At 41.6% G+C, this 117,086-nt stretch overlaps 12 protein-coding genes across 17 annotated transcripts; 3 read left to right on the top strand and 9 right to left on the bottom strand.

The window, feature by feature from the left end:
• The first annotated feature begins 672 nt into the window (after window positions 1-672).
• LOC101476549 (transmembrane protein 150A) lies at window positions 673-12,587 on the top strand. 2 transcript variants are annotated; one of them, XM_004558540.4, is made up of 8 exons: window positions 673-751; window positions 2,578-2,848; window positions 3,009-3,056; window positions 3,186-3,272; window positions 4,060-4,127; window positions 5,584-5,711; window positions 6,623-6,800; window positions 9,873-12,587. In XM_004558540.4, exons 2-8 carry the CDS (start codon window positions 2,784-2,786, stop codon window positions 10,169-10,171), a joined length of 873 nt encoding a protein of 290 aa, XP_004558597.1. In that variant the 5' UTR covers window positions 673-751; window positions 2,578-2,783; the 3' UTR covers window positions 10,172-12,587. The 2 variants fall into 2 exon arrangements, with proteins under 2 accessions (XP_004558597.1, XP_004558598.1); XM_004558541.4 differs by lacking the exon at window positions 673-751 and adding an exon at window positions 926-1,023.
• A 1,885-nt stretch (window positions 12,588-14,472) lies between these two features.
• On the bottom strand, window positions 14,473-16,797 carry rnf181 (ring finger protein 181). The gene is made up of 6 exons (XM_004558539.4): window positions 16,672-16,797; window positions 15,876-15,977; window positions 15,656-15,792; window positions 15,409-15,524; window positions 15,236-15,310; window positions 14,473-15,139 (listed from the first exon to the last, which is right to left on the bottom strand). Exons 1-6 carry the CDS (start codon window positions 16,698-16,700, stop codon window positions 15,080-15,082), a joined length of 519 nt encoding a protein of 172 aa, XP_004558596.1. The 5' UTR covers window positions 16,701-16,797; the 3' UTR covers window positions 14,473-15,079.
• Window positions 16,798-17,659: 862 nt separating this feature from the next.
• pxnb (paxillin b) lies at window positions 17,660-39,154 on the bottom strand. 3 transcript variants are annotated; one of them, XM_004558538.4, is made up of 14 exons: window positions 38,982-39,154; window positions 25,474-25,682; window positions 25,262-25,347; window positions 25,017-25,156; window positions 24,761-24,941; window positions 23,793-23,907; window positions 22,399-23,670; window positions 21,348-21,614; window positions 20,821-21,228; window positions 20,532-20,693; window positions 20,261-20,434; window positions 20,103-20,184; window positions 19,859-20,007; window positions 17,660-19,759 (listed from the first exon to the last, which is right to left on the bottom strand). In XM_004558538.4, exons 1-14 carry the CDS (start codon window positions 38,992-38,994, stop codon window positions 19,493-19,495), a joined length of 3,525 nt encoding a protein of 1,174 aa, XP_004558595.3. In that variant the 5' UTR covers window positions 38,995-39,154; the 3' UTR covers window positions 17,660-19,492. The 3 variants fall into 3 exon arrangements, with proteins under 3 accessions (XP_004558595.3, XP_004558594.3, XP_012776602.1); XM_004558537.3 differs by lacking the exon at window positions 38,982-39,154 and having other exon boundaries at window positions 25,474-25,719; XM_012921148.3 differs by lacking the exons at window positions 20,821-21,228; window positions 21,348-21,614; window positions 22,399-23,670; window positions 38,982-39,154 and having other exon boundaries at window positions 25,474-25,719.
• A 259-nt stretch (window positions 39,155-39,413) lies between these two features.
• On the bottom strand, window positions 39,414-41,703 carry ctu1 (cytosolic thiouridylase subunit 1 homolog (S. pombe)). Its single transcript, XM_004558536.3, has 3 exons — window positions 41,444-41,703; window positions 40,413-40,913; window positions 39,414-40,310 (listed from the first exon to the last, which is right to left on the bottom strand). Exons 2-3 carry the CDS (start codon window positions 40,906-40,908, stop codon window positions 39,775-39,777), a joined length of 1,032 nt encoding a protein of 343 aa, XP_004558593.1. The 5' UTR covers window positions 40,909-40,913; window positions 41,444-41,703; the 3' UTR covers window positions 39,414-39,774.
• An 85-nt stretch (window positions 41,704-41,788) lies between these two features.
• Window positions 41,789-43,464, bottom strand: crybb2 (crystallin, beta B2). The gene is made up of 6 exons (XM_004558535.2): window positions 43,395-43,464; window positions 43,072-43,155; window positions 42,800-42,918; window positions 42,477-42,609; window positions 42,240-42,382; window positions 41,789-42,127 (listed from the first exon to the last, which is right to left on the bottom strand). Exons 2-6 carry the CDS (start codon window positions 43,132-43,134, stop codon window positions 41,959-41,961), a joined length of 627 nt encoding a protein of 208 aa, XP_004558592.1. The 5' UTR covers window positions 43,135-43,155; window positions 43,395-43,464; the 3' UTR covers window positions 41,789-41,958.
• A 3,293-nt stretch (window positions 43,465-46,757) lies between these two features.
• On the bottom strand, window positions 46,758-49,085 carry LOC101474875 (beta-crystallin B3). The gene is made up of 6 exons (XM_004558534.5): window positions 48,979-49,085; window positions 48,542-48,639; window positions 48,170-48,288; window positions 47,931-48,063; window positions 47,578-47,720; window positions 46,758-47,477 (listed from the first exon to the last, which is right to left on the bottom strand). Exons 2-6 carry the CDS (start codon window positions 48,614-48,616, stop codon window positions 47,240-47,242), a joined length of 708 nt encoding a protein of 235 aa, XP_004558591.1. The 5' UTR covers window positions 48,617-48,639; window positions 48,979-49,085; the 3' UTR covers window positions 46,758-47,239.
• Window positions 49,086-49,404: 319 nt separating this feature from the next.
• Window positions 49,405-78,891, bottom strand: si:ch73-138n13.1 (uncharacterized). Of its 2 annotated transcripts, XM_004558533.5 has the most exons (13): window positions 78,650-78,891; window positions 76,758-76,851; window positions 73,468-74,802; window positions 73,289-73,373; window positions 69,180-72,380; window positions 67,805-67,930; window positions 57,188-57,303; window positions 54,486-54,651; window positions 54,163-54,325; window positions 51,535-51,668; window positions 51,257-51,399; window positions 51,088-51,175; window positions 49,405-50,993 (listed from the first exon to the last, which is right to left on the bottom strand). In XM_004558533.5, the coding sequence occupies exons 3-12, from the start codon at window positions 74,799-74,801 to the stop codon at window positions 51,100-51,102; spliced, it is 5,544 nt and encodes a 1,847-aa protein (XP_004558590.2). In that variant the 5' UTR covers window position 74,802; window positions 76,758-76,851; window positions 78,650-78,891; the 3' UTR covers window positions 49,405-50,993; window positions 51,088-51,099. The 2 variants fall into 2 exon arrangements, with proteins under 2 accessions (XP_004558590.2, XP_076746693.1); XM_076890578.1 differs by lacking the exon at window positions 76,758-76,851.
• Window positions 78,892-79,494: 603 nt separating this feature from the next.
• Window positions 79,495-86,353, bottom strand: rnf10 (ring finger protein 10). The gene is made up of 17 exons (XM_004558531.5): window positions 85,792-86,353; window positions 84,965-85,149; window positions 84,646-84,851; window positions 84,473-84,563; window positions 84,184-84,368; window positions 83,794-83,930; window positions 83,529-83,683; window positions 83,171-83,296; window positions 82,807-83,047; window positions 82,565-82,698; window positions 82,346-82,463; window positions 82,163-82,264; window positions 81,942-82,079; window positions 81,719-81,804; window positions 81,579-81,636; window positions 80,851-81,015; window positions 79,495-80,732 (listed from the first exon to the last, which is right to left on the bottom strand). Exons 1-17 carry the CDS (start codon window positions 85,952-85,954, stop codon window positions 80,659-80,661), a joined length of 2,364 nt encoding a protein of 787 aa, XP_004558588.1. The 5' UTR covers window positions 85,955-86,353; the 3' UTR covers window positions 79,495-80,658.
• Window positions 86,354-89,409: 3,056 nt separating this feature from the next.
• Window positions 89,410-93,354, bottom strand: pop5 (POP5 homolog, ribonuclease P/MRP subunit). Of its 2 annotated transcripts, none has more exons than XM_076890580.1 (6): window positions 93,223-93,354; window positions 92,721-92,809; window positions 92,502-92,644; window positions 92,078-92,227; window positions 90,226-90,309; window positions 89,410-89,968 (listed from the first exon to the last, which is right to left on the bottom strand). In XM_076890580.1, exons 2-6 carry the CDS (start codon window positions 92,738-92,740, stop codon window positions 89,859-89,861), a joined length of 507 nt encoding a protein of 168 aa, XP_076746695.1. In that variant the 5' UTR covers window positions 92,741-92,809; window positions 93,223-93,354; the 3' UTR covers window positions 89,410-89,858. The 2 variants fall into 2 exon arrangements, with proteins under 2 accessions (XP_076746695.1, XP_004558586.1); XM_004558529.4 differs by having other exon boundaries at window positions 93,129-93,253.
• unc119b (unc-119 lipid binding chaperone B) lies at window positions 93,201-99,025 on the top strand. Its single transcript, XM_004558530.5, has 5 exons — window positions 93,201-93,435; window positions 95,862-95,975; window positions 96,469-96,577; window positions 96,671-96,843; window positions 96,928-99,025. Exons 1-5 carry the CDS (start codon window positions 93,201-93,203, stop codon window positions 97,038-97,040), a joined length of 744 nt encoding a protein of 247 aa, XP_004558587.1. The 3' UTR covers window positions 97,041-99,025.
• A 1,173-nt stretch (window positions 99,026-100,198) lies between these two features.
• Window positions 100,199-103,400, top strand: lg12h12orf43 (linkage group 12 C12orf43 homolog). The gene is made up of 6 exons (XM_004558527.5): window positions 100,199-100,359; window positions 100,663-100,693; window positions 102,251-102,349; window positions 102,449-102,531; window positions 102,617-102,704; window positions 102,796-103,400. Exons 1-6 carry the CDS (start codon window positions 100,230-100,232, stop codon window positions 103,139-103,141), a joined length of 777 nt encoding a protein of 258 aa, XP_004558584.2. The 5' UTR covers window positions 100,199-100,229; the 3' UTR covers window positions 103,142-103,400.
• hnf1a (HNF1 homeobox a) lies at window positions 103,181-109,576 on the bottom strand. The gene is made up of 10 exons (XM_004558528.5): window positions 108,912-109,576; window positions 107,686-107,885; window positions 107,401-107,581; window positions 107,038-107,240; window positions 106,689-106,831; window positions 106,466-106,607; window positions 106,200-106,388; window positions 106,013-106,119; window positions 105,849-105,933; window positions 103,181-103,976 (listed from the first exon to the last, which is right to left on the bottom strand). Exons 1-10 carry the CDS (start codon window positions 109,208-109,210, stop codon window positions 103,846-103,848), a joined length of 1,680 nt encoding a protein of 559 aa, XP_004558585.3. The 5' UTR covers window positions 109,211-109,576; the 3' UTR covers window positions 103,181-103,845.
• Window positions 109,577-117,086: the final 7,510 nt, after the last annotated feature.

Consider the following 117,086-nt stretch of genomic DNA (forward strand, 5'->3'; position numbering starts at 1 on the left):
ACTCATCATTTATGGTATTCCCTTTTCCCCTATGGCCAAATCCATCACTTGTTAGAGATGAGTTCTTGTGGTAGAAACTTTGAAAAAGAGAAGAAGAAGAAACTACAATGAGTCAATATTATTTTAGAAACAAAGCACACATAAATTTTGATCAGCTTACGTTTCTGAACACATTCAAATCACGTTTGTTACTTAACCACCTCACCAAAAACTACAGCGGGGTCGCACAGTGGGGCCTGACAGCACTGTGAGCTCTGTCAAGTTAGTTACACTAGAATAAAAGATTATATGATTGTAAGAAAATAAAAGTGTTTTATTTCCAATATGCAGACAAAAAAAATGAAGACTGAAGGTCTAATTAATATTTTTATGCAAAATCGGCTTACATGTAAAAAGGTTTCTGTCGGCTGGCCCCAAAGGTGTGACTTCCGGGCTTGATTGGCAAACTGAGGAGATGTGCATTAAACGGAGGTGGTGATTTATATATATATATTTTTTTTATTTTCTTAGCGGTGCAGAGCATCTTCTGTATTTTATTACCAATGAAATAGTTATTGTTATAAAGATAAACTAAATTATTTGATAATTTATTTATTCTTAAGGAAACTCTAACAGCAACGGCCACTATATATTATTTTGAAACGCCCAACCGGAACTTATTTAAGCAATTACCTCGTTTGCTAAGAAAACGCTGTTTTTTTAAAGGGAAACCAAGGTTGTTGAGGTCTGTGGTGGGCATAGCAGGTGGAAGGTAGGTGTAAACTAATTTTTGCACTATAGCTGTCCAGTTACCACAGATGTTCTCAGTCTTTAATTTTTTCTTGTTTCGGAGCTTATCGCTGGGGTTAGCGGAAACCGAGATGCGTGCAGGTGTCAAGTCAAACGAACTGGTAAAGTGCGAGCTAACTAGCTAGCTAGGCTGAAGCTAGCGAGGCTAACGGTTGGATTTCCGCGGTTCGCAAAGAAGGCTGCCGTGCTCCGGGATCTTACTGCCTTTGGTTGGCCGGAGTAGACAGTGGAAAAGTTAGTGTTGTTGGCTGTTCGCAAAAAACATACTGTCACGGTTGTATTTTGCCTTTTATAAGTACAGTGGCGAATATTTGCTGTGAGTGGCTGCGGGCGGTAAGGGGGGCATTTCCTTTACATAGACGGTTCTGTTCAGTATGCTAAAGTCCTTCTCCGTAGAGGCGAGGTAAGAATAATAAAAGGCCAGTCATCCTCTTCATTACAGCATATTTTACGATGTTACATTTATAAATGCTAACTTTTAGTAGTTTTTCATAATTAAAATTACTTGTATGAGTAAGTATGTATGTTGTGAAGCCAATTGGTCTCGTCAAACAGGCAAGTTGTGTTTGGCAAATGCTAAAAGATAGGAAACCTAAATGAGTGATTTGGGATTTTTTTTAATTTATTTTTTTAAGTTGTAGAGTTTTGTAATTGCAAATGGTAGGGTGTAGTCACTGTGGGAAGTTTTATTATTATTGTTGTTGTTGTTACATTACATAGTAGAAAAAGAACAATTTTAACACTGCTTCATTTGTGGGTTCAACCCTTCTTTGGGTACAAGAGCTTCTACTCCATCTAATGCCACTGTATAGTCCCTCTGAGCTAAGGGCACACTTGTAACTGTACCCTGTGTAAAGTGATACACATCTGTGTTGGGGCATGCTTTCCTCCACCACACAGCTGACCTTGACCAAGTCTACATTCTCAAAAGAAGAAGAAGAAGAAAGAAGAAGAAAGTGTGTACATTATTGAGCCCCGTGGGGAAATTGCTCTCTGCATTTAACCCATTCACTCAGTGAAGCAGTGGGCAGCCATTGGGCGCCCGGGGAGCAGTGTGTAGGGACGGTACCTTGCTCAGGGGTACCTCAGGGTAGCTGTTAAGGGGAATCGAACCCCCGACCTTCCGATCATGGGGCAACCACTCTACCTACTGAGCTATCCCTGGGTACACCTTTCCCAGACAGTTTAACAGCTTCATGTTGCTGCTCATTTCTTTTCTAGAGGTGCAGTCAGTTTTTGCGTCATGTGGGGAACAGATGCCGTTACAAATGGACATTGGTAATGGTGACATAGGGCAGTCTTACGGAAGATATTTAGTGAATGCAGTGAGGTTTTATTGCTGAATGTGTGTTTTGTTTACTGTAAATGGAACAGTCTTGCATGTAAACTTTATTTTGCGCTGAGGTTCATCAAGAATCTAAGAGTCCCTAAAAGAGTTTGATAGGCTGGCCATCCTCCTTTGTTTTGTCTTTTTTTTTTTCTTTCTTATCAGCATGCTGGGGACCTTCAAGTTACTATAAGAGTACGCACAGTCACTGCTTATTTTGTCCCTCGTGCCACACAAGCACAGTGTGTATGTGCTTAACAGTTGGCCGCTTGCATTTATGTCTTAAAATGCAACCATTAACAGAGCATGTGAGGGAACTGAGCTTTTTTTTTTTTCTGTGATATGCATGCCAAGGCAAGATTTTTCCAGATGATATAACACTGAAGATGTGTCTGTAAAAAATCTATCTGAATGCTTCATCTGTTTAATAAAATTGTCCTTCTACTCCTCACCTTCTTTAGGGTTGCTGCTGTTTGCAGGAACGTGTGGAGCAGAAGAGCTGTGCCATTCCCCCTTTTGCCCTCTCATGCCCCCCTTTCCCCCGTGTGTCTCCCTGTGTGTTAGTGCCCCCACACCCCACCCACCCCCAACCTGATCCGTTGCCGCTCCAGCCCAAAGTCGCCCTCTCACCCCATGCTTGGGACAAAGGTTGCTCACTGCCAGCCCAATGACTGCCTGGATTGTACTACCTGTCAGCTTGTCTGCCTTCTCCATCACAGGAATATGGATAGTGTGAGTCACAGTGCCTGGGTCTTGTATGCTGTCACATTTAAATGTGTTACATGATGGGTCGATTAATTGAAGGGTTTGTGGGAAAGGACGGAGCAAATGGGCTTTTGTCATTGGGGATTTGTTTCTTTCTTTAAATTATGGTGGGTTTTTTACTCTACAGGTATGCCATGGCTGTGATGAATCACCATGTGTGTCCTGTGGAGAACTGGTATGTGATTTTTCTTCTATGAAGGTGATGAAATGGGCTAAAATATCTAATGGGTTACAAAAATAAACCAGAGCTAACTCCATAGCTATGAGCAGGGAATAAACAGAGCTTTTTGTGTCACTCCTACAGGTCTTACAATGTAACATGCATAGAAGAGCTGCCCCGGCCAGGCTTCCCGAAGTCATGCTGCACCATCCAGGACATCCCCCTCATCAGGTCCCTTTGCTACACTTAATGTCTTTGTTTCAGAGTACAAAAGCTATTTTGTGTTAGCAAAGGCCTCGAAGCATGAATTATCATCTTGTTATGTCATCGTTTTGCATAAATTGCATTTGTTTAATTTGCAAATACGCCACTTACCACAGGCGAGTACAATAGCGCTCTTGTAAAAACTAATCACTCCAAACAAGTTTTTGCAGTCCGTACGTTTAGATGATTTCTCATCTAAGTTTCAGGCCGTGTAAGCCGACATTTGGTGTCATACTTGAATTTATTAGAGAAGCTTCCCTTGGCAGAAGCATACTGTTAAACAGTGTCAGGTAAAATACATGCGTAGTCCTTTTAAAGTAAGTCTCACTATTCAGCAGCCATCTTGTCATCACCTCAGGGAAGTTATTTGGGCATTTATCTTAAAGATCCTATCTAAATGAATGGGGAAGGGGCCATGGCTAGTCTTATAAATAACTGCTTAAGACAGTGTTTCCTCCTTCTCACACCAGATCATTGAACAAATGGATGCAGTTAACAAAAAACAATAAGTACACTTTTCCATGTTTTTAGTATATCGAGTGGTTTGAGAACGGTTTAGTTTTGAATCTCAGTATGTGACACTGCAACAACATGATTAACTCATGTTTTTCAGTTCATTACATTGTTGATTTGCTCTTTAAGGGTAGAGGCAGGACAGCTGCCATCTTTGGCGTTTCAGAAATTAGAATAATTTATGTAATTTTTGTTGTGTGTGTGTGTCTTTGTAAATACTGTCTATATCTTGTCTTCACAGTAAATGTGGCTCCTACCCTCCTGAAAGCTGTCTGTTCAGCCTGATAGGCAATGTTGGAGCCTTCATGGGTAAGCCTAACTAAACGCAGTATGCATGCATATCTTTACAGTGTGTATAGATGTCGATGTAGCTTGCAGTGAGTTGGCTGAGTGTGACATGTAGTCTGTAAACAATGGGGAAAATCTGTTCCTCATTATGTTTTATGTTCTATTGTTATGTTAAGTTTTAGCAACACCCAACGACAGGGTTTTAGTGTTTATGTACTAGTGTTAGCCAATGTATCACCAATTGAAGACACCAGGAAGCGACTGTACCCAAGTTTTACTTCCTGTAAAACTACCAGTTGACATTTTAACACTTCCTTTTTTTGTTGTTGTAATGATTACATAATCATTTTAAGCTACTTTCTGTTTCAAGTCTTAATGTTAAACTGAGATAATCATCTGTAAGAACATCAAACTTATTCGACTAGCAAGAATGATACCCTCTGTAATTGATTACCAAAGTATGACTTGGTGTATTTTTTTTATTTTATTTTTTTAGTCTTTAGTGTCTTAAAACATTTAAGAGCATCTTAAATGACACACAGAAGAAAGGTGTGGGGTCATTTCATAAGGAATAAAAGGTGGACTGGTTAAATCTCTAATCTGTCTTTATATTCATTACCAACACTTGAGTGAAAAGCCTGTTGGCTTCTGTTTGTTAAACAAAATTAGGCAGTAGACACCTTTCATCTCAACACTGTCTCCACAGTCCACTCTGTATATTTTATTAATTCTCCACAGTTTCCCACAGGCACAGACGTTAGCCACAAGAGTTATGCAGGGGCTGGAAATAGCCTGTGCTCTCTAATCAATAATGAATACAGCTTTCCTTCCCCCTCTGTCCCTTCCCCTTCATTCACCTTCTGTGGCTTTCCTCCATTCCTTCTCCTCCCCCTCTCTCGTTTTATCACCACTCACTTCTGTCCCAGTTTTCCCACAGCTGCTTGATTGCTTCTCTCCTGCAGCTCTACTTCATTATTCACGTCACCTTTACTTCTCATATGTCTTTCCTTTATATTCCAGCTGTCATGGTTTTATTTTGTTTCCTTGCATTTTTAGTAAATAATGCATTTCTGCAATTCCTCAGTAGACCAGAAGCCGTTTTAGACCCTCCAATTCCTTCCTGTTGGTAGCTTGTGATGTTGGGCTCTGTTTTACTGACTTGCAACCTGGGTTTTTAAGCCTGCTGAGAAAATTGACCCTTATGCAAGCAGAGATGTCAGTATTTGAAAGCCAGCATCCTGTCTAGGGCAGCAGTTACATGAATCACATAGTCTAACCTTTGGAAGAATGCGTGAAGCTACTTCCCAGCTGCCTTTCTCATGATGCAGAACAGCGAGTGTCCAAATCTCAGGCGTTCAAGTTTATTCTAAAAAATTAGGAAAACAAAAGCATACTTTTCATACTAAGACCGCTTCGTTCCAATTTCAAATCAAAAAGATTATAGATTATTAATACTTGTTAAATTTGTTTCTAACAGTTGTGATGGTGTGCTTTTTGCGCTACGCCCAAGTGATCGAACACAGCCACAGATGCTGGGTCAACACCAGCGCTCTGGTGTCTGGCTGCACCAATGCCATTGGTCTTGTCATGGTGGGCAACTTTCAGGTAAGTAAAGAAAGGAATATAATGATTGGCAGATATCATAAACCTGTTTTTATTCACAATAGAAACCCATCTAATGTTTAAAATGAGAAAATGTACCACTTTTAAGAAAAAACCCCATATTTGCTCATTTGAATGTGGCGCACAAAAGCGCCCTCGTGTTTTTCCACGATAGTCTGTAAATATCTGAGAACCGAGGAGAGCAGCTGCTGAACTTGAACAGCAGTATTCTCTCATTCTTGTCTGAAATAGATTTTTCTTCTGTTTCATGATCCGTCGGATGTTTTTTAGTTGAAGGGTCTGGACTGCAAGCAGGCCAGTTCAGCACCTACATTCTTCTGTTCTCATGTAAAAATGGCTGCAGTCGGTGGTTTAACAGTCTCTGCTCAAATTTGCATGGCCTTCTCTTTTAAAATAAACAAAACAAAAGCCATCGCCTGAATGGGAGGATAAGTTTCTCTAAAACCAGTGTACATATCATTCAGTATTGATGGGATCTTTCTGTTTGTACAAGCTGTTTATTTCACAGGCACTGATGTGCCTCAATACAATCTAGATGCAGACTTTTGAACTGAGTGCTGCTGATAAGCTGGATTGTCGTCAGTTTGTCTGACCACAGAGCATTTTTGTTACCAGGGTCAATTTTATATCATCTTTAGCCAGAGAAGACGGCTATGTGTTTACTCACATGTTGCTGCCATCAAATTTAAAATGACCTTAATTTCTAAAATGATACATTTTCTCAGTTTAAACATTTGATGTTTCAGTGTTGTGAATAAAATGAGCTTATGAGACTTGCAAATCATTGCATTCTATTTTTATTTTCATTTTATAGTGATGCTGATCACAATAAGTGAAGACCTCGTGGATGTCACAGTTCAAACGGCTCTTCTGACATTGTTTCCATCTGACAGGTTGATCATGCCAAATCTCTTCACTATGTGGGAGCGGGTGTGGCCTTTCCAGCAGGGCTGCTGTTTGTGTGCCTGCAGTGTGTGTTGACCTACCGTCTGGCTGTCACGGCCCTCGACTACTGGATGGCTCATTTCCGAGTGGCTCTGGCACTGGGAGCCATGATCTCCCTCGTCTTCAGTATCCTTTCCTTACTGGAGTGAGATCCTTGTTATTATGCAGATAAACGTATGAATGTGGTTTCAGCTCTTATAAGCTTTTTTTCAGTTCCTTTAAAGCCACACTGATGATTTTGTCATTTAAAGGCATGGTGGCTCTGTGCCTTACAGTAAGACCGTCCTGGGTTCAAACTTAGACGAGGCCTTTGTGTGCTCCATGGATGCTCTTGCTCCAGTTGGACCTCGTGGTGACCTGAGCAGGGTGTAACCTGCTTTTCTCGCCACCTCACCTGGGACAGGAACAATCTATGAACTAAATAAGAAAAATAGCCTTTGATGTCAAACTGCCTACCTGCCTACTCATTGGCTGATTGGCAACAGAAATTAGAACCGTTCAGCTCCGTCCTCATCAATCCTCTAAGCTGCACGTGTGCGCACTGCTGGCACGGTCTCTGCGCACAGAAAAAAAAAATCTAACCTGAATTAAAATTAAAACTTTGACACTGCAAAACAGAATTGTTTAGTCAGTAAGTGACCGGCTGCTCCCGTATGGGATTAGAACAGACCTTCCCAAAGTATGGGGGCGCAGAGCCATTGCAGGGGGGGCGCGGTATGAAAAGGAAAAAACAAAACAAAAAAAACCCGCTTGGACACTGCTAGCATAATGGACAGGTTTTTGACGGGGCGCCCACACAAATGCAAATCAGGAGATGAAGCATCGCTGAATATGTTTCCAAACCAACTTCATTCAAAGCCAAAGACTAGAAAATATGGTGAAGCAAATCTGCCCTTTGGCTTCACCTGCACAAGTGCCGCGGTAGGTTTTCCCTTCATTGAGAGCAGCGCTGGGCTCTCCAAATCACGGACAAACAGTATCCCACAGTTGTTTATGTTTTTAAACCCATTTTGCACAGAGAGGCATTTTTTTGAAAAATGTATTGATAGCAATGTTGAACATTATTACACAGGAAAAAAACAACTACACGAAAAATAATTACACCGTGACGCCTCTGCCTTTGTAAACAGAGGGACATTAACTGCATGTGTGTATGTAAGCGTGTAAACCTGCAGATAGAGACAAAATACTGTTAATCTGACTATCTGCCATTCTGCAATTCATCTCATGTAAACAATAACATGGCGCACAGCGCAACGTGAAAAAGGCTCATACCTTTGACGTTGCCTGACCAACTCTGTATTCCTCGTCCACACTAAACGCAAAAAATTAGTTTAAAAAAAAAAATCTGTTTTCGGTGATTCGAAACGCCGTTTACATGTGGACGAAAGGTCCAAACACATAGAAACAGCTGCGTTTGCAAAATACCCGTGTAGGTGCGGACGTAGCGTGAAAGAGTTTATTTTCTTACTACCTGTAATTTATTGCAGATTACTTGTATTTAGTTAATTGTTTACTAAATGTTTGAGATGTGAAATAAACTGCAATGGAGCAAAATATGGGTGTGTGGTTAAAGGATGTGTTTGCACGTGCATGTGCGCGCGCCGGGAGGGGGGGGCGAATATTTTTCTTGTAAAACAAAGGGGGGGCCTGGCAAAAAAAAAAAAATGGGAACGACTGGATTAGAAGATGCCACCTTATCCCATAGTCCAGCCAATAATGTGATTCACATTCGTATACACGCAGCTAATCAACGTGGCTGACAGGCTATGACAGCGTCCTTATGTGCCGACACCGGTGTTTTAGCTAGCAAAGCGGCGTGGCTGATGTGGAGTGAAGCCACGTTAATGACAACGTGCACAACCATTGGAGCAGGACAGACGGAACAATTCACGGAAAAAGTGTGGACTTTATAACAGTTTTTAACTCTGTGTAAAACCAGAGTTATGATAAAAATATCTGCAATGTTTGTTTTTCTTCCTGAATACTGTCGTTGTTTATATTTACTGTGGGAAGAAACGGTAAAAACTGCGTTTTATAAGGAAAACGCTCAAAAGCCTGTGAGCAAAAACACCAAAAAAACCCACCCTTTCCTATTGGTGGAAAAATGTACCGTGTCGACCAATCAAAAAACGATATAGCAACATAGCATTTAGTTGTTTAGGAAGGGGGGGGAAGTTTTAGGAGTGACGGCGTGTTTTGAGATGTGAGAGATTTGCGAAGTTTAGGTGTAGTTAGTGTGTAGTTAGTGTGTAGTTAGTGTGTAGTTAGTGTGTAGTTAGTGTGAGTGTAGTCAATAGTTTTGTTGTGTGTCAGAACAATGAGGCGACTGCTGAATGTTACAGGTGTTACAGCAGTGATACATCTCCTGTTGTCAGGCCTGCAGGTATCAGGCTGTTGTTCTCCTTCATCTCATAGTGGACAGAAATTATTTTTTGCAGCGGCACAAATATTGTGTGGCATCAGATTTGATGCAGAACAGCTGATTGTTCTGTAAATAGTTTGAAATGTTTAATTAAAAAACGCCTTGGCTACATTTTTAGGTAAAAGCTGCAAAAAACTTTGTTTGCATAACTCAGTTACTTTTTTGAAGAAGTAACTATATAATTAATTGCCCAACATTGGTCTTTATATGCTGTATTTTGCAGACAGAGTTACAGGACTCTCTCCCAGACCACAGACTCATACTCATAATACAAGTCAAGAGTTTTATTTAAAAAAAATTTTGTTGTTTTCAAAATTGGAGTTCAAGTTATTTTTACTTCAATAGTGTTAACATCCTACACAGGTCATGAACAAGATTTTTTTTTTTTTTTTAATTTCATTGTAAGTGGGCTAAAGCAGTTAAATAAAGTTGTCTAACATAAGTGTAAATGCTGTAATTTGATTATTTTAATAAACCATGTAACTTTGATTCGATGCTGGCGTGACCACAGTGCACACGTGTGCTATTGCTCACAGTGGTCCAAGGGACGCTCAGGGAGTTTGTGTGTTCGCTCAGACACGTGAAACATTAGAGGGAACATTGGTCATTATAAGTAAGCCTACTGTGGGTGAAGAAAAAATGAAGACACCAATCATTTAATACTTTAAGTCCATCTGTTTGGTAGAGATTTGAATGTTCTGTCTGCTTCAGTGAGGATAAATGCTCTGTTCTCTCTACAAGAGCCGTTTGTCATCCTTAACTTGTCCTCCAAGGCGGCATCTTCTTCATTCACGAGAGCTTTACCCTGCAGCACGCCGCAGCCATCTGCGAGTGGGTCTTCACGGTGGACATCCTGGTTTTCTACGGGACCTTCACCTATGAGTTTGGCACAGTCACCAGTGAGACCATGATGGCAGGCTTGCAGCAGAGCCACCACGGCTCAGGGGTGATCATGGGTTCCAGGGGCCAGGGCTCAACATTAGGAGGGGCAACCAAAGGCCTCAAGTCCCCTGGGGGAAGCAGCACATCGACACATCTCAACTGTACCCCAGAGAGCACAGCCATGTTGTAGCTGTGCAGCCCAGCCGAAAGGTCTGAAACATCACCGCAGAGGTGCTTCACGGGCTCCCACAGGAAGCCAAGCTGACAGAGGCAGCACGTGGAGGAAGAGGAGGCGTTTGGATATCCTCAACCTGTTTTTGTTTTTAAATCTCCACTGTTGGCGTGACCTGCTGCAGTTGTTTCCTGTAGTGTTGTTGAAAGTTTGGAGCCATGAATGTTCCTCGGAGGCTGTTGATCTGGGCACTTCTGCATTAGGTAGGGTGTTGCCTGACTGGGAGAGAAGTTTTTATTTTTTATTTTACTTTCTCCAAAAGTTGATTCTGTTCATCTGGCCGTAGCAAAGTCCAGATGAACAGAATCAACTTTTGGAGATTTACTTTCCTGGATGATTGAGGATCAAGACGTTTATTTTATTTTATTTTTTACTCTGCATAGCTGATCTCTTGATGGTTTTCTCCTTCTCCCCAGACTCCTACACAAAACCTTGCGTGGCCGACCTGCTTCGGCTTTTTGCTTCTCTGCATGGCACGCTTTTCTTTCTTTCTGTCTTTTTCTTTTAACAGAAGAGCATTTCATGTTTGATTTCTGAGTTTGTGTAGTAGGTAGGAACCACTGAATGTCTGAGAAATGAATAGTTATGTTTTACAGTTTGAGAGCGCACAAGCTTTTTTTAATCAATCAGGCATAAATTAATTATCGCACCTGCCTTTGGTTTGGTTGCACAGATAATTTGAATGCAGATGGTGAAGGTAGTTTTTAAATAATTAAAAAAAAACAAAAACGTGTAAATGTGTATGTTGGGCCTGCGTCCCTCGTGTGACAGCAGCATGGAAATGAATCAATCACCCTTAGCTGATAATCGTCATCTCCTGTATGTTGTTCCATAAATGTGTTGACAGTTTCTTTGAAATGCTAACATTTCATGTCACCCTTTATTTCACCGATGTCCACGCAATAACTGCCATCAGTCATGTGATAATGAGTTTAACGCAAATCCTCTCTTTGCTTCTGACAGATATTTAAAGCCCATTTTATGATAAAACAAGAATCGACTTTGGCGTTTGAGGGTTCTTGTTCGCACATTGATTCCAAGCTGGACCCTTGGAAGCCTTATTTGAGTTCATAGACCAGCGTTTTGTTTCAGTAAGAAGTGATGTGAAGCCCGAGGTAGTGTGATTTATTCACAGGAGAGGTACATATGATACAGGCTGTAGACTGGTGTCAAAGTGCTTTATGTGATGCGTTTTTGTTTTAAATTGTGTTGCCAATTTCTCTTAAGTTGTTATCTTTGTAGTAGCTCAACACCAGACTGCCACACATCACCACTGGTCAAACTGCAGCTGGCTAATGCCGCCTGTTTAGGTTACATTTCTTTATGTTGGAGTGAGTGAGGTGTGTTTCACAGATGCACAGTATTCTGCCCTCTGCATAGTGTTGAGTCATTTTAAACTGTCTGAAACACTGGATGCCAGCAATATATTTTTTTTTTTTTTTTTTTTTTTTTTTTTTAAAAAGGTCACCTACCTCTCTTATTTTTTATTTTATTTTTCATTTTATTTTTTTGTCAGTTGGATGTTACTAGAAGGTGAAAGCTTCTGGTACAGAATACAGTTGTGAAACATTTTCCATCTGGCAGCGTTTGAGGTATTTAATGTGATGGCGAGTGGGCAGTGTGCGACTCTGTCTGCAAGTGTCTGTCCTAAAAAGTGTCAGCATCCTGTGTAACGGCACAGTGGATGCAGTTACACAGGATGCACAATCATGTGTCTGTTTTGTCAATCCTGTTTGTCCTGCAAAACTTGCCAAAAAGACTAAAATCTACTCCAGGTTGAGTTAATTTTTTTTTGTCTTTTCCGTTTTAGCATTACATCTTGTACTTTTTTTTTTTTTTTTCTTTCTTCTCATGTGTTCACCTGTAACCTGTTTCGCCATACTGTTACTGAGTCATGCAGTTTGACTCCCAATGGCAGCTTGTTTGAGTCCTCACATTGGGGTTGGGATTATTCTGTTACAGCATCTATACCATAATGCCATCTTCCACAGGCCAAATATTAAATTAGTGGATTTCATTAGTTTGTTTTTTGTTTTGTTTTTTTTCTTTCTATCCAAATGTGCACTTCAATAAGCAGTCAGATCATTGGGTTGTTTGTGTAGGAACACTGTATTACAAAAAGCCGCCTGAACTGTACGTCTTGAACTTTAGCAACACAGAAAAACTTTACTGGTCCTGTTTTTCTTTTGAATTTGAAGAGTATGTAAATGAATGGTAATCACGGAGTCTGACAAATCCCTGAAATCAAGTCAACACAAATTGTTTGTTTTTTTTTATAAATTCTGTAAATATGTATGATTTTTGTCTATCATTTAGGTATTTTCATTTGACAGAGATTTATATTCAAATATGAAATAAAAATGATAAATTATTAGCACGTGGCTTTCATGGACTATTTTAAACGCACAGATTTCCCTTTGTTTCCTCAACGTTACTTTCAGCTGCTGTGTCTTTGATTTAGAAGATTATATTTCTTCTGTGTGGGATGGCCTTCCTGACACAACCCCGAAGGAATTCAGATCTCCTCCTGGGATCAGACCGGGGCTCTTGTTGGGTGAATGTGTAAACTACAACATTATATAAACGGCAAAATTAGTTCAACTCTACAAATCAGCTTCTATTTTCATTTCACTTTTGGTCTTGGGTGCGTCACACTGTGGAAAATGTCAGGTGGAATATTTTTAGGACTTGCCTGTTCTTTAATGCGGCCGTTCACACCAAATGCTGAATGAATTTGTGGCAGTTATTGCTTTTTTTTTTTTTTTTTTTTTTTTTTTTTTTTTTTTTGCATTTGGCAAAAGAGCTTGTAACCCAAATTGTGCACAGTTACTGAATATACAGACACTGTTCCTGGTCAGTTGACTCTCAAATCATTTCTCTCCCTTCTCATTTTTTACATTTTTTTTTTTTTCCCTAAGGATGAATTTTTCACAAAATGCATCGTGTTGTAACACATTTGGTGTGTAATGGCCTTTATAGAGTGGCTTTGCTTGATTTACAGCTCAAAGCCTTATATATCTCATAATGAGCTTTGATACAGCCAAGACTCATGAGATAATGACACGAGCTTTATTTACCATCTGAAACAAGCAGTTTTAGATTGCCTTTCATCAAGGCAACTGTCTTCTGATTGGCTGCCCCTCGCAAACAGATATTCAGACAGCAGGTGGGTGGGGCTTCTGTCTTCACATAGCTGTGATCGAGATGACTGTAATGAGATCTGTTCTCTTTGTCATACCGAGCCAAGAGTAAAACCAGAACGTCAGTGACGTAGTAGCTCAGCTGGCTCATGATCCATCATAATTCACAGGTTACTGTAATGTATAAAGTGCAGAAAGACAGTGAAGAGTTTTGTCATTGCTTGGATGCACAAACCAATGAAAAGTTAGAGAAGCTTTAAGTCCGTCATATCCACGACACATTCATCTCATGTCACTAAAGTCTGACCGCCAGTCTAAGACTCATTACGTCACTGTGTACTTGCTAATAGTGGAGGGACATATGGACAGCTGATGAACTTCTCAGCACTCCATGAGTTCACTGATCCTTTTGTCTGAGATGGTGTTTAGAGCAGTCTGAGCTTTTGGCTCACAGGAAATACTTGTACATACACCGACCTCACAATTTAAAACTTTAAAACAAAGACCAACATGGCTTCCTAATCATAGCACGCCGTACTTGTTAGATAATAACAGCATCACTCTAACTATGGTTAGTGTTCTATACGTTCTAACGTTTTTAAAAAAGGGCCAGCTACTTATTTGCAAGCATAAATAGAAACAACTTTGGACAGAGCAGCTGACACAAATAGCTTCATAATTGGTTAAAAAAGAAAAGAAAAAGCCTGTTTAAATGTTTCCCAGATTATCACTGTGACGTGGACGCAGTTTGAAGATTGTCATATGATTCAGGAGCATTAAAACCAATTCTGTGCAGATTGTGTTATTAATATTCGCTCCAGATAGGCTACAGGACAGCCAGTGTTTTTTCTAAAATCAAAACATCATGGGACCAGCTGAAGGGGAACTCCACAAATCTTCCCAATTACAGATCAAATTACTCAGCATGAGGAACAGACAGAAAAATCTGCTGAGACCGCAAATGTACAAAAAAGCCCGTTCTCTACTGCGAACATGGAGTTTGAAAGGTGCGGGCATTTATCAGTGAACAATGGGCAACCCAGAATTTGACGTCCGCTAAGCTTGTTGGCGATTCTTTTAAAATTAAGCTTTTGATTAAAAAAAACAAACAAAATAAAATCAATTTTTTCAATTTTTATTTTTATGAAGAAGTAAGAACAGCAGCAGACAGATCTTAAAATCATAAATTACAAATCATAACTTCATGGTCGTTGAACAAATACAGACGAACAGATTTTGTCCATTTATAGCCTACAAAGTTGTTTTTTTGTTTGTTTTTTTTAAAGGAAAGGAAAAAGCAGCTGCTGTGTCTGAGAGCGCTCTGCTGGCAACAGGATGTGGAAGTATAATGGTCCTAGCTAGTGAGAAAAAGAGCATTTTAAATGTTTAATGACCTTGTTGCTTCCACTGCATTCACACCACGTCAACAGAGTGGGGAGAACAGGAGCCTGTTTACATTAATCCTCGACAGTCATCCCGATTGCCCGACATTAAGTCATTCCAGATAACCCGATGTGTTTTTTTTACTGTGGTCCATTTTTTCATTATTACAATTTATGTAGGATTTGCTGATATTTTGCCAAATATTTCACACTGTTTCCCCATCCTTGAGCGTGAAACTACACTCTGTTTGAAATGGTGTGCGAATGCAGCTTTATGCACTTCTCAAGCTTTCATTAAACTAAAATGTCAACGTGCCACAACCTTGCCCAACAGCACTGCAGCGTCATGTGTACATGGCTCCATGCAGGCCCTCCAGCCGATGCTCGCTCTGTTTCCTTCTCTCCTGCAGATCAGAAAAATAAATTAAAAAACAACAATATAGAGCTAATGCCACGATAAATGTACGGTTAAACGTTAGGACACACTCAAACACACCCACCTTGTCTTTTTTAAACTGCTCGTAGTCTGCATTATCGGTGGGTAATTCAAGTCGGCAGAGCGGACAGGAGTTGGTCTAAAGTTTAAAGACGACAAAGAAGCAAAAAGGATTTGTAAGAGGTCACGCTCGTGTGTTTTCTATTTCAAAGAGAAGCACAAACACGGGAGCGTTACCTTGTCCAACCATGGCAGTATACATCCTGAGTGGAAAAGGTGTTTGCAAGGCATTTCTCGAGCCGTTTGCTGCTCCTCAAACTCCAGCAGACACACAGGACACTTGAGACCTCTGCCTGTGAGAACGAAAAACAAAAAGCCACATCAAAATCTCAGGTGATATGCACGCTTACGTAGATTTTACATAGATCATGGGCTGATCATCAACCTAAATGTCAGGGCAGTTAATTCTCATGGTTCTGTCTACCTGCTTGTTCAGCAGTTATAACGATCACAGTGAGGGTCTGAACGGCAGTTTTGGCAGCCGGAGGAGGAAGCCTCTGGTCCCAGCTTGACATGCCAGCATAGCGTGCATCAATCCAGTCCAAGCCCTGTATCAAATACCTGTAAACACCAACGCAGGCACCAACAGTCAGTCAGAGCACTGCACACATGAGAATAAAGCCTCTCTGTTTGCTAGCCCTCACCTGGCCATCTCAAGGAGAGCATTCTGGCGGTACTGCTCCTCGGGGTCGGTGGGCTCGCAGTTGTGTTCATCAAAGTAGGATGCCATTTCCGCCCAGTACGTCCTGTTCACAACAAAAGAAATCAGGCATGAATGAGACGTGCTGAACGAGAGCTTGGCTCTACAACAGACAGTGAAAGTGAAAAGCTGAGGAATGCGATTGGTGAGTGAGCACCGTGCAGGAAAGTACGAGAAACACAGCTATGCCAATCATACTGCAAAAGCAGATATATGTGCTGCCTTGATGGCAGGGACTGATGTTGTTTTGTAACAGTTTTGTTCTGGATAAACATTCAAAGAGAGTGTGATGGGGATCTGAAAGATAGTCCAGTCATGTTTTACAATACAGGCTTTTCTTGGGAACACAATAGAGGGGGAGGGGGGCAGATAACAACAACAACACGAGCCAGCGCAGATACCATCGACCTGCGCTACTTGCTTTATTTCGTGAAAACAAAAGAGAAAAGCGCTCAACTTTAGCAAATTCTGTTCACGTATTAAGGATATAAATAAAACTTCAAAATATAAAACTGAGACCATCGCAAAAAGCGTTTTCCAGCCGAACTGTGTAAACAGTGAGCCAGCCGCTTCGACGTTAACGACCAACAATGGCTCAAAGGCTCTTCCACATTACAAATAGCCTCCACACGGAACTACCGTAAACACCAACCCTTACACGAGCTTTGTACAATCATAAGATACAAAAAGAATTTGTTGTCTTAAAACTATTCTAAACCTGATAAATTTGGTCGACTCACCTGAAATCTTGCAAAGAAACATTTGTCATCTTTCCGGGTACGAAGATAGCCACGTGACTCCTCGTCCAATCACAGTCGAGGTTTGGTTTTCCTCGTCTTCTGTTTTGTTTGTCTACGTAAGCGTGCAAAATGTCTCACTAGCGCCCACAACCGGTGAAAGACGTTCCCAAACACTGAACTTTCAAAGGGTTTCTGTACGAAAACGAATCATTTATTCATCATTTTTCTTATCTGAAGGTTATGAATAATACGGGCCTTCTGCCTAGACTCTGTAGAATTTCTTAAATAAAAAGGGCTAACTTATCATAGTGAGTAGGGACAGCAGGGTGCTGTGAAGGTTGTGGGTTTGAATCCTCTGTTCCTGCGTGTCTTGATCCCCATTGGTGATTTTATATTTGCTGAAGGCGTAAACGTGAGCATGAATAATCTATGCATTAGCTCTGTGACCTCTCCAGGATGTACTCTGCCTATCACCCAGCTGTGACCCTGAAGTGGATAAGCAGAAGAAGAGGGCTCTTACCTCATCCTGAAAGAGGTGCTCTACAGCTGGACTAATGTCTGATTAAAGTGGACCTATGATGATTTTCCTTATTTTATATTATCCATGTAACTGTGATGAATTAAACTTTACATAATGAAGTCGTCGCGTGTACAAACAATCTCTGAGTGTTTTTGATGATTTTAGTGAGAGCAGGTATCCTTAGTAAAGCCACACTCATCTTCTCTTTAAACCTTTTGTCTGCACTATTCAGCCAATCAGAAGATGGCTAGCTTAAAGGGAAGGACTAGAAAGCTAAAACAGCTTGTGTAAGACAGTGGATGCTCTGAGGGACTGTACCAAGATAAATAAGGGTCATTTTTACCTGTGAATCATGCAAAGCTTCTCTAGAAGCTGAGAATAAAATTATAGCATTGGAAATTGCAAAGCTTAAGGGTAACAGCTGCACACAAAGTAAAAGCTTAGCATAAATTAGACCCTTGGATGACATTTTGATACCAAAACTGAATTTATTGGCATAATCAGGCTAGAACAGAGGAATCTCACTATTTGTATCTATTGACATTCAAAGTGAAAAGAAAAAACAAAGTGAACAGACAAGAAAAACTGAAAGAAGGTATGGCTTTGGTTAAATAACCTCTACGAAAGTCATTTTGAAAAGACGACTGTTACAGGATATCTTAAATACAGTGAGAAAAAAAAAAAAGAATTAAGGCTCTAGAATTCCCTGAACAAGACAAAAAGCCAAATCTGTCTGCTGTGTATGAATAACCATGTACAGAACCCCAACCTGGTGGTCATACAGTAGATGCTACTCAGACGCTGAGGGAGACAAGTCATCCTAGTCCTACCAGTTATTCTAGCAGACCACCAGGCTCTCATTTTTACAAACTCACAGACTAATAACATGAAAACAGAACAGCGGACTCTCGACCTGCTCTCAGTATTTTTTGCTGAATTTGCCAGTGTTATTAGACATGATACAATGGCACAGACAGCCTAAGAAATAGATGCTGATGCTGAAATACAAAGCTGTTAATCCACAGTTGCATAGTTATCGGAATATCACAGGCAAATTGTGTGTACGGTTTGCATTCTCTCAAAAACAAACATTCATCAGCTTCTCGATACAGTAATATCAGCAAAGACATCCAAATATCTCCGCTATGCCTTCCAAGCAGCCCTTTCCTTCTTTTAACGAGTGGTTATTAAACACATGTACATGCTTACAATGTAGCTGCATTGGACATGTACAAAAAACAACAACAAAAATTCTCAGGATGTACTCAGAAACAGTAAGGGTAGTGTAGCACAAAAACACTGTACACCCAATATCTCTGTGCAGCTTCACTTTACTGTACGAGGCAAATCCAACAAACTGCTTTTAGACTCGCTTTAATTCAGAGGAACCAAAAGGAATGATTTGGCAGCACATGTAATGAAGAGTGAACACCGCAGTGACTGCTGAGTCAAATATTAATCCATGCTCAGTTTGCCCTTGACTGCTTTGTAACACAGTATGCACCTTTAATTAAAATATGACATACTAGAAAGGGGTTTCTGGTCAAGGGACACTAAAGATGCATTTCACCATAAAACACAACTCTATCAGTTATATAAAGATGTGCCTTATCTGACTTTATACTAGGGAGGAGAGAACGTAAAAGGCCTTTTATCCTGATCATTTGTTAAAAAAAAGTTTATATTGTGTAAAAACAACAGGTCACCTGTTCCCTGCCATATGTTCATTGTTTTGATTTCTAAAATGACGCACTCAACCAGTGAGTAACTTTACCACACACCGAGCATTTCATAGATCAGAGTTTCAGTGTGCTTAGTAACAATTTATCACCTTCTAAAAAGATAAAAAATAAAACGATTTGAGGGTTACACACATACACATACATACACACTCAAAACAAACAAGACAGCTGCTTGTTTCAGCACATCTAAGTAGACTGGGAGAAAAGTTGCTGTCTTGGAGGGGGGGGAAAAAGATTTTCCTTTAAAGACCGAATATACCTTCATCCGATATAGTCACCCGCTCACAACACATAAAAAGCTTCACAAATAAACTGCTGTCAATCTAAAAATAATAATAATTCTGAATGACATGAAAAACATTTAGTCTGGCCGAAGCAGCACACCGCTTCAACCACATGCACATACTTAGCCCATACACACTTCCAACGCCATCATCCAGAGACGGCTTCCTGCGATACAAACTAAACCCGTTCTCACTCTCCCTGTGCTAGAAATGCTTCAGACTCTCATTTTAGCCCTGACCCAAGTGTGCCAGTGTTAAACGTTCCCCCTAACTCTCTAACTGAACAGCTTGATGAAGCAGCCGTGGCAGTAGGGTTTGTCGTTTTGCTCTTTAAAGGTGCCTTTGTTGAGCTGTTTCAGGCAGAAGGCACAGACAAAATGCTCCGGGTGAAACTTCTTGGACATGGCTGTGATGCAGCGCCCCGTGATGGGCTTCTGGCAGCCGGAGCAGAGGGAGCCGCGGCGCTCGTGGTAGTGCACTTCACAGTAGGGTTGGCCATCGTGCTCAAAAAAGCTTCCATTCACAAATGGGGTGAAGCACTCCTGCAGAAACACACACACACGTTATTATTTTAGTACTCTTTTTCTTACAAGGCATGCAAACTATTATAGAAAAGTTCCTGACTAAAGCATAACACTAACCCTGCAAACAAAACACTCGGGATGCCAAAGACAGTTCAGAGCTGAGATGTAATTTTCCAGAATGGCTCTGGCACAGCCGCCGCATTTCGGTGCAAACATGTCAAAGTAATCTTTCCTGCAGTATGCCTTTCCATCCTTTTCATGAAAACCTGAAAGTAGAACGAGACAAGAGATTATATCCACTCTAAAGTAGAGAGAAACTGCTAAGCAGTATGATTCAAAACATATACTTGTATCACTTTACCCTCAGGGCCAAAGAAAGAGCCACACTGAGCGCAGAAGAAGTGTTCGGGATGCCATGTCCTATCCAGCGCCGTCACAACTTTCTGAATGAACATTGAAGACATTTATAGGCTGACACGTCTACAGCAGAGACCACATGTGTGGAGAGCAGTGACTCACATCCAGTATGGGCCCGTTGCAGTAGTAGCACCGCGGAGAGAACAGATTGTGGTAATCCTTCTCACAGTAGGGCTGTCCTTCACGTTCAAAAAAGTTCCTGGAGCCGATTTCCTCTTGACAGTGTGTGCACACAAAGTGTTCGGGGTGCCATGTGCGGCCCATGGCGGTCACCACCTAAAAAATAATTGACAAAAAACAGATAACCAAAGCATGATTAGAAAACATCTATTTATGTTACAGACAAAAGATTACCTTAACCGAACCATCTCACCTGTCCCACAATCGGCTTACAGCAGGCTCCGCAAACTCCTTTAGCGACTGTCTGCACGCCCAGTTTGTTGAGGTCAGACTGCAGGCTGCCAAGCATGTTGTCCAGCTTGTTGACCTGTGTCGGGGGTCCACCGGAGACACCACCCTTCCCTTGGGCCATAATCTGAAATGGTTCAGTATGAAAATAGTTATTTACTGTTGAAATGTAACAAAAATATTTAAGTTTAGGGTTACTTAACTTTAAAATAAGTGTGAAAAACAGAAGGAATAAAAGAGGGAGGGGTTCATGCCTGCATTGGAGGGAAGATGGGGTCATACTCAGTTTGGCAGCCTACAGAGACCAGGACTTTGGGTGCAACTGGGGGAACCGAGTCCACTGTTGGTGGCTGGGTTGGGGTTTTTAGGACAGGAGGAGGCGGCTCTGGTTTAGGCGTAGAAGGGTTCTGAACTGGAGCCGGTGGAGGTGAGGCTTTTATGAACTGCCGAGGTGGAGCAGGAACTGGTTCGTGAATGTGGTGGGTACGTTGTGGAGGTGGTGAAGGAGGTGGAGGAGGTGGGGGTGGTATTGGGACAGGGGGGTGCTGTACAGGGAGGGGTCGCTTAGGTTCTTCTATGACAGGGGGGCGACGAGGGGTAGGGGGAGAGGGAGGTGGCAGCACCTTCCTCACAGGGACAGGAGACTCGGGGGGAATTATGATCTGAAGAAAAGAGGAAAAACAGAAGGAAGGAGACAGGAAATGTGCAGAAGAGGGAAACAAAAAGTGAAATAATTGCGAAAGGAGAATTTGTGGAAACTGTCAAGCACACTGAAGCCAACCTTGTCGACCTCACTGCCCGCCCCATCGGGACGATATCGCTGAGGTTTGGACGTGACGATGACACCCTCCGTCAGCCAATCATCGGACTGTTTGCGCCTCCGTTCTGAGCGGCCGATCCCAAGCTTACCCTGAAGCTCTTCTATGAGACGGTCCTGGGAAGAGTTCTTGTTTACAATGATGGGTCCCATCTTCCTGCGCAGGTGAGCCTCTCGGTACATGGGGTGCACATTGGGAGTCTCCTTAGTGCGCCTAATAACTGATTTTATCTAAGAGCAGGGAGGGAGGGAGCGAACACCTTATCATATGTCCACTCCAATTTACAAGCTCAAGCACTTACAGCAGAGCACTGAGGCAGCAGGTCAGTCACACCAGCCGTTTTCAAGTCACTGACGTGCCGGCAAAGCAGTGGTCACGAGCTCGGAGTCCCATATTAGGAACTTCATGCATGCTTTCAGCAGAAGCCACTGCTATCGATGATCTAACTCTCATCCTTCAGTTTCTCAAGCAGCCACATAAACATCAGGTCTCAGTTTGGTCCTTCACACAAATGCAGTGGTGCCATGCAGAGTGGTGGTGCTGCCAAACAGCAGGTTAGTTGTAAGAGTAGTTTCCAAGCAAAATCTATTAATTAGCTTGCTTCAACTCCTTCAGCCTCTTCCTTACAAGGCATTTTCTTCTAAATAAATACATGTAGTTTCTACATATCGATCAAAGCTTAAAAATTTAGCGTTTTTCTGCCTGGTTTATTTGCCTGGCTAAAGTAACTGGGCGCGTCTCCTCCAAGGTCTGTTTACAGGGATGAAAAGAATCGAGCTCAAGCCAATCACAGCCCTGATGATACTGAAAGCTAACAAGTCAATCATAATCGTATCTGATGTAAGGATCATAGTAGTGGTCAAAATAGCAGATAAAATATTAGATGCCATGTTTTAGTTTTTCAAAAAACATGCAAGATAAACCCTTGCAGCAGAGGCTGGGATTTAAAGGCGCATCAGTCTCATTAGCTAGCAAAACAACATTTTAAAATCAGGCAGGGCCGGCGAAGCGTACATGTCCAGACGCTGAGACTCTGTCTATAGTGGGAGTCTGAAGCAGGGGCAGGTCCAGGGTGACGTCAGGGGTCCCGGGGCATGATGATGGGGTCATGGACTCATCCATCCAGCTGGCCTCTGTCAGTGGGGTCATGCTGCCATCTGTATAGAGCCTCTCAGTGTAAGGGGTCATGGTGCCATCCAGACCGTCATGTAAGGACATGGACAGCTCTTCGTCTGCCCAGTCCAGGTCTCCATTCCCATCTGTGCCTCCGTCCACTGAATCGTCTGTAAAAGTGTTGGTGAAAGTGTCTGGCTGGACGCTGCTTCTGTCCAAGGGTAGGATGAGCTCCTCGTGCACCTCCTGCATTCCTCTGCCAAGACACTCTGCATCATTCTTCAGCTGAGGTCCATCCACATTCGCCATTGTGTGATTTTGTGAAAAACTCATTGCTAGAAGCTTGTCTAGTGCCTCATCCAGGGATGGCTCTACCACAGGGGGTTGCTGTACAGTGAAGTTGGTGGTTGTATGGGTTGCAGGTGGTGTCTCCAGCAACTGTCTGTTGTGGTTATTAAAGGCCATTGGAGAAGAGACTATTAGTGGCGAGACTGGAGATGGTGAGGATGTTTTTGAAGGTGAAGACAGAGAGACAAAAACGGGGAGGGGTGAGGGGGCTGAGACCTGAGGGGTGAAGTTTTGGGTTGTAGGTAAAGACGAAGAGGAGAAACTGACATCGAGATCATAAAAACAAGGAGAACCCTTGCTTACACTCTCAGGAGCACAGGAGGATTTACCTCCAGAAGCTGAGGGTGAGACCCGTTCTACAGATGGACTTGGGGACTTGGAGGACTTGTGATCCAGGACAGTGATAACTGAGGTAAGTGAAGGGGTAGTGGTATTGGAAGGACTTGGGCTACTTCTTAGCAGGTTGGAGTTCGAGGAAGCAGACTGAGAGAGGACTAGCAGAGACTTGGTTTGAGATGATAGCATGATGGCAGAGACATCTATGACAGAGTCCAGGTCTAGCTCACTGGTTGCAGAATATGAGGATGTAGGACTGTGTGGAGAGAGATGGCTAGGGTGGGGTCTCAACATGCCACCATCTCCTCCATCCTCATCTATATGTAGCTCTAGCCCAGCAGGTAAAGAGAAGAGAGGAGAGGCACAGGCAGACGGATGAGACAGACTCAAGGAAGGAGAAGCCATGGGGGAAATGGAAGAGGACATTGGAGTGTGGCAAGAGCTGGAAGATGCTCCTGCTGGTTCAAGCAGAGAGCCTAAAGAGCTAGGCTAGAGGAACAGAGAAGCACAAGTGAGAGAAGAAGAAGAAGAAGAAGGCAATCATGAAGAACATGACAGGAGAAGCTTGGGATTTGTTGTTTAAATAAAGCCTTTCCAATGCTCCCTCATACCTTGAAGTCAGACAAAGAGGCCATCAACTCATCGAGCTCTCTGGTGGCACAGGAAGCTGAAATTCTGGCCTGCTGTTGAGAGGATGTGTCCAAGTCACTGTGACGAGTGGGGGGGCTGGAAAACACAAGTCATTGTGATTATTAAATCCATGCAAACACTGACTTTTGTTTTTAATAGTGAAGCTCAAAATTGTGTAAGTTGATGATTTCTAATTATCAAAGCAAAACAGGTGCTGTGTTGCTCCACAATGTCTCAGTCTCCCCACGGCAGCTGTCACACACAAAGCAATACAGCTACCATTTAATGCTGCTGTAAACTTACTTAATCTTTTACTGCGCATGGAAAATGCATGTATTTGTTAAGAAGCTGTAAATGCTAATACACATTCAGAAACCTCAGATGTTTCCATTTGCTCATACCAGACCCAATATCAACACTCTCACATACATTTTAAGTATATATACCTCCCTGTGTGGAACTTTTCTGGAATCCTTTTCAATAAGGTCGCATGAGGGGAGAAATTGCACACAAAAAAAGAGCCCAACATCTGCAAATATTTTTTCTACTCTTAAGTCCTACACAATGACAAAATGACATTTTGTCATTGTGTAGGACATTTTAGTTTAGCGCATTTTAGTTCTCTCCCTCAAATATCTTGAGACAGTGGATGAACTGAAGGGGCTACACAAAGACTCTGTATCAGATATATTAGGATTAATTTAATCTGCAAATCATGCAAAGCTATTCTAGTAGAGTCTAGGGATAAAAATACAGAACTGCAAATGAACACACAGGTCTACTCTGCCAGGTCTCAGAAACTTTCTGCTGAAGAATATAAAGACCGTTTTTAGTGTCCAACTCTGAACTAGTATAGTGAATCAAACACAAAACAAAAAGGAACAAAGTCTGCAACACTGATTAGAGGGGACTTTAATGCCAAGTTAGACCCCAGCTGTAGTGGAGATACCTGGGTGAAGGCACCGAGCCTTCCAGCTCATCCAGCAGACTTTCCACAGTAGGTCGGGCGTCCTCCATCCTCCCATTCCTCTTTGGTTTCTCCTGAGGTGGTGGGCTTACCAAGATGTCAGGTGTGCCGCCGTTCTCGTAGTGAGTGATGCTGCAGGATGGCAAGGGAGGAGCTGCCTCCTCTGTGGACACATAACATTGAAACTAATGATGCTCAATCCCATTAGAACCGATAAATCTGAAGCCTTTGTCTCTACCTGTAGTGGGAAATGAAGGGGAGCTCTGTTGCACAGCATTAAGTTCCAGCAGAAGCCTGTCAAGCTCTGACAGATTACTGCCCAACGCAGAAGTCATGGCTGTTGTAGAGGAATCTGATGTCTTCTGTTTGTTTGGGAAACTAAAGAGACAGAGATAACTTACCGAAAGAAACTAAAAGTTAAAGAAAATGCCAGATGACGCAATCAGGTTTATATACACAACATCCTGAGTGTGTGGAAGTTACCTGTAAACGTGGTCCTCTTCAATGTGAGATAATGGAGAACTGCTACTGTCCCTTGACCATGAGCTCTTCTGTGCCGAACCCAGTGACTGCAGAGAATACACCAACCAGTAACTGCTGAGGTTTTTTTTTAATTAATGTAACATTTACTGTTTCTCATTTGAAGAGTCTGATATACTAAGTGAGATCAGATCACAAACATTGCAGAGATCTACCTGCTGAGAGGAGTGGTGGGAATCAGGCTGATCTCTCAGGGACCCGTTCAGAGCTTCAGCTGAAGGTGGAGGAGGGACCGGAGGTGGAAGTGTAACATCTTGGTAGGGCTGTCCTCCTGTAGGGATGGAGTAGGGCGTCTCGTCGGGCAAGAATACAGGTCGCTTTGAGATGTGGGATGTAGTAGATTCCAGGTCTGCCAGCAACGCGTCTGAAAGATGCAATTCATTCATGTTTCAAGGCACAGTGAGAACATAAAAAATGATCTGTCCAACCAAAACAACAATCAGAATAGATCTATTTGTCTAAGGTAAACAAATTCTAAAGGTCTTTTTCCAAGACGTTTTAGCCTGCAAACATAAAAACCAATCACACCTTCAGTGGGATCTCCCTTCTGTGTGAAGAGCAAACATAATCTCCCAGTGTCTGTGTAGGTTTCCTCCCACAGCTCAGAGAATATCAGAGTAACCGGTGATTTTATACTGGCCTTAGCTGTGGATGATATAGTGTGTTATCCTTGTAAGCCCTTGCAGCTCTTGCTGAATAACTGGTTAACAAAATGGGTGGACAGACGGATGGATGGGCGCTCTGAGGTCACTACTGATGTTGGCGTCAGGCTGTAACAGACAATGCCAGCGAGTCTGAGCCCTTCATTCCAGCCTGTTAACAAAACTGGTTTCTCCTCACAGGTCATCCATGCTGTGGTGGGTACATGGCCAAATGTGACCACCACAGCATGGCACACTACAACACCTACACCCAATTTCTAAATCATAAAACATCCCCCAGAAACTGGCAATGTGTTTTTCCCACAGTCCACATTAAGATACAAACTTGAAGTCAATGAGAGCAACCATGCATTTGATCTGTCAGCTCCGTGTGCCATGCATCCAGTTCATGTCTATGATTAGTCTTAGTTTCAAGAGCCTGAGTGTGAACTTCATGAGACAGACTGATAAAACAAAGAAGCAGAGAGACAGAAAATGTTTCTGAATCCGGTCCAGGGTTGAGGGGGTACAGTGTTACCCTGGCGAGTGTTTGGTGGAACGCAGGAACAAAATAGACTCTTACATCACACAATCCATCCATCTGCAGCATGTCTAGAATAGACCGCAATCCCTGGCTGCATAGTGTTACACTACAGAGGCTTGGCCCTGTTACAAAGAATAATATCTTTGAAAGGCAGGATGGAAAACTGTCCAAATATCCAAGAAACAGGGAGCTCTTACCACCTGTCTGTCTAGCACAGACTGGCTCTCTAGATTTGGATTTGTTAAGTTTTATTTCCTGCCTCTTCTGAGTTTATATTTTAATCTCTTAACATCAAACCAAGTCACTGGTGAGATAGGATTAAAACTTGCGCCTGTTTAGAGCAACCAAAGGGAAAATATCTAACTCTAAAGTATTTGAGAGCTGACAAGTTAAAAAAAAAATGTTAAAGAAGTTAAGAAACAAGATTCATCTGATTACATATCATTCTGGAAAACTTCCTAAAAGTTTATATTTTACAAAATAATTCAAATTCTCAAAATATTCCACCACTAAATCCCAACTTCATCCCGAATGAAGTCAATGGAGAAACCTCCAGCATAAAATACACAAACACAGAGAGAAACGCATACATGCAACACAACCATATAGTTTTGAAATCCTGACAAAGTTCAGTATCTGTACTTACATTCTTTCCACCTGTATCTGTAATATCCTTCATGAAGGACTGTGACTGTGTGGGTGCCAATGTGTGAGTGTGAGCAGCGTGAAGCGATAACAGGCTGCCAGTCTAATGGGGGAGTGGTTTAAGGGCCAAACAGTATCCTCTCAGTGCCCTCTTATCTCAACACAAACGCTGAAATGAACTTTGAGAGAGAGAATGCATTAACAAAATATGACCAACAGATCTGAGCTTCACAGGTGTTTGGTCAAGAGCAAGAATAATGTGTGACAAAAGTTTAAATCTTGTACATCTTCTAGCAACAGAGCGGTCTATATCGCAAAAAGAAAACTCACACCTGTCTCCATCTTTCAAATTTCATATATACTCTCTCTCAACCCTTCATCACAGCCCTCAATCCACAGACACTGCCACAAGCCCTGAAAAGTTTGACATAAACCACATGGGAGCTCTAATCTATTTAAAGCGGGAAGCTCTGTGAGTAGCCCATGTCTGTGCAAATGTGCTGAAATATCATGACCAGCCCAAAATAATCTGCACCTGGTGCTGACATGCTGAGCAAGGTCTCACTGAAGTTGACTTTGTCACTCATGAAACAAAGCCGCTAGATTAAAAAAAGAATACCACAACTGTGTTTTGGGACAAAGGTGAGTCATGTGAAATATAGCGCATTTAGGTACTGATCTACATTTCTCATGAAGCAGCAGCTTAGAGCCTTTCAAATCAAAATAAATGAATAAATAAATGCCTTAGGTTACTAATTATGGCCATGTATTCCTAGAAAGTTCTTCACAGCCTTGACAGAGAGGGCAGCCATGCTGCCTCAGGCCCTCTGAGCCAAGTTTATAAGACAACTCCTTTCACAGCAACTCTGCACTTATTATTCCTTTTCCCAGCTGGTGATACTACACATGTATGCCTGACACAGGACCATGATCTCCAGGATAAATATACACAGAGTATCCATAATAGGAAATACATTTTAGTACATTTTACTGTGATAAGCCAATATTGATACATCAGAGTTTGTTTTCTGAATGTGACACTAGTTCAATTATCAGTACAGTAGTATCTTTTCAGGAAACTACAGGGTATAACGATTCTCTAAAACCTGAGGCTGGTTAATACCTCTATTGCTCTTTACAAGGGAGCATTCATTTTTTTTAAAACCTATCGATTAGTCACAGACTGGATAACATATAAACTCCATTATTATGATGCATGGGCCTTAATGATACACAGTTCTCTTTCAACCCTCATTTGCTTTTCAAAGAACTGGGGTTATGCTAAATGTTTGCACCTGAGTAGCATGCTCCTCGTGTTGTCATTTTGGTCCCAGTTCCAAACTTGTTACACCCATAAAGGAAAAATAGGCACAGCAGCTCAGCTAGACTGCTCCTATCCATATATGCAACGTATCATAGCTACTCTAGATCTGATAAGTTTGTGTTTCTTTCATATGACAGAGTTCAGTGCATGTGTGTGGTTGCATGTAGGTCACAGGTTACTGTCAGAAAATATAGGTATAGCCATTGCCATAATGTAGACACTTTTTGGATAGTACAAGTCATGATGGCTATTTAAAAAAACAAAAACAAAAAAAAAACAAAAGAAGAAGAAGAAGAAGTTTTTTTTTTAACATTATGGATTAACGCTATAAGTGGGACACAGACTTCCTCTAACTACACAGACAGATGGTGTTACAGAACATGGGCAAACATATCGAATGTCTTTCATTATTTATAAAGCTGCTTTGATATCAGATTTATTATACACATCCTCAAGCAATCAGTCCCAATAAATCACATTTTTTCTTCTTTTTGGCCATGGACACAGACCAGTGTTTTCATATCACTTCTGTCTGATGTTTTCTCCATTGCATATGTGTTTGTGTGCATAGCCAGGGAAACAGTCCAGCAGATAGTCACTAGGGGAATGGAGTTCTGCAGGTAAGAACCTCCATGCAGCTGTACTTAAACATAAATGTACATTTTATTATACCGGTCAAATTTTCATAATATGTTATTCTGTGAAACCAGTATAGCCAGAAACCAGAGCAAAAACGATTGCCTAGTAAACTGACTGACAGAATGATTCTGTTTTAGATTCAAGTTAACAATTATTTATATTATAGAATAATCTCAACTATTTATCTTCTCTTTTAATCTGTTGTTTGGTTTGTAAATATTCTGATGCCTGTAATTTAAAACATTTACAAAAAACAGTTGACAGTTTATATAAACTGCTAGAGAAGAATTTTTGACACGAAACATTTATGTGCTTTAGGTTAAAAACTTGAATTTGTAAACAATAAGTAACAATAGATGTGAGATCATTCTAGGGAAGTAAACAATATTTCCATCTGACATGTTACAGAGTAGAAGTAGAAAGTATGTCTGAGGAAAAGAAAAGTACCTTAAATTTGCTCTGACAGTGAAAACAGGACATTAGGAAAGAAAATCCAAAATTTCCATCACACATCCTTTTGTGGCTTTTGACTAAGCAGCCTGTAATCCACACACATCATTCTCAGTGGGTGGCCTGTAAGCACATCTCTGATGTCTGTTACTGCAGCTCATAAAAGGAGAAAGAATGAAAATGGGAGTTAAACTTGCTTGCTGCTCCTCATTTCCCTGACGAGGGCAGCATTGACTGTCATGAGGACAGACAACAAGCCTTCGCCAGCCTCAGAAAACTTAAGTCCACAAAGAGTTAGAAACACCGAGAATCCAAACATGCACTGTAAGCCAAGCAACAGGCTAATCTTTTCCATTCCAGACAGGGGGTAGGAGCCACAATGGACAAAGTCCAATTCTGCTCTAACAGCATCCTGACTCAATGGTCCATTGTGCAAGATCTGGAGAATGAAGCTGTCATCTAAAAGGGTGTCTGCAAAAGTCGTGAGCTATGATTTAAACGCTGTGTTTCACAGTGAATACAGAAACAGGTTCGACATCCAACAGTTTAAAGATTAAACCATGTCATTACTCCTCTCTCACAAAGAAGATGGAGAAGAAAGAGGCTCAGGCAATTTATTATACAGCATATCGTGTTTTACCTGTTGCTCTGCAGGTATTAGGTTTGCCTGCTTCATGTCTCTGAATAGATGAGAATGATTAAAGCAGCGATACACCAGTGTGCAACCTGAAAAGAAAGCAGGACAGAGGTGTAACGTGCACCAACTGCTTCACTCGTACAATGTGCTGATTTAAACCAACAGCAGCGCTTTCAGGGGATTCAACTGCGGCCACACTGTGCCAACTAATCTTTATTATGTTCAACAAACAACTGAAGTCATGTGGACACTGTACACATTCTTGTGGCAGTGGGCGCATGTACAGTCTTGTCTGCACCCCTATCCACCCACCCAAAGCCATGCCATCGTCCTGCTGTGTTTATCAGATGGGAGTGAAGGTGCAGGGGGAATTCCACACATTCCTCTGTCCACTTGGCAAAAAGCAAGCAGATCAGGCAGGGACGCAGGCAGAGAAGGTGGCTCAGGAACAGGAGCATACAGTCACCCTAATCCAATGAAAACTCATTTTAAAAACCCAACCAGTCTCAACTGGAATCTAAATGACGCTTTGTGATCAAAGCTACTTAAGCAGGACATTCCTTCAATGCTGCGGGATCCTAGGTAGTGAGCCTGTGAAGAATGTGCTCCGATACAAAACACCATCTGTCAGTACAGAAAATGAAATAATGTGTTGACAATTACAGGATGGATTCCACTAACTGCAGCATGCCTTGAATTCCAGGATAAGGGAGATGTCAAAATTTCTACTGCCCATTGCCCACAGAGTACCGTGCAGGGTGGAAACCAAGGCTGCCTAATGGTTTTTATTAACATGTGGGCAATGGTGATGGGCCGCTGAGGTCTACAGCTCACCTGTTTATAGCCAGGGAGCAAAAGAGCAGAACTGGCCACAATCCCAGGGTGAAACCCTACCCCATCAGGCCAACCCAACATGATATTTATATCAAACAAGACAGGCAGGGGCCACGGAGAGGGGGTGGAGGGTTAGATGCCAGCGAGACAGACAAGGAAGGCTGTGTAGAAACCACAGAGCGGGAATGTGGGTGAGAATGAAAGAAAATGGACCAAAAGCAAACTTGATTAAATAGTGGACCAGGGGAAAAATAAAGGTCAAACCTTGCAGGGGCTCGCACCCTGTCTATACAGTACAACACACGATCCCAAACAGACAATGGATGAATGAATGGATCAGAATGACTAAAGCATTGTAGGGTGATTACTATCTAAAAATATCCTGCCAAGCAATCCCATATCCGAAAGATGACACTCCTCTTGGAGTGAACGCCAAACCAAAATAAAAGAACTTCCCCACAGACCAGTAAATCAGATGACATGGCACCATGTGGAGACTGATGTAACACCCCAGTCACTGAGGACACATTCATAGCCATGAATGTAGATAAATTGCATGTCAGTGAGCAGCCTTTTGTGCTATAAGAGTGTAATTGGGTAGGATGAGAAGAACGGTCAAAGAAAGACCGTCTTGTCCCTCTTAAACACCGACTGAAACCAGTCACCCAAGCTTCAAACTAACAGGGCTTAATGCTTTGAGTTAAACACTAAGAATGTACAGTTGGGACAAAAGAAAGTGTCATAATGTGAACAATTATTTAAATATGGAAAGTGTACCACCTGTTCCAACTGAATTTTTGTGAATAAGTAATTATTATATTACTTTAACCTCATATGTACACTTGGTGGTTTTCTCATCTTCCCATATAATCAAGTTGTAGTTGCAAGTCAGCTTTTGTGTATGAATATAATCCTACTACCGTTTCATTCACACTAGTTTTTTAATAACATTTATAACTAATAAAAAAAATTAAATTAAACTTAGCTGTAAAAGTAATAATTACAGCAGTAAAGTTACTCTAAATGTTATGATGTATTTCACTTTAAATGTCTACATGAGACAGAACTGTTGAGCTGAGCCTCATATCAGTTTTTTAAAATCACAAACACTAGTGAAACTCTGACACACTCTGGTTTAAGCTTCAGTAGGTGAAGCGTCTCCACATCACCTGATCTGGGACTATATTCCTAAAACTGTGCATATAGAGGTTCATGTTTTCAAACTGTACAATTGTGACGATTTTGCATGCAGGGAAAACCCTGATGACGATGAAACCATGAAACTCAGACACTCACTGGAGAAGTGGAGAAAAAAGGAAATGTGCAAAAAAAAAAAGAAAGAAAAAAGATCAAGTTTTAAAGAAAAACTACTGAATGGAGAAAAATAGCAGTTCAAAGAAAAGAGTCCCAGCAGAGATATAAAGAAAATTGACTACAATTTACTGATAATCTTATCAGTTCATACAAGAAAAGCTTGTATATAAATGACACAGCATTTATAGAACTCAAATTATCATCATCATCATCATTATTATTATGCTACACGTCGTCTTTTCCTTCTTTGCCAACACCTCTTCACTTCATCAGGTTTGAGCAGCTCTCAAACTCATGTGTCGACATTTGCTGAAGGCAGCATGTTTACTACAGACTGCAGCTCTTAGTTTGGAACCAAGAAAGCTGGAAATCATTTTGTCACCGTCAGAGTATCAGTGTTTGTTTCAGTCTTAGTAACAAAATATGGACTAAAACAAAACGTAATGACAGCATAATTACTCTTTAGAAAAGAAGTGAGATTCCCTGCTCCGCTTAAGGAAACACATTCCCCTCTCCAGAGACTTACTGACAGCTAACCCCTGAATAAGCAAGCTTATTCCCCCCAAAGGAATAACAACAGGACAGTAATATTTTTTTAGCTGGGATTTCATTTACTTAAGTAGAAAATACATTTTTGTTGATCACATAGGCAGGAATAACAGAAAAATGCACCCGCTTCCCTTACATAAGGCAGTAGAAGCTCTTTGCCTTTACTATAGACAGATCAATTATTCCTAGGTGCGCTGCCACCCCCAAAAGGCCCATTTTTTCCAAAGCCAGGAAACCCCCGATATGCCCCGGAGGTCCCCGGCTTCAGTAATGTTGGAAGAATACAGCAGAATCCCACTACATTACCCAGACCTGTTAGGAAAATAATCAGCATTATTCTCCGAGAGAAGTTACAAGAGTGGGGAACAGTGAAGGCATGGAAACAGTATGGCAGGGAGGGAAGAGGAAGGGACTGAAGGCTGCTGTGAGTGGAAAGAACAGTATCGTACAACAGCATTTAATAGTGGAAAGGCTGTTCGAGCAGCAGGATCACAGACTGAAGGCCCCCCAGCTGCCCCCAGTGCTGACTCTGCTCATTGTTTTTCTCCTCTGTTTCCTGAGGATGTGGGGCAGGCTCTGTTGCCCAAGCGATGAGGTCAGCCACGCAGCTCTTCCCCAGACCCAGAACAGGATGGGTGTGGAGCTCGGGAACAAGGCTGATTTACAGTCGGGAGCTTCTCTCTAGCCTAGCAGGCAAGCCCACTGGTTAGGGATGGTATGCACCAACCTTGCAGCTCTCAAGGGGTGATGATAGCTAGTCTGGTAACACTAACTCTGCTGTGGAATTACTAGGACACAGAAACCACTAAAGACCTAAGAGTTTTTGGTATGCTGCGTAAATGCTGTAAACATTTAAGACAGCTGCCTCACATCTCATCCTATGATTGTCTCAAGAATAAGACGTTCCTCTTCAAGGTGATCAACAGTTATTGTTACAGTAAATCTTACAGGACTACTGTGTGTTTACCAAAGGCATTCTTATAAGGTGTCGCTGTGTTTCATTCCACAGAGCAACCACATGGCCCTCATTATGTCTGCGAAACGAAGCCGAGTGGCTCCCACTTTTTTAAAGTCTGCCTTTAAGCAATAAAGAGCACCTCTCCTCTGCAGCTTCTTTGCAAAGATAGCCCATGTTTATCCTTCCTTTAAAGTGGCCATATAATGCTCTGAGGGCTTTCCCCTTTCATTTAAGTTTTCACATGGCTTTTCATGCATGTAGACGATCTTCAAAGTTACAAAACCCAAAGCTTTGGTTTCCTATAGAAAACCGCTGTCTCTCTGTGACTTATTCAATTCTATTTTTTTATACAGCACCAAATCACAACAACAGTAACCTCAAGTCACTTTACATTGGAAGGTTAAGGCCCTACAATAATATATAGAAAACCCCAACAATCTGACGACCCCCTATGAGCAAGCACTTGGCAACATTGGGAAAGAAGAAAAATCAAATTTGATTCTGGATTATACGGGGCACCAATGAAGACAAGTCAACAGTCACTTGATGTCAAGTCAAGTCCTGCTATGAAGCCTCTGAATGAGTGTTTTTGTCAGCTCCATCTTGTGTGTTTTGAAATAGGTTGTGATGAGTTGGATCTGACAGTGAAACCACATGCTCAGTGGGAACGGACATGTAACTCACACACTGAGCCAATAAGCATATCCTGCATAATTCTCCTTTCTTACTCTAATCATGAACACATTAGGCTTCTTTTTTTTATTCAACATGACTTGAAACTGGCAATTAGGCCACAAAGACATCAGGAAAGTGTTTACTGAGGTCACAGAGTAATTGAGAAAAATGTGAAGCAAGGACTAGATGTATGTTCCTGTATTTTCATGTCACCTTCAGTACTGTTGTGGTACCCTCACCGCAACTAGCTTTTTTTTAAGCATTACCTTAAGCTACATGGCTAAACTATAGACCGTGCATTTAAAAACAAAAAACAAAAGGAAAAATAAACCACACACAAAAACAAAGAAAACTGCTCCACCGCCACAGTAAGGTTAAAGAAGTTCAACTTGGTTCTCAAATTTGTGGAGGAATGAAGTAAGCAGTTTCAAAAATAGTAACATCGTTGCAAGAAAGTGTTGTGCACTGTGTAACAGAGAAACTTCTCTCATAAGTCTCTCTTTGGCTTGTTACAAACAGTGACTTTATTTTTGCAAGGTGCGGATTACGCAGGCATCCTTCAGGTGGATTTCAGAGAAATACCAGTAGAATCCCTGGTTTCTACAGCTGCCTACTTCAGTTGTCTATTATCAATCAGTCATTCAATCAATCACTTCAGAGGAATCCTTCACCTACTGACCAGTTGTGGACTGTGTGACTGGGGCCTTCGTCACATGGTCTTACATATGAAAAATGGTAGACAAGGTAACATCACACAGTTATTTGTCATGTCTACAAAACCTCAAGACCTATACATTATGTAACCAGTCTTGCAGTTTTTCCAAGGACTGAACTGATCAATCAGCACAAGCTGGGATTTCAGGATGCGATGCCTCAAGAAGTCCGTCTTTGGTCCCGTCTTCCTCCCGTCTCCACGAACGTGCTCGCAGCACATGGCTGCCCCTCCCAGAGCCTGGTCCTGCTGGATCGTCTCTCTGTCTCCCAGCGCTTGCTCATAGGGAGTCATTTGATATTTGGGGGTTTCTTTGTATCACCGTAGGTCTTTATCTTACAATATAAAGCTCCTTCAGGTGACTGCTGTTGTAACTTGCCGTTATGTAAATAAAGTAAAACTGAACTGAAAAGCTTTACACAGGGGATGAAGTGGTCTCTCGGAAATTTAAAAAAAAGTGTTGTTTTTTTAAAAGTTAAATATTATTAAGCTTTACTAGAAGGACCTGTAAATGAAAATTAGAATCATAAGAAACTGCGTCAATGTTTTACTTGGTCAGCCCTGGATTAAGAAAACAAGGTTTTATATGGGAGTGTACACATACTGACATTATCTGTGGACGAACAAACAAAAGGGCTCCTAGTGATCCTGGTTGCCAACATTAGTTTGGTTTCAATTTGAGTAAGTGGACATATATTCAAAAAAGCTATGATGAGTACTAACAGCTTTGGGGAGTGACCCTAGATTTTGCAAAACAAAGTCTAAAAATGAAGAAGCTGCCTTTAGGCCCTTGGAATTATAGTTTCTGTTGTACTTTAAAATAATATATTTAACAAGAATGCAGTATATAGGAGAAGTTCCCTTCTGTGTCCAGTCACTAATCTTTCAGTTTGATTCTCTAGTAATTAACAAAGAAACCATTCAATGGGAAACTGCAAGCAAAAAGTACATTCTGTTACTCAATATTATTCTCACTTTGTTTGTGACCATTGAGCATACTGCATGCGTGCGTATTAGGTCAGTATGCGCATTCTTAACATGCAGAGGTGGAACAGGGGGTTTTCAGCTCACTGAGTGAGGTCAGTGTGCCTGAATGTCACACAATCGTCAGGAATTCACAGAGAGCTGAATGTTAGCTGCACACACCCCACAAACATGAAATGCAGCACAACAGAGCCAACAGAGAGGACACTACGTCACATGTGGTTTAAGAGCCACATCTGCATGAGTCGCCGCCCCCTTGGCCACATCAGAAGTGAAGGCTAAGCCTGGCTGCCACCTGGTAACCAGCCACAACAGTATGACTGTGTTTGTCTGTTATCATGGCCAAACACGACCCCTGATTCACCTACTCCAGCAGTAATTACAACCGAGATGGCTATGAACACCCTGGCAGGTGTTTATGTGTGTTTACGCCCCCGTCACACAGCCTTTTGCATTGTTAATGTATTTGTAACTCCCCTTAAGGATCTACATCTGGTGTATAAACAACATTTTCCATTATGGGTGTAGTCCGGGAAATCTTTGGCCTCATGGTTGTTGTGATCCCATCTCTAGTTTGTGCTGTATGATCTGTGCTAACTCACAGATCAAGCAGGTCCTCTGGAAAAATCTGACTCAGAGGAACAAATGGGAAGAATGCTTACAATCTGTTGATGGAATTCTCTACCTCGAGCAGTGAGCAACACCAGATCACTATACACAAACATAGTATTCAAACAGTGACCCTGAATATCAGGACCTACAGGTGCAGGTAAATAGCAGTAGAGTAAACCTCAGTGATGTGATATTTAAAAATATTTACACTGACTTGTTTTTGTGTATTTAGGGAGGATGTGGGATGACTGCGATTGACCCCAAAGGTCAAATTTTTTAAACAGTGCCTGCAATTACTAGGGTACCCATATTCTAATGAGACACGTGTGAAACCAACATCCCTCTCTCAGATAGTAGCGACAGGAGGCGAGTCGTGACCCAGAGAGTTTTCGGCCTTGAACCGTGTCAGAAAGTGATGGTCGAAATTCCTCAGCAGCCTCGCCCCCTCCGTCAGCCCTTCAGCGAGCCTACAGGCTCCCTCTCAACCAACAATCAATCCTTTCAGCCTCATAAGGCAGCGAGAGTGTCTAATGGCTCCTTGAGGTATTCTCACAACAGACAAATGGGAAATGCGGCCCATCATCTCTCCACTTAAACAATTCGCAAATCCATTTCACTGCTGGTCTACTTTCAGAGATCAGAAGATTCCTACAGATATTTGACTGGTGAAACAAGTTTTTCACAAGTACTGAATTAGTAATGCAAATATAGAAACCTGCCAGCTGCTAAAAGTGTAACATAATTAGAAACTCAGACGTTGCGTGTCAAAGGTTAAAAGTGGGGCCAAAGTAGAACAAGAAAAAAAAAAAAGATGACGCTGGTAACGTCAGGAGAACTGGCGTTGATAAAAGGCAGATAAAACCTGTAGTACCGATGAAAGGATTCATAAAACTGATTAAATTATTAAAAGAAATAAAATTAACCAGTTAAAGTCATCCACAAGCTATCTGATGACATCACTGTTTTTTCATGACTTGTGATGATCAAATTAGTAATACAAGGGGATGCCACACCAGTCCAGAAATAACAGTTATATTAACAGACACTGAAAAAAGCCTCAGCTACAAGTTACAGTCTCTATTAAGAGACAGTGTCTCCCAACAAAAAACAAAAACAGAAAATGCACAAAGAGTCATGACAGACATGTGAAGCAGCTAAGAGAAAATGACATTCGGCCATTAACAAACATGTTGTATATTTTCCTGTGCAAAATTGTCAGGGATACATCAAGATATCGGCCTAATGGTAGAGGCCAGTTTGATCTGGTGTGTGACAAATGTTTAAAGACAGTTTAAAGTCTCCATCAGCACAGAGTTATTTCTTATGATGAAGGTTTGTTTGCTAGGTAAATAAACACATGTTTGAATATGAGCTCATTATCAGTATCAGCACAGAATTTCCCAATCAGGAGATCCCTAAAGATGTACTGATTGTCCAACTCTTACAGCATTTCTCAACTTGCACATGTCTAATCAAACAGTTTTCAGACCTGATCTTTCCGCTTCCTATACCTCAGTTTTTAGTTTTTGATATAAAACGATAAAGTGTACCAGTATACCAAGTAATTATACATCCCTGCAAGTTAAGTTTGTCACACTGGAGGATCACTAGAAGTCAGCCAGGCCAGGGCTGAGCACACATTGTACAGGGAGGCCTGTTGACTCTACCACTTCAAAGCTGGAATGAGTAGCCTTGGGGCAAAAGTTGAGAAGGTAATGTTGAGGCTTAATGTCAAAATGTCATTAAATAACTCCTCCCTCCGGCACACATACTGATAAAAAAGACCTTGATTTAGACGAGCAGGGCGGCGTGGTATTGCCAGAGACGTTCGCTTCACCTCGGAGAGGGAGAGTTAAAAAGTAGGTAGAGTTAAAGGCTAGCGATGTCCAGCTGCTAACCTACTAGGCTGCTTATTTTACAACAGTGTGAGGAGAAAGTCAAGTCGGTACAACATTCACTCTTTCGCTCGTCACTGTAACATTTCTGTCAGGTATTCGCAAGTTTCCCTGGATAAGAAAGCTACATTGGACAAACAGCCAGCATAAAATCTCTTCGTAACGTTGACTACCCCTCCACCCTGCTATCCGCTCCAAACTGGGGGCAGAAAACCCACATATGGGGAAAAAAAAAAACCTCATAACTTACCTAAATCGTCCATAGCTGCTGCCTAGTTGTGGACTGCGTCAGTTTTTTGTTTGGCGACCTTCCGGATGGTTTGTGAAATCTGACTTTTCCCCCTTCAAACTTCACCAGCACTGCTGCCCTGGAAGTTGGTCAGTCAGGATGTCTCTCGTGAACGCGCGGCAGTTTGTGTGTACCACTGTGTGTACTTTTCCAGGGCGCGCGCCGACTGAATGGCGGTGATGAGGGACATCTAGCGGCCAAACACCGGAATTACACGTTTAAAATAAATATCTCCAAATATCCAAATAATGTCATGGCTGTATAAGCAACCGTGATTTTTTTATAAACCTTCTAGATCATGTAGTGCATATCTGTTCACATAACCTCAGAGAAGAATAAACTTTATACCATTAGAATCATGAAAGGCACAACAAATCAGACTGCATACTCAAGTTTTTGGGACAAGTTTGAAGATAAAGATCAATGCATTTATTATAGATCATAAAATACTTTGAAGTATGACCATAACTGTTATCAGACCCTTCCCCAAAGGTTGGTACACTGGGACATACAAAAATAAAGTAAATGCACCTTCAAATGTCTTTTTTTAGATGGCAAATGACAACAAAAGCAGCTGGTCACACTCTTTTGTATAAAGTGTAAAAAGTCTATACAGCATTTCAAATTAAAATTCCATATAAACAGTCAATAAATACTTCAATGATATGAAATGGAAAGATAAGATTTGATCGCTCTCCTATAAAAGACAACAAATGTCATTTATTCTAAAGAAAAAAAAAACATTATTTATGATTCAAAAGTCTACTGCTTTCAGCTTTCTCTCCTCCTCCTCTGTAAGTGGCTGCTGGGAGAGGATTTTATCATGGAAGCGGTGATGTTTGCCTATTCCCAGCTTTGGCAGACCTCGGTTCAGCCCCTCCAACAGCACACATGCCTTACACAGTTTCTGACTGGAGATGTAGCCACACCGGCTGCAGGTTCCCTGGACAGGCATCTTTACCCCCTCGCGCACAGACAGGTTCTCACCGGAGTGAATAACGTCCATGATCGAACTGGGCCTCACACTCTCCAGATCCTTTAAATAGGTTCTTGCATAGCCACGGTAAGCATTAGGAGAGTAGATACACTCAGTAGAAAAGTAGTCTAATTTCTTGAAGTAAGCATACAGAACAATCTCTTTTTCATAAGCGTATTTAAGGGGCTTGCAGCGTGGCACGACCCCTTCGTTCTCGCTGTCCGTTGAGATGGTGGTGCAGCGGCGCAGCCGAGCTATGTCCCCTCGCAAGACGTTCATCAAAACAGTTTCTGCCACATCATCAGCATTGTGACCTGTGCAGAGGGGAAAAAAAGAAAACAAAACAGAGACATCTCGTTATTCAAAACAACACATTAAAGCTAACACTGCTCACATTTTCAGTCATTTGAATCTACCTGTACATATCTTGTCCACTTTAAGCATGATGGCTCCTCTGTCCAACGCCTGCCTCCTGAACACGCCACAGAAGGTGCAGTTATTTTTCAGCCCAACCTGCTTCACTATAGCATCCATTGTCCAGCCATACAGCTCCTCATAGGACACAATCTTCAGAGGCAGCTCATACTGTTGCTGGTTCCTCTTCACAGTCTCCAAGGAGTCATCTCGATAACCCGTGATTCCCTCATCCACCGAGAGAAGCATGAGCTCAAGGCCGTAGCTGTATCGCTCATTCAGGACCTTCATTACATGTGCAAGCACAGTGGAATCTTTTCCCCCGGAGGCAGCGATTCCCACAGACTCCCCGGTTTTGAACAGCTTTGCTGACACTATGGTCTGATGAATCTCCTCTTCAAAGGCCCAGAAGAAGCACTCCTTACACAGAGAGTGGCCGGTTTTTGGACGTTTAAGCACGGCACGCTTTTCAGAGCAGCTGCTACACTGGACAGGCATCTTGACTGTTGGAAAGGTGGTTTATTAAAAGAACAATAATGTCCAAAATTAATATAACAAATACTTTAAATATTTCATGTCAAAGCCATACAAATCTACAAAGCTCAACTTCTTCGTTGCTGATCTCCTTAAAGTGATCTTTATCATGTTCGTTTTGTAACCTGAAAATCCCAATTTAAAGTTTGGCTTTAGTCTAATGGTCTAGTAAGTGCTTTAAAAACACTTTTACAGCTCCTTACATAGCCAGGTAGGTGAGATGTCAGCCCTGAAGAATAAGAAACTTTACTTCATACGCTGGATTCTTACTACATTAGCTTCATTTTTATCGACATAAAAGTCGATAAAACACCCCGTTACTTCAATCAAAGAAATAAGCGGATAACTTAGTCACAACTTCAGTCATATTAGTGGATTATCAGGCTATATTTTCAAGACATGCCACATTTAAGAGTAGTACAACACATACAAAACCTAAACGTGGTCTAACATTAGCTAGCTAAGCTAAGCTAACTCGTGAGCTGTACCATTTTCTTACCAAAGTATCCGGGGAATGTGGGGATAATATATGCAGTTACTATAATAGCTTTTAAAAATTAAACCGTTAGCACGCTAAAGCAGGAGAATATTTTTCATCTTGTAATGTTGCCTCTTCTTTACTGGGACAACAGGAAGTGACGTCTCCAGTAAACACCCTACAGCGCAGCCTATTGGTCGGAGTGGGCCAGTGCACAAACCAACCCATGTAATGCCTTCACAATACCCATATATTCTCTGGTGGTTTAAGCACAGTTTAGATGCATTGGTGGTGTCTGTTTTTCAGGTGTTGCAGTCTGAAGGACTTGTGTGGAGGGGAAAAACAGAAGACAATCCCATGATTGAGTCAAATGTAAGCAATGAGGATTTATTAGTTTGCTTCAAAGATTGTTACTACTGCCTCAGCTGATATCAAAATGCTGCATGGTGGTGGTAAATGAAGGTCAAAGGGTTTGTTGCCAGAAAGGGAGCAGAGGATGCTGAGGTCAGGATTCCTGACAGGAGAGAGTCACAAGCTTAGTTGACGGGATGAAAGGCACCCCTCTGATGCCACTGCATGTCTCTGATGCGCCGGACTGATTGGATCTGAGGAATCTGGGCTCCGAAATCAGTGGTGTCCTTGTACTCCCCCTTCTCAAACAGGTACTGATAGCCTCTGTAGCCTGGATACTGGTAGCCCACCCAGCTGGTGCACCACAAGCAAAGAGAGGGGAAACAAATGTTAGCCAATTAGAGGTCAAAGGGCATGTGGCAGCTATTTCTATGATATACAGCACCTGCTGAAAGGATGGACTCACGTGCCACTCTGGACCCGAACAGAAGAGACCTTCTCCTGGTAGCCGTGTGCGTGAAAGCTGGGGACATCATCATCTATGATTTCTATCTTCTTCCCTGCAAAGCTGGGGTTTTCGTAAAGGACAATCTTGTGCTCCTGGCTGTCCTGATGAATCAGAAGAAAAAAAAAATCAAGCCAAGGGTGAGATGTGAAGCAGCTGATTATGGGATGGAGGTATAAATTTGTAAATCTCTCTTACCACTTTAATGGGGCGGAATGCAACAATGGTGTCACTACGCCTGCTGTTGGTCCAGGAATCCCAGCGAGGATACTCGCCCTTCTCAAACACATACTGCTCCCCCTTACAGTTGGCCTGCTCATATCCCACCCATCTGAGAAGACAGAAAACAACAACAACAACCACAACAACAAATGGGGCTGTGATTGATGCAGGGGCTCAGCTGGAAAGATGGTTGGTTGTCTGCTTATCACACATTAAATTTGATTGCTTTTCTCTATTCCATTCCCTCTTTTTTTTGGTCATTTGCTAGTTTTCTCTGTCTGTCTCTGACCCACACTCACGGTCCACACAGCACCAGTATGGAGCCCACTTTCTCCACGCCTGCTTCCTGAAGGTTGTTACAGGGACCAGTCAGCTCATGGCAGCGTCCCTGGAAGTTTTCCTGCTCATAGATAACCAGCTGGAAAAGAGGAAAAATTTCTTCTTCTTTTTTAGCTCTTGAAAGGAGTTGTGTTTTTTTGGAAGATAAACAATTGCAAATACGGAGTGCACAGATTTCATGTGAACTTATGTGAACTGGTCTCGCTGCCAGTGTGCGCCTGTCCTCCCTCACCTTAAACGCACTGGTGCCTGGCTGCTGCTGCTTGGATGCAGGACTCTGGTGGTCTGTGGCCATATTGAATGGATAAGGATGATGCTGAAAAGAAACAGGTAAAAGTATAATTCTGAATAATTTTGAGGTATTTCTGTAATTTTTTTTTTTTGGTAGCTTTTTCTAAAATCTGAGAAGCTGTTGATTGATTCTGTTTGCTGTTATTGTTCTAAGTTTCTAAGATTTAACCTAAATTACAGTGGCAAAAAGAAGACAAATACTGATAAATATATATATTAAAATTTTTTTTATAAAATACAGCGTGACGGACATGATCCCCTTACCAGTACCTGTCTGTGCCAGTGTGTTTGTGATGGCACAATGAGCTCAATATATACGGGACGCCCAGGGGTGGAAACTTTGCCAACAGCACCGAGAGTGTCCAAGCTGGCCGGCAGATCGGCCTGCCATAGGCCCAGCAGAATGAAATCAGGGGTCACTGTGCACCCCCACCCAACCCCACCCCACCCCACCCCAGAGTGTCACACTCCCACAAAGTTATTTCATTAGTTGTCAGTTTTGTCCAGCCAGTCATTGTTTGATGTCCTCATGATTCAGCACAAACAGTGCCAAGAGACCCACACCTACAATGAGCAGGGAGAGTGAGAGAGAGAAGGACGGTAAAAGATGGGTTTTACCGTGCTGGAGGGATGTGAATAACAGAAGAGATGCTGCTGAACATTTCCATATGTTTGAGTTGATTTTATTTTATTTTTTTACTGTATGGTGTTAAAAAATCAAATCAAATAAAGGCAGATGGTAATGCTGCTGGCTGCAAAGAAAGACAGCAGCTCTAAAGAATGGATTTATGACTTAAACCTGCTGACCATCTACTGGGAGCAATAAAACAGCTCCATAACAATCCATCTTTAACATTTTTATACTTTGGGACAAAGTTTTTAGACACTTCTATTTATACTCTATACTCGTATTTATTTATTTTTTTACATCTACTTTATATTGTTCACAGTGATTCAGATGAAACTAGAGTGATTTCCTACTAAAAATGTGCTCTTATTAGGTGTGTTTGTTATTATTATCATTAAGATCGGTACTTTCACCACAGTAGGATTTCAAATGGATGCTTGAAATGAAGCATCATGCTATCGAGGTGATCTTTTTATTGTTAGTGTTGCTAAAAGGAAACATTTTAATGAGATCATAATGTGCATGCATCACCACGGACAACAGATGAACTGGAGCTGAGATTTTTGGGTTTGAGGTTTTGTGGTGTTGCCTGATGGTCTGTTTCAGCGGTGGCCAAGAGCCTTTGCAGAATTACAATACCAAGCTGCAGCTTTTCAGGGACCTTAAAGGGACATATGAGGCTGAACCAAGACACGGTATATGATAAATAAGGATTATTTTGAACTGCGAATCATTCTAAGCAACTTTATTAGTGTCCAAGAATAAAGAAGAAGAAATTGAATTTGAATTGCTTATAATAAGTTCCCTACTGAGAGAGACCTCTGTTGTTGTGCGTGAAATCTGTTGAAGTCACTCTTTTAGTATTGTTGTTACAGCTCCCAATGCTCCTGTTACCAGGAACATTTTGGACCATTTTAGAATTTACCTTCCAATTCTGCTCCTGTTGCTCCCTCATGCTGCTTCTTCCTGATGTTCTTGTCTGCTGTGATTGCAACATCTATCACAACTGCAGTCTTCTGCTTTTTATTAACCACCACTGTGTCTGGTTGGTTGACCAGCAGCTGCTGGTCCCACAGGACTTTAGCCCTGTTGTTCTCAACCAGCTTTGATGGTGTCTCGAATTAGGACTTGGGAACTTTGACACTATATGTGGAGTTTTTCTTGGTCCATAACGTTGCAGTCCATTCCTGTGCAGGCTTCTAGTGATTGCCCTCTTTCAGAGTACAATTGCTGGTTTGGCTAAGTCATTCACTAGAGTCTTGGCAGTTGTTCTGGGGTTTTTAGGTACATCTTCGATAGTTTTCTTTCCAGAGTCTTTGAAATTGTTTGGTTCCTACTTCTGCCAGACTTTTTCTGTACTGTGTGGCAAATAATTCTGTCCTCATCTGTATGCAAATTGTCTTTGCCAACATAAAAAGGATTTATTTGACAGCACTCATTGGACTGACAATGCTCAGAACAATGGAAAAGTCCAAGGAGCTCAGTGAAGATCTAAGAAAGAAAGCTAGATTTACACAAGCTGGGAAGATCTCTTGGAGCTAACAGTTAATCAGGTGTGACACCACTTTGCCAAGGTCTGAAAGAACACCAAAACTGTCACCCTCAGATGAGAGGAAATTGTTCACAATGGCCTAGAACAATTCAGAAACCACAAAGGATCAAATCTGTCATGAACCGGAAACTGCTGAAACCCCAGCGTCACTGTCTACAGGAAGCCAGTTTTATCTCGCCATGGACTGAGTGGTAACCAACCAAAGAAGAAGGCCCTGCTCCAAAATCAACACCATCAAGCTCAACTGTAATTTGCAGCTGCCCAAATGTACAAACTAAATGCCTTCTGGAAGTTTTATGGTCAGTCAAGACAAAGACAGAGAGCTTTTCTGCCACAATAACAAAAGGTATGGTTATGGGAGCAAAAGTCAGTCTTTCAAATGCTCTACCCAAAGTCAAGCATGGTGATAGCATCATCCTGTGGTACAGCATGACTCTGCTGCCAGTGGTACTGGTACATTGCACAAAGTGGATGGAATATATTCAAAGTCAATAAAGATGTATGCTGTACAAACGTTCCACCCTTGAAAATATTGTATACGACTTGTATTTCCAAAACACAAACACGACTCTTTCAGGGAACACATTACACAGACAGATAATGTAACACAGTTACATCCAATCATTAGAACCGAAGGAGTCCTGCAATCAAATCCAGTGACTGGCTGCTTTTATGAGCCAGATGGTCCGTCTGAGAAACAGTCAACGACTTTGTCGATTAAAGACATGCTGACTGCGACTGTTTTGTTGGGATGTTATGTTCACTTGACTACACTTGATGTAGTCAAGTGTAGTCAAGTACACTCAGGAAATGATTGTATGACTAATCAATAGTTAATTTGTTTTTCATGCGATTATGGGCAGTAAATCTGGGCTCAATATCCGGTTGCACACTCACAGGATTGACAAATCCTTGAGTAAAATTGCTTGCTTTCTGACAACAGTGAGGTTGTTTGTGGCTCATTTCAGATGTGTTTTGTGTGTGTGTGTGTGCGTGCGTGTTTGAAAGCCTCATGTTTAAGTGAAAATTCTAGTCCAGGGAAACGATGCTGAGGCAGAAATTGCCAGAATCTTCTCATGATTCTGGCAATTTTGATTGAGTTATTGATGATCAGCTGCATGTTTTCTGCAAGTATTATGCATAAACTTCAGGTCTGTGTCTCTTATCTCTGCTCTCCCTCTTTTACATGATTAAAACTTTGCACTTTGTAGAAAAATAGAGAAAATGCTCCAGTCAGTGTTGTGAGGGAAAAGTGTGCTTTGTTTTAAAAACCGCATGCATGTGTGCTTTTACATTTGGACTGATTTTTTTTCTCTTATTATGCTAAACCTGAACTTAACACTAGTATAATAGTGTTAAATAGGTACACTGGAGTAACTGCATGCTCTCAGTGTTCACCTTGTGACCATTAACCACCAAATGCACAATGAAGACTAAGGGAAGGGAATGCAGCGCACTCTGTTTTAATAGCAAGCATACATACAGCATGACATCATTTCCATTTCTGTTAGGCAAACGCGTATCCACATATGCATTGAATAAGTCATGTGTTCCTAATGCTCGATGAGGTTTTCAGCTGTCTGACTAGAATAGGAAAACACATGCAATGAAAGCGGCACACATCTGCAGCTTATCTCGAGGAAAACTATCTGCCAGATGTAGGCTGCATTATCTCCACATAGATGTCAGTGTGACATCTCTGATAGTGTTTTTATTTTGTTTCCAAACCTTTAGTTAAAGCCATCTCCACCTTGACTTGAAGTACAACATCACCAATAAACTCCAGGTCAAACAACTTTTATTCGCCACTGATACATACATGGCACTCCTCACTGGGCACAAGCAGCGTTTGCCGTGGTTAGGTTAAGGCAGAGGGCAGGCACTGTCGGCAGCGTGGGGAAGGCTGTGGGAGGCAGGCGAGGGTCCTGCTCAGCTGGCTCCAGCTGTAGCAGGAGGGGCAGGAGGTGCTGGGGCAGGGTCGGGATCAGGAGCCGGAGCTGGATCGGGAACGATGAAACAGCCCCTCTTGTGCCACTGCATGTCTCGCACACGTCGGACAGACTGGATCTGGGGAGCGGGGGCCTCCCAGTCATTCCAATGCTTGAAATCTCCTCGCTCAAAGACAAACTGCCGACCCCTGTAGCCTGGGTACATGTAGCCAACCCATCTGGAGGAAGGAGAAACAGACAAAATGTGAGGTGTGTCGCAGAAAAACACCCAGAAGGCAGTGCGATGTGGTTTAGATAAGGGTGCGCTGAGGATCTTACGTTCCATTGAGAGCTTTGATGCTTGCTACACGGTCCTGAAAACCATGGCCCCACAAACTGGGCACATCATCGTCAACGATCTCCATCTTTCTGCCAGTAAAACTTGGATTCTCATACAGGTGCAGCTTGTGTTCAGCACCATCCTGAACACAAAAATTACACAAATGTCACCAGGGTGTAGTCTGAATGTGTGCGTGTGTTTGTAGACACTGATTCAGTAAAGCAATCATTTAAAATGTGTCAGGAGGTAAAAATACAACGGGCAAAGGTTACGTGTAAACAGCTCGTGTCAAATATTCTTCACATATCTGTGTGACTGCATCATGAGCTTTGTATGTAAACTAGTCACGCACCACTTTGAGTGGCCTTAGAGACAAGAGGGAGTAGCTGTTCTGACTGTTGGTCCAGGTGTCCCAGCGTGGATACTCTCCTTTCTCCAGAATAAACTGCTCCCCTGTGAACCCATGCCGATCATAACCCACCCAGCTGAGGGGAAAAGAGAAGATCCGAGTTTACCAGCATGACAAGCTTGCCTAACAAGTTATCTTCTACATTTTCTTATATGAATAATCTCACATGCGGCATTACTTACGGTCCTGACTCAACAATCACAGAGCTGACCTTCTGCAGTCCCTTCTCTGTCACATCTTTACACTCTGCAGAAAACTCTGCCTTGCAGCCCTGAAAATTTTCAAACTCAAACAGCACCACCTGGAAACACAGAAACAAAAGGCATTCCATAAACTAACACAGACTCCTTTCAGTTTCCCCTGGGAGCTTAAGATAACAGCCTCCATATAGAAAATAGACATGACATAGGCTGAGCTTAAAAATAACTCAAACTGTCAGGTTCAGCAGATGATGCAGGTACATCTGTGACCAATAGCTGGGCAGCGAAATACACCTGTATAAAGGTGAACCCTGGGAGCAGTTCTTCTATGAGCAAACCAAGTTGTTCCAGTACCTTGTATGTGGCTCCAGCTCCACCCTGGCTCTTCCCAGCAGCTAGCTGCTCCGGGGCACTTTGCTGCTCCGACATCCTCCTGATCCACTGCTCCTCCACTTTTTGGCAGCAGCACACACATAGAAAAAGCACCGTCCGTCACACATTCATACATGGACACACACACACACACACACGAGAGAAGCTTAATGTCTAAGCTACAATTGTAGAATACATCCTTGAGCAGGAGGACTTTTTTAAAGCCTCAGCAGTAATAATTTACCTGATAAGAGTTTGTTTTTCGAGTATGAACACACATTTTCTTCATCACGTGCAATACTTAATAACAAACTCCACCAAACCTGAGTCTTCCCTGGTGCAGCACCACTGAACTCCTTTGCAATGGCATTATTACACCATGGTGATTGATAAGTATGTGTCCAGTAGGAGGCTTTTACCTGGGTATGCCTGCTAGGAAGCTGTAGTGTCCCTCTTTTTTCGCTGCCACTTGGTGTTTGGTGGGGTTGAGCCATTAGACCGCAGGGATGGTGTGGGGGGGGTATTTATGGTTTATTTCTGGCCACAACAGCAGAAAAGGGGGAGCTGTTGATACAGCAAGTCTGTCGCTCACATTGTGTCCGTAACGCTGCCTCTCAATAGGCAGCTGTGTTGGCACACGCTGCCCTGCCTATCTGCCTGGCTGCCAGCAGGCGTTGTGTGTGGGCACACAGAGAGAGAGCCAAGAGGATTCAGCAAACGGCCCTACTCAGCATAAACACACACACACACACACACACTCATTCACCCAATCTCAACTACACAAGAGTTCCTCGTGCCTTTTTTGTGTACTAAAAATAAGTAACTTGATTCAAGAAATACCCAGAAGAATGCAGTTTTTCATGTTACATGAGGCTGTGACACAAGTCAAGTATATTTTATTAAGAATTTATTCACTTTAGGACACTGGCCAGTACAACACAGTGCAATATAGACCTTTCCTTTTGAATTTAAAAAAAAAAAAAAAAAAAAAGGGCATAAAAATTAACCCTTGAATTTTATGACAAAGTAAAACATCCATGTACATACACACCAGGGACAATCACTCTGAAGCCTCGATCAACACATTCACTTGCATTGCACGAGCAGGCCGACGATACAGAAGATGAGACCAGAGGGGAAGGGGTGGTGGTGGGTGGGTGTCTGTGCTGTAGTGCGTCAAGTGACAAAGTGCTTTACTGAAGCGTGGAGAAAGTAGGGAGATGGCAAATGTGGAGAGGAAGACGGAGATGAGGCGTAGCTGAAGTTCAAATGTTCACATTAGTTTGGTGCATTACAGGACTCGTTTACATTGTAGTGAATGAACCGTCCCCTTCCCTGGAGTAGTGTAAGTCAACATCTAGGTCCTCTGAACCAGTCAGCGAGAGCCAAGCCTGATGTGACAGCAAAGATTGTACATGCATGGATAATGAGTGACAAAAACGAAAGGGAAATTGCACATACTGGGAAATAAAAACAGTATTGTCAGGACATGATCGAGAAGTAGGTGAGTATGGCTTAAATTAGATGCTCGCAGCTACAATCTACTAAAGAAGGGGAAGATGGGCTGATTAGTGTTTTTATAAAAGACTGAGGAGTGTGTTTGTGCTGATTAGGAGTGTGCATGATTGACAGATACAAAGCTGCTTGTCCCATCCCTCTTACACATTGACAAAAAGATAAATCACAAAAAAATATATACACAGTATGCAGCAACTGCACCCCTGTTAGGTTGTGTAACTGTATCAAAGTGAACAGCTCTGCTGTAGTGATGCATCCTTTCCAAAACGAGTTCTCCACCTTTGTTAAATCAATGAGGATACAAATATAACATCTCCTGATTACAGATACTAACATGAGCAGCACCCCCGTGGACGATCAAGACCGTGGAGGTTTGTTCTCAATACGCAGAAATCATTAGTGTCTGAAATGTCATCCTATGGTAAAGTTTGTGTGACTCCAATCAGCAACCTCTGCAGATAACACATACATGGCTAGCCTGTACATTAGCTCAGTAAAGAGGAAACTGGATACAAAGGATTGGCTGGATTGTCCTCCAGCATGCGATGAAGCTCGTCCAGGAAAAGGAGGTGCTGTGTCTTCCCGACTCCTCCTGGTCCCTCTTTAAAGTGTTCGTGTGAAGTTCGTTTTGGAGCCCCTGTGTTCAAGCATGAAATGGAGTAAGCAGACCAGCCTGATGTTTTTCCTCCATGCTCGTTTTTCTTTTTCCATAGGACAGAGACTTCCCCCCCAAAAAGGCACCATGCACATTTACCGACCCAGATGAGAAGAGAGAGAGAGAGAGAAAAAAAAGTGGGGGGGTTTTAAAAAAAACAAAACAAAAAAAATCATCAGCAGCTGTAGATTCAACCTCCTCCTACTCTCTGGGTCAAACGTTAAGGCTTCTGTTTCACACAGATTCATCTGTTAAGGCAACCTTCAGGAGACAGACAGAGATAAGTATGAGAACCGCTGCTGTTTATTTGTTACAAAACAAGAAGACACACAGAAGAGCCAAAAACCTAGCTCACCTTATTATTTACTTAGCTCTCACTTTCATACTGACTCAGGCGTTTCTTGGATTTCAGCTCTTTCAACCACTGGGGTGAATCCTCCTGGCTACAAAGTAAGATAAACGATGAGTCGACAAATTCTCTCAAGTATAAAATAAACGTTTTGTGTTCAGCTGATGTTGCTTACCCATTTTCTTTCCCGCCAGAGGGGGGCAGCACACGCGCTGCCCTGGGGAGAAAAGGGGACTTGGGAGAGTGAGACAGCTGGGAGGGAGAGGGAGCAGGTCCATCAGTTTGATTGTCAGAGTCCCCCCTCTTCTTCAGCTGTGCCTGACAGAAAAAGCGATGCATTACAAAGAGTTTGCTAAAAAGTCAGTGCGAGTTTAAAATAAGAGAAGGCTCTGTGAAATAAAACTGCAACATGACAAACAATGCCAGGAGGTGAACGCACAGTTCCTGGCTCACCTTTAAAGCTGAAGGGTCCATGCCAGGGAACAGGGCGACCCTCTGTGGCTGTGACGCAACAGCCGGTGCAGCATCAGCTCCTCTGGGCTTCTCCTCAGAGTCTGAGTCATCGTCTTTACTCTCAGCCTTTGCCTCTGTCGAACGGTGAGCACATATTAACAGGTACTTTCCACCAAATGTCCTGTAATCTCCCCCTAGAGCTTATGTGCAGCAAGCGTAGAAGCTCCTCCAGGGATTTTTAAATTTGCATTTCCACAACAGGGCTTCAGCTTTGGGAGGTTTAAGCAAATTAATTAAAACAAACAAGTAAAGATCTCAAATTCCCTTGGTTATTGTTCGCAACAAAAATGAACCAACCCTGGTCGTCATGTTAATTTATTAGCCCGAGTATTTCCACCACAAAATACAAGGAAACCAACTTGCACCGAAATGCTGGTAGAAATATTAAATGGTTCCTGTTTCAAACTGAAACTTCCTGAAACTTCAACTACCCAGTGAGGACTTATGAATCAGATTCCTGGAATAAATGAAATTGATGTTCCTGGAACTGAATTCAGTCCACGGTCTATCGGGAAAAATTGCATTTAGGGGAACATCATAAGCCTTCTATTCCCTGGGAAAAGTTGTTGTGGTTGGAAAAGTTCTTTGTGTGATTTGGGAGCCAGTTAAGAGAGTGCAGGGAGGGAGTAGGGCTGCCACAAATTTTGATAGACGACTAGTCACCGATTATTTTTGCAATTAGTCGACTAATCAGATCATCATCCATTGGACGTAAAACGTACAGCTTATTGCACCAGCAGCATCTGCTCTTATATAACTATCATTAGCTTACAGCTTTAAGTGTTTAAGGTCTGTGCTAACTAAAAATAAAGACAAGATGATAGTTTATTAAATTTTAATGAAATTTGCAGATTGTTTCGGTGAAGTTTAATAAACTCCTTGCTATCTAAAATATAACAGGACACCGGAGTAAATTCTCCAGCATCTCACACTTCTGATAATCAGCTGTCTGCTTGACGTTTATTCAGCTGTGTAAAAACTATAACTTTAATCTCAGCCAAACCGATTTACTCAGGAACAAATAAAATACTAAAAAAAGCCAAACAATAACATTTTTAACTTATCTAAGTGACTTAGATATCATGTTTAACCTGAGTAGCGAAAGACGGCGGTGGGTTTGAAAACGATTTGCCAGGAGTCTGGTGTTCTCACGGCTCTAGTTAGCCTTGCCCCCGGCTAACTATCGAGCTAGTGGGTAACGGACGTCTCTGAAAATGTCGGGGCGCTTTTGAGAATATGTGGTGTCTTGATAAACTGAGCAGATATTTGAGGTTTACACAGCTACATTCTCGCCTGAAATATGTTAAACATTTATTTTGTGACCCAGAAAGAATAATAAGAGTAATATTAAAACTAACCAGCTGCCGCCATTGTTGGAAACTGAGCATGTCACTACCCGATCCGTACCGGAAACCCGATCGGTACCCCGTATGCGCGAAAGGTTTCTACTTCCGGTCGTAGCGTTTTACGATAGTTATGGGTCAGAGTATCTGTTAAGAATAACAAGTATATCCTAAAATGTTTGCAATAATGAAGCATTTCAGTACAATGTAGACAAAATCGAAAAATAAAAATAAAGTTACGGATCAGGACTCTCCGATCCTTACTGCGCATGTGCAGATGTTTTCTTCTTCTTCTTCTGTTCGTTTAATGGCAGTTTACTCCCCAGTGAACGAGGATACCGCCACCTGCTGACCGAGCGAATAAACCCTATTATAAACTGAATTAGCGTCATTACAAACATGTGTTAAATCTGATTTAGCGATAGTCGAGTGTGTTTATGCTTGTCTGTGAGGAGAGGATTGTTGGAATAGTGATGATGATGTGCGCTATCACTGTCAATTGTCAGTAAACACTTAATCTGGCTGATGAATCTACACGTGAGATATTACAAAGTCTGCATTATTAACTCTGTCATTAGGCGCCATTCTTCTTATTTTACGGCGCTGTTTCTCAATCGGGGGACGCTCTCTGTTGAGGAGAAAAGCATGAATTTCTTTGTATACGGATTATCCATTGTTTAAATGTCCCGGGCAGTCGAAAAGGAGGCAGAGCTGTTGAGAAATGCTAGGAGCTAACTGGCCGCTAACCGTATCATTCAAATATATTGAATGACGCAATGTTGGCAAAGAGAGGAAGTGACGTAAGATTTGCGCATCGGGGTACCGATCGGGTTTCCGGTACGGATCAGGTAGTGACAGAGCAGGGCTGCCCTATGAATTCTGGGACACAGCTTCTTCTTCGGGGTTTAACGGCAGCTGGCATCCTTGTACATGCAGTGCTGCCATCTTCTGTTTCAGTCCGTTATTACACTCTTAAATCCTACTACTTATTCCTGTGTCTTTTGGGATCTTACAAAGCTTCAAACGACGTGTCGACTATTAAATCAGTCGTCGACGATTTTGATAGTCGACGTAATCGTGACTAGTCGACTAATCGTGGCAGCCCTGGGAGGGAGGTGAACTTTTGAGAGACTCTAGATTAAAGGCATGTATGGACAACAGAACTGCACTTTGGAGTCTGCATATCTAGAACCTTATTCATTCATGAGCAGTAATGAGTAGTAACCTGTGGAGTCTCTGTAGAGCCAGTCCTCAGTGGTTCCTCCCTCACCCTCTGCTTGTGCAGCACTCTGACGTGTAGCCCTGGTGGGTCGTGTCCGCGGCGCTCGTTTCTTCCCCAGCTGGGCTCTAGAGCGGAGCACGCTGGTATCTAACAGGGTGGTCGGAGCCTGGATATCAAAACACAAAAAGAAAACACGAGACAAAATGTATAAACACAGCATAATAAAGAAGACGTGTGTCACCATAGTGAAGACAGAGCAGACTTTACTGACTTAAACCGGCTCATTTGGTAACGTTCAAAAGGATTGAGCTGTGTTTAGCACTTACGTCAGGGAAAGAGAGCGGCTGGCTCTCAGGTGGGGATGAGGGAGGGAGGCCATCCAGACTGCTGCTTTCAAATGGTGAAGCAACATCACCTGGTGTGTGTGCTGGAGTTGGCTTTTTCGGTGAAGGACTGAGATTACTTTCTGAGCTGGGAGTCGCAGGTGTCAGACTGTCGATGATTAGCATAAACAAGATCTTTGAAACGTCTGAAAACAGCTGCGTGGATTAAGTAACCACAGGATCTCATCATTTCATCAAAACCATGACAACAGTGAAAACAGTGAACCCTAGTAAAGTGAACTGTGTAGAGTGTGTGTTCAGACTTTTAAGAACTTACTCTCCTTTATTATTATCATCAGTGCTCAGTATTTTTGTGATGTTATGTTCTGACCACATGAGGTCAGTAATGGATCGCAAAGTAATGCAATGAAGCGAGAAGAACAATCTGTTGTTCCACCTGAAGTTATTTCAGCTCCGCTGTGGGTTTCTATTAAACCTTTACACACATTTCACTCCTGCATGCTGTTGCTACATAGGCAATATTTATTGGATTACATCATGTTTGGATTTCGTCTTTTTTAAGGTAAACGATCTTTTGTGTTGTTGAATGGGCCGCTGATTTTCTGGTCTTCTTCAAACATTATCACCATAGCATTTAATCATTTTGGATCAACTTGTTTGATTTTATTTAAGATCTTTAATAAACTTTTTATTGTGCTATTATGCTAACTAAAGTTCTTCTTTCATCAGGCTTTAATCATTTATAAACAAAAATGACACTGATTTGTCAGAGTCGAACATTTTATAGATTGTGACTTATTAAACATCTCAGCTCAGGCGGTGCAATGTCAGCAAACATATGAAGAGATTAATGCGTCAGGGTTTAAAAAAAAAATCACTCTGCCTTTCATTCTAATCCGCTGGTCTCGCAATGGCAGCCGTTTGTCTTTGGGTGGTGTGTGGCCTTCAGTCTCAAAAGGCCACGCCTTTTCAGGTGTGGATAAAGCTTGTGCCTGTGGAGACTTGACTGGTCATCACTCTATTGCTGCTTGAACTCTTGACTCCTGGTTTTAATGTAGGATTATTAATAATTAAAAATAAAACTCCCTTTTGTCTGATGCTGATCTTAAAGCACATGTCTGTTTATAAAAATCATCTTTCCCATTTCACTGCTTCCAAAGTGTTTTGAATTAACATTTTACAGTGCAGTCTCACACAGTCGTACAAGTATTGGCCATATCTTTGTTTGTTTGTTTTAAATCAGGGATGTCATGTACACATTTACTCCTTCTGATACCTTAATATGAGAAGGAGAAGAGCAATTTCAGCAGGACATCTCAGTATTTTGTACATGATAAAGTAATGCTGATGTAGGAAACAAAAGAAATTTATCTGAATGACTTCAATTGTAAGAAATACATGTTCTGGTAGCTGTAGCTCATCACAGAAAATGTCATTTCTAAAAAATGTGTGTATCCATTGTAACAACAGAACTTTCTGTAATAAAATAGTGATATAATAATGCAGTTAAAAGTTCAAAATGTATGTCTTCCTTCACATTTTCCAAAGCTGTGTAGTGAGGCAGGAGTAGGGATGGGTACCGGTGTCCGGTGTTCTGACATAAACGGTAGTAACCAGACCGAAAAGCAGCGCACATTTCGGTGCTTTATTTCGGTGCTTTTTTTTCCTGAGCTGTGATACACTTTAGATTCTAGCCAATCATTTTACGTTTCCGAGGATAGTAGGCGGGGCCAGGTACGTACGTTCTGTTAGAGCAGAGCTACAGATTAAAAATGTCCAAGGCGAAGCGGTCAAAAGTCTGGCTGTACTTCACAGCAAAATATGCAAACTCAGCAGCAACAAGTGCTTTAAGCTGATACTGTGATACTGTCAAAGGAGGTAACACCTCAAATCCGATGAAACACCTGGCGACGCATAGCGTTTTTTTTAAAAGCCCAGAAATGCGCCGTATTTGATAGCTTGCTGTGAGACCTCACACCGAGCACATCTACTGTGGGTGGGTTGCCTGTTATGCAACATCCTCCAAAAACACGAAGAGGAGAGTCCTGGCCCCTAGCCCTGCCAGTGTAGCAGAAATGATGACGGATGATGGTGGCAGCAGCCGTTCTTCTCTGCGTGAGTAGCTAATTTACGTTGAGTAGGCTAACCACGTTATTACATTAATGCATGTAAGGTGAACTAGCAAACATCATCATAGCTACATGCGGCTGTCCTCTTGTTTGATGGCAGATGCTCCCTTCACCCTGGCTAAAAAGGCTAAAATGACCAAAGAAAAAGTGGAAAACAGTTAAACATGAGAGGTTTTGGACAAAGTTTGTGTTTTTTCCATTGTTTAAGCACTGCTTCCAGCCAAGAGTGATACCATATATGCCCCATAGCTGCAGAAAAGGCTAACATTGTTATCTTTTTACAAAAAACAGCTGAACATGAGAGGTTTTTGGACCAGTTTGTGTTCTCCATTCTTTAAACACCGGTTTGAGCACCGTTTGAGCACCGGCACCGTTTCAAAAGTACCGATTTGGCACCGGTATCGGATAAAACCTAAACGATACCCATCCCTAGGCAGGAGTGTTGGCCAGCCCAACCCTGGCCTCTCTTCTAAGTTAGTTGTTTTGAAGTAGCCTAGACATTTTTAATTTACCTAGTTTAGTTGTATTTGCATGTCATTTTTATTGTATATTTACCTATCATCAGTGCGTAGTCCCGTCTCCCAGGTCCCATACTGACTGTCAGTCTCACGGACCGGTGTTTCTGAGCCCTTCACCTCCTCTTCACCACTGACACTTTGCTTCTGCTGTACCTAGGGGAAAAAACAGAAGAGCAATGAATGATGACAACCAGCTTGAGAGACATGAATAGCTAAAAATCAGTGGGGTGCAGTGAACAAGTCTTTAATATCTGTGGACCATTCACATCCCTAATAGGAAGCCAAGCAACAAAACATTAATGAATGATAAAGTGTAATAGTAGCTAATTGACATCATAACTAAAATTACTTCTGAAGAGCACACAGTGTTGCTGATAGAGCAGCATGCTGCTGAGCTTGAGCAGCCACCAGTGGTAAGACGGGTAATGGAAGGTGAAGGGATGAGTTAATGGAGACAGAACCAGAGTGGGGACAGAGATGGTGGTGGGCGGCTGGGTGATCGAGTGTGTTTTTTCTGCCTACTGAACCATGCCTCTTTTAATGAGGCGGGCACAGAGGACATACTGTCTCAAACCCACACGGAGCTCACAGAGGCAGAAGAACTGATAAGCCTGGCCTATATAGAACAAAACAATAGAAAATCGTTCTGTCCTCAGATGTTGCCTAAGGGCTGGACAAAGAAATCTGATACACCTGGCTCTGTAATTGCCCAGGCCCCTTAACAGCGAGAGCAGCTCAGTAGTTGTGCTTATATGAGCACGGAGGGCAGATTAGAGCACTCGTACTTGAAGCTTTGTGAATGTTTTCTTTGTGTATATAAGAGCAGAGACGCAGGGGTGCTGCAAAACAGGTGTAAGAATGAGCACATGAGGAAGAGTGTGACTGTGTGAAATTCTGATTGAGGGAAAACAAAACAGCTGAAGAAAGTGTGAGAGTGAGGAAAAAACACAGGACATCATTCATCAGCGAAGCCCTTCCCAACAGGAAAAGTGAAAACAGCCAGAATGGCATTCAACAATACTCCCTGCATCTGAGAAAGCACTTGGTACTTCAGCATAACCTCTTCTCAAGGACTTACAGCACCAACACTTAACCTTAAAAACTGCATATCTGAGTCCTGAGTGACTCTGATACAGAAGCAAAGATAAAAAATGCACACACTGCCTGGGCAGAGCCAGTAAAATGTTTCACTTCTCTGGTCTACAACGATCATAATCCAGCATGTGAAGCTACAAATATGGAGATTCTGGAGTTTTGATTGTGAAAGCTTCCAGCTACACTTGCTGATATTATGTCATCTTTCAGTTTTACCCTCACATGTTGCTGTACACTGCTATCACTGCAGGCAAATAGGCCTTGTAAAGTTCTGGTGATAAAAATTCCAATCCAATGTGTACATGTGTGCTATTCAACCTAAACACGCCCAGAACACTCCCTCAGCAGATCAGTGCAGAGGTCGAACACTGCCTTTGCTGGAACATGTTGTAGTGAGCAGTCTTTACACAGGTACTTATGGCAGGGTGCTCAAAGCAGAGGTTGTAAAGCTGTTTAGAGGCTCATTCATAATCTCTTAGCTTTTATTATTCAGTACAATAGCAGCTTTCAACCAGCCTTGGTAACTGAACTTTAGCTGGAGTCTTTCTGTGTCTTTTTCTGACTTAAATCTCCATCAATCAACAGACAGTGCCAGGTTAGACAGATGTACTGGTTAAACACCCAAAACAAACAATGCCACATATATAAAAAAAAGGAAAAAAAATATCCACTATGGCTGTTAATTACCTTTGCTGAATGAACACTCACAGGTGCAACCTTTGCAGTAATCGTGGAAAAGATGAAGGAAACCGACTGAACTGACAGGTCTAGCAGCTATAGCTCTCAGGAGGAAGGCTTTTCCTTAATAACATTAGCAATAGCCAACTTCCTCTGGACAGGAAGGGTGTGTCAGGGGAAACAACATAACAAAGCCCGGATGAATGGATGGATGAAGGAAAGAAAAGGCTGATCACTAAATATGTCTGACTGACAATCTGCGGAGGAAGGGGCTGGAGCAGGGCCTTGGAAACTTTTTGATAGTGCACCGGCTGCCGATTGCAGCAGTGACTGTTACGTCCTCAGCAGTTAACTGAAAGGCGAGTAGCTGCAGTGCTGTTTCTTGAAAAGGGAAGGGCTCTGTTACCTCATGGTCTGACATCAGGGGCAGAGATCTTTCGATATAGTCATTCTATTTACATAAACAGTGTCTAAGATACAAGCTTGTACCACAATTTGATGCTATCGAGGAATGTGTATGTGTATTTCAGGATGACTATCATTGTCCATCTTATATATGTCAGGGTAATAAAAGCCCTAAAAACACATTCAATCACACTTACAGCACTCACCGCTCCATTCTCATCTGCTTCAATCCCTCTGGCCTTGGTGGAGTGGGAAAATATGCCTGGCGGGCACTCATGTACACCCCAGCAATCAATATCAATATCCTAAAAGATATTCAAAACAACTGCTCCCGTGAGCACTAATCTCATGCCAGCAAATGGGCTTTAGCCGCATGTCAGAAGTTTTACATTACGAGAAACCGTACAAGGAAAACAGAACAGTGCTGTATATATTTTTCATTACACAAGTGTTGCATACAGACGAGGTCTCGCCGTCGTACAAAGCAGTTCGTAAGAACAGAGAGAAGAATGTAAGAAACCTGACTTGGCTTAAGATTTCAGCTCAGAGTGTGCTGAACCTGACTTAGAGGATTACTTTCAGTCTGGGGTTTGTTTTTCTGGTTTGCAAACAGGAAGATTGTTTGAGATCAAATGTGTTTCCCTTCAGCGTGTATACATGCTTACATCTTGTAAATTTCAGAAACTGCTACATACATGTTGAAAAATAAAGCAGAAGTGCCTAAAATTTGAGTTTCCTGAATAGGCCTTTGTGTCTGCCTCTTAAAGGGAATCCTCCCGTATATACAAAAAAAACAACCAACTTTCTTCCTTTGTGAAAAGTGTACTTGAAGTGTTAATGTACTTTTTTTTTAAATATTTCGCCCTTTCAAACTTTATTACTGCTTAAAGGTTGCATTATTACAGGTGTGGCTACTCTGAGTGACAGGTGGGTGCCAACAGATTCAGTTAGCACTGCTAGCTGTCTGCCAAGAGTCACCTGAGATGTTATGAGTCACTGAACTGGTTGTCTCAACCATGTTGGCTTTTTAGAGCTATTTTATTGCAGTCAATAAATAAAAAAATGTTGTTTATGAAGCAGTTAACTGCACCAACAGCCCACACAAGTGATTGAAGCGATTGAAATTCTGGCAGTAATTTCCATGTATCTATTACGGTGCAGTTCTTGCTTGACAGATAAAGGGTTTTAAGGACAGATGTTGTCTTAAAAATCCACTATTCTGATTATAAAAATAAATAAACTGGTCATACTCTATTGGTAACCAGCCTTAGTTAGTGGGTGATAACTCATTAGATGGTCACTTCAGGCTCCTAAACACCTACACGGGAAAGACCATAATGTCTAACATCAAGGCAAAGCAATGGGTGATGTGGTTACGTTCAACTCTCCAATTACAGTCTGTGGTGGCCACATTCGTACCACTTTGGTATAAAACATACTATGTTTTCACAAATCACAATTTTAACTCAGAGCAGTTTATATTTACATAAAATCTGTTATAACAGAAATTGCATATCAGAGTACTTAGTCAGGGGCTTTGGAAACCGATCATTTTGGGAAGTCATCTGAGATTACAAGTGACTTCTAGCTATGAGATGTCAGAGCAGAACCGTTTGTTTATACTACCACAGCTATTCTGAAAATCATGGAGCACTGATTCAACTCCTTATAATGAGACCTGCAAAGAAATCACTCTCAAAATAGGAGAATGAAAAGTTTAAAAAAAATAAAAAAAATAAAACTTTACTTTCTGATTAACCAGTTGGCCGGTTTTCTGGATGAGTATATCAACAATAAACATTATATTGGTATCATTTCTGCTATTGATTTGAACTGGCAAAAATAAATGAATAGATCAAAACAACAATTACGTATAACTGTAATATGCAGCTCACACCTCAGACAACGGACCAAAAACGTGTCACAAACAGCAGAGACAGCTTGAATAGGGCACGAAACTAAAGCCTTGTGTCTAGATGTGCTAGTGGTAATGGCTTTTTCAACCGTCTTCAGTTTCTCTGTGCTCTGGGAGAAATGTGTAGTTCCAGTTTTCAAATCCACTGCCTCCTCTCATCAATTCAATAGCTTTCAATCATTAGGGATCATTTACTGTCATTTACTGAGTCAGTGGGAGCGGACGCCGGACGCTACTCCCACAGACCACAAAAACAGTTGCTGATGTGTAGAACTAACTTTAGACATGGTAACACAACTAATAGCAACACAGATCTCATGAAAACACCTCTTATCTTTAGGTGCTGTGACTCATGAGGTGTTGGACAGCAGTTGAGCAAACAGGCGTCGACATGAATATAGGAACAACTTCACTGCAAGGCACACGTCCCTCAGGGACTTTTAAATCTGTCCTTCACGCAGACCAGGTTACAAGGGACAGAAATTATGTACAAATAAATAAACAATTATAAAATATAGACATATTTTACAATTTCAGTGTTTATCAGCCCCTTTCTCAGTTCTTGTGTCTAATTATATCACTTGAAGAACAGGTAGCACAACGGATTTGCTAATCAAAGAGAGACAAACACTACGCTGTTCCAAAGAAAACAAGATGGAGATGAGAATAATCCACAAAAATCGACAGATGAGAAGCAGCAGGGCTGTGCATCAGGCAGCATGTGGTTAAGTTCTTCACATGTTTGGCTAGAGACCAAATACTTGATGAAGGAGCAGCAGTTAATACAGTGACATGGACATAGCTATGAAATGACTTGAATGCCACTTGTGCTTTATTTATCACCAACAGATGTAAAAGTAAAACTTATGAGTCACATTAGTGCCTCATCTCTAGATACACGATTCACTGTTTGCAAAACCATCAGCGATGAAAGTTGGAATCAGTGCTTCCCTGCTATGTTTCTGTACTTAAAGTGTGTGTGTATGTGTGGCGTCTTACAGCAGTGGGGGTGTTGGGTGCCGTGCGTCTGCGTAAGGACAGGCGTTGCTGGCTGCGCAGAGAAAACCTGCGGAAGGACTCCCTGCTGCGGGAGGCCAGGGAGCGCAGGGAGTTGGTTCTCTTGAAGTCCCCAGTATCGTCCTCTCCCCTGCCTCCCCTCTCCGCCGAGGTGGACAAAAAGCTGAGTGCCCCGTGAAGGGAGCGACGCACATTTCCCACCCATCCTGACACCTGAGATTGAGCTACTGACAGCTTGCCCCCGAGATACTCCATCACAACCAACCAACGAGGGGACCTGCTGTGTCTGAACGGAGCCCGTGAGCTAAGCTGGGACTCTTGTTGTTGCAGCAGGAGCAGCAGCAGGGAATCATTAGAGTCTAGTTATGCTGGAGAGGTGGCAGTCCAGGGATGGTGGCCTATGTATTCAGTGACGCATGTTGCAGGGTCAGTACTGCAGCAGTGTATAAGGTGACAGAGAAAATGACAGAGCTCAGCAGGCTTAATGTAATGATGCTGTTGCTTACAGCACTGTAGCACAGATGATGTCTGAATGTTACAGGAGAGAAAATCTACCCAGTTTCTTTACTCAGTGTCCTTTCTGCAGTGCAGTCCCACTTTAGATGTCAGCACTCTTGTTTCAAGGCTCCAGGCTGTCGGCATTAAGTGGATTGTGAAGCTTTCTAATGTCTATTTCGATGCTTACAAGATATGTCTGCTGTGATATTCCTAGCACAACACCCAAGTGGGCATATAAAGGTTAGGAAAGGTCACCACTTAATATAAGTTTTACTGAAACACTGCTACACTGTCTTCCAACAGGTTCTCTAGCTTAAAGAACACAAATCACTACTAAAAATAATCAAGTACAAAAACAATGAGCACTAATGATAAAATCACCTCAATATACTCTGTTTGGCCAAACGTTCACTTATCTCAGTGCTCTGCGAGACCTCTGCCAATTCACCGGGTGAGAGCTTCTCTGTCCTCATGTGAGCCTAAATTATAGCCGACCTGACGCACACTCTCGCAGCTGGTGTTGAGCTTTTTCTCCCGAAACATGGCTCTGATTAAAAGTTGTTAAATCCACCCACCCTTCCAACAAGGCTACATCTTCATACTGCACACAACTATTGTATCTTCCGGCAAAAAGCTGCAAGCAGAAATGGTGCAGGGCAGCTGGTGGCAAAAAGAAAGCTGCTGTAGTCATTCGTATTCCATGAGGAAAACCAGAGGGCAACCAATGCACCGCCGCAAAGAGGAAACTGAAGAGAGAGCTGTGGTAGAGAGGTCAGATCCAGAGAAAGGAATTTTTTTTTCTTCCCTCCCCTCGCCTTTTTCTGCAGGTATGGGCAGGTAGGAGAAAATGCGTCAGCCAAGCTGCTCTCTATAGTGAGTGTTACAGGACTCACCGTCAAGGAGAAACTGGGTGGAGAGAGGGAGTGTGGGACAGAGCCAAAGACAGCGAGACAGAGAGCAAGAGCGAGGCAAAGAGAGGGAATGGGAGGTCCGTGATTCAGAACAGAGGGGGGAGAAGGGAGGGTGATATATGTTCTGCGGTGCTCTGTCGCTCCAGCTTGATTCAGCTGCAGGAAACATAAGTGGAGTGACACAGCCAGGACAGCAAGCATGCAGACAACATGTAGAAGGAAAGAAAAAATAGAGACGAGGTTGAGTGTGTGAGCAGAGAGAGAAAGCTGCAGAGAAAGTAAGGTTTGTGATACAATCAGACAGGAATGAGGACAAGTGTATGTATTACATTAAGAGAAAGCTATCAGTAGATAAATTGGACGGGCACAAAAGAGACAAGACAAAAGACAGGTGTGGCTCCAGGCAAGTGGGATTGCACTGTATGCACATCAACCAGTTTGTCTGCGCAACGTGGCCAAAACCACCAATCACAACAGGCAACTCAGTGTTTGTTTAAATCTCACCCAGAGTCGGAGTCATGCAAACACCACAACAGACAAGGAAAGAATAACACTTCCTGACACATGCTGCTCACTTCAGCCACCTTCTGCCAGTGAACTTGTACCTTAAATAAAGACATAGTGGGCCACTCTGACACACTTCAGAGACTTAACCTGGGAGCAAACTGAGGCAGAGGGGTTCCTAAAATCTGGATCTCTGTCCACATGTGCCCCCTACAGGTAATCTGATTAACAATTCTTTGAAGTGCTCTGCTAAAGATTTCAATAGCATAGAAACTCTCACATACCTTTCCCTTCCAATTTACTGCCACACACGAGTATTTCAACAAAAAAAACCTTTAACCTTCTATCTCCTTTAATACTTTATTAATATTTAGTCCTCACACCTTAATTACCATATCTTCAAAATTACATGTACACCTAAGGAAAATACTCAATACTGAGTACCATTTTCATTTTATCATTAGCTGTAGCCACTACCTGCTACCTAATGATAACAAGTGGCTAATCAAGCTGCTAACCCTTGATTAGCTGCTTGATAACAAGTGGCTAATCAAGTGTGGCTTAAGTAGAAGTACAGCTACTTCTACTAATAGTGTTAAAAATACTCTGGTGAAAGCACCAATTCAACTTTACTTAAGTAAGAGTGAAAAAGTACAAGCTCTGAAATATATTCGGTGTAAAAAGTAGCTCGCTTGTATTGTTTACAAGGCTTCTATGTATTATTTTTCCCTCTATTTATGTTCAAATCACTTTAATGTCGTGAGGACATGCAGTGACTTTCCCCTAAAGTAATGAGCCTGTTTTGAAAGTGTAAGGAGTAGAAAGTCAAAAGTTAAGGATTAAAAAGCAAAACGTTGTCAGAAAAATAACAGACAACTTTTTTCAAGTACACATAGAGTCCTAAAAAATTCTACTTAAGTACTGTAACAAAGTATTTGCACTTTGTTATTTTCCACAATGCTAATAGTTAAGTTGTTTAAATATTAATAGTCAATATTCTCTTAATATTTAAGTAAAATTATAATATTTATAGTTTTTATCTATTTCTCCAAGATAAAGTATTACATTAAGTATTTTGGTCATACCAGCAAATTTATAATGAAAAGCACACAGTTTTAATATTTGAAGCTTCCTTGATTGATATTATTCAGACTATTAGTTTTAAAAGAAAGATTTAAAGACAAGGAAGTGATACAATAAAACATGAAACATCTAACAATCAACATATTATTGATGTCTTTTTGACCAAATATTCCTCATCGTAGTACTGAAAACGATCTGCTAGGAAGTGACTCATCTCTTCCCCTCTTCTGACCTCATCGGTCTTTACTCAGCCAGGAACCCAACCAGCAACAACAGGAAGAAGGTGAAATAGGATGCGGCTAATGTACATACAGTCTACTGTATATGATATGAACCAAGAGTTCCTACAGCCCTATACGAGAAGACGCGCACGGCTGATGGAGACACATTCAACATGAGTGGTGCTGTCACTTACCCAGAGGCAGTAAGGAGTGAGACAACATGACCACATGTACAACACAGCTCTCTGCCCGGTGCCCATCTCCGCTCTGCTGCACTCACCAGCCTCAGACCCTCACACTTAAACCAGTGATGTCACCACCCTACTATTACTTCATGTCTCTGAGTCTATGGTGAATACAATTTGAGGAAAGTAGTCATTTCAGATGTCCAGCAACGCCCACATATTTGGCTTTAAACACTATCTGTGATATTTTACATATGCTAAACATCTTAACTAGATTTAAGAATCTGCCTATGGGTTTTTTTTATCATTACTAAATACTTTTTTTTTTTTAAAGTCATGCTCCTGCATATAAGCCTTAGTATTTGTGTTAATGATGCTCTGCTCATATTCTGATGCTGAATGTTGACATGTTGAATTCTTGCTACCTTGAATAAAATATCACTACTGAGTAGAAATATTGAATTTATTAACAAACAGAAAAAATGATCCAGAACTGAGCAATTGTGTAATTTTATCATTATCATTTCTTACTTTTGAGTAAGAAGAAAATGACAGAGCTTTTGATTTGATGCCGTTTTGTCTAAAGTGAAATTAAACTGGATGACAGTGAGTTTTAGAGCCAATAATGATGAATACATTGTTAGCTGGAGCCTTATTCCAGTGTAATATTCCGTTTTATTACTTTTGGAAAGCTTTATTTTTACACCAATTCACTGACAAAATGAGCAGCGACAGATGGCAAATATTCTCATTATTAGTTAGAAATCTGTATTAACACAAGCAGCAGGTTTGTGTAGTGTCTGTGGCCTACTGACAGAGACAAATGCATTCAGACTGTACGATTTTTTAGAACTATTTTTAACAATTTAAAAATCTAATCTAATTCAGCGGTTCTTCTACTATGTGTAAAGTTGTCTGAGCTAAAATGTAAATCTGTGCACTTTTTTATTTACATAGGGTCATTTGAAAAGCTTTTTTTTCAAACAAGCACTGGAAATGGCAACAAGGAGTAATTCAGATACCCGGAACACTTGACTCTTGCAAACTAAAACACAACCACTAGATGGTGGTAATGACCTTGACCTTTGTGGTGACTTAATCTGATCTCCCTGTGTAATGTTAAGGCACAACAGACTGTACTTCAACCTGAGCCTACAATTACAGTGTCAGTGACAAAGCGCAACCTGAACCCAACCCTGTATCGTTAATAAACACTGTCCACCCTTAAATGTAATAATAATATGACTGTGCATGTAATTTGTAGAGTCGATAACATGCAGACACATTTGTTTACATGTTTAAAAATATAAAACCGAAATAACCACCTTGAAGTTGCTTCCACCAACCAGTCAAGCAGCAGCTTACATTGATGTCTGTCCACATTTCACCGCCAATCTTTTGAAATCAAAACATTTTGTCTTACTAGACATTTTTGTTAAATTTAGCATACAAATTAGGCAAAATTTCTAGAGTTATGGCCAAAAAGGTGTTTTATGAGGTCAAAGAAACCTTTGATCACCAAAAATCCCAATAAGTGCATCCCTGAAACTAAAAAAAATCTTTTGTTTTTGAACAAATCCCATCAAGTCTTCCAAGAAATATCAACTACATATACAGACAGCATTATCACTCCCAGCAAAAGCTATTCCATTCACAGTGGTATAAAAACAGAGGTGAACTACAAGTTTATAACCAAATATAACTTCTAACCAATCAAAATCAAGTAGCAAGGTTACACAAATACCTGCAGAACACATAATCATTACATGCCATTTCACTTCACAGGTTTCTCTGAGCCCTGCTGTCAGGTTTCTGATAAATCAGCAGTGAAAATCTTTACTTAATCATTTGTCTGATCCAAACCTGACGTACAGGCCTTAGAAGGTGTTTGAGCACCACTTCCCTAGAATGTAATGTGGGATGGGCAGAGGTGAGTCTAGGACGTCCATGCTTTCAACATTAGTCACTAGCTCTTTACTATGTGAGGCCAGCAGCATTTTCATGTCAAGTGAGCAAGCTGCATTCCAATACAGTCTTCAGTGCATGAGGTACCGCATACTATGCTCTCTGTTTCCACAGAGCTGAGTGAAAACAGTCATTTGTAATAAAATGGTGCAGAAAATGAGCAGCAGCCTGACTCACCCTGCTCTGCAGGTCCTGCTCTCTGTGGGCGCTGCGACTCCTCATCCTGGAAGGGCTTCCATCCACGGAACTACCTGCAGGAACCGATCGTCGTGACACACTCCGAGACCGCAATCTGTTCAACTCCTGAGCAGCATAGAGGACCCAAAGTGAACACCGCGATCCAACTGCATCACCTCATAACAGTAAAAAGCTGCTCATTGTCATGCTGGAAGCTGGACAGAATAAAGTGAACTTCAGTCCACTCACGTTTAAACACTGCTTAGGTGTCAGTTTGTTACTTTCTTGTGAAGTGTGACTGTAATTTGGCCACGTTTTTGTAAGGAGTGTGGCTAACTGGAACTAACAACAAATTGATTTTTGTTTCTAAAACCAAAACATGTTATGGTTTATAATGTAATAATTAGCATGCATGGCCATGTCTACATCATTATGATCTAGACATGGCCTGAGGAATCAGCTTTTTTGCTTTAACCCATTCTTGTGAACACAGTATCTCAGGAGCACCTAAAATATGGGACTCAAGAAATGCAAGTGATAATAATTCAGTGGTGAAAGGTTAAATGTTGCCCCCACAGTCACAAATACCTTTTGTCACAAACACCTAATGCGTTTAACTTTAATTACTTCAAAGTCTTCACTACATGTATTATACGAGTCTGAACAGACACAGATACACTGCAATCTAACTGGATGCAAGAGGCATCTTACTACATTATAGTTGTAAATACTTTATATCAAATCTAAGTACTCCTTAGATATCTTGCAGACATGAGGATAATACTAAGGAATCATGAAAGAGAAGCAGCAGTGCTGAATCAATATTCCTTTTTTCACTTGAATTTCATTTGCATTTTTCTTGATGGTGACACAGCCTGTTGTAGTTATTAAGAAGCAAGAATTAGACTAATTTAGCCACTACGTCACTTAGCTCGACTACAATATGGCAACTCAGCTGGAGCCTCTTTTCTCCAACCAATTTAATCAGGGAATGATGGCACACAAATTAATGCACGCTAAAAATAAAACAATATTAAAAAGAATTTTGCGTATGCTTTTGCTTTCGGAACTTGGTGAGCTTTTAAAATGACAGGGTGAAGAATATATGATACCACCTACATCATGAGAAGCTATATTTATGTTTTAGATGGTTTGTACGTCTACAAGAACAGATTGTTCTGTAAGATATCACAAAATGACCTGTATTTTCACAAGACTGCATGTCTCTGTGTGATAATCTGACTCCATCTGCACTGACAAACTAAGAAAATGACAACCTGATTTCTACAATAATCACAAAATAAAGTGTGGTAGAAAGGGGGGCGGGTAGTTCATTGGCACCTCTGGAACTGATCAATTGATTTATGTCACTCACCTTGGACCCCTGTGATCTCCTCTGGCCCTGTGCTTCTCCCCTGATCTTCTGTGGCTGTAGCTCTCTGGGCAACCAGATCTGCTCTGCAGGAGTGATGGTGGGGAGTCCACCTGGGGAGTTCACACTTTTAACCTCTGAACCAGGAAAAGGGCCCAAAGGGGGTGGCTCATCCAGGAAAGCAGACCAAGGCCTTTGTTGAGTTGGGATGCGTTCCCCATGATCGAGAAGGAGCTGTTCTGGACTGTGTTTGTTGGCGTGTTTTCTAGATTCAGCCTTCGGCTGGTCCACAGACATCTCAACTGACCGCAGCTCCCAGGGGTCCTGAGGAGGCGTCGTCCATACTGGGTTTGAGAAACCTACTGAAGTCTGTGATGGTATCTTCCAGCTAACATCACTTTCAGATGTAGGCTGTAATTTACCCCCAAAGTCAGCATTTAGTCCCTGCATTCCCAATGAAGGAAACAAGTCATTATTAGAGGAGAGCTGAGCTTGAGATGTAAAGGAGTCTATGTCAAGAATGTTAGGCTTGTAAGGCTCCTTCCAGCGGGTTGCAGCATCGCTGCGCTGAGAAGTAGACTTAGACACTGGTTCATTTCTGAGCACAGAGTCCAGATCAAGAATTTTGGGTTTCAGACGTGATGGCTCCAAGTTTAGCCTCTCTTGCTCCTCTTTTTTCTGCTTCTCTTTTAGTCGCTGTCTCTCTGCTTCTTGTTGCTTGGCTATGACTCGCATCCGTTCTGCTTCCTCCCTTTCCATCTTTTCCCTCAGTCTGTGTTTCTCAAACTCCGCAATTTGTTGTCTTTCCCTCGCTGCCTGCTTTTGCTTTTCAAATTCCAGGAGCTGTAATCTCTCAAGCTCTTTAAGTCTCTCTACATCCTCCTTCCTCTTCCTTTCCTTCTCCAGTTCCTGTTGTCTCAGCTTCTGGGTTTCTAATTCCTGTCTCTCAATGTCTAGTTGCCTCTGTTTCTCAAGCTCCTGAAATTGTTGTCTTTCCCTCGCTGCCTGCTTTTGCTTTTCAAATTCCAAGAGCTGTAATCTCTCAAGCTCTTTAAGTCTCTCTACATCCTCCTTCCTCTTCCTTTCCTTCTCCAGTTCCTGTTGTCTCAGCTTCTGGTTTTCTAATTTCTGTCGCTCAATGTCTAGTTGCCTCAGTTTTTCAAGCTCCTGAAGTTGTTGTCTCTCCCTCTCTGCCTGTTTTTGTTTTTCAAATTCCAGGAGCTGTAATCTTTCCAGCTCTTTAAGTCTCTCTACATCCTCCTTCCTTTCCTTCTCCAGTTCCTGTTGTCTCAGCTTCTGGTTTTCTAATTTCTGTCGCTCAATGTCTAGTTGCCTCAGTTTTTCGAGCTCCTGAAGTTGTTGTCTCTCCCTCTCTGCCTGTTTTTGTTTTTCAAACTCCAAGAGCTGTAATCTTTCCAGCTCTTTGAGTCTCTCTACATCCTCCTTCCTCTTCCTTTCCTTCTCCAGTTCCTGTTGCTCATTGTCTAGCTGTCTCTGTATCTCCCTTTCTAAATCTTGTTGTCGCCGTTTCTCCAGCTCCCTCTGTATCTCTTTCTGACGCTCCTTCTCCATCTCCTTTTCTCTTTCCCGCTCTTTTTCAAGCTCTTTTATTCTTAACATTTCTTGCTCTAATGCGATCTGTCTCATCTTGTCTGCCTCTTCTTTTTCCTTTTTTTCTTTTAGCTGCTGCATTTCCTTTTCTTTCTGCTTCTGTCTTTGAAGCTCTACGAGCTGCAGTCGCTCTAACTGTTTTAGCCGCTCTTCCTCCTTTTGTTTTTGCTGTTCCTTTTCACGCTGTCTCTCCTTTTGTCTCTCTAGTTCTTGCCTTTTTTCTTTCTCAAGTTTCCTTTGCTTCTCTCTTTCAAGTCTCTGTTTCTCCTCTAATTCTTGTGCTTTCTCAAGCGCAATCTGTTTCTGCCTTTCCAGGACACGTTGTTTCTCCTCAAATTCTTGTTTCTCCTTTTCAAATGACTTACATCTTTGCCTTTCAAATTCTCTTTGCATCTCCCACTCTTTCATTCGTGTAAATTCTAAATGTGCTTGTTTCTCCATTTCCAGCTGTGTCTGTTTTTCACCTTCAATTTCTTTTATCTTAGTCCTGTGCCTTTCTTTCTCCTTCCTTTGCTCCCTTTTCTTTTCAGCTTCTAGCCTTTCCTCTTTACTCTGTCCATCTGAGGCTAAACTGCTCTCCCTGGGTGACTTGTGGCTTCTTATCATCAAATCTTTAACTTGCTCTTGCGATGGAGTTGTTTTTCCAAAAGGATCATCGTTTAAAGACGGGCTCCCCCTTACTGGAAGACTCTTCCCTTGAGGGCCACTAAGGAGAGAAATCCCTAAGAAGTCATCAAAGGGGCTAGTCATGTCCCCAGTGTTTGTCCCTGCACCCCCAAGAGAAACTGGCTCCTGTATTTGTCCGGTTAAAGCAAAGTAGGTTGCCTTGGGTTTTGCCATTTCGTCTGCCTGCAGCATCTTCAAGCGTTTAGGTGCTGCAGACACTTCTTCTTGTTCTGCCACTCTTTGTCTCTCCTTGTCTTTATCTAAAGCCACTTGTCCTTCCCTTTGTGATTCCTTTAGCATCCCTGTCTCCATATCTACGTCTTGGTCGAGACCTGTAGTGGTCCACTTCTGTAAGGCTCCTATCCTCAGATATCGTGGCTGTGTTTGAGGCATCAAAGGTGCCAAAGGTGGCTGTTCTTGTGCAGGACTGGTCCATTCTGGAAGAGGCCTGCTCCCTTCTGAGCGTCTGGAACGGAGGGTCATGGCTTTATCCTCCCACTGAGCTGATGGGACGCTCACACTCACTGCCCGACTCTTTTCGACAGCCTGCACTGTGTCAAAGGCATGTAATACGGGTTGAAAACATGATGGCGATAAAGGCTGGCTGTAGTTAGCGGTGACTGAAGCCCCGTTATATTCAGTAACTGTTCTATCGAATGGAGACGTGCTGCTGAGCAAATCCTTGGCCGTGTCAACAGATGAGCCATCATCCATCAACACCACGCTGTGCCTCTCCACGACATTATCAAACAAGGATGCTCGCACCGTTTGGACTCCACTGCCTGCACCAATTTCCTTGGAAACAGCAACAAACGTCTGTCCTGCTTCAGGCCCTTCAGGCGTGGAGACCTTTTTGAGCTGCTCTTGGGAATCTTTTAAATCCAAAAATGTCTTCTGGTCACTGGGAGTGATAGCTGATTCTTCAGCCTGGGAAAATTAAGAGATATACTGAGAATTCTTAAGTTCATGCTCACAACTTACTGCCTAGTTATGGAACTGATAAGCTATTACAGAATTTCTTTCAGCTGGAATCTTCTGAAGGAACTAAAAGCTTTTTTAAAAAGTTATGAATTTAGGTACCATTTACTGCTATAAAACCATAAGCCAGAATAAATGGGACTTGGCAATGGAACATTCAACAGTACAGCACACAGAGGAGTTCAAGAGAACAATTGGCAGGGCACAAACAGCATCCTCTTCTACGTAGGGCTCATTGGGTGTGGTGCAGAGGTGGTAATCAAAGTCTCTCAGCATTGACCTTTCCTATTTGATCTCTTCTTTGTGTGTTTCATAACTGGCAGTCACTGGGGATGTTTAATGTATCAGCAGTATTAGGTTTCACAGCTTTGCATGTCTATGGCAGCAATTCATTTTACTGTAATGTCCTATTTCTTTGAAAGAAATTTCCTCATGAATGCAGAGGCGCTTTGGTCCACTGGAAATGCAAGTGCTTTTCAACAGGTAAATAAAGATGAATTTCCCAGTCGTGTATACAGTTATAGAGTACCTATAGCTCTAAAGCGTGAGTTGAATTTGTGTCTCCCTACTTCACTTCTAGTTTAAACTGCGTCAGAGGCTTCACCTCTATTTGCACACTGCTCATTCTCCTGTGCTTCTTTTGTATTTTCCGTCTTTATGTTATATTGCATGGGTTTCAATCAAACAGGAAATGGTAACAAACACACTAAAATCAAACTCTGCTGAGCAACACCATATGAAAAACTTTCCAAGCACCACACGGTGACACAGTTTCTCATTGTTACCCTCATTTGCCTGTTAAACACAGACCGAGCCCAACAGAAACCAGTTCCTACAAAGCTCACGCCCTCTCTTACCCTCTTCTGAGGATCTTTGCTGATGTAATGACGGTCCTCTGCCTCAGTGAGGGAAACAGGGTCAGGTGACCTCTCGGCTGAAAACCTATTGAACATACATCACACAAGACAAAAGCCATGCATGACAGTGGAACACAGAACAAAAAGCAAAGCACATGGACAGTATGAGCAGCTCTTACCTTTTGGTTAGGTCAAGGGGCAAGGGACGGGGCTTCAGTGCTGGTTTAAGGACAGGGCTCTGAGTCGGTGTTGTATCCTCTGTCAGCTGCTTGATGAGCTGTTTAACACCAACTGCTGGTTCACCTTCAGGGGTTGGCTGCAATGGAGAACGAAGATCTGAACCATGGCCGGTGGCAGCTACCCCAGGAGAAGACGGCAAATCGAGCAAAAGACTTATTCGCGACTTGACGCTAACCCTGCGCTTGTCTTCATCGGTCTCTTTTGCAGCCATTTCTTCTTTGTTTTTGTTGCTTTGGTCTGAGAGGATAGGATTACAGACATCATCAGTACTTTGTGGTGTGGTACTCGTAAAGGTTTTATCTTCCTCTTTGCTTTGTGGTAGTGCTTTTCCCTCTGGAGTGTTGTCTACTGTATTTCCTTCAGGAAATTTCCGGTGCAGTGAAAGACCAATAGACCCAAATTTGGAAGTGAGATCAGCTGAAAGGGGTCGTCTCCCAGCCGAGCGAGGAGCAGGAACCGGGGTCTCCGTCTTCGTTGTACTGCCGGGGAAAATGGCTGATACAGGTCTGGGCTTGGAGCCTCTAGGATGTGGTCGCAGAGGCACAGATGTTTCAGGCTGAGCCTTTTCTTTTCCTTCATTTTCTTCCCCTGCATCAAGAAGAAAGCCCATGGACTTTGCTCTAGTAAGGGAGGTTCCAACTTTACCTTGTGCATTGTGGCCTTTTTCGTCTTCTTTTTTAGTGGTTCCAGACCACTCTGCTGCTGGTAGTTTTTTAAAGCTCTTTGAGTAGGCCAAGCTTGATGTTGAGGGTTTCTGCCTCTGTGCTGGCACAGGAGGAGGGGTGGGTCTGCTAGGGCCTCCAGTGTCATGTGGAGGAGCTGGTTTAAATGGCTGGGCTACTAGCTTTGTTGTCTGTCCAGTGTTCAACTTAGTGGGTGATCGAAAGGAGGTAGAGGCAGGACGGTTGGGGTTGGTTAAAAGTGGTCTGGGTTTGCTGCTGGAAACTGGCTGCTGTGGTTTTGGATTGCTTGGAAGCTCTGGTTTGTATCCAGCAAGGCGAGTGGACTCAGGTCTGGGTTTAGTTTGAGGCTTTGGGGCAAGTATGGGCTTAATTGTAGGATTTTTCTCCACAGAAAAAGGTTTGGGAGTAAGTCGCGGCTTGGCGCTTGGGGCAGGCTTGTTTGGTTCAGCTGCGATGAGCTGCGGCTGATTGGCAGACGGGATGTCAATGAGGCTCTTATTGCTGGAGTCTGTCAGGGGAGTCAGGTGATGTCGTCCTCCTGCCACTGTCCTTCCTACCTCCGTAGTCTGAACCTCCACCTGAGCAGCCATCCTGTTGAACAACACCTTTTGTTAAGCATAAAGATAAAATACCCCATCAGAGAGAAAATAAAAAATAATATTACTTACTGAGATCCTCAACAAAAAAGTACCTGCACAAAATCTAAAAATGTAAGGATTTAAACAATCCCCTAATCTAGCCGTTACTATAAACTTGGGAGTGCCTGATATTCCATCACAAGTTTATTGTTCAAAAGTCTTGAGCCATCTTTATTTAAAATTTTCTATGAAAACAATTGAAGTCATTTATTGAAATGTAAAAAAAAACAACAACAACAACAAAAAAAAAAAAAAAAACACAGGCAGAAGTCTCTCAAGCTTTCTTGTAATTTCTTATAAATCTTCAGAAACAGTTCTCCAGGTTTCTTGAAGGACATTCAAAGCTCGTCTTTGGATTTTGGCTGCATTTTGTTCTGTTCTCTATCGAGAGGATTTGACACTGCTTCAATAATGTTGAAGTCTGGGCTCTGGGGAGGCCAATGCATGACTGATAGAAAAACCCAAAGTAGAACACTATCCATGTAAGGTGTAAGCGCAGAAGCGGTGTGTTTGGGATCACTATCATGCTGAAAATCAGGTTTGTTGTCAAGTTGTCTGACATGTGAAGACACAAAACTGGTTCATATGAGTTACAGGCAGCTTTTGTTACTCTTAAATGATTCATAGGTCAGTGCTGATGCAAAAAAAAAAAAAAATTGAGGAAATCATTCTTTGGAAAATACAAAGCACTAGACTGAAAATTAGTGAAAAAGCAGCCAAAGTCCAAAGAAGAACTTTGAAATACCTTCAACAAAAACTACTGCTTTAAAAAAAATAAAAAAATAAAGTCTAACTCATTGCAAGCAAAATCTAAAGAACTGATGAGTGGCTCAAGACTTTTGCACAGTAATGTATATTATTTTGCCAAAGGTTATTGATTGTTAGGTTAAAGCAGGACATATTTAGTGCTAAAAAAGAGCGGACACCAATAAAAGGTGAGTGTTTGTCTTGTACATTTACACGACACAGGTCATTTAATAATGGCTTAGCACACAGCAGCACAGGTGGGACTAATAACATCAACTTTGATTATGATGCATTGAACATTCACGCTTCCATGAGCCCAAAAGCAGTATCACTGTGCCTGTGCTTTTTCTGCAGTGACATATGAAAATGCCTGATGTGAAAAAAGCAGCAGCCGTGTCAGAGAAAAGTTACAACATATTTCCAATGGCTATTTAAATGTATTTTATTGTATTTTAAGACACATTAAACATTAGTTTATCTACTTAATGTTTTGATTTAAATGTTTTAATGTTACTTGTACTTAAAACCTGTAACCTGCACAATTGTTGCCTTTGTTTGACCTGTTGGTCGACTCTAACAACTGACATTAACGTTATCTCCTTGGCTGTCGTTATCAGTGCAATCAAACTAGCTTGTAAAATGTGTGTGACTAAGTTGAGATACTGGTGTAGTGGTGATCAGGACTGCATACTTTTCATGTGGCAACTGACACAAGGAGGAACCGGACAACTGTACAATGTCATTGTTTTTTGCTTCAGGTTTTAACACACGCACATCATTCTTAGGCAGTAAATGGGAGATTCCAGTGCAAACTCACACCAGACCACCATCCATCAAACATTCAGCTCCACCCCTAATGAACTTCTGCATGTCTATTTTGAAATGCTTATTCAGTCAAAAGGAGGTTTAGTGATAAATATGAGATGACTAAAGATCGACTTACTAATCTCTGACACAATATGCTGGTAAACAGCTTTATCTGTTGTTATAAAGCAATAATGAAGATAGAAAAGAGCACAAAGGCCCTTTAAGAAACTCCTTCTCCACATCTGATAATGCTTTCCACGTGTTGTGCTGAGTTACTCTGCTATGCAGAAACTGAATTTTCTTTTTATATAAATAATGGCACGCTTGATCAAAATCCTGAATATAATATCCTACCTGACCAGATGTCAACCGTCTGCTGTAGAGCTCGAGCTTCTCTTGTAACCGAGTCGTGATGTCATATCACACGGGAGGAAGGAGTCGAAGGAGCCTAAGAGATACACACTTTGCGTCATCAAAGCAGACAGGCTGTTCACTAGTTAAGACTGTCGTGCTGAAGGCTACGGTAGAGAAATCACAGCAGGGATACAACAGGGCGGTCCAAATGCGTTGCTGTGGTGTTCTCACGCCTTCAAAAAGCAGCAAATAGATATGTTTTCACTGACACAGACTTCAGTAAACACAGGCACACCCATATATATTTAGTGCACAACAAAGGTCATCGACTCTGCTCTCGTATATGCTTGTTATTTCCTGTTCTTACATTTGCATTATGTCCTCGATCAGTACAAGCACGCCATCGCCAATGCAGTCCTCACACTACTGCATCTAAATGCCTTCAATCAGCAAATGTTGGAAGTATAAACATTGCTGTTTGGTGTCCTTTTCTGTGCCAGTCACGTCTTTACATGATCGCCCCTGTCGTTGTGCTTCTTATCAAGCACATCAGCTGATAAGCTCCAAATACTCAGTGGGCAAGTCCATGATTCATAAAAGAAAAAGAAAAAAATATATACAAACATAAAAACTGGACAGACAAGGAAGCAGAGCCACGAAGGCTTGCGCTTGACTAACAGAGACTGTTGAAAATGCTGAAAACGTGAACTTTAGATAGTGGCAGGAAACACCTTCGCTGAGATGGAATGCCAAACATCCACTGTGATGGTGGGACGAGCAGCACAGCGGAGATTAAGGAGCCGTCTGCCTTATATAGGCTTAGACACACCACCGAGTATCCTACGCCGACTCATTACTGCAAGCCTCACATAACAATTGAAAAGAGCATTTCTTCAAGCCGAAGATGTTAAATAGTCAACTTTGAAGAGATCCTGCGAATGTTAGAGACATATTTCAGAGTATACGTGCAGGACAGTAGGGCACAGGGCATGGAGGCATTTTGTTTTGTTTTAGCCCTGACTCACTTACTGTCTTTAACTTTTTAAAGACAATGAGTCAATAACCCGGCTAAGCCAGTTATGCAGAGGAAATTTCCTTATGCAGACAACAGAACAACTAAAAGAAGATGAGCATTACCGCAATTTAGTTCTCACCTATGGTAAAGTCACATAAAATATACATCACAATCCACAGGCTTTCACTGGACTTTAACAGTGAAATATGCGATACTGTTCTCTAAGAAAACTTTAGACTGAGTTTAGCCTGGCTGTAATATTTTGCTGTATTATTATGGACATAATGTAGTAGGCTCAGGTTTTTAGGTGATCTTGACATTTAAAAGTAACTTACAACAGTGAAGCAGGTAACCACAGTTTTATATCACAGTAAACCATAACCCAGATTTAATGTGGACCTACTGGATGCTACAGAAAACCAAGCATCCCAACCACTTACACACACACACAATGATACAACTAAATCTAAACAACAATGCTAATAAATGAGCTTTCTAAGTTTTGTAGTTTTCCATCTCAGCAACAAGTGTTAATGCTTCCTCATGTCGTGTCTGCTCACCTAAATTACCTCGACAGTGCCCGGTCCAGTTTACCGACAGATAAGAGTTGGCTTGCTCCCAACAGCAGGGAGGCACATTTAACGTACAGAAGGAGAACGGAAAAAAAACAGAAGTGTGCAGACGTATTGAACGAGCGTGTTGCATTCAGCTGTTTGGGAATTCCCACAGACTTCAAACAAGAGGGAAGACAAACGCTTAAGCAGCTCGCTGGCTAGCAACCGTAAGCTAACAACTCAAGAAGCTGGACTCACAAAATGGAAACACTGTCTGAACCTGTCTTTCGCTGCCTGTTTGATCCCAACTGCAGACAACTTACCAAACCATAAAGTCAGCTTTCCCTCCACGCTTGTCGAAACAACTTCTAACACAGTGTATCCCGCCAACTTAAGGGAAAAATTACGAGTTGTGACAGTTGGTTAGCAGAGCAGCTAACTTAGCTGGTTTACTTAGCTAGCCAACTGGCTGGCTGGCTATCCCGTCTCAGGTTGCAGTATTGTTGACAGGGATAGACTACACAGGCAACTAGCCGCCTGAGTACTTTCCGCACAATCCAGCTCCACATAGCACTTCCGGCTATTGCTTTCAAAATAAAGTGCAACTAAAACATAAAATAGGATTTTGCAACATTTTTGCTATATAGCACAACTCATCAGGTGTAACGCATACATACACACACACACACACACACACACATATATGCATTACTTAAACTTCCGGGATGAATGTGGATAACTTAACTGGATACGAACCTGAGTATAGGATGTGCTCGGGAAAATATTATTCCATCCCAACTTTATGGCATTAATTACCCGTTCCGATGTTTAAAAGCACAAACCATCAGTTTGTTTGTTTTAAAAAGCTGACTGGTTATTTTCTGTTTGAATGGCGACACCTATTTGAATAAAGAAATCTGCATAATTCATGAACTTCAGATGCATTATGCATTTATTTGATCTCAGACTATTCTTAACCAAGCTTTGACTGCAGTCAGTATACAAAAACTTAAATTTTATTACACAGATCAGGTGGACTAAGACTGCCCTCTTGTGGAGAAAAAAGGTGCTGCGTTAATAAGATCGTGTGAACTGACCTAATTTGATAGTCACCTTCAGAGTTTCACTTTGCCAGACAGGGGGGTAAAGAAGTGTAGCAAACAACCAGTTCTTTGATTGTGCATCTTTTTATTATTATTTGCAACAGACTAGTTATGCTTACCAGTCTATAAACTTGGACAAAATTAAAGGTGAATTAAAGAACCCTCGGGGAAAAAAAAAAAAAAGAAAAAAAAATCAAATCCACTTGTTCTCATTTCACCAGCACTCATTAAGCCAATAATTCTCTAACTTCACACATTTCCAACACTGAAATAAAAGTTGGGGAAATAATGTTAAAAGTGAGTAAACATCCTACAACAGAAGATGAAATTAAGAAGAAACTGAATGACAAGAAAAGTGCTATTCATGTTTATCCAGGCAGAATATATCAAGAGTCCTGTTGAACCTACAGAACTAATATCTTTTACACAATACTGTGTTTTCACTTCCTGACATTAGAACTTAATGTGTAGGCATAATGTTGGCATTAATACTAGAGCTTTGACTCTGGCAATCCAACAAATCTATACATATGAAGAGCTAGCCCAAGACTGACCTGTGATAAACACTGAAAGATTTACTCACTTGCTGCCTTCTGTATTTAAGTTCCAGACTGATAATGTGTAGGTGCTGAGTATCCTGGAAAGTTTTAAAGGTGTAACGTACCTGCAGCTGGCTGACTGCTATTCTAGTATGAAGCACCCTCAAATTACCCTGTCTATATTAGTAATGGGTCTAATGGCTTGCACATGCATACATCTTGGGTACACGTTGCACTCTTAGCACCGCATGTGTGAACACACATACTCAGGCAGCCAACTTGTGATTGGATCACCAAAAACACATGTTAATGCCATGAACAAGGACAAAGACGCAACACTATGGGGCAGTTTCCTACAATAGACCCCATGATGCACTCAAGTACATGGAACTTACATAAGCCTGAAGCATGTGTCATACTTAGAATGTTAACTTAAATTGACTCATAAGGCTTTCATTGTGACACGAGCATGATGGTGCAAAGCTTTGGCCTTGTTGTACAACAGAAATGCAAGTTAAACCGATGGAAAGACAAACAGCTCGAACAGGTGATGAAGCCAGTGGAAAAATGTTTGAAGCAGCATGAACTCAAATCCTTTTCCATAGCTTATAGTTCCAGAAAGATCTGCGTGAAACTGAAAACACAAGCAGTGGGGGAGAAACAATATGATTAAATGAACTTCAGTGTTGTCTACTTTGTGTGAACCATGGATGTGCTGAATAGAAGCTTCTGCTTTTTCTTCTTCTTTTTTCCTCCTTTTTCATCTGAAAGAGAAAAATCCCAGACGGGAGTGAGCGTGTGATCGTCTCTGAACAAACAATGAGTCTAGTCAGAAATATCAGGCTTCGGCTAAGTAGATGTGAGGGATCAGAGGTTCCTGACCTGGTTCAACCACAGGTTGTTGAGAAGAAACTGGACCACTGTCCAACTGCATAAGTGCCTTCCCTAAAGCCTGACTGAAGGAGTTCTGAAAGTTGGGCACTGGGACACGGTCTGAGCCGTCGCTCTCGCCATCGCTGTCTGCTGCTGGGGGAGCGAGCAGCTTATCTGCATGGTACAAGGCACAACATTGAGTTCAGGAAACCTCTGGGTGTTGCAGTTCCAAAAACTGGTTTTACCAGAAATGCACAATAACACAAAAAGCTTTGCTTATTTTCACCCACTCGGTACGTGCAATTTGTAACAACTGATATAACCACATAGACAGGAAGCACAAACAGAAATGATGAGGCTGGGGTTTTATTCTGAGCCAAGGTTCAATATATCAGATTTTACTCCTATGACAAGTTGGGTTTAAATAAAAGTAGCAAAAACTGTGTGACTCTATTATTCCACCTTGTAAGCGGATGTAGGCAGACAAACCCTTTGATGACAACATGGGTACATTATCTGGCTCTTTGCTCAAGTATTATCAGTTTATAAAGCAGACTAAAACTGCACCCCATAAATACAAGCTTACTGCTGTAGCTACTATCACGAGCCAACCAGGCACCTCTAATCAATTTCATTTTAACAGGAGTTGGCATTTTAACTGTGAGATTTCACATTATTCACATTTACAGCTTAACTGTAACAAACAAGGCACCATAACATCTACACTCCTGCATTACCTTTCTTTGGAGTGATCCTGGGCCCAGCATCAGCTCTTGCTTTCCCATCTCTTAGCATCTACACAGGAAACAGTCTTATTAAAGCACTGCTGAGCTATGCCAACCACTTAAGTCACAAAGAATACTGTTCCCACACACACCTGTGCAAAGGACATGCAGTGGGACTCATCCTCCACACTACCCACGACAGGTGACGGCGTATTCAGACTTGGGAATTTCATTCCATCTGAATTGACAGACGTTTAAAAAAAAAAAAAGAAAAAAAATTTATGTGTGTCATGGCGTTTATCACCAAAAGCCACACAGGCAGCTGACAGGAGGAAACTCTTATCAAAAAATGGCAGATGGAAGGGGTGATCTTACCAGAGGAAGGGCTGCTGCTGAGGGGCGAAGGAGGCGCAAAGGTGAAGTCAGGCTGGATCGGGGGGCTGCTGTTGTGAGGTGGAGAGCCGAATGCTGGGAAATGCTGAAGGTTCTCCAGTCCAATATGCACCTCAGGATCTGGGGAATGAAAATGCAAGTACTATGGACCTCAATTTCAAAATATGAGGTATATAAAAGGTGTAATTTTCAGGTATACTTACATTTACCCTGCTTCTTGTTCTCCTCAATCTCAATTCGCTTCTCTCTGCGTTTCTCATCTCTCGCCTTCTTCTGCCTCAGGCGTTTTCTTTTCTCCAAGTCATCTAAAAGGTTTAAAGGACGATTTATTTCATCTGAGAAACCTTTACAGTAAAACCCTTAAAACAAGTTTTAAGTGTTCTAACCTGCAAACATGTCCAGAGTTTCCTGGGACAGGACTGGTGGTTGCAGTGCTAGCTCACAGATGCTGAACTCGCACGTGAGTGGCAGATGAGCCAGATAGCGATGCCGGCGGCGGATCTCCTGCAAGAAGGAAAGGGGGATAAATAAACTAAATGTGTTGACTTAAATGAAAACTACATTAAACAACAGAACGTCAGTCTTTTGTTTCTTTGTTTGCTGACCTCTGTGACTGTCTGCCCCACTATCTCCACCACTGTGGCGGTGATGGATTCAGGACTGGCCTCCAAGCTGCCGTATTCACGTAGCAGGCAGCGCACGTTCACGGGATGCAGGAACATCTGCTGGCAGTCGTCAGCTTGACGGAGAAAAATGGAAAGCAGGAAAAAAATAGGGATGAGGAAATTTTACATATTACGGCAGGAATTTTATCCTGGGTAGATGGGTGGAGCAGAGGATCACCAACCTTGGTAGAAATAGTAATAAGGTCCAGGCACCACACTGGCTGAGGGCCGGCCTGACTCTGCCTGGATGGCCGGGCTCTCCTCTTCAAGCTGGAGCTCTGAGGTGGAATCCCCTGTAGCTGCAGGAGGCTCCTCCAGCACACTCTCTAGAATCGCTTCGGGAAAGCCTGGCAGCTCTACATCAGCATCTTCCGGAAACTCTGCCACCTCGTCATCAAATGCTGAGGCGTACTGCAGCACGGGCTAAAGATGAAACAAGACAGAGGCGATAAAAAACCATAACCAGGACCACGCAAATAGGATACATTTGATCCCATCACCAGAGATACAACAATGTGAAAAAGGGTAAAGAAGGTTTAGACTCACCTTGGCACTGCTGATGTTAGTCACCCCTTCTTCCACAGGAGAAGAAGGTTCTTTCATAGTCAGAGAGGACAAGTCGAGGCTGTCTGCATTCTCCTTCTGCTGCTCCAGAAGCTTCTCCTCTTGCTCCTAATCACAAACACATACAGATAAAGACATCATCAGTTAACTGCTTATTTGGCTTCCTTAGACAAAACAAACAAACAAACAAAACACCCAAGAGAAAATGGATTTAGCGGCATAGCAAAAAAACTTTTATTCATACAAATTAAATGCGCTTATTTCACTTTATTTTGTCTATTGCATTATTTATGTCTATGTTGTTATGTCTTAGTTGCCAAAGATGTGCACGTAGCTTTACCTGTAAAAGACAAAGGGCGCTCTGGATGAAGCACCCTTGAGCGTCCTCTTCCTGGCTAAGCTGAGCCTGAAGAATTCCCTTCTCCTCTGCCACCAGGTTCAGGACCTGTGCCGGGGAGGTCAGCAGCAGCTTGGAATATGGACTCAAACATGCATCTATGAAATAAATGTGAACAGAGTTTAAAAATACCTTTAAACTTATATGAAGTCTTATATGAATTTAAAAGTGAAAAATGATCTTGTCCATAAAACTGGCACAGACTTGCCTCCAAAACGAACAGGCTCCTCCACCTTCACCCACTGAGAGCTAGGCAGGGCCACCAGAGCCCCCTTCTCTCTTCGCATCAAGCGCATGGTGATCTTGTCACCAGCCACATACTGTCTGGTCTCCATAGCAACCACACTGCAACAACACAAGCAAGTGGTTAAAAACCAAACAAACCGAAAAACCCTGCGCAAACTAAATGAACCTGTTTTAATATCTCCATGTAGCAGGAGAACTTGTGAGGGCACAGGGCTCACAGGTAAGCAAGCAGCAAAGAACTCATTTGTATATACTAAGAATTATGATGTCTAAATGAGCCATGGGGGGGGGGGGGGAGTAACTCCTCTTCTCCTTTAGACAGATAGCAATGTTTTGCTTCCTTCTGTTTTACCTCTTCAGGTCAGCTGTGTGCACTGCCTCATAGCAGATGGGGCACTTGGACCAGCTCTTGTCACTAAGAGACAGGTAGTGCAGCATGCACGGCCAGCAGAAGATGTGTCCACACCGGGTGATGCGGGCTGCCACAGGAGGGTACAGGCAGATGGGGCACGATGGCACCTCGTGGCTATAGATGCGCTGCAGAATGAGCAGAAATGGCTTGTCAAGACACGTGCTTTCATTTGATTAAATATTGGTAGTTAAGTAAACACTTCCCCGTCAAAACTCGGAGGATAACTCACCACTTGTTGCACACAGTCCCAGTTGACCAGAGTGTCTGGATCAGTGAAGTGAGCCTTGTAATCCTGGTCATCAGTCACCACAAACTGACAACTGCAACACACACAAAGGTGAGATGAATCCCAAACATCGAGTCTCTGCATTCAGAATCATTTTCGTTTGGGAGGCCGCTTACTTGGCCTGCAGAAAAAGCTCCTTGTTGAAGGGCTTGTGCTTGTGGCCCCATTTGTTTCGACGGCCCCAACAGGAGTGGCCTCCGTCTCCGACGCCACCGTTACCTCCACGGGGTTCAAAAGTGAAGTTCAGCAGGTGGTTCAGGCTTATTTTTTTCGGTCCTGCCAACTGAGCCGGGCTGAACTCGGCCCGGCGCGTCTCTGCTACCTGGTGACACGAGGATTGATCACAATTGACCAAATGAATGTCAACAAGGAACTGCTGAAGTTTTCTCACCACTAAATGAGGTCAGTACAACATCAGCCTTTGGAAACACGCACCTCCTCACGTCGTCCTCCACCTGTAACTCCATACTGTCGTCCTCCACCTCTCTGAGGGGGTCTCTTGTCAAAATTCTTGCTTTTCTGTGAATTGGTGCGGCGAGGGCCGGGGAAACTGTCGGCTTTAGGAAAGGAGGGCTCACGCTTGCGGCTGTAACGCTTGGAGCCTCCATTATTTTTACCTTCTGAAATCCAAATAAAATTTAAAAAAAAAAAAAAAAAAGCCTTAGGGGGGAAACATTTATAAACATCACAATTCAAGCTGATTTGTAATGTGAAAGACCCGATGTCTAAAAACAGTAGATTAAGTCTCCTGTAATTGAGTCTGTAGGTAAAAACTAAGCCTTTTGCACATTTCCACCCCATATAAAGAAAGTGCAAATACAGTTTCTTACAGAGTTCAATGGTGTTTGTTTAGGGCACATCTTAATTCGTGTGTTTTGGATTTTCAGTGCATTTTTTTCAGGATTTAGCAAACAAAATACCAGTTTTCATGCATCTGAAAACACAATAGTTTTGTGAAAACTATACAACTAAATATTTATTTACGTACATTAGTAGCTTTTGATTGGTAGCGGAAATGTGTCATCATGTCATAAAAAAATAAGTAAAACAATGCTGGATGGAAATATCGGGTACTTTTGTGACAGCTGGTGGGTCAAATGTTTTGACAGCTACATCAGGTCCTTAGCCATACAAGGTAAACAACCTCTGCAGTACGGCTAGGCCCCAACAGGCCACAGGGCAATGGGTGTTTAGCTACAAGAGCACACAATGTGTTTGGCAACCTCATGTGATATTTATGCCGTTTCCTGATATGTGTTCACCTGTTTTGGGTTTAGATTCGCTCGGTGCCGGGCCTGTGGAGCTGGAACGGGGCGGAACCTTGGTGCTGCTGCTGCTGTTGGGGTTTTTCTCCATGTTTGTCTCCGTGCAGTGAACGGTGTTGAGGCCGAGCTCCGGGCAGAGAGCCGCCGAGCTCTCTAGCATAAAACGGAAAAACGGAGAAGGAAAGCGGGCTGCAGTGAGTGCGGGTCAGGCGACGAAGGCCCTGATTCATTTCTGTCAAACGCGGAGACCCCATCACGGCGACATCTTGACCATAAAACAAACCCGAGAAAAAATAAGAGACACGGTTTCGGCGTCTCAAGTTATCGGAGCAGTTGGAAGTGAGGACGAAAAATCGTCACGCGGGGCCAAGACCCCCCGAATTTAGGATTTTTTCTCGCTAAGGGAAACAATATGCCCTTAACAAGGCGATAAATGTTTTCCAAAAGCTGGAAAACCTAAAAATTCCGAGATTTTAGCCAAAAAAAATATATCCTTCAAAACGAGCTTGCACTAATGGCGACGGGTCGCCAGACAGGAACCTGAGAGACCCGGATGTTTCTTGTACTGCCTGCCGATTTGTTTAGTAGTGATGTGTCGGTCGCGAACGAAACGGCTCTTAGAGCCGCCTCTTTGAAGTGAACGACAAGACCCGACTCCTTATTGGGAGCCATGGGTTATTTTTTTCTTTCTCTCACCCTCTCTCTTGCCCTTTTTTCCGCTTCACTCCGCACGCGAGGCTTGTGCTTTGCGCTGGGAAGAGTGGGGAGAGGCGGTAGTTGCACTCGCAGTAGCACAGGAACAGAGCCAGAGAAAAAGAGAGCCAGGGACAACAACGTCACATTAGAAAGGTATAATAATCATCCACAACTATTTTCATTTGCAGATGATAAAGGATTCAGATAGTTTATTCATGTAGGCCCATATGACAGAGAATGTGCATCTTCTTTTTGTTTTCATATTTTAATTTATATTTAATTGTGTTGTGGTTTGCAGTGTTTTGTGTTGTTTCACTTTAAATTTGTTTAAAAGGAAAAAGCTGAAATTTTAAATAGTTAAAAATTTAAAATGTGAATAGTTTGGTTTTGTATTATATGATTTATTTATTTATTACATTTTATGTGGAGTGAATAAATAAAATTATATTTACGGTGGCCCCTAGAGACAAAGCACGTAAAAACTCCGAAGCACGTACAAACTCCAAAACGCGTACAAACCCCGAAGCACGTACAAAACACAACAGAAGTGCTCCAGGATGCTAGGCGCAGTGTTGAGCTTTTGTTACCTAGTGGCTACACAAGCCAGGAAGTACCAGCGACTGGATTCGGTGTGTGGTAGTAACAGGTAAATGAACTTTTTTTTTTTTTATTATTTGAATATATATATGAGTGCTTGTGTATAAATACACAAACAATACACATATGCTTTCAATTGTGTAATTTAAGTGATCTAGGTAGCTCTGTTTTGGAAATTCAGTTAACGCTAGAAATGTGTTTTGGAGTTTGTACGTGCTTTGTCTCTAGGGGCCACCATATATATTTATATATAAACATATAAATAAAACCACAGGGTTTTTTTTACATTAGGAATTCATTTTGTGCACAATTTTATATTATTGTTAATAATAAATTAATTAAAGCAACAAAACAACCTGAAGATCCAGTTGGGAGCCAAAAGAGCCGGCTCTTTTTAGTGAGTTGAGCCAAAAGAGCCGGTTCTCAAAAAAAAGAGGGGGAAATCCCATCACTATTGTTTAGTAAAGAGGCCCGTGCGAGGGATCATGGGAGACGTAGTAATAACGTCCATGTCAGATTAGGATTAGTTTATTGGATTTGGGGTGATAAAATAAGTTTAGTATACTTTTGTTTTCTTCATACTTCGTGTTTTTTAAATAGTTTGTTTGTTTTGGGTTCTTTTTTTTTAATGGAGTCAGCTGGAGTAGCTGAGCCAGATGGTGTAAATAATTGGTGTTACCTTTATACTGGGCCTTGGTGCAGACCCTCAATTTAACTAGGGCCTCAAACTAGTCATAGCCTTTGTTTCTGCCCCTCTCCAAAAAAGTTAAATTTTAAAATGAAGACACATTAACCAAGTAAAATAAACCAGAACCCAAAAACATTACCCAAATGCCTGTCTGAAAAGTTTAGTTTAAGTGTTTAATGCCACAAAGTTTTGGCATTAAGATTTTCAATGTACAAAACCCTTCTAGTTTTCAGATGGGTACATGGGATCACAGGAAGACCTTGTCTACAAATCTAAGTATGCAGCTTGGATACTGCACAGGGGTAAAAGTGGGGGCCTCACCTCATAAGACCATAAATGTAGAAACTAAGATTTAGGAAACAATAAGTTAATTTTATAAGTCATGGTCAGTTTTGGAGTTGGATATTTAGCCCAAGCTTGTTCACTGGTTAATGACTTACCAGTTACAAGGCATTAGCCTAACAGCATGCTCCGTCCACAGTTTGCATTCAGCCCCAGCACTCGCTCTTCAAAACACTAAGATGACCTTTGCGCTGCTGAAATTGCAGCTACTAGAACACAGAACACACACCAAGAATACCTGTTCAGTCTAGTCTTCGTGTTTTCTTCATCAGGCAATGGAAACTTTTATTTTTAAATAGATCCAGTTTTAAGCTTCAGAGCTCTAACTTGCAGCCGTCACCTTCGAAATAAACAGCAGGGCAGAGAGCGTACTCAGGATCAAAATAATGAACTCAAATTAAAATGTTTAACCTCCTAAGACCTGAACTCTTCCACGACATGCATTTTTAATTTCTCTTTGATATTTGGGCTGCTTGGGACCTGATGAATGTAAAAACAACGAATTACCAGATTATTATTTTTTTTACCTAATTTTTGTTTCTAAGAAAAATGAGAGCCACATACGAGGATATTCGTTTAAAATTTCGATAGAACAGTAGCAGTATAATGTCCTCGTAAGTGGATATCAGGCCCTTGTAGAGCAAAATTGAGTATTTTGGTCTAAATAACCCAAAATGTGATGTCCACATATGTGGACGCCAGGTCCTAGGAGGTTAATCTACCTCTCTGTGCACTAAATTTCAAACCTAACAATTTTCTGCAGCATTAAGCTCATTGTTTTTGCAAGTCTTGTATTTTACTGTATTTTTCATGTTCTTTTACATTTTATCACTATTTTTCCCCCATCATCATCATCTGACCACATCTCTTTTTAGAATAGGCGGCGCTCACAGGGATCATTTTGTGCACCGTCACGACACATTGAATGCACCTTTTTGTTTAAGTTTGCACAGAGCCCAAGGCAGAAAACGCACCTTAACCTAGACAGCTGATAGCCATCATTGTGATACCCGATCTCTTCCACTGCGGTTTTTAGCTAATGCAAAGCATTGTGTTGAACTTTTGTAGTATATCTTTCTGGACGTCACTAACCAGTGGGTGATGTCATGATTTACATACAGCCTGCTGTATGTATCTGTATCCATAATTTTGTATACGTACTACAGAACATCTTTCTATATAATGAATGGTATATTCTTAATAAAATTATGAAAGTGCGTATTTGATTGCCTATATGACCCAGATGGTCTATGTGAGCATGTGAAGTACATGGAACAGCATCACAAACACTGTATCTTCAAACTATGGCTTTAATTTACAAATATGACAAAAAAGGAACCAATACAAATTAAACACACAAAATTAAATGTCTGACTCTTCAGAAGGAGAGCATAGTACTGTGTCGCACTGTGTAAATGCAGTTTTATTTAACTATCTAACTTATGATCATGTGATCAAACACATGACTTTGCTGATGAAAGACACTCAAGACAGTCCATCAGACCACTCTGCAACCCAAAGTTATCCATGTAAACCGTCCCTCCAGTGCAGAGAATTATCTAAAGGAGGTGGAGGGGTTAAAAGTAACAAAAGCACTGAGAACCTGCTGCAAGGTATTCTTGCAGTTGTGAATCTATTTCTTCAAATGCTTCATACAGACTTCTCTTTCAGTCACAACAAAAAACAAGCACAACCAGGCATCCTACTTGAACCTGAGCACAGGCCCCAGCATGTAGTCAAGTCACTCCTCTTCTTCCTCTTCCTCCTCACTCTCTGAATCCTCTTCAAATGCTTCCTTGCTTTCTGTTAGGGAACAGCTTAGAATTGCTTTGCGAACCTGCCGTTTTTCTTCTGCAAATGAAACGAGGAGAACTCCGTCAAATTGCATTTTTTTTTTGTTCATTTTGTGTTTGTTGTCCCAAGATCAAATGTTTGTTGTCTTCAGTGAACTACAAGATCTACAACTGAAGAGCTTGATCACATCCTATATGATTTAAGACGAAAGTTAAAATGTAGAACATTACAACTTTATGAGGATAATATTAGTGTAGTGTTAAGAAACACACTGACCAAAACTGCAAAATTTAGTGTTCAAATCAATTCTTTACCTTCGCTTTTACATTTAGGCAGCATTCGATGGAGCTGCTGGGTGTTGTATCGGATCAGAAACTTCTGACATGTTCTAATTGTCCCTGAAACAAACAAAAAACTCACCTTAAATTATATGTAGTTAAAATGTATGGTTCTGTGCAAAAGTCTTGAGCAACCCCTAATTTCTTTCTATTTTCCTTCCAAGGAGCCAGACCTCCTTATAATTGTATAAAATCGTCGTGAGCAATAATTTTCCAGGCTTTCTGAAGGTCTTTCAAAGTTTTTTGTTGTTGGCTTTTCTTGGTTGCTTTTTCACTTATTGTGAATTCAGTCTTTCTACCTGACCATTTTCAGAGCAATGCTTATTTGTTTCTTAACCCCGACTGATGATTCATTCAAGTATTTAAAAAAAAGCACTTGTGGTGGGGCGTTGTCTGCGGGGCCGTGCGGATGCACCTGCATGGTATCCGTAATCATGCCCGCCGAGTTTAAAACATGGGGAACTGGGGTTTGTTGTGAGTTTTTGTGGTGTGATGCATGTATGGCTGACAGCCGAGAGCTGCAGCTGGAATGAATAAAATGGCTCAAAACTGTGATCTCTGGACCCGCCGTGTCTCATTCACACCACAGCACTTAACTCAAGGTATTCACCAGTGGCGTACACATAAATGTTAACTTAGCAAAGAACCAGTTTTAAACTGTACATAATTTGCTTCCACTTCTTCTGTTTAATCTATGAAAAAATACCAACGATAACAATGTGACGGGTGGGAAATAGTATTTTTTCCACTAAGAGGACGATTCCTAAAGAGTTGTAAGATGGAAACTAGGTATATCTCAGCATGGTCTGCAGTCCATTGTTAAAAAACTGAGAGAACTGGGTGACAAAAAAAGGAAGTGGCACACCTAAAAGACTATCTACAGCAGATTAACTATCTGCTGTATATGAAAGTCATGTCCTTAAGAAATAGTAAAAAAAAAAATCCAGCAAAGACCTCACACAGAATCTGAAAGATGCATCTGAACCTTCAGCTGATGCACCTACTGTTCACTGCCTCATTAGAAATGATTTAAGTGGAAGAGTGGCTGTCAAGAAGCAGTTCTTAATGAAGGGAAACAACCAGAAGTCTGTCAACTTACACACGAACTGAAAGTCAGTGGCAACAGGTCTTATGGAGTGATGAATCAAACGTAGATTTTTTTCCCCCCAAACTGTCTCCAATAAGTACAGAGGAGGTTAGGAGAGGGGTACAACAGTGAGTGTCTACAGCCATCTGTAAAACATGATGGAGTCTATCTTGGTTTGTGGTGTGAGGGATCTTCTGAACACAGGAGATTAAGCATTAGATTTTGATAAACCATGCAATACCATCTGGAAAGTGTCTTCCTCGTGATCAACGATCTCAAACACATTGCCGGTGCAGTAAAAGCATACCTGGATTAAAAAAAAAAAAAAAAAAAAAAAAAAACAAGTCATGGACTGACCTCCAGTCAACATCATTGAAGCAGTGTGGGATCACCTTGACAAAGAAAGGAAAAATAGGCAGCCAACAACCAAAGAACAGCTTTGGATGTGCATGAAGAAGCCTGGAGAACTATTCCTGAAGACTACTTAATGAAATGACAGATAGTTCAGACTGTGTTGAACAATAAAGGTGGTCAAACCCTGTATTGATTTTCAAACTCATTTGAATTGTACAAACTCTGTTTTTGCCCTATATGCAGTATTTAAATTTATGATTGCACACTTTTCAATAAATCAGTGTAACTATTTCAGATTTTTTGAAGAAACAATGAGTGGCTCAACACCTTTGCACAGTACTGTATGTATTTTTCATTCTGGAATATTAGTTTACAGTTTTTTCTTACCTCCTACATGCAAACAGTTTAGAAAGCAGGGAATTTTTTGCCCACGAGTTTCAATACTGGTAATGAAAGGCAATGCAGACCACAGGAGTTTGTAACACCTTTTGGGAAAACGTAGAAATACTATTCCAGTGTGAGCGTTCAGATATTTAACTAAAAGGGGGGAAAAGACAAAAAAATTAAAAGTCAAACGACATTCCAGCAACATTAGCACGATGTCAAGAAGAATGTCGTCACCCCAGAAGCCAAAGGGCTGGGACTATTATTATTTCGTTTAACTTTGCTTGACCAGCTTCCACAGGCAAACATTACGAACAGCTAAATACATTTTAAAATTTACTTTAGTGCTGATGCTTATTTGAACAACTTTCACTGGTATTTTCAAGTGTTGTCGCTTGATCCTTGGAAAGTATCTAAAACTTCTTACCACAAAATCTAATGCTACACATAGCGGCCCCATAGTCCCCATGTGTGCGGGCTACCGCTGCCTTCACTGCCACCATAATTGCTCGGTCGTCGAGCAGCAACAGCTGGCTCCTGTCCGACACGTTGACTTCGCATAGTAAATACCTGCGGTAGAATATGTAGCGTCAGAAACTAGGAGCACACACGCTAGAGGAAACAGTATACGAATGGCACGTTTTACCTCGTCTTCAGCCGCACCATCGCTGCTTTACTCTACTTCCGTCGGAACTTCCGTCAACAAAACTCGGACAAGCGCACTAGCGCCACACGCTGGAAAGATGTAATGTATATTCGACACTTACATGGGCCCAACAACACATCCGAACAAAAAAAATTAAAGGGTAATATATTTCAAAAGCGAAAGAACTGGTAGATAGGTGGCTTTCAGAAAAGATAAAACGGTCGTCAAATCAGATCACTCCAGTGTGTTAAAAGCTAAACAACGCAAGCAGCTCATAAGGAAACGGAAAGGCCCGGAAATTAAACCATTCACACCCCTGGGGTAACTATGGCAACCTCCATCGATCTTAGCCAATCACAACCTCGCGTTACCATCTCCCTAACACGTTTCACGCCATCTTGAGATTACCTCCTAGTTTGTTAAATCGCTCCCAAATTCATAGGCTCCGCTCCTCATTTCATTGTTGCCGCGCTGTCCGAAATGAACGGTTCCCGAAACAAACCTTTACAAACAGTCAGCAAGGGCCCGAAGGACGCAGACACCGGCACGGAGAGCAACCACAGGGACAGAAAGAGTGGCGGAGGAATGCTGAAGAAGCTGAAGTCGAGGCGCAGCCAAACGGAGAAGTGGCCTGTGGTCACAGAGGATGAACTCCGGGCTCTAGGAAGAGATATCACCCCGGACCATGTCCTCGGGCTCCGGGCTGTTACGGAAGGTAATGTTATGGCAACGTAAAGTTGCGCATTGCTGAAAGCGGCGAAATTTGATCGCCTAACTAGCTACGCACTATGCTAATTGTGGCTAACGTTAAGAAAAGAAGTTTGAGAGCAGTCGACCAAAGGGTACGTTTTCTAAATGTGTTCATAAGGTAAATACTACATGTGTTACTTTGGTGATTCTGCGAGCACGGGTTCATTGGGGGTTTTGGGGGTTTTGCAAGGGTGCAAGTAGGACTTTGAAGCCCCAAAGCGAGCATTGTTTAGGGCACCCCACGCTGGCTTGGGGAGGTCAAACAGCTAAAAGCCTATTATTATCTTAACAACTTGTTTTAGTAAGTGTGTTTGGCAGATACGTGTACTGTTGTGTTTCTTCTCATTTCTTCCCAATTGGAGGTGTAGTGACTAAACTTTTAGGTTTAGAATCTTCTACTCACCCACGTTTATTAAGTAAGTTATTATAAAGCACACAGTTTCGGTTCTGACACGGCTGTTAATGAGTTAATGATCAGTTGAACCTTTGTTTTGATTTTAGTTTATTATGTGTAAAGTATACACAAGTGGATGATTTCATATTAAGAAAACAAAAACAAAGTGGGAAGTGTAATTACAACACTTTGGCTTTATGTACAGTATGTAAAAACGATATGAAATAATCTTAAATTCTACATATAATGTAGATACTGTACCTGAACAGCAGTAGGTAGAAGTTTACGTTTCTCGGGCTGTACTCCTTTTTCACAAAAAGGAGAATCTTACTGAAAACATTCAGCTTGGGTTTCCTGCCTTGATTTTAAAAAAAGAAAATTAAGACAAGGCTTCATTAGAACATAAGGAGACAACTCGATCTCTGGGAGGAGCATTTCCTATATTTATGCAGTTTGTTGTTTTGAACAAACTTGTGTAATTATGTATTGATGTGCTTTTTTTTTTGTTCGTCTGTGCAGTTGTTCCACACACTGTAATGCTGTGATATTTTACATTAGTCCTTACTACCGGCTTCCTAAACATAAGGATTCCTCTCCCAGGTCATGTCTTATTTGGAACAAATTCTGAATGTTATGGTGCCTGTTGTGTGTTCATCAATATTAAGGACCAACTTCCCACACAGTTATTTAATGAGTAATTCATTTGGATTGCTGGCTTCTTTCATTTTCTCCCCTAACCGTCATCACCTTCACCCATGTAGTAACCTGCTTGAACCCTATCCCATGGTTTGTCATCGGACACCCAGTTGACTACAGCTGCAGCTAGTGACTAATGTTGTTTTTTAGCTTTTTTCTCACCCAGACAACAATGACATTACTTCTGCTCTATCTCACTGCCATTGTTTGAACACTGGAACCTTTTTCTATAGCATTAGTCACCATTACTGAAGTTTGCAGGAGCCAGAAAAACAGATACTGAAAGCCTGACTGCTCCTTAAGTGCTGTCTCAGTTCTCTAAGTAAAGGTCAGTCTTTGTGCTCCAAACAGTTGTGTGACTTTCACAAAGTTGTTATATTGAGGTTTTTCAGTTGCGCAACCACATGTTGTTAACGTGTTCACTATTTTGGATGTGTGACAATCATGGTGACAATGCAGACTCCAGTCATGATGTGAAAAAATGGTATTCCCTGATCTGTTGCTGGAGGTTGGTGGTAGTATCTGATTAAGTAATTACTAAAGCCCCAGTCACACATACCAAGAGACTGATCATTGAGGCCTTGCAAGCAACGGTCGGGTTCTCTCTGAGCTGTAGTAAAACTGAAAAAAGTCCAATCCAAATTGCCTCCAGAGCCACATGCTTTTACTTTGAAATCCAATCGTCTCCATTTCCATTTGCGTCATACTTTTACTACTGCTTTGCTAGTAGTTTGCAAGTGTTTGCAGACAAATTTGAAAAACGTCAGGCAGCTATGACAGTCTGCTAGAAACCAAAGCAATCACTAGGAGGTTTTTGGTGCAGCACCTTCTTTGCATCCAATTTAGCAAACATAGCTTGTAATCACATCCAATGAGGCGGATAAATCTCTTAAAATGTGAACATGACATCAAATGAGAAACCTCAATACAGAAGAATTTAAATAAGGGGACCTCTATTTTCTAGTAGTTGTTTGCTAGTTGACGTCTAAGCTCACAAACGGTGATAACACTAATCTTAATTCTAGGCAATGAGAATGTGCTTTTTTTTTTCTCATTAAATTTTTCACCAAATCTTGTCAATCAGCAATGAAATTAAATAACCATTCAAACTGTCACACATCAAAAACTATTTACATTTTTTTTCTCCAAAAGTCTGTTTACCCCACTCTGGAACAAGGCAAAAGTTAACATCAGTGTTACTAAACACGATCACTTTGACTGCAGAGGGTTAAACTTCCTCACGTTTACTGCATAAGTTGATTGTCTTGGCTTAACTTGCTTTTTTTCCTTCCACATTCCAGACTATCTTTGCAGACCTGAAGATAATATCTACAACATTGACTTCACACGTTTCAAAATCAGAGATCTTGAGACAGGAACAGTGCTCTTTGAAATCGCCAAACCTCCTAACAGCGGTAAGTGATACACTCAAAATTTACCTGCATGTTACCAAGCTTAAAATTGTTTAAAAATATAGAACACACCTGAATGAATAACAGAAATGATCATACATCCATGCAAACATGTTAAAGCTGTTTAGTTATCATGCATTTAAAAAGATGAATTGTCACCAAGCACGAGAGCTGCAGCCCAGCTGTGTATTGGTATCCTTACTTTTATCTCAAATGTAAATCTATCAAAACACATGAAGTCTAAAAAGAAGGACCCACGATTAAGCACTATTGCTTCCCCTTTTCACTAGTAACGCATCCTCTGCATGTATTTAGATTTTTGTTTGTTTCTTTAAATGCCGATTTGATTTGACGCCACCATCTCAAACTGTGCTCATTCAGTTGTATCAGAGCCTTTTGATGGATGATCATAACTTGAAAAGAGACACCCTATGTATATTTCAAGCACTACAGTAAAGCATGTATGCCAGTCAGCTGAATTAGTCTTCTGTGTCAGGACCCGTGGAGAGTGAAGAGGAGGGTGGCGATCCAGACACCAGTGCGGGGCGTTTTGTCAGATACCAGTTTACACCAGCCTTCCTAAAACTCCGCACGGTTGGTGCGACGTGAGTAAATGGACTACAACAGTGTGACTGCATCACGATCAGCCTCGGGTGTCTATTTAGTTTCTTAATTTGTCTCTTTTCCCCTCTCTGCAGAGTGGAGTTCACAGTGGGTGACCGCCCCATTAACAGCTTCCGTATGATTGAGCGGCATTACTTTCAGGGACGCCTTCTGAAGAATTTCGACTTTGACTTCGGTTTTTGCATTCCTAACAGCTGCAACACATGTGAACACATTTACGAGTTCCCGCAGCTTCCTGACGACCTCAGTAAGTTCTGCTCCTTTTTGTTCATATTACCAGATCTGTATATCTTTATTTCTTAATTGATGGTGTGCTCTTCTCCTTTTCTAGTTCGTCAAATGGTGGCACACCCTTATGAGACCAGATCAGACAGTTTCTACTTTGTGGATAATAAACTCATCATGCACAACAAAGCAGACTATGCCTACAATGGTGGTCTGTAATACCTGAAGGGGGGGCGTGTTTAAAAAGGATGCAGTAGCTCCCAGGAGACCGATTTTCTGGATTGTGCCCCTCAATAAATGGGGCAGAGACAGAAGTATTCACTCTTTATCGGAATAAAGCACCATAGTTTAAAAAAAGGAACAGAAGCAGGAAAAAACCCAACCATATCTGCCTTCATATGAAATCATGGATCAATTCATCAGTACCGAACAGAGCTCAGTTTCTGGGAGTCCGAGAGAATGTTTAATTCAGTATTTCGCTGTTATATCTGACTGAAACCTTTCTGTTCTCCTTTTGAATTGTCATACATGTGTAATGTAACTGCTTGAACACTTTTGCCTTAATTTCCTGCTGTCTCTGCTGGAAAGGGACAGTTTTGAGTAACACATCTATAGTGGTAACGTCTGTAGACTACGTTAGTTTTTCATTTAATTACTGATGTAATAAGTTTGTTTATTTTTGAGCTGAACTACCTTTTGCAAGTGACAATTGTGTTTCCTTTATGGAAAAACAAGCATTATGTAGGTGTTTCGGTCTTGTTTTATCAATAGATGTAGCATTAGTATTTGTTTGATTCTTCCTCAGATGTGAGTTGAGAGCAGTTGCTACTGTTTGTCAGATATTTAAGCTTGGTGTCCGTTTTATGAAGTACAAGATGACCAGTTTCTTCTTTGGTAGAATATCCCTTAATTCGAAAATGGTCTTCTCCCTTTTCCTGTTTTGTTTTTGTTTGTTTGTTGTTGTTTTTTTAAATAATTCCAGGTGTGATGTTCATTCTGCTACAATCGGTTAGATTGTTATAACAAAAGTTTTCCCATGTCTTTGTTCTATGAAAACTGTGGGATAGATCTAGTTACTAGACTTTAAATGTTTTTCTTTTATGTGCCGTCCATGTTTAGAAGTGTTTTTCTGCCTTCTTTGTACAATTGCATAGTTCTTTCATCCTTTGTTTATTTGTCACAGCAGTGCTGTGAATCCCACTCTTTAGCAGCGTTTGGCCAAACATGTGGTATACCTATTGAACTGTTAGTACGCTCTTCTCCTTTGAGATTGCCTTCTCAGTTTACTAATGAAATACCACAGTAGCACACAACTTGACAGTACAGAGGGAGGTAACTTGGTAGTTGGATCTATTTTTAATGAGGCACTGGGGTAGATGCAGTCATTGACCTGTTTGACCGATGATACTGGTGACTGTGCAAATTTTAACCCATCTGTATACGAATGTCTTTTTCAAATTTTACACCAGTTTTCCAGTGTGCACAATTTCATGTGATGCCAGTCCTGCTAGAAGGAATACCTTACTTACTGTGATGCTCTGAATTGCATTATGCTGAAAAGTTGTCTGTAATTTATTCAAAACGGCAGCAGTTAAGAGTTTGAAATTGGGCTCCACTTGCAGAGTGATTTCCAGGTGAAACGTGGATTTCTCTTCATAGTTGGGTTTTGTTTGAATTTATGTTACTGAAATGAAAACCTGCAAGGCAGGAGATAGTAATGAAACCTTGCAAATGGTTGTTTAAAGTGTATTTGTTAATTTGCATTTCAGTCATGCATACACACATCAGGACTTCTTCCTACTGTACTGTTATTGACTCTATGTGCCTTGAATCCAGTTTTTTTTTTTTTTTCACCTTTAATGTGCAGAAGTCTCCTTTTCTTGTCCACTCGTGGCAGAAAGCTGAAGGGATGTAAAATTGCCTCCTGATGTTCTTTTTCTGTATTCTTGTAGCATTACCTTCTATAAAACAGGATGATTACAGTGAGGAAGAGTCAGTGACAACATATTATGCAGTCCGTTAATACCCACAACAAATGGGATATCACATTAGGCACCCTTTTGTCAACTGTGCCCTTCTCTTTTTTTCCTATGTTGGACTCTGTCACCTGCTGCATGGTCACCAGTTTTTATATTGGCTAATTTTGCTAATGTTCATCTTATCCAATTTGTTGTAAATAAATAAAAAAATGGGTGAATGAATGAGATGGAAAGTACTTTATTTACCCTATGTTTTGGAAATTCTTTAAAATTAATATTTTATTAATATCTGACAGATGTCTCTGTGCCAGGCAGATGTATTGTGTTACAAGAGATCATAACATGTGGTGGGAAAGTTTAACTGTTTCTGTCCTCTTGGCAGTAGAGCTGAATCAGTCTGTTAGAGAAAGTGCCCGTGCTCCAGTAGGGCAGATGCTAAGCCCATCACCATCTCTCTGGTTTTATTCACATTCAGGAGACAGTTCCTTCCAGATCACTTTATGAAATCATCAAGTAGTGCTCTGTACTACTCCCCCCCTGCTGCCATCACTACTAGAGCTAAACACTGCACAGTCTTTGTAGGTGGCATCACAGGGTTGTACTGAAAGTCTGAAATATGAGCAATGACAAAGTCCTCTGTGGAGCTCCTATACTGCACATCACCAAATCAGACACAGCACTGCCCAGTCTCACATATCGCAACCTCTCTTGTCAGATTGTCACTAATCCATGCTAGATTACTGATGGTGGATATGCTTACTGACATTTCCTGGAGCTTCTCTTTCTGAGTCGTGTTAATTGCACTTGAGAAATTAAAGGAGCAGCTTTGTCTAAATTGCAGTAAACTCTCTGTATCATGTTGTCGATTTATCCACTACATGATACATGATTAAGTTCTATGCAACCTGCAGGGTAAAGTGATGTTTTCACATTTGTTCTGAGGTGTGCCAAGACTAGTCTCTCTCTTAGTCTCAATATAAATGAGTTATAAGGGATGTTGTTTTTCCACCTTGAAACTTGAATATCACATTGTAAGTTTGCTGAACAAAATGCATACAAGGTGATGTGCTTGTGAGACCTGTCCAAGTTAGAGTGACCATGTGTCCTACTTAATGTGGGTCTGCACAGAATTCCCAAATATTGAGACAAAAATAAACACACCTCATAAAACCCCAAACATGCCATGACCCACTGAATAGTTTTGATAGTGACTCTAGGAAAAAGGAAGAAAACAGGACCCAGAAATGTAACTCTGATTTCCATTTGAAAAGTAATTTGAAAATAATATTTAACCTTGATTTACCACCGTTTCTTAAAACGGAATGAAAGTAGTGATGAGTCTGAGAACGCTTTGGGGTTTTTTCTCACCTGGGTAACAAAATACATTACCCAGAATCCTCTGCTGAAAACACAACACTAGTAGCTGCACATGTGTTTCATCATGGCGGCCCCCGTTAAAAAGATGGTTGGGGTTTCGGACGACTCCAGCAGCAGTGACGACGAAGTACTTAAAAGATGTCAGGAGGCGGTTTGGGAGACGAAGGCTGTCAAAAGCAAAGGTTAGTGTTTGCCTCCTCTGTTTGAACCGAGGGGCCAAGCTAGCATACGTGCACCGCTAGCCGTTCCCAACAGGTACCCCGGAGAAGTTTCCACAATATTTATAGTCCATCCATAAAGAGCTGTCGGTCAGTAACATTTTCTAATGAAATTTATTTAATTGGTTACAAATAAACATTACGGTAAGACTCTAAGAGCATAGCGCAGCTTTAGCTAGCCCCTGAGCTTGCTAAATCAACACAGTGCGCGGGTTTAATCAGCTGCAGTGTAGCTCTGTTAAAGACACTAACTCTCTGTGTTTTAAGATGCGGATGCCAGTGTGAAAGAGTCAAAGCGGTAAGTGTTACCTTTTAAAATATCCATTTGCTTCTTTTAGTGTTAAATATCCGTCCAAGTGTGCAAACTGCTTCAATGTTCCAACAGAATACATTGTTGTTCCTTTCACTATTGCACAGGAGGGAAAATGTATGAAAGGTTTAGAGTATTTCCAGATTTGGTTGTTTGACCCACAAAGATGTAACACGCTGTTGTTGTTTCACGCACAAAAGCTCTGTATGTGAACTTTGTGTCTTTCCAATGTGAGCAGTAAATTGTAATGATATTAGATTCAATTAATGTGAAAAAAAAAAAAACCCCAGATGTACTTAAAATTAGTTTTTGTAAGCTATGACTATCCATCTGTTCTGCAAATTAATCTCGCATTGCGTAATAATAATTTGTTGGTTCAAGTTAATGTTTTTAACTCGAACCAACCCTGATTTCTTTATATTTTGCTTAGAATTGTTTAAAGTAGTCTTGAGCAATAGTTCTTCGGGCTTTTCAGAAGGTCTTTCAGTGTTTCTTTGGACATCGGTTACTTTTTCACTCACTTTCAGTTCAGTCATTGTGCCTGATCATTTTCAAAGGAATGTTGTCTTTCCTTGTTTGTTTGTTGAGCCACTTAACACTGATTAACACAACATTGTGTCTTTAGGCACTTTAATAGCAGCCTGTCACAAAAACACATTACTTGTTACCATTTCTTTAGTTGAAACTATGAAAAATCCCCAAGAAAACACAGTTTGGCAGCCACAAAATAATATTTTTACGCCAACAAAGTGATTACTAAAAAGTTATTGGCCAAAAACTTGGCATGGTTCATAGCGTGTCTTTAAAAAATACGAGTAGATGAAACAAATGGAGAACTAAAAATATCTACAACAGATGAACAGTATCTGAGGGTTATGCCCTTAAAAACAGGAAAACGTTTAGCAAAGACCTGACCTGAGTGATGCCCCTCTGTTGATCCATCTGTTGTTCATGAAGCCTTATAACAAATGGTCTCAGTGGAAGTGTGGCTATCAAGAACCCATGCTAAATTACACAAGAACTGGACTGAAAATCGTTGGCAACAGATCTGATGGAGGGAAGAATCCAAATTTGAATTTTATTGTTCAAATAATTGTTAATATGTACGGAGGAGGTCAGGAGAGAGGTACAGCAGTGAGTGTCTATACAGAGGATTTGGGGGTTTTGGGCAGTGGTGTTGGGGATCTTGTCAAAATTGGCAATGAAGTAAAACTTACATAATTAAGAAAACACACAATGGGATACTATCAGTCGTAGATTGAGGCCAGACCATAACATTAGTGAAAGAGTGTGAGAGAATCTTGCAGAAACATCCAAAAAGCTTTAAATGTCCTCCAAGAAGCCTGGAGAAATATTCCTGCAGATTACTGAAAGAAAGGGCAGAAAAATCTGCCTGAGAGTTCAGAGTCAGAGGCTCGAGACTTTTGCAAAAGGCTGTAGATCCTTTATCTCAGTAGGCAAGTACAGAGGTATCTGTTTTTTGTTTTGTTTTTTATATGAATGTCAGAAATAAAATAAGCTTCATAAAGTTTTTTTGTATAACAGTCTCGTTGTCGCTGACCATGAACATGATGGCAACGAGCTCCAGGTCACGCCAGGATTCCAGACGCATGTTGCCAGAAAGTTAGGACACTTTCTTGACAGGTAACGACTCTGGCTACAAAAAAACAAAAAAAACCCCTTTTGTTTATAATAATTGATAATCATAAGATTATCTTATTAACCATTATATTTGCCTGTCAGTTGTATTTCAGAGATAAAGCCTCAAACTTCATCCTGTTTAGAACCAGCTAAATGTAACAAAGATGATGATGAGGAGGAGGAAGGTAAAGTTTCTGGCTCTTTAAGAAGATTTTGTTTCTATGGGAACTTGTGTTCATCTCTTTAAACCTGACAGTTTTCTTCTTCTAGGATTTCGTCTGTTTTCTACATCAGTCCCAGGAAAGAAAGCTGAAGATCCTCCCGCCCCCGTAAGGCGTCGGCCTGCTCCCAGCTCAAGGTTCTTCATCTCTATTAATGTTTTCTTCCTTGTGTTATTGATTCATTTTTATTTCCCTCCGTATGACATTCTTTCTCTCTCTGCCCTTCAGCGACAGCGATGATGAGATGGAAATGAGGCTGAAAGAGGCAGCGGTGTCTGTCAAAGATCTGTTACCCTCGTTGGTGCTCTCACCCCCTTCGATGGAGTCTCCTTGCTCGGTAAAAATGACAAAGACGAAGAAGAAAGATACAGAGGGAGAAGAGAGCCGCGTTAAGAAGAAGAAGAAGAAGAAGAATCAGGAGGATGGGGAACAGGTGGACTCAGATTCTACTCCTGATGCTCAGAGTAATGGTGAGCTCACAAACTCAGAACAGGAACACATGCAAGTCAAAGTAAAACGGAAAAAGAAGAAGAAGAGGCAAGAAGAAAACGCAGAGGAAGAAGCATTGCACTGATTTTTAATTATTTTTTAAATGACTTTCTGCCACGGTGAATTCAAAGATTTAAAATATTTTTATTCAAAAGCTGGGATTGGTCTTTACTTTGTCATTAATGATGGTAAAACAAAAAAGTGAAAATATTTCAAGGTGAGTTAAAAAAATGCAGGTAACATGCTGATGACAAGTTTCAGATCAGTTTACATTTTGTTTAAATTCTAAAACATTTACAAATATTTGAATAAAAAAATACACGTCAGTGTTAATCTTCCGTTGATTTTCTGTGTCGAGTGAATTTCCTGTGTCCTCGTTTCAGTGACAGTTTGACGTTTGAGTCAAACAGTGTCATCGCTCAGGTGCAACTCTGGGTTTTCAGTGTTACGAAGGCGACCTGCTTCTTACTTTGGTACATCTTCATGGTAACCTACACTGCAGACCTTACCTGCTCGTGTTTCTGTTTCTGTAGTTTTATCTTCTTTTGTAAAATTAGTTGCACTGCTTGTCCACGTTTCTGATTGGTCAGATCTAGATTGGAAAGACCCTGGTTTGACGCATCAAGTTCATAACAGCTTTCGGGTGACTACTTATTCTGAATGCTGATCTTGGGGTGGATGAAGCCAGTATTTTGGGTATTTTGAACTTGCTTTGTAGTACTGGCCCCAAGCTTACATGGCATACGTCCCGATTCACTCCTGAATCCAGCTGACAGTCAGGAGACTCTTTTACTGTGCTGTGGAAACCATTTGTGCAGGGATGTAGGAGCTGATTTCTGTCGGAGACGGTGAGAGGAGGTGAGATTGATGGCTTTCTGTCGCCTGAGAGGAAGGATACAGCTCGAGGCTCTCGGATGAAACTGTTAATTTAAAAAAGAAAAGAAAAGAGGCTTCAGATTGTTTGAAAACAGTGTTTGTGTTGGGACATTTATGAGGATCAGGCTACAAAGACATCTGAGAGTCTATTATCTTTGGGTTCTTTTCTGTGAAGGTGTAGAAGGTAAAAAAAAAAGTTGCTGATATCAGTCAATTGATGTACACATGATAAGAAGTAAATAATGAAACATCTCTGATGGACTAGCTAACCACCCTGTTGGCTTATGCGCCGTAGCCAGCCTTGCTCTATGCACCATGTAATGGGTAAATGTCAGCTTTTGGCTTTGTGCAGTGTTTGAACCAGTCGTCTGCTTTCATGGTCTCCTCTCAGCTGCTCCTTTTAGGGGTTTCTACAGCAGATCATATGCCTCCATCTCACCTCTAGCACCCTCCTCTGTCACACCAACCCTCTGCACGTCCTCCTTCGCTACATCCATGAACCTTCTTTGTGCTCTTTGTCTTTTCCTCCTCCCTGGCAGCTCCATCTTCAACATCTAATCAGCGTCTAATCTTGTCCATCCTGCTCACTCCCAATGAAAATCTTAACACCAGCTCGGCCTCCTGTTATTTTGTCAAAACCATCTTCTCCAAAGCATTAGCATCACCCCTTCGATTTCCAGCTTCAAACTCGTGAGCCTGTCTGACACTCTTCACATAATCTTCCTTCAGGATCACCCCTAATCCATTTTTCTTCCTGTCTACAGCACGGTAGAACATCTTGAATCCACCTCCAATACTCATGGCCTTGGTTTGCTTCCACCTGAGGCCTGTACTATGAAGCCAGATTTTGGCTTATCTAGATAACTTCAGGGTTAACTCTGGGTGTTCTGTACTGCATGTGGTTCACTTTTTGCCATGGTAACTTATGCTTATATCCTTACTCTCATTCCCCATTATTGTATCTGTAACACGCAACTTCTGTCGCTGCTGTGCTACTGGAAACTGAATTTCCCGAAGTAACCCACCCAAGGGATTAATAAAGTTTCATCTAATCTAATCTTATGCCGTGAACCTTACCTGGACCACCTGACCAACCAAATCTCCCAAAAATAGCATCACTATCCCTGGAATCAGGCAGATCTCCATGCATGAACAAGTTCATGGAGCATCGGTAATAATGAATATGTAAATATAGATTTTTACATGCAACTTTATTCCTGTCGGCGCTAAACAATTTTACAACAATTTTATTTTTTCAAGACCTCATATCAAATTTCCACTAAGGTTGAATTCTATTTTTATATTTAGTCTTTACTCTCAAGCTGTAAACGGCACCCAGTCTCCAGCTGAAGGAATAAAACTCGAACTGTCAGGAGCCGGTTATGTTTTGAGTTTCAGTTTCACATTTTTACTGATGCTTTTATTCGCAGCATGTTTTATTCTGCTGGATGAATAAGTTTTAAATGTTCGGCGTGTTAAGCCGTGCCTTATTAAACCCACCGAATGAAGTGCAAACTGCATCACATTGTGACGGGAATGAGAAAGGTATCAAATGGTGATTAAAGATCTATAAATATAAATACGACTGTTATTAAAAGGATCAGATGAATGCTGCAGAAAATTGATAATCTGGTGATTTATAGCACAATCAGTCTTAATTCCAGTGAATCATTTTTTTGTGGAAGTCATGATTTGTAAAACGCCCCTTTCAGTTTGCTCAGACCCTGCCAACATCACCCCTTTCATATGAACCCTTGATCAACTCGTGGGACCGTTTCTCCTGATTATCAGTGAATCCAGGTGACAGAAAGAGCTCTGGTCTCCTGCAATATATCCAACTTTCCTGTCAACATCATATCATCAATCTCTATCCCTTTATCAGTCCCTACATTTACATGCTGTTTACATCTTTGTACCTGGTGCAGGTGAGTGTGGTTGCATGTTTAGAGAGTCTTCCTGTAAAGGTGCGTCTTCCTGCTCCTCAGGGTCTGTGGTCAGAATCTGCCCGAAACAAAAATCAATGATTTAGGTTTTAAAACTAGATGCTCTGAACAGACTGAGCTCTGGTCAGTCCCAGTACCTGTCTGACAGTAGTGAGGCTGGTCAGGCTGCTGCTGTCTGCGATGACCATGGCTTGCGAGAGCAAACTGGACGGGTGGTACTGGGGCGAATCCGATTTGCTGTACACTGGAACGACAAACAGATGAATGAATCTTTACTCGGGGATGACATGTTGAGCTCTAGTCTTCATGTTACTGCAGTCTTACTGTGACATGGCAGCTGTGCCATGGTTGCCATGAACGGACTGGCAGCCATGTGACTCTGAAGCTGCTGTGGTATTGGCGGCTGAGGAGAGGCGTGAAGCTGCTGCTGGAATGAGATGGGCTGCAAGGTTGTGAAACCGCCTCCCATGTTGTTTATGACAGGCACCGTCTGAGGTTGCGTGGAGGCTAAACCTGTGAAACAGCATTGACGTTGGTCTGAGAATTTTTCCCCTTATTACAAAATGGGAAATAAAGGGAACCAATGTTACCAATGAGAAGGGAGGACTCCCCCAGACTCATGACGCTGGGCACTGAGGCCATGATGAGGCTCTGTGAGGATGCAGGTGAGGCAGACAGACTGTGCAGGGAGGTTAGAGTGCTTACTGGGGGTAGTGGCCCACCGCTGGACACCTGAAACCAGAGGATGGCATGTTTAGGGCAGCTGGTAATTTAGCATATTGAACCACGAGGGATCCGGACACGAGCTCTCACCAGCTTGGGGTTATGGGTCTCGAGGAGTGTGTGGCTTGGTTCCAGTTGGACTGGACTCACCATGAGATGCCCCACTCTCTCCCCTCCGCTGCCTCTGGCTGAGCTCACAGTGTCGCATGGGATGTGCTGGCTGTATTTCACACCTGGGGAAACAACAATCATCCAGTCAGTCCCAGAACATTTATAAGGTTCGTGGTTTACACACATCACAGCTGACTTTGGTCGATTGCTCCAAGTCTAAATAGAATAAAGGTAAATATGAGCATCCAGCAGCACAACCAGTAGAGTCATGTCTCTAAGCCATTCTGATTTCCCTCTCAAATTTCCATACATGAGGATGGGTTATTACCGTGCTCGGGACTGGGTGGAAGGTTGGCGTTGGAGGATGAGGCAGTCTGACTGCCGAAAGGCGTGTCGAGGGCCAGTTTGTGACGAAAAGCCTCCTCTTTCCGACGGTTAGCGAACCAGTTGTACACTCGGACTTCAGTGACCAGGTTAGAGCCGAGGCCAGCAAGCTGGGAGGGAGACACGCCCCTCTGGAGGCATTCTGCCCTGAAAGAGGAAATCAGACTCTCTTTATTACAATCTTTATTACAAGTGTTAATTGTTATAAATCTATAGAAATATATGATCAGATGCCAAGAATTTAGATCAATCACAGCAACCCTATAAAAACAAGATAAATGAACACAAAATCAAAATCCCGTCTCACCTGTTACATTCCTCCACCAGCCCCTCTCTTTCCTCCTTGCTCGGGTTCTTCTGTCGTTCGTAGGCGTGGAAGAGGATCTGCAGGGATGCTGGACCCCACTTGAACCTGTTCCTCCGTCCTTTCTTGGTGTCCTCCCCTTGGTCCTTCACAGTTGCAAGGCCACGTTTGGCATTGGTAAACTCTACATTTAAAAAGTTAGCATGGTTTTTGTTGTTGTTTTTAAACACCTCACATTTTTCTTTTATTTTTGCACTCTTGGAGCTCCAGCACGGCTTGTGTACTCACGCTGGCTGATCTCGCACTGCTTCTTGACATACCAGGTGTACAGAGAAGCTCTTTTTTGGTTCTTCATGGGCGTGCCTTTGTTGAGGTGCTGGGAGAGGTGAGACTGGTTGAGTCCCGTGGACTCCACCACCTCCCGCTGAGGTAGGTTATGCTGCTGCATGTAGCTTTTTACCATTTTTGCAACATGCCAGGGATCCTCACTGTCAGACAGACAGACAGACAGACACCTGAGCTTAAAAACGGCCCACCTTATAGTTTTGTGCATTTTTATTTAGTGGACTTTTCCTTAACAGATACCAGTATATGTAGAAGTGCTAACCAGGCAGTTTGTCACATCAGTAGGGATGTAAAATATGACCACACAAAGAGAGGTTTGTTGACAAAGAGAGATAAGAGAGAGCACGGGGGAACAAAGTCCAGCCCTTTCAGATCACTGGAATGGAAAACATGTAAAAGATTTATGAAGCCTAATTTAACACTTCCTAATTATCAAGTTGAAAACGTCATTAAAGACACACCAAATTATTTTGAAAGTCTCAAACAGCTTCCAAACATTTTGGTAAAGGTATCGGCAAAAATTAGTTGGGTTTTTTTTTTAACAATCCTATTTAGAGCGAGCTTTTCCCCCACTTTTTTAAACATTTAATGTTTATGACAGAATGTCCAATGTTTATATGTCTGTGTTCCATATTTTCAGGATCAGGCCTTAAAACGGAACGGACAAAAATCACTCATGCGTTGCGCAAACACAGTCTCACATGACTAGCTCTGCTCTATTAATCTTCACCTCAGGCTCTTGGCTTATTTATTAAGAAATGGTCAGGGAATAATGATGAGGGTGGGTAATTAGTAACTAGCAAAGGAGGAACCCTCTTTATATTCGCCCAAGAGCCAGACTGCAGAGAGAGAGTCAGAGAAGCATGGCAAGGAGGGAGGATTTGGTAAAGACATGGGGACAGAGTGTAAGAAGACAATAGGAATAGTGGTGTTAACAGGTAAATGCGTAAAGTATTGCTTCGACTCTCAAGTGTGTGGTTTTGACACACGGGAGGTAACACAAAGACGAGGAGAATCAGAAGCGGTGGCAAGGATGTTGTCAATTTTCAGAATTTATCCGACCGGGTCCTACTGGAAAAGCTGCTGAGTGAGAATAGCAGTTACCGAGACATTAGGATGATTGTCGCTGTTGCCATTAAGCTTCCAGAGAAGTGCCAGGATCTACTTACTGCAGTAGGTGCTCGACTTCAGTCCTCAATTTGGACACCTCCTCTGGAGGGAGCTTCTCCAGTTCTCGGAATATAGGTGGCGGGAAATCCATTTCTCCCTCCTCTGAGCTCTCTCCATCCCCCCTTTCTCCCTTCTCGTTGCCAGCACTTGCCCTGTTTCGTTCCAGTTCCCCCATGGCTTGGATCAGAACCTCCCGGGACAGTCCAGATTCCAGCAGGGCCCAGATCAGCTGCTCCTGCAGGGCCGTCAAACGACTCGGCCCCGCTTTGGCTGCCTCAGCCCTCTCCTCTACCTCCATTAGTCTTATGTCTTACCTCACTACTGCCTCGCAAACAAACTGCTCTCATGTGCACTACCACGCTCAAACGACAGCCACACAGCCAGTGCCAGGCCCCATTATTTTATATCTGCAGTCCCTCTTCAGCTCATGAGAAAGTAAACTTTCATTTTCCTTTGCTGAATCCTCCCGATGTGTCCAGAGCTGTCCGGTTTTAGCTTTTCACTTGTTGTTTTTGCTTTCAAAGGTCAATTTTCTTTTAATCTAACCTTCCTCCTATTCACCCCCTCCTCCTTACGTGCGCCCTGTGAACTTTGTCCCTTCTCCCTCAGTCCTCAGCAGGGACCAAAGTTCATCTTAAAAACAATAAATAAAAATGAGGGGTGTTGCACTGGCAGAGTCCACAGTCTACTTCTCAGAGCAGAAAACTGATAAGACAGTGGGGGGAAAACATGACTTGGAAAGTTGGGAGCTTTTTACGTATAGCTTTTTCTCACACGGAAAGGACATTTTAGAAAAATAGTTTTGGGCTTTTTTCTTTCTTATTTTTCATTCTTATTTTTTCTTATTCCATACATTTTATTTGTTAATGCATATGTAAAATATAAAGAAATAAATAAGTCAATAATACACGGAGGAGCAGGAGATCAGCTAAGCAGGAGCAAAGTTTGATTTGTCTTTTCTGCCAGGAGAGGGCGCTGCTGTGTTATCTTTACATTAGACTTTCAGGAAGTTGCTTCATGTTAGGGGCCTTGGTGGAGTGTTTTCTGTCATGAACATGAGTTCAAGACAAGAAAGGACAAAGAATAAGAAAGGAATAAGTTGGCACATCAGTTTCCTAAAACATTTCCACATTTACTGAGAGAGTGCTTTAAGGTCGACCTCTAACACTGTGCTCCCCCCCCCCCCCCCCCCCCTTTTTTTTTTAAATCAATGTGCACAAGTCAAACACTTTGGACATCATCGACTACTTGTGACTATTTCACAAATTAAACTTTAAAAAAAGGAGCAAGATTTTCTCTTTTTTTTCCCTTGTTTGAAATACATGTGCTTATTTCTAATCTGATTCCAGCAGCACATCCCAGAAAGAGCTAAGAAAAGTGCAACAAGAAATTGGACAAGTGTAATGCAAAAAGCCCCAGACGCCTGTTTTAATATCTTACATTTAATTATGTTAGTTAGCAAAATTTCCAAAGAGCACCCCAGTGATGAATCTTGTAGAAGTAAATATGGGAAGGGGTTTAGACCACATGTATTTTATTCCGTGTTTTAACTATGTAATAATCCAACTTACTTTAAACTCTTCAGTGAAATTGGGAAAAATCTCTGCATTCTTTGTGCATAAGGACAAAGACTGATGTCGAGTGTCTGTGATTAAAATAGACATAATTATGTAGTGAAAAATCACTGCATGGGCTCAGAAACACTTCTGAAAACCACCGCCAGTGAACACAGTCATCATGCATCCACAAATAAAAGTTCAACTCTGCCATGCATCTAAAAACAAGACCCAGAAACACTGCTGCCTTCTCTGGGCCTTACTGCTTTTAAGACAGCCTCAAGTGAAGTGGAAAACCTTCCTGTGGGCTGTGAAATTCAAAACTGAGGAGAGAGACCACCTGGTGTGTTTTCAGCGTGCAGTTCAGTACAGGGAGCGCATGACTGCACATGGCATGAGGTAACCAAGAGCACCTGTGAGGGCACCATTAATGCTGAACGATGTATACAAATCTACAGCTTTTAGAGCATCAACTGCTGCCATCGTGATTATTTTAGCACGACAGTGCAACCCTGCACATCTGCAGGGTGCTGCTAAACCAGGCTGCTTGCATATTTGGCACATTATGAAATGAAACAAAGAAAACGTGCACGTCAGCTGCAAAGCTGAAATTCTATGCAAAGCATGCAAAACATTTTTTTTAAAATACAGCAGTAGGCCTATGCAAATTCTGCATTTTGCATTTCTGATATGAATATAATCTTATTGATTTTTGACTATAGATCTGATTCTTTATTGAGTCCCTTATTAATTCTTGATCAGTTTTCTTTGTGGAAATTATAGATGGACAAAGGCTTGGAAATCACTGCTGAGTTTGACATCTGTGCGTTGATAAAGAAATTTATATGCTTGGAGAAATATGATTCCGGTATACTGGACAACTTGAAAGTGGTTCACCATTCCCATCTCTAATGTTTAAACTTTAAACTGTTCGGCTGTTGAATTCGAATAATATTATTGTTTCCATAGATTTGCCTTCCCCCTGTCTCTCCCGCTCTCTCCCTCTCTTTTTTTTAATCCACCCTCTTGTTTTTTGACAACATAAGTTGGCAGGAAGACTAAGTTGGAACTGAACTGGAAAGGAAAGAGGGCAAACTGAATAGGAGAAAACCTTTGAGAGTTAATGTAGTCTTTTATCTTTCCTCTTTTCTCTTTACACTGTAAAATGCTCACTTTCTCTGCCTGGATCACCTAATACTATTCTCAGGTTCGGCCTATCAGCACCTTTTTGTGTTGAGCTCCTGTTACCCCACCCCACCCTTGGGAAGATGGCATTATACTGTATTTGGAAGGGTAACAGAGCTGCCTCTATCTCCCTGAGACATGCCAGTGACCTGTAATTAAGTCCCATTGTACTATTCAGAGGAAACTCCTCACCAAAACGGACAGAGGGCAGTTGTGTGTGGATTTCCAGCAGCTCAGATACCGCTGTGACTAATACCCCACCACACAAGCTGGGTTTATCAAAAAGGAACACATGCAGCACACATTAGAGCTTGCATTTTCCCTCTCTGGAGAACTCAAAGCTATGTTGATTGGTAATGAGATACAATCCACGCTGTCCATCTCTCATTAGTGAGCCATTGCTCGCTAGCTCTCTCTCTCCCCCTCGGTTTCTGTTTCTGCCTCTGCCTAGCGTTAGCCCCCAACCACCACCAACCCCACCATTCAACCCCATTGATCATGCATGCAGAAATTTAACACACCCCTTAATTCCTGTCCAAATAGCCCCTGTCCCACTTCCAGAGCTTCATCTGTTCATCTGCAGAGGGTAGAGTAGGCCTGTTTGCAGGCAGGACACTGACTGCAGCACTCAATGAGGATAAACTGTGCTGGAGAGGACAATCGCAAACCTAAATCAGTGTCTGTGTAACATAGGATGTGTGCTGGGTTGTGCGCTCTGGGCTCGAAGTGTTTCTATAAGGCATGGAAACACTGTGGAGGCATGATCTGGAGGCTGTGTTTTTACTTGTTTTAAAGCAGTTTGGTAGAAACCAACAGAGACCATGCTAGCAGAAACCACCTAGAAACTTTGCTTCAAACCATAACGATTGCATAGGACCGCATGCATTTATACCTACTGCGAGTCAAAGCTGACATTGTCTTTGTTTGAATTGCTCAGGCTATTGATTGGCCTTAACATTACCAGGTCACATGTTGAGTCAGTGTTGAGAAGATTAGCCAGAGCTGGCTTTGGTACTAATTAAATACTTAAACCCCAGCACTGAATGAGCACACAGCACACAAACCTCCTGTTATACCCCGTTGCATAAGCCAGTTTACAGCCTGGAAGGTGCATCAAAATAGACGAACACATTTTTAACTCTACCTGCAAATAAGGACACTGACACACATCACATTTCCACAGACATATTTGAATCCACAGTTATTAGATGAAGCAAGAACAGGAATACTGTATGGTATTGATTGTATTAATAGCACACAAAGTTAATTTCCTGAAGACAAAAGTATGTACATGTGTTGTGGAACTGATGACATGACTCACAGTGTTCTGGGAGACTTTATTTTAGTCTATCACCTCTCATATCTGATGTTTGGACCTTTTTAGAACCACACTAAACCAGACCGAGAACAGCAGATAAGTTCCTGTGTCTGTAAACTGGAAATTTCGACAAGTCAGTCAAACTTAGCCAGACTGTGACAGGAAGTTGAAACTCTTCCTTCATAATAAAGGGTTAACGCTCACAAAAAAGCAGGAAGACCAAAGGTCTGCAGTCTAAAACACTTGGTTTACTCTGGTTTGACTGTAACATAACATGGTTGGAGTGTGATACTCCTAAATGAGTGTCTTTATTACTTATTCTGTTATTTCCAAAATACACATCTAGTCTCCAACTATGGTGGTAAATAATTCTGATGCATGAAATTACAGTGCAGTGAAAAAGTATTTGCACCCTTCCTGATTTCTTAGCTTTTTGCATATTTGTCACATTTAAATGTTTCAGATCGTCAAACTAATTAGACAAAGATTATACAAGTAAAAACAAAATGCAGTTTTTAAATTATGATTTCATTTATTAAGGGGAAAAGTTATGCAAACCTACACGGGCCTGTTTGAAAAGGTAATTACCCCCTAAACCTAATAACTGGTTGTGCCACCCTTGGCAGCAAGAACTGCAATCAAGCATTTCTGATAACTGACAATGAGTCTTTCACATTGCTGTGGATGAATTTTGGCCCACTCCTCTTTGCAGAATTGTTTCAACTGAACCACATTAGAGGGTTTTCAAACATGAGCCGCATATTTTCTTCACTTTGTTTCTATTGACCCAAAGTTTATTTTGGGTCATTGTCCTGCTCCATAACCCAAATACACTTCAGCGTCAGGGCACGAACTGACAGCCAGATGTTCTTCCTCAGGACTTTCTGGTAGAGAGCAGAATTCATGGTAACGTCAATTAGTGATCCAGGTCCTGAATCAGCAAAGCAGCCTCAGACCATCACACTACCACCCCCATGATTGGCTGCTCCTATGATCTTTTTCTGAAATGCTGTGTAAGTTTTACAACACATGTAACTGGACTAAAACCTTCCAAAAAGTTCACCTTTTGAGTCATCAATTCACAGAATATTTTCTTCATTCAGCAGGTCTGACAATAATAAGAGCCGGGTGTGGCTCGTGAAACTGAACTCGGTAGTTAATCACAGTTAATTTAGCATTTAGTTTTTCACACAGGACCAGGTAGGTTTGGATCACTTTTTTCCTGTAAGAAATGACATCATCATTTAAAAACTGAATTTTCTATTCATTTCATCAAATATTAAAATTTGTTTTATGATCTGAAACATGTAAGTGCAACAAATATGCAAAAAAAAGTCATAAAGGGTGGGCGAATACTTTTTCACTACACTGTATTCCAAACTATGAATGTAAGAATTTTTTTAGCACACGCAGTCAGAGTGCAGATTACCTATTACTAAAACACTAATCATGGCTCTGTTAATCAATTTATAGTATTAAAAGGGCAATTTCTTTATTTCCATGGGGCTGTAATTGGCTACCTGGTGACAGAGAAAAATTGCGCTAGTTGGATACAATCAGGGGTTATACGGGTAGGGAATGTGAGTGTAAGCTATTCTTATTAATCACCGACCAGTCCTATTAATAATAATACTTTTAAAAAAGTAAATAACATTTTGCAATATTAAACTACATGCATACATTTTCCTTTTCTAGCCATGCTGTAATTTTAGCGGCTTTGATATTCTCCTCGAGGCAGCAAGCTTAATTGAGGTGCTTATCTGTATAGGCCAACCTCTTATTAAATGGTATTAAGTAAAAATAGACATGTAGATTATTTAAGCAGAATAACAGAAACAAAATGAAGTCTCCCTGTGAGTTTCTGGCTTATTCCTTCCCCTACCTTTTCATCCAGCCACACCACCTGCTCCATTTGACTGACAGAAGTGGTGCTTGAACTGCAGAGTGGCTTTTGGAGGAACCGGGGCCCCTTTCGATCTGAAACACGTGCGCAACCATTTGCTGATCTTTCAGGGACAAACAGCAAACTGCTTTAATGAAAAGGCACAGTTGTGGGCAATGGGGCTTTAAGGTAAGCTTTCTTTTTTTGTGGGTGTGTCAGAAGTGTTACCCCTATCAGGAGCAACCCGTATAGCGATAAACCCCACTATCTTTAAAAAGTCAGTGCAGATGGTGAATCAGCGGCCATAGATGCAGGGCTTGCGTAACTTAACACTTTCCTCAGTGCACCAGAGTCTCTATTAAACACGTTTTTCAACTTTTGTCTGGGATCCCAGTTGATTTATTGCAAGCTGCTACATTTTTATATAATCTACAACTACAATCAGTCTAGACCAGGGGTGTGAAATAAGCCAGAATCATCCTCTAGGTGGTCAAACGTGAGATGTATAGAATAATTTTAAATATCGGATGCCATTTTTGCCCAAAAAAATGCTCTCCTGTTCTTGATATGCTGATGCGATGCATGCATTACTGCATTTAAGGGACTGACCACATGAAAATACAAGCACAGGTGTAATTTTCAAAAAGTGGGTTTAATTTGACCAAAATGTCCAAAAAACAAAACACTGAAAGTAAGCGTTACTCAAAAACACTAGTTAACAAAAAACACTAACTCATCAAACTAATCTTCATTGTTTACTAAAATTCATTTAAATGTTTAGCAAAAAGTTTTGTTTTTTAGTTTGTTGTCCAAAAAACCCTCAACTTATTAAGGAACATTGTACATGCATTCAAATTATTGTGCATTTAAACAGTTCTAATATATAATTATTATACTATATAAAATATGTTACTGTCATGTACATAACAAGATAAAATAACATGATATTTACAATCCCCATATATCATTCTCTATTTGTTGTCAATACAAACAAAGGCAGTAAGAAACAGTTTTAAATACCTGTACACAGCATTATTATCACTTTGACTTTATTATTCTATTGACCTTGAAGGAGAGGTCAGAAGTCAAATGTAACATGATATTTTAAATCTTTGTGCAGTACTTTCTATATGTTGACAGTACACACAGTAAGTTATGAGGCTTTTTGTCAGCTTTGAGTTGGCCGTGAACACTAAATTTGAATAAATAGTTAACATGACCCCACTCTAGACCCCTACAATTTTTATCAGAAATCATTCCAAACTTTTCAAGCTATCCTGTTTCAGACAGAATGATACGCATGCATGCAAATGCTAACCTCTTTGGTGGAGGTAATGAGAACTTCATGCCGTTACAGCAGATGGTTCAGTCCATGTGGGTGGCCTTTGCATTTCAACCATTTCCACCCTGTGCCTCCTCTTTGCTCAGACCAGCAAGGACTGTACTAGCTGACACATAACTCAAAAAGCTAGGGAAAAAATTAATAATCAGTCCAGGACACGTTGGAGAGATTATAACTCTCGGCTGGCCTGGGAACTCCTTGTTGTTCCCCCAGACAAGCTGGAGGAGGTGGCTGGGGAGAGGGAGGTCTGGGCTTCTCTCCTTGGGCTGCTGCCCCCGGGACCCGGCCCCAGATAAGCAGAAGAAGATGGATGGATGGAAAAATGATTAATTATTCATGCAACTTCTATAAATCAGAGTCAAAACAGTGTAAACCAAACGTGTTCCATCATTTTGAATGCAGTGTAGTATGATACAGTGTAATGAGAGAAATGAACCAAATTAACTCAATCAAAGAAACATTTTTTTTTGCTGTGTAAATGACTGCTAATTAACTTAACTATGGGACTTATAATATAATATAATAGTCTATAATGATCTGTTAATGGCATCTGATGCAGGGAATTATTCTGTGATCATTTTGCTTGATCTTAGCGCTGCCTATGACACCATCGACCACAAAATCCTACTTAACAGGCTCAAGGTTTTGGCTCTGCCCTAGACTGGTTTTCTTCCTATTTATCAGACAGGACCTTTTCTGTTAGGACTGACAGGTTCACCCCTGACATTGCTGCCCTGACCTGTGGGGTCCCACAGAGTTCAGTTTTAGGTCCATTATTATTTTCTTTTTATATGCTTCCTTTAGCTGGTATCATTCAATCTTTTAGCGACCTGTCTTATCATTTTTATGCTGATGACATTCAGCTCCATATGTCCTTTAAGCCTCATCAGC

The sequence above is a fragment of the Maylandia zebra genome, linkage group LG12, assembly GCF_041146795.1.
Source record: "Maylandia zebra isolate NMK-2024a linkage group LG12, Mzebra_GT3a, whole genome shotgun sequence".
NCBI lineage: Eukaryota > Metazoa > Chordata > Actinopteri > Cichliformes > Cichlidae > Maylandia > Maylandia zebra.

Coding starts and splice junctions, on each gene's coding strand:
- LOC101476549 (XM_004558540.4), top strand. CDS start 2,784: ATGACTGCCTGGATTGTACTACCTGTCAGCTTGTCTGCCTTCTCCATC. Junction 3,057..3,185: donor GTGTGTCCTGTGGAGAACTG/GTATGTGATTTT, acceptor TCACTCCTACAG/GTCTTACAATGTAACATGCA. Junction 3,273..4,059: donor CAGGACATCCCCCTCATCAG/GTCCCTTTGCTA, acceptor TTGTCTTCACAG/TAAATGTGGCTCCTACCCTC.
- rnf181 (XM_004558539.4), bottom strand. CDS start 16,700: ATGACAAATGTTTCTTTGCAAGATTTCAG. Junction 15,793..15,875: donor GCTCTCCTTGAGATGGCCAG/GTGAGGGCTAGC, acceptor TGGTGTTTACAG/GTATTTGATACAGGGCTTGG. Junction 15,311..15,408: donor TACTGCCATGGTTGGACAAG/GTAACGCTCCCG, acceptor TTTAAACTTTAG/ACCAACTCCTGTCCGCTCTG.
- pxnb (XM_004558537.3), bottom strand. CDS start 25,704: ATGAATGAATTGCATCTTTCAGACGCGTTGCTGGCAGACCTGGAATCT. Junction 25,348..25,473: donor CCCACCACTCCTCTCAGCAG/GTAGATCTCTGC, acceptor TATTCTCTGCAG/TCACTGGGTTCGGCACAGAA. Junction 20,008..20,102: donor CTCTTTCTTTGGCCCTGAGG/GTAAAGTGATAC, acceptor TTCTACTTTCAG/GTTTTCATGAAAAGGATGGA.
- ctu1 (XM_004558536.3), bottom strand. CDS start 40,908: ATGCCTGTCCAGTGTAGCAGCTGCTCTGAAAAGCGTGCCGTGCTTAAA. Junction 40,311..40,412: donor AGTGGACAAGATATGTACAG/GTAGATTCAAAT, acceptor CCCTCTGCACAG/GTCACAATGCTGATGATGTG.
- crybb2 (XM_004558535.2), bottom strand. CDS start 43,134: ATGGCCACAGACCACCAGAGTCCTGCATCCAAGCAGCAGCAGCCAGGC. Junction 42,919..43,071: donor CAGGCACCAGTGCGTTTAAG/GTGAGGGAGGAC, acceptor CCTCTTTTCCAG/CTGGTTATCTATGAGCAGGA. Junction 42,383..42,476: donor CATTCCGCCCCATTAAAGTG/GTAAGAGAGATT, acceptor CTGATTCATCAG/GACAGCCAGGAGCACAAGAT.
- LOC101474875 (XM_004558534.5), bottom strand. CDS start 48,616: ATGTCGGAGCAGCAAAGTGCCCCGGAGCAGCTAGCTGCTGGGAAGAGC. Junction 48,064..48,169: donor GTGATTGTTGAGTCAGGACC/GTAAGTAATGCC, acceptor TTTTCCCCTCAG/CTGGGTGGGTTATGATCGGC. Junction 47,478..47,577: donor ATCAAAGCTCTCAATGGAAC/GTAAGATCCTCA, acceptor TCCTTCCTCCAG/ATGGGTTGGCTACATGTACC.
- si:ch73-138n13.1 (XM_076890578.1), bottom strand. Junction 67,931..69,179: donor GGAGATCACAGGGGTCCAAG/GTGAGTGACATA, acceptor TATGCTGCTCAG/GAGTTGAACAGATTGCGGTC. Junction 51,400..51,534: donor TGGACCCTTCAGCTTTAAAG/GTGAGCCAGGAA, acceptor TTTTTCTGTCAG/GCACAGCTGAAGAAGAGGGG.
- rnf10 (XM_004558531.5), bottom strand. CDS start 85,954: ATGCTAGAGAGCTCGGCGGCTCTCTGCCCGGAGCTCGGCCTCAACACC. Junction 84,852..84,964: donor GTGGAGGACGACGTGAGGAG/GTGCGTGTTTCC, acceptor TCGTGTCACCAG/GTAGCAGAGACGCGCCGGGC. Junction 83,931..84,183: donor CACACAGCTGACCTGAAGAG/GTAAAACAGAAG, acceptor GTGTTGTTGCAG/TGTGGTTGCTATGGAGACCA.
- pop5 (XM_076890580.1), bottom strand. CDS start 92,740: ATGGTGCGGCTGAAGACGAG. Junction 92,228..92,501: donor GTGTAGCATTAGATTTTGTG/GTAAGAAGTTTT, acceptor CCCCCCTTTTAG/TTAAATATCTGAACGCTCAC. Junction 89,969..90,225: donor GCCTAAATGTAAAAGCGAAG/GTAAAGAATTGA, acceptor TTTCATTTGCAG/AAGAAAAACGGCAGGTTCGC.
- unc119b (XM_004558530.5), top strand. CDS start 93,201: ATGAACGGTTCCCGAAACAAACCTTTACAAACAGTCAGCAAGGGCCCG. Junction 95,976..96,468: donor CGCCAAACCTCCTAACAGCG/GTAAGTGATACA, acceptor CTTCTGTGTCAG/GACCCGTGGAGAGTGAAGAG. Junction 96,578..96,670: donor CTCCGCACGGTTGGTGCGAC/GTGAGTAAATGG, acceptor CCCTCTCTGCAG/AGTGGAGTTCACAGTGGGTG.
- lg12h12orf43 (XM_004558527.5), top strand. CDS start 100,230: ATGTGTTTCATCATGGCGGCCCCCGTTAAAAAGATGGTTGGGGTTTCG. Junction 102,532..102,616: donor TGATGATGAGGAGGAGGAAG/GTAAAGTTTCTG, acceptor TTCTTCTTCTAG/GATTTCGTCTGTTTTCTACA. Junction 102,705..102,795: donor CGGCCTGCTCCCAGCTCAAG/GTTCTTCATCTC, acceptor TCTGCCCTTCAG/CGACAGCGATGATGAGATGG.
- hnf1a (XM_004558528.5), bottom strand. CDS start 109,210: ATGGAGGTAGAGGAGAGGGCTGAGGCAGCCAAAGCGGGGCCGAGTCGT. Junction 107,241..107,400: donor CTGGTGGAGGAATGTAACAG/GTGAGACGGGAT, acceptor TTCCTCTTTCAG/GGCAGAATGCCTCCAGAGGG. Junction 105,934..106,012: donor GCCTCACTACTGTCAGACAG/GTACTGGGACTG, acceptor TGTTTCGGGCAG/ATTCTGACCACAGACCCTGA.